Source organism: Zosterops lateralis, assembly GCF_965231275.1.
Source record: "Zosterops lateralis genome assembly, chromosome: 11".
Classification (NCBI taxonomy): domain Eukaryota; kingdom Metazoa; phylum Chordata; class Aves; order Passeriformes; family Zosteropidae; genus Zosterops; species Zosterops lateralis.
This window is the reverse complement of record NC_139771.1, coordinates 15,047,316-15,191,494: the sequence shown is the minus strand read 5'-3', so window position 1 is coordinate 15,191,494 and position 144,179 is coordinate 15,047,316. Positions and strand designations below refer to the sequence as shown.

Genomic DNA, 144,179 nt, shown 5'->3' with positions numbered 1-144,179 from the left:
CTTCCTTATTGGGGGGGAAAAAAAAGTCACACTGAATTTCATTTAGGTATTTTAAGTTCAGTCACACCAGAAATTACTTGTCGAGGGAAGAGGAAGAGGCAGGGGATTAATTTATCCCAATGAATCCTGGTACCATGGCTCTGTGCAAGGCGTGTTTATCATTGCACAGTGCTCCCTGTCATTGCTAGAGGCTCCTGCCTGAGGAACAGGGGACAGAGAGGCTGTTCCCAGGGCTCAGAGGCCCTGCAGAGCTGCCATCTCCACCCACCTGACTGAGGTGCAGCACAGGGCCACTGACACACCCAGCTGGGATCAGTGTGTGGGCTGCTCCCTGCCTGATCCAATTAATCACTATTTGCAGACAAAGGATTAATGCAACAGAAGGAACAGGTTTATTCACTGCGAGTTACACCCCTGCCTGTACTTCTCTCTGGCAGGGCAGGGAGCTGCAGGGGAGGCAGTGTGGCACAGCTCAAAGCACCTTTTCCTCCAAAGCCCCTTCTCCAAGTCCAGCTTGTTCAGAAACAGCTCTTGGGTTTGTGGCACTTTGGGGAAATTTTATTGCAAACCATAGCTCCATAGCCCCAAAGAAATAATTGAGGGCATCCCACGCTCCAGGGTGCTGGCCTGAAAGCCAGTGAAATGCTCCTCCTTGCACCAGCAAATCAAACCTCAGTGTGGCAGAGAAAGCCAGGCGTGCAAACAGCTCAGGTTGAATTCATCACCAGCAAGGAGATATAGAAAACAGCTTGGAGAAACAGCTTTCAGCCAGGTGTGGAGGTTGGGAGCAGCCAATTGTTCCTGAGCTGTGCTCTGGGAGAGCTGGGACCTTGCCTTTGTAAAGGCTGGGATGGCTGGGAAGGGAGGCACAGCCCTGATAAGGAAGTGCCAGGCAAGAAAGTGATAAAATAACTGGGTTTCTTTAGCTGCTTGCATTCTTTTTTTAAAAAGGGCTATAATTTCTCTCTACAATTATGAGAATGAATAACTTTAATGTCTTGGATTCTGTTGTCTAGAAACAGCAAGAAAAATGTAGCTTAAGGAAGAAGTCTTTTCAAAAGTAAGGCTTCCTTTTAACATTTGCAAGTTATCAGCATTGCCAGGATCCTGGTAGCAGGTGAGCCATCCTGCAGGAGATGGATGGGAACTGCTGAACAAAGGCTCCTGCAGTTTGGCTGAATTAGTGGAAAGTTGAAAAAAAAAAATTAAAAATTCAGTCAATACTGGGAGCACCTCTGAAAGTCCCAGGTAAGCACCATCCCTCATCCCAAAGGCAGATAACCTTTATATTCCTCTCTGGTATTCAGTCTCTAGCCTTTAGAATTGCTGCTCTTCCAATCTTCCTTGTGTAAATCATCACACTTCCCCTTTTTATGATATTCTAATTAAGAAAACTGTGATAACAGTAACTAATTATGTCCATAACACATTCTGAAGTGCTCTCTCCGCCTGTCAACACTCAGAATGGGAGTCTAAACTTTGGCAAGGGTCCCAGAGCCAAAAAAGGGGTCTCGAGCAAGATGCCACTAACCTCCTGTCATTAATCTCAGATAAAGAAGTTCCTATGAACAACCAGCAATCAGACTCCGGGATCCTTGTTCAGCTTTTCTGCTACAGCTCAGTTACATTCTTCTAATCACTCACTCTGAAGCATGCAGTCACAGCCATTTTACTATCTGATTTTCCTGAATAAACCGTAGCTGTGTGGAAGGATTGTGAATTAGGATGGGCTACAAAGCAGTATTTTATCTTTTGGGAGATTCTTTACTGTGCCAATCCTTATTAAAAAACCCTACTGACAGAGCAGGGGAATTGAAGAGCTTCCCCAAATACACACAAACATGTCACGTTTTGTCACCTCAGTGTTTTAGTTGCAATATCTGTGTCCCAGCTTGCAGAGCTGCTCAGTGCAGCACAGGAGCACCAGAGGAAGCACAGCCTGGGGAGCCCCTCTTGCTGTGGCCAGAAAGGAGAAGTTAAGGCAAGGATTTTCTAGGTTGAGGGAGTACAATTTCATTTTAGGATCATGCAACAGCAAAGTTCTTGCGCCTATTTAACAGTCTGGGAAAACAAACACACACCTCTAAATTTCAGAAGTTCCAGCAGTGAGCAGGGCCTCTCACACCTGCTGTGCTGGGACTTTACCAGAGTGATGATGGTCAAAACACCTCGAGGTATTGCCATCACCCACCGGCCTCCTCTATCTGCAATTCCTCCAGGTCTTCCTCCACCAGCAACATGCTGGAGCTGTGACTTCAGCCTCCCTAAAGTGGGACATCTGCCCCTGGTTCCCAGTGCCTCCCTCCCCCACCACACAGCACTGCTGGCAGCTGGAGCCCTGCAGGCATCTCTGCCTCCACAGGGGATCTTTGTGTTTAAAATGATGGCAAACACACTCCTACATGTCAAATAGGGGGTTCCAGTTCCCCTATAGAATCGCTGGTTAAAGATGTTTGTACCATTTTCCACCTCGGTTAAATTCCTGAAAAAATCACTTAACACACTGGGTTTCGTATTGCTAAAAGAGATGTAAACTGTTTGAATGCCACAGCCCTGGGCTGTACCTGCAACATCAAAGGAAACCCATTTTGACAGATAAAGGGTGAAATCTGCAGGTATCTGGCTGTCTCGATGGTGGGGAGTGCCTCTCTAGGGATTTTTCATGTTTTGGCCATGTCAGGCTTCTGAATTGCAGATTTTTGTAGGGAGTAAATTGATTATGTAGATTCATGTGGTCTATAGGAACCATGATGTGCACAGAAGGTGACATAAATACACATTACAGTGCCAACAGCTTGTTTTATTTCAGTGCCTGACAGGTTACAACTGACATTGAAGAGAACAGTGATGAGCAGCCACTCTGTGAGCCCTCCCTGTAAAAGGCTATTGCATCCAACAGTGGAACTGGTGGGACAGACCTCCAAAGCTCCCAGTTAATCTGTTGTGTTGGGGTCTGGAGCAGCCCTACACTGTGGATTCAGAAAGCAGTTGGTAATGTGCTTCATACTCTCCTGTGCTCACTGAATTAGGGATGAGTTATTGGTCATTTATTTTGGATAAACTTGTCTGTGCAACACAGCAGAGTCCTACCTCCCATTTAGAGAGCAAAACGTATTAAAAGGACTAGGACTGGATAATGAACCTATCAACCATGCTAATTTCATTCATGTTATCAGGGTTAAAACCCACACAGCTACTGCCAAACCCATGGGTGCAATTCAGTGTCTGAGGAACAGCAAGTGTGAACTCAAAGAGCAGCCCAGGGTTGATCAGGGCAGCCCAGCCAGGGGCTCCAGGTTCTCCCCACATGTTCCATGACACACTTCCAGAACAACCTCCTGCCCTTCTGTGACATACAAGGCACTATAAAGAGCTGAAGACTCAGACCCCAAAACAAGCCCTGGTTGGGGCCAATCCAGACATCTCAACCAGCCCATTACACTGAATGCTGTCCTGTGTCTGCACACTGAAATCTCTGCCCACAGGCTGCAGCATTTGTGTGTAAAGTGGAGACAAACACGGAGATGGATATTGACCAACACAGGCTTGCAAAGCAACAGTGGAAATATATTAGCAATTGCAAAAATCGTAGAATCATTCAGGTTGAGAAAACCTCCGAAGATCATCAAGTCCAACAGTTAACTCAGCGCTGCCAAGCCCACCACCAAACTATGTCCCTGAGTGCCATGTGTACATGTCTTTTAAATTCCTCCAGGGATGGTGACTCCACCACTTCCCTAGGGAACCTGTTCCCACAATTCAACTCTTTTGTTGAAGATACATTTCCTAATATCCAACATAAACCTCCCCCAGTATAACTTGAGGCTGTTTACCCTTTGACCAGTCACTTTTCACCTGAGAGAAGAGGCTGACCCCCATCTGGCTACAACCTCCTTTCACAGAATTTTGGAAAGCAATGTTTCCCCTGAGCCTCCTTTTCTCCAGGCTGAACAAGGAGTAGTTATTCCCTGTTGACACCACTTTGCACACACAATCATCTCTCATGGGAGGTTTTATATTTCTTTTATTCTATTCCATGGCAAAGCAAAACTAAAAATGTGGCCAAGCTAGAACAGCAGCCCTGTGCCCCATGTGAGTACAGCAGGTTACAAATTCTGCTCAAGGTGTTTCTAGCAGCAGTGGTGGTGCTGGGCTTCCCCTGGGAAGATGGAAATTTCAGGGCTTAAACCATGGCTGGGCTCACAGGGGTGGTTTGGCACAACCGGCAAGCTCCAAAAGTTGATTTGTTTCTACACAAAACCCTGGAAGGGTTTCACACTGATCCCAGCAACAAGAACAGGAAAGACTCTGTGGAGTCTCTCTCACTAGAATGCAAGTATTTTATATATATATATATATATATATATATATATATATATATATATATATATGTGTGTATGTATGTATGTATAAAATAGTGTTCTAAAATAGTGTCAGGCTAGTGGCCTGACTGGGAAAAGTGAAGGAAAAATTAAAAGAAGAAAAAAAAAATCTAGGCTTCAAAAGAAATGTACTTAATGACTAAAATAAGCTAAAGTAAAAAAAATAATTGTTTTCTCCTATTAAAAAGCCCAACTAACCAGACAAAAAATTGCATCAAAATTACTTCTTTTCACAGACAGAAATTCTTGTTTTACTTCTAGTGCTCTCTATGTTTTCTGAGGAACTAGAATTTTGCAGAATGAGACAAGTCTGTGAATTCTCACTTAATAGAAAAGCAAAATGTTTGGGGATAATTAATTTCTGGGAGTTTTAACCATACAATGGGATACAACACAGCATCTGCTCTTTTGGCAAACTATTCCCTCACATTTGTTTTGGTATATCAACAGCTTTATTCATTATTAAGGATTATTCACATGCCAAGGAGAGATTGGCATTTCTGAGAGATGCTCACAAAATTTCCGTGAGTTTTAGCACATGCCTCCTTATTAAGTTTACACCAGAAATATGGCACCCACCATCCTCTTGTCCTTAAAAATATTTCTCTCATTCATCAGCGCATGGTTTAGATCAAAACCAGAAGGCAGGAACAATTCCAGTCAATGATCTGTGAGCAGTCCCTTGTTTGAAGCATACACATCCAGAAGTGATGAGTTGTTGATCACTTGGCTTAAAAAACAAAACCCAAAAACAAACAACCCTGGAAATGCATTGTAAATTAGCTGCTTATTGAGAAAGAGATCTAATTTGCAGCTTATCACCTGCTTGTCTCAGCTCCACACTGATTGCTGCTCCCACCTTGCTGGTGGATGGCACTTCTCCCTGAGACTGGGGTTGCTGTGATGATAGTTCTCCCTGCCAGGGGCCAGGGGTCCCCCAGCTCTGTGCACAGAGGGTTACAGAACAGGCAGAAAGATTATCAAACCATCAATAAAACCAGACCTGTCTCAGGTCTGCAATGAAATGTACTTGAAATATGGGTGTTTCCTGACAGAGGTGCCCTTGAACTCTCCTGTCGCACCCAGAGGAAAGTCCAGCTCCTCTGTACATAAGCCTCTGCTGCTGGTTCTTCAGGGTTGGGTTGGGACACAGAGGTTTTGCCCAACCACCATCCCCACGCCGGCCAAAAGACAGGACAGCACCACGCTCCATAGGAAAACTTGGCCAAAAACACAGAACAGATTTAATTCTTCCCAAGGTGATAAGCAGCTGAGTTCCATAAAAGCCAGAACTGATTCAGAAAAGGCAACGAGAGACCCTCTATGAGCAAAGCACAGGGCTGACCCCTTTCACACAAGATCCCAGAAGATGTTAACTGCCATAGTACTCTCCTAAGAATCCTTTTTAAGCCACAGTTTCACTGATCTTTTAAAACCATATCCTTGAATATTTTCATGCATATAAAGGTCTGCTTAACGACCCTCATAGGATAAGCCCAGTAACCAATAATCCCTACATGTAAAGTGTATCTGCTGGCTGCAGCATTCCCATTCCCGTGGATGCTGTGGTATCTCAGGCATCTATTGAGTGGCCACAGCTCCAAGCTCAGCAAATTGAGCCAAGTTGCATCAGCTGTGCAATAATGTGCTCATCTGCCCAGTGCAGCAGCTCGGCAGCTGCTGTACAGCCAATTGAGACATCTCTGCCTTTGGCAGAGGAAAAAAGAAACCCTGCAAAGGCACTGTTTGTGAGTTACAGCCCAAGCACACAGTTATGTCAGGCTCTAAGTTAAATCACTGCAGGCAAGGGTAATCTCCTCCCCCTGCACATCCATTGCCATATCCTCTCACTCTACTTAGAGGATACTCTGTTTGCATCCCTCAGCCCCAGGATGCACCTTTTACTAGGTGTCACCATCTAGCAAGCACAGCACATTCTCCTTTTCACTGGGTCAAGCACAAGAATTAACATTTATAAGCTCTCTCAGCCTTGGACACCTAAAGTATCTTTCCATGGCTACATAGGGAACCAAAGCCTTCTCCCATTTGGATCACAGCCTGCTGTAGCTTGGGGGTTTTTTCATCAGACAGGCTTAAATTCTGCATTCAATCCTGCAGGCAGGGCTGCCAAGAGCTGAGACCCAGAGCAGTGCAGGAAAGGTGCACAGGCTGTTTGGGCTGTAGAGGAAATCTCTGTGTTCATGACCATTTACTGCTTTACCTACCAGTTGTTTACATAAAGGGGCATTTACTCTGAGAAGGCTCCTTTTTGGAGCAGTGCTATAATACCTACACATTTGCTTTCTGTTACAAGCTGCTTTTGGCATTTTCTAGGAGACATCTCAAATTAGTTGCTTGAAGATACAATATTGCAAAGCTAAGGTTATTCATGTTTATATCAGTAGTAATTTACCTTTCAGAGGAAAAGGTTACAGAGTCAAGGAAAAAGTAATATGTAAGGTGGGGGTAGAAGCTGTTGTGTATGAGAGACTTCTGCAATGATTTAATTTAGCAAAATATGTTGTACTCAAGTGTTTAAATTAGAAACCTGCTCTGAGCTGAGGAACTTTGATTAGACAAAGAGAACAGTAATCACTTGGAGCACTGCATGCAAGGGGCAAGCACCAACTCAGAATCCCTAATTTGTAACTTATTTATGCACTGCAGAGCCCACACACCTTAATGGCTGAGATATTCTGCTTCATGCCAAATGACTAAACACTCCTCATGTGAGCAGACTGCGACTTGCAGGCAGGTCATTTATCTTTCAAAAAAACAACAGAGCAATCTTGTCCTCTCTGCTTGGAGGTCTCTGGAGACACAGGCATTTCAAGGTGGCTCCATTTCAATATGCATCATTTGAGAACCTGCTGTGGACAAGTTCAACCAGGCAGAAAGTTGTAAAGGTGTTTCTCCATATGCAAACTGTGATTGTTATTTTATTAAAGAACTAACACACCACAGTGCACAGTGACCATCTGAGAGCTGCTTCTAAAAACACTGTAAGAACCCAACAACAGACCTCTATTTCTATCATAGAATGGTTTGGGTTGGAAAGGATATTAAAGATCATCTAGTTCCAGCCCTCCTGCCATGGGCAGGGACACTTCCCACTAAATTACATTGCTCCAAGCCCCAGCCAACCTGGTCTTCAGGGGTGGGGCATCCACATCTCTGGGCAGCCTGTGCCAGCACCTCATCACCCTCACAGGAAAGAACTTCCTAATATCCAATCTAACCCTACCCTTTCCATTTAAAGCCATTCCCCCTTGTCCTATCACTACAAACCCTTTAAATAGGTTCTGTAAAATGATATATGGTATGTGTGGAAAGCCTGAGCCAATGAGCTGCCTACTCAAATACATCAGGAACAAAGCAGCATCTCTCCTTCAGACACTTGAACCTGGCCTTTTGAACACAGTAACAGGAGCATGGAGCTTCTGACTTGTCTTCAGATCTAGGTCTCTCTCTGGGGTTGAATTGCAGATGTTAGAGCTGTGAGCTTCCTTCCTCAGGCTCCAGCATCAGGCAATCAAAGCTGCTTGCTGCAGGACCAGAGCCCTTTTAGCAGGGAGGAGGCACTTGGGCAGCCAGTGCAGGAGAATCACAGCCTGCAGTGGGCTCCAGGAGGGGGTTCATCCTCCACACCTTTAAAAGAAACCCTCTGGGAGGGAGGTTTGAGTGTCACCATTCACAGCCTGGGCATCTCTGCCCAGTGCACTCAAGAGCAGAGTCCCAGCATCCTGCACTTCTTTCTCAAGGATAATTGCCCACATCTGGGAGGGAGAGGAGAAATGAAAAGCCACAAACACCTTCCTGTGAGGCTGCACAGATACTGCTGTTATTTTTGTGGCATCAGAACATACCATGCTCAGCAGCAGTTGAAATCAGTCGTGTCTGGGATCAGCAGATAGATCTTTGCCTGCTGTCTTTGCTGGTACATTAGCACTTCTCACATTAATTCATCAAATTAAGAGCCCTGCAGTAAAGGAAAGAAAACTTGTCGGGGAGAAAAAAGGTTGTTAAATATTCCCTGCAATTTTGTTTTGGATACTTCAACTAACAGCATCCCTACCCTGTGGTGCTGCAGTCACTCAGCAGTCTCTGGGACAAGTCTGTGTGTGGGGAGTCAGAATAGGTTGGAAGAGACCTCTGCCCTCATTGAATCCAATCTCTAACCCAGCACTGCCATGTTCACCATAAAACCATGTCCCTAAGTGCCACATTCACATATTTTTTGAACACAGCCAGGAGTGGAAACTCCACCACTGCCCTGGGCAGCCTGTTCCAACACCTGACCATCCTTCCAGTGAGGAAACACTTCCTAATATCCAGTCTCCTCTGGAACAACTTCAGGCTGTTTCCTCTTGTCCTGCCACTTGTTTTCTGTGGAGAAGAGACTCACCCCCACCTGACTGCAACCTCCTTTCAGGGATTTGTAGAGAGCAAGAAGATTCCCCCCGAGTCTCTTTTTGTCCAGGCTGAGCTCTCCCAGCTTCTCCTCATCGAATTTGTGCTCCAGACCCTTCCCCAGGTCCATTCCTTTCTCTGGACACTCTCCAGCCCCTCAATGTCCTTCTTGTGGTGAGGAGCCCAAAACTGAACACAGGATTTGAGATGTGCCCTCCCCAGAGCTGAGGACAAGGGGACAGTCACTGCCCTGGTGCCACTGGCCACGTGTCCAGGTCACTGTGAAGGCTCCCCATGACCAATGATCACAAACAGGGCTGTGCCCCTCCTTGACATCAGCTTCACACAGGGCAGTTCCAGGACATGAGTTCTTGTAAAGATGAACCCTGTGTATCTTTGGACTTGTACTTCCAGACAGGCTCCTTACAGTGCCAGCCTTCCTTCCATCCCCAGGGAACCATTAACTCATGAATAATTGAAATCCATGATTTTGGAGCAGCTCTCAGAGCTCATACCACGTGAGCACTTGGCTCCTGCCACATGCAGCTGGGGGAGGTGTGGGGTGTGTGTCTGGAGAAGGAGCTGATGACTTTTCCATGGTAATTACCTTCAGCAAGGCACAGTTAGAACGCAGCAGTGTGTCACAGGCAAAATGGCAAAGCAGCAAGGCTCTGCTATCATCATGGCCCCCCTCCCTCTAAACTAATGGGCTAGATTACAGTGGAGGAGCTTCTGAGGAGAAACAAAAGAAGTAAAGATACCTAAAAAAAAAAAAAAAAAAAAAAAAAAAAAAAAAAAGTGGTGTGTCCCAAGAAAGTCCCGAACCCTCCTGAAATATTTGGCACCATTTGGGTTCTGACAAGCAGGAAAGGAGAGAATAGAAATATTAAGTTATGAGTAATACTGGCTTTGTACTCTTTACACTCTCTGTGGCAGTAAAGTAGTACTCAGCTCACAGATACTAAAAAAAAAAAAAAAATTATTTGCTAAGGATCTTCCACCACAGATCCCAGTCACAGCTGCCTGTGGTGGGTGACAACCCTGCTCTCATTAGCATCAATACCAGAGACAAGAGAAATGACAATTGTGAGACTGGGTTTAAGAGAGAGCCTGCTAAAGGTTAGGGGAGCAGTATCTGCAAGCTGGGGAAAAGCTCTGTCACAAACAGCAGCAGCAGGGAGGGACCAGGATGTCTCCTGGCAGAGGAAGGCACTGTCACACCAGCAGAATGATTGCCTACTCTGTTTAGTAGCGTTTTAATGCCAAAGGGCTTTTAACAAAGCCCCTCTCCAAGGCACTTAAAGCTCCAAGGATGTCACAGGATGAGAAGGAGGATCTCTTAATGCATTACTAAATAGAGGGATAAAAAACCCAAGCCCCACAAGACTAGGAATAAGCCACAGTTTTTCAACAGAAAAGGAATGTATCCAGTGATTTGTACTGCTCACTGCAGTCATACGTGGCCTAGAAAGTCATTTAGAAGCAAAAAAGTTTTTAGGTAAAATAAGTCAAAATAGAGAAAACTGGAAGAGATTTTCTATGTGTATATGCACATAGAGATATTTTATATGTAGCATGTGTATGTTAGCAGTTAGATATTGTACCTATTACACATATAGTTTGTATATAAATCACTATATTTTATATACATACACAGGTCTACATAAAGTAACACCCCACTCTATTTTCTGTCATCTTTCCCTGGTACCAGGCTCCAGGGCAGAAGTGCAGGGAGGCAGCACAGTGGCATGTGGGGCTCCACAGGAGTTGGCCAGAAGAAGCATCTCAGCAATAAATTAAATACATCCTTTCTGAGCAAACCAAGTACCAGACAAACTGCCTGGGCTCCCTATGACCCCAGGAGCCAAACCCTCCCATTCTCCCCTGGGCAGCACCAGCCCACCTCCACCCCAGAGACCCTGGGGGCAGCGTTCACTTTTCAGTACCCACAGAGACCCGAGGGGTTGCAGCAATCAGCACACAACAGTTTCAATGCATTCACTTATTAGCTGAAGTTCAAGCTCTCCCCCATTACATTAACAAACTGACTGCGTGCTCCAATCGATCTTGAGGCACCTCTTGGCCCCTGGTGCTCATCAGGATGCACACATCTAGCCAGGAATCTTGTTATGAAATAATTCTCAACAGCAAAATGCTCCCCAGCTGCAGCACAGCATAGACAGATCAGGTGCCTTCCAGCTCAAGGACTCAAGGGGACAGTCCTGCTTGTCCTAAGCTCTTGCTGCTAACAAAAACAAACAAACAAACAAACACCCAAAAAACCCAAACAAACAAAACCAAAACAACAACAACAAAAAAAAAAAAACCCCAAAAAACCCAAAAATACTCAAACAAAAAAAACCCCACAAAAAACAAAACACAAAAAACTCCCCCAAAAACCCCAACAAGACCTGCCTGGCCCTTTGTAAGGCTACCAGGATAGAAGTTTTGTGCTCAAGACAGCCACACAACTGCACTAGATCATGGATACCAACGACATCCCATTCCAGCTAATACCAGCATTTATTTTCTGGTATATTAACAGATCTCTAGTGCAAGGATGTATTTCACATACCTGTAGGGCAGGACAAAACAGCTCTCCATCTGCTCAGTCTGGGAAGGCCAACACCCTAACCTTTCTCCCTAGAGTTCTGCAAAAAAGTGTGTTTTCCTTTAATCAGAATTTCTGAGCTGATTTGAAATATGTAGCAGCTGAGAGTTCCCAGTTAAACGCCTGAGGAAGAGCTGCTAAACATGTTTCATGGCTAGACACAAGGGAAGAACCAGAGCCAAAATGTTGTCCTGTGAGGGCTCTGGCTATAACAGGTGGGGGGCAGCAGGTGTGTCCAGTGTGGCTGCCACCCATGAAAGTCACAAGCCACTTTCCTTGGGAGCCCTTTGCCAATGTGTCAAATGTGTGCATCCAACAATATAAGGAAAATGGTCACTTGATATTTCAGAAGTCTCCAGTCTCTCTTAGCTTTCTTTCAAGTCCAAAGCCCACTGTCCTGGTACGTCAGTGGTCTCTTTACTTTTGAGGTGAATCAAAAGGGAGGAGGTGAATCCTCCCAGACACTGCAACAGGCAGAACAAACCTGCCTCTCTGAGGTACTGCCTGCTTGTCCCAGGGCATCAGCAGACCCCAAACATCCACCCCAACACCCCCAGCCCCACTTTGCACCCACACACTGCCCAGGCTGTGGGGCACCATTGCTCCTCAACCCGAGTCCAGCATCCTGGACACAACACAAGCCTGGGAACCCCTGGATGAATTCAGTTCCATGTGGGGGAGCTTTCCTTTTGACCTTTGTCATCCTCCAACAGGGATAAGAAGTCTGCAATATAGCCCAGTCTCAAGGGCTGGAATAGGTATTAGAAAAGAATTAAGTGTTTATCTTTAATTTGCTGTGCTTACCCACTCTTCCCTTCACATACACTTGAGCACTCCCAGCATTGCTTGGCCTCAGGCTGCCTTCAGCAGAAGGCTTTAGGTGCACATTAATTAATGCTTAATTTGCGTGGGCCTCTGCTTACAATTCTTATGCAAATCCTTATCAAATTGTGTTCTGTTCTCAGCTGAGCTGGAGCCAAGCCCTAAAAAGCTAAAGAGGAAAGACAAATTGAGGAGGATATGTGCAGGTAATCAAGCCTTTCTTGTCCTCAGAGGCTTTGCAGTAACCTTGGGTCATGTGTACTACAAGTATAAATTTAGAGGAGAAATAAAGAGTGCCTTAATGGTTGAGTCTTGTAGAATGTTGGAAAGCAACTACCAATAAACACTTACTGGTGTGTTGGTTATTAATGTGATTTTTTATGTAAATGCTTCTTCCCCTAGAAAGAAGATAGATTTTTACCAGAGGTGAAAGAATGAGCTTTTTCTGTATAATTTAATCACTGTGTATGTTGCCTGGTACTAACACAGCATTTGATAAAGCCACATCTAGTATGATCTGTTTTTAATTTGTGCTCTTTATTACAGTTTGTTGTAGCTACCTAATTAAAATTTGTCAGGGAAGTAATCAGCCTTATTTCTGCAGCAAGATCAGTTTAATAAGAAAGTAATTTTGCAATTTGGTTTCATTAATTAATTAGGCAAAACTCCATATAATCCACGTAGTGGTGTATAAACCCAGGGATGCCATGACACCAGCTGCAGTGTGCCAAGAAAAAAAAGTGATATTTACCTGTGGATATTCTATCCCCAGTGTGCTTTTTGCCCCTGCCAGATTCAGAGAAAAAAGATGTCATATAATACTTAACCTGTATGTGTCTGCTAGTGCAGGTTTTCTTCAAACAAACCTCAGAAGAGCATTATGTGGGGATGAAGGCAGAACAACTGGATTAAGAAAAATTCACCAACAAATGCAGGAAATGGGTCAGCATCTGTACATGGACTTCCTCCAACAGTCCCGGGTGTCAAAATAAAGATGTCAAAATAAACCAATCTCATATTCCTGGGAAAACAAATCAAAGAAGTAGTGGGAAGGCTGTCTGGGCAACCACTGGAGGAGAAGGAAGGGTCTCAGGGTTGGGTTGTAGATTTTTCTGCTTGTTCCCACTGTAGGAATACTTGGACAGCCCAGTTTAATTTTCCAAACTCAAGCAGAGGCCTGGCATCCATCAGTTTATCCACTCAAAGCTGCCTTTCCAGAGAGCTCCTTTTTCCAGTTTGTAGCATTGACTAACACTTAACAAGGCTCCCAGTGATCATGTCCAGCAAGTCAAGACTCACTAAAACCAGCTCCCATGAGCTTGTTCTCCTTTGCTCCAGTGATGCTTGAGTGCCCAGAGGCCAACCAGCTCCTGTGTGTGAGAGGAGTGGAAGAGCTCCTGGTATCCTGTACATCATTTATTGATCATCCCAGGACAATCAGAGGCTTGATTTTGCCCACTCTGTTTGGGCTGCTGGTTTTACTAGAGGAGTAAGACATCTTGGACATCACTGTCCCTCCCTGCCCAGGGGCCCTCAGTACTCCAGGTCCTGTTTGAGACTCAGGGGATCTTTGACAAACAACCACACACTCATTTTTTAAAAACCCAAATGTGCATTTTGGCCCAGAAGCTGTTGAATATGATTTGCTGTTTACCTTTGCTGGATGAGGACTCAGTTCTAGGGATATAAACCCTTATATAGGGGGAGGGAATAGCAGGTGAGCAAAGTGAGGAGACAGATTCACTGGAAACCTTGTAAACCACTGACTGCAGTAAAGTCAGTGCAGGATTAAAAGCTGTCAATTCAAAAAGCCATAAACCACCACCTCTTATACATTTATATTCCCTGACTGAGCTTGAAACAAAGATTTTATTTTTTCAAGGGACATTTCAGAGCACTCCTCTGAGGCTCACAAATTATCACACTTTTCGGAGAACATAATTCTGGGACAAAGCTCTTCCTCTGCTCTGTGTGAGCTCCTGAAGGGTTGTACCACACAGCATCTTTCCAACACCCCTGGAGAAGTCATTCCAACACTACTGGAGAAGGTTTTCCTACCATGTAGCCACAATTTAACCACTTTCTTTGCAGGCTACAATGTAAAACTCCACCTCTCTCTGCAAAGAGACCTGGTGCAGCCACAATTTGAGTGGATGTAGCTGCTGAGAAGCTTTCATGGGCCAGGACACATGGCAGCAGTGAGGTGGGGTGTGCATCACACAGGTACTTTCAAAGAGTGTGCACCCAGGGCAAGTTTAAACTTACACAAAAAAAGTAACACGACACTTGCTCTGAGGGAGGAAGAGACAAGGAAAACATGTCTCAGACTTCAGGGTTCCCTCAGCATCCAGACTCCAGTGCCCTAGATATGAGGTCTTCCTGAAGGTATAGCAACAGCAAGACAAGTTGAAAAATGTACTTCTCTTCCCTGACAGACTTACGAAAAATTGTACATACAGTGTGTGTGGCCCTGGGCTCCCAGAAGAAAGTGCAACATGCTGAGCCCTGCCCTGACTCACCTCAAAGTCAGTGCACTGGGATGTGAGAGCTCCCCTGCAATCTGCAAGAGCCCCTCAGGGATTAGACTAAAGCCAATTTTAAAAAGTTTCTAAATTCAGCAGGCCAAAGAGTTAAAGCCAAATACAAAGTAAGAAGTCATGGGGAGAAGCTGTAGGTGGACTAATTAAAGAATGAGAATGAGCCTGCCTTCCTGAACTGATATTTGGAAACTGAAGATCTGAGGCTGAAATTCTTCCTGACCCTCATTTCCCCTCTGGCAGTCATCTGAAAGCTCACATAACTGCAGAGATGATTCAGACTTCTCAGAACAGAAGTTAAAGCTTAGATCCAAAGTCTACAGTCTCCCAAGGTTCATACCTGAACACTGTCATGGCACAAATCCCAACACAACCTCAAGCACACAGAGGTCAGGTCTTGACTGGCTACTCCTCATGCCACTTTCACTTCTGAGGGTATCAGATACTGAGATGATGTTCCCACTTGCTGAGGCAGAGGAACCTGCAGATTTCATCAACTCAGCTGCTGCTTAACCCCTCAGCACTTGCTGGGCTCTGCTCTGAGAAATCAATGACAAACTCTCTTTGCTCTCAACAGGAGTAAGCTAGGAACAAAATAAAGCACAACAGTAGCCTTTTTAAGCAAGCTTACAGCCAGCTCCCTGAGGATGCAGCCAGACATGCTGTCTGCACCAGATCAGCTTCAAAGCCAATAGCTGAGAGGGCTCATGGCAGCCACAAATAGTCTGAGTAAATAAAAGACCATCTTCCACAGTCAAGGTGCAAACTTCTGCCTATTTGTAACTAAAAGAAGATGCTGGGGCTCTTCCAAGTACGTCCTTCTGCTTTTGAGCATCAGGTGGGACTTTCAAGGACTGATGCAGATTGAGCCTTGCATCCCATTCACTTTGTTCAGAAGCTCTTCCAGAAACCATCACAGTGCCTTGGCTTCTGTGAGAGGAGCCCAGTGTAGGCTGGAATCCAGCTCAGCTTTGCTACATGTGCTCACAAGGTGCTTGGGTTTTCTGTGCCTCTTATTCCTTCCCTACCATTTGAATATCTTTGCTATTGAGTTGTTCAGGAACTGCTTCTTACTTTGAATTTTCACTGTGCTTAGCACAAGGGGCTTTTGATCCAAGCCAGGGACTCAGGATGTTGCTCACAACACATCAAATTGGGATAAAAAGGGTTTGCACACGATGAGATGACAGAGCAAATTGATCTGATAAAAGGCTCTTAAGTCATTAATTCAAGTCATGCAAGATTTAGAAACATTTCAGCAATAACGAAAACTCTGTTAGAGCCTTAGCAGTTTCAAAGAACTTTTTCTTAATTGGCTTCACAATATTTTTCAATATTTTTTCCTTTCAGTCCTTTTGTCCTTTTTTTTTTTTTTTTTTTTTTTTGGTAACAGAGGGATGTTAGGAAATTTATGCTTCCAGCATCACCAGTGGCTCCCAAACAATCTTTTCAGGGCTATGCTGTGTTTTCTTTATCTGAGTAATAGGAAACCTGCCTAGAGACACACATTCAGTCCATCTTCCTACCCCAGAAAAGGAGCATCAGCTGATATTTTAGGCTTTCACAAATCTACCTGGCCAAAAAACAAGGGGACAGGGAGAGAGACTGAGTAACACCAGGGACACAGTATCAGTGCTAAACTGTGATACCAATGTGGGTGATCCCACTCCTGGGAGGTTGATGGGCTCCCCATGGGAACAGTCATCCTCAGGGCACTGGGACACCAGTCCCTCAGCAGGGGGATGAGCTGGAGGGATGTCTCTATGTCTCTGAGCAAACAGACAGAAATGCTGCCTGCTGGCTTCATCACTTCTTGCCATGGGCTGGATGCTGCCTATTCTTGCAACCCACCATCACAGAAGGGGCTTTGCTGATAAGAGGTTATATTTGTAGTAGGACCAGTTGTGAATGTTTAGCCTCCAGATAAGGCCATGTCCTGGCTGAGGTCCAAACCCAGCACCTTATACCTGCTGAGCTTCATTTCAAAACTCACCACATCCATTTGCATTTCTTCTTTCAGCTCCATTCCACACTGCACAGAGACCTTCCTTCTCCAAACAGTTGGCTGCTGGTCTCTACTGCAGTCTTTCCTCCACATCAAAATCCATTACAAAACATCATCTTAGCTCCTGAAAACACTAAGAGCCTTTTTATGTGAAAGAGTTAAATCTCATTACTCAGCTAGCATTAATTTCCCTCTTTTAACACTAGAAGGTTTGATCCCTTCCTGTTAAAAATTCATGTACCAAAGCTAAATCATTCTTGTCTTCTCCTTTTGAGCCAAGGAAGAAGAAAATACTAAAAAGGCTCCAACGTTTTGCTGGCTTGTTCATCCTGGTAGAGTCTTATTAAATCCTTACAGAGGCTGTTCTCTTCCTGCTGCATGAGCCTGCTTTTCATGTCCCAAAGGGATGTCACAGTGGGAAAAATGTTGGCTCTGAGCCAGGACTTTGTAGGTAGGAATCAAATTAGGATGATGAGCATTCAATACTGAGACTCTGGCCCTAACCAATATCACTCAGTTCCAATGCAAATAATTTATTGGCCACCCTTATTTTCCACCATCCCTGGTCTGGACCATCTCTTATCTGGTTTCTGCTTTTCACAGTTTGATTGAACAGCAGATTCAGCTGGCTGGCACATTTGGGTCATTCTCCAGGTCATACAAGAACAGCACAGCCGAAGATGCCCTGTAAGTGCTGGACTTAAATTCCTTCCATGGTGATCTCCAAATAGAGAGCAGTTGGAGGAGGAAATATAAGTAAACAAATGTTCCCTTCAGCAGGGTTAATGGTGGGGTGGAAACCAGACAAACTAAAATCAATCTTTACCTAAGACAGCAACAGATTTTGTGGTCATTGCCTGTTGTGAAACCCATCACTGGTGGTGCCCTGCTTAGGGCTGAAGCCCCCTGGGATGACTGGGAGAGCCTGTGGAGCTGGGCAGCCCTGCCTCGAGGGATGGGGCTGCACATTCTGGCAACTGTGTCTCTATCAAATCCCACATCATTGTAGGGAGAGGATGGAGAGGTCTGGGAGAGCACGGGCTGCCTTTCCCTGGCATTAAACTGGCCTGGGGGTTGCCCCAGCTGTTAACTGGCCTTGAACCTAGCAGGAGCCAGTCACTCACCCTCCCAAAGCACAAATGTCATAGACACAAATCCCTGAGGACAGACTTCGTGGAGTGTTTCAAGAGAAGGTTAAGTTCAGCCAGGTTTGGACACAACTTTATTCCATTTAAAAGGGATCAGCACAGGGTATCCAGGCACACAGTGGTATCTCTGTGTGCAGCTCACTCACGCTTTCCTCATATGATGTCAAGCCATTTCTTCTTTAAAATCACAGATCATTTTGTGGTTTTCACGTTTTTGATCTCCTGCAGCAGGTCAGACATTAGAGTGAGACTGACTAACAAGATCATGAAATCTTCAAAATTAATTTTGTTCTCTGACTCCTCATCCAAGGAAGAAATGATTTCCTGGTATTTTGGTTTGTTTTCTTGGCCCTATGGAAGATTTTAAATGGGGAAAAGAAAAAAAAGGCATGAAGTTCCTTTTTTATTGCATCATTAGAAAAAAGAAAAAGACATCTACCTATGTAAATATTAATGTATTTTTTTATTTTCCCATCCAGGTTGGTATGTCCACATTCATATTAGTTTTTCAAAAGGTATCCAAAGAAATTCAAACAGAAATATTATTGCAATCAGAAAGGAGAACAGCCAATCCTCAAAGTTTCCATCAGAATCCAGAAAACATCTTTTAAAAGACACCTAATCATGACTGGAAATGATGCTGATATAGCTGGTAACTGCTAGGCAAAAAAGGCAGTCCTGTGTCTTGATAAAACTGGGAGGAGGAAACAACCAACTGACCAATCCTCTTAAATTTAATATTCAAATATATACAAATACATATTGTGAAGATCTCAAAACTTGTTGATTTTACAGGCATAACTTTTGCACTGCTACTCTTGGGCATTCCTGTTGGAATGGATTATTAAAATTCTGTAAGATGTCTATTATTTGTATTTCCTTAAGAGAAAACCTTGTTTGAGTTCCAGGGTAGATTTTTTTAGCTTAATAATATCCAAACAATCTCAGGATCCCAAGCCTAATTTCTTCCAGTCATACTTTCAATTCTTCTTCAATAAGCTGCCTGGTTTCTAATTTGGTGCCAATTTCTCCATCCCAACGAGCCATGTGATTTTGATATTTTTGGAAGTAAAGACATTATCTCTCTCATTTACTTATTTGAGCTCTTTTTTATTAGTCCTATATAGCTTTTCCTACCACTTGATAACTTTTTTTTTCTTTTTAATTCAGGGAGGGAAAAAAAAAAGCCCTACAGGAAGTTTACAGCCACAAGTGCTGCTTATGGCAGTTTTTCCCCATACCCAGCCAGGTGGGTGAGGGGTTTCCTTTATGCCCCTCTCCCCCAGGAACCCCAGCAGTGAGCACAGTGAACACAGATCCGTGGCACAGGGCTGGCTCTCAGTGCTGGCTCAGTGCTCTGGCAAACCACCAAACATCTCATTAAATGCCATGGGTTTCTTCTCTTCATAAATCCAGCCTCTTGTCATCATCCAAGGGTTTTAATTTGGTAGGTTGGGGGTTTTTTTTGCAATTGCCTTGTTTTCTTTAAACAAATTCAAGCAAGCATCAGTGGTGGTTTATTGCTGTCCCCCTCCTTTGGCCCTATGTTAGACACAGGCTCAATATAAAGCAACTGTCACAAAATATGTTTGTAACCAAATCCCTGAAGTCTCACTTGGGATTACCCCATGGACTGATGCTTGCCAAGCTGCAGGACAGAGCCTGAGCTGCCATTCCTGCACACAAAGTGCCCAGCCAGGGCTGTCCCAGTGCCACCCACTCAGCAGAGCCCCTCACCTGTATGAAATGCCAAAACTGGGATTGCAGTAAGCTCTTGGTTTCAGCTTTGCTGAGCTTGCTCTCGGGATCAGCATAGTTGTTATACACCAAAGCTGCTGTAGCAAAAGCCTTTTCAAGGTCTGAGCCTTTTCTTAGAGCTGGAGGGAGGAAAAGTTCATCCAAAAAAATAAAAATTTTAAAAAAAAGGCTTTTGAGATATAATTGAAAGGAATCTGTTAGAACCATCCTGGGGTGGGTGGAAATCTGTGTTGTTTCATTAAAGTTAATGAGACTGAAACTGTTTATACCCACAGAGGATCTGGCCCAGATTTTATTTGGAGTGGGCCAGCAACATGCCTCATATCCCATGCAATCACACCCTGAAGGAAGATTTCCTTCAGAGCTAGGGCTGTGACACAGCATGGGGCTTGAGACCCACCTGCTCTATCCTGACCCTGGGCATCCAGTAAGGACCTGCCACACCATGGGGACAGGCCATAGTGAACATCTCCTGGATGCATTTGGACTCCCAGAGACCTGTATCAGGGAAAACATGGCCCGTTTGGAAGCCTGGCTGCACAGGAACATCCATGTCTGAGCACCAGTGCTGCACTTCAGCATTATGGTATACTGGGATTTGGGCTGGATTCATTCCCCCCACTTGTGTATGACTCTGAAAGTCTGCATGCTCACAAGCCTCTGTTAGCAGAGGTTACACACATGTTGTGATTTTTTTATGAAAAGACAAGACAAATGATGTGACAATACAGGAGCACATGGCACAGGGACCTGTGAGACCCTCTTGACTTGCATCAGCTGAGGATCTGCACGGCCTCTGCAAGCCCTGTGACATTGCCAGAACTTTCTGCATGTGGGTTGTGAAAGACCTGAACCCCAAAGGGGCAATGAAGGGGTCCCCTTACCTTTTATTGATGCCAGCTGCTTGGCTATGGGTACACTGCTGGTGAGAAAGCAGAGAGGCAAAATTATCACTTGGTAAATTGTGTCAGGTATTTAATTTCTCCATGAATGATCTTTCTCATTTCTGCTTTTTTTTAATCCCCCAGGAACTCAGGGATTCTCAAGAGAGAGTGTCTTTGCTTCACAGTGGAAAGGAAAATGGCCTCTACAAGCAGCCAAGAACATCACACAGCCTCTAATCCCTCACCTAAGTGAGTAGCCTGGAGTTGTTACTAAAGCTGAGGATTAATTTTAAGTGAGGGACATTGAAACACACTTCATGTAATTTCTTCATGAACATGAAAGAGGTCCCAGAGATTTCTCAGTTTTATACTCATTCCCAGGAAAGTAGAGAGGGGTCTGCCATTCCCTCCCCACCAATGCTCTGTTTGGAGCAGGCACATAACTTTTATTTCCAGCAGGACCCAGATCTGTGAGAAGCACCTCCCTGCTTTCAATCTAAACCTAAAACCTGCTCACCTTGTGCTGAATAGCTAGAAACTAATTACAGAGTGTGATAGAGACAAACACACCCAGATAATGAGTTTCCAGACAAATGGCAGATCACCCAGATGCCATAACAGAGATGACTTACCCCTTGGGCATGGCTGCAGCAGCTGGAGGGCCTTGTTTGGTGGAAGCAGGAGCTGGTTGACTGACTGAGTACTGCTTCGTGCTGGGAACACTTGCTCTGCAGCCACACATCCCGAGGGCAGTGTGTTTGTGATCTCCAGGCAACTGCAGTAATAGCAGCATTTGAAGCTCTGCCCCGTGGAAGCAGCCTGCTTGTAGCCATGCCTATCAATAATGTAAACACTACCTGGGAATCGTGGAGCCAGGTAAATACACCAGTGTACTGCAGCCCCTGGAAGGCACTGCTGGGCTGGCAAGAAGTAGGGCTTGTATTTTACAGGGGAGTTTGACAGAAACAAACCAAACTCATAATGGAACCCAGATCCTCTTAGACCTGTGGGGGTGTAACTTTGCATCAGGAATATCTTTGTCGCTGCATCCATTCAGCTATACAAATTATAATTTTAATGAGACACTTTCCCTGTGCGGGATAATGTAACTTGCCCCAAGCTATAATGTGAGTTATTCCTACAGCCAGAGTCAGAATCCAAGCATTTCCTAGTTCCTGATCCAGCGTTTATCCTAGGTGAGCACACTCCTACTCTAATATTTATTCTATTTCCCTGTCACAGTGCAGAGAGACCTGCTCTGCCTCCAAACCCCTTCCAAAGCAGCATCCAGCAGGGAGCCTCTGCTGTGGTTCCCACCCGAACAGAGAGTGCCTGCTTCCAAAAGCAGCACGGAGCCATATGGCAGAGCAGTCGCACATTAGCAGCACTGGAAGGGCTCCAATGAACTTTGTTAGTTATTGGCATGGATATCCCTATCAGAAAACACAGCTTGTCACACTGCCTATCTCCGTGCACGGGCTCCTCTCTGAGGATCCTCTGCCTAGAGGTGTCTAGACAGGATAACTTCAGCTTAAAAGACCAAGCAGCCACTTTAATTCCAGGGTGGTCCGTTAATAGGTAGTGACTTCAACTACCTCATCCAGCTCATCATTCCTGGTGAAAGGATACAATGCTGACGTTAAAACTATCCATGATGAGACTTTATGTAACGGGACACACAAAGGAGACTGCAACAGATGGCCTAGAGAATTAAAATGTTTTCCTCATTTAGTAGAAGCTAAATTACTGAAGGCTAATGAATAAGGATGTTCACCACCTTACCGTTCCTGGATTTTAATTATCTTAAAAAGCATGGGAAAAGAGAACCTTTAATTTTCCATCAAAGAGTGTCATTACTCAAACAATCCAGAGCCTTTTTCTGAGAGGTTTAAGCTGTCTTAGATCTCTAGTGCATTCTTTAGGACTGGCTCATGAATAAAACAGAGCCTGTAATTGCAATGACGAAGCCAAAACACATATAATCAATGCTCATTATTCCATCAATTAACACACTAAAATTAAACAAGAATTCGGGCTTAGTAATCTGCCATCGGCTAAAAAAAAAAAAAAAAAAAAAAAAAAAAAAAAAAAAAAAGTCTTGATATCATGTTGAAGTGATAATTCCCTTTCACATCTGTTGAACCATACAACAAGGCATGAAAAGCATTACCTCCCGGTTAATATGTGGAATGGGGATGTTTGGTCTTAGCGTCCAAGGTAAAAAATGAGAGTGAGAAACAGGCTCAGTTGCCTGTTTATCAGTGGCAGGCAGCACTGTGAGCGGGCTGGCAAAGCCAGCCCTCTGTGTTTTGGGATCTTTCCACCGTAGATCAGATTTCAGCTCTCAGTTGTTTTAATCTCACCGACTTTTGAGAGCCTGAGCTCTAGAACAGGTGATTTGCTTTGCCGGGGCAGTAGCAAGTTCAAACAAACCTGAGGTTCATTATCCCTCTAGGATACACTAATTAGCGTATACAGGAGCGTTTGTGCCTGACAGATAAAGGGTGGCATGAGGATAACCCTTGCCTTTGCAGCTGATCAGCTTTGAAGTCAGAGAGATTTTGGCTGTTGTGTTGCTCGAGTATTCTGGTCAGCAAGGTGTGTGTGGAGCCAGGCCATCTGCTCTGTAGCTATTTCGGTATACACTATTTATGTTTGAAATACTCAGGTGCCTTTATCGGTCAATTTTTAGCATGTTTCACACGTTAACAATCCTGTCTGCACAGAATACACAACCTGCCACTTCAAACTGCAAAATCTTTACAGGCAGTTCACTTAAAATAATTGCCACTGCAAGAAGTCACAGCCTGTGCTTCACTTTTGGTATTTTCTCAGAGTTTTCCCCTCCCTTTTTAAAGGAAATGCTTTCTGCATTTCAAGAAGGCTGATGTTTGTGTGTGTGACTCCCTTAGAGATGACCCTGGCCGGGGCAGGGGAGAACCTGCCCACAGCAAGAACAGGCACAAGGGAATACCTGAAACAGGAGATATACTCACACCTCCCGGCCTCGCAGGCTTCATTTCACCAGCAAACCTTTCAGAAGCTGCAGGAGAAGAGCTGTTAACTTGCACCCAGGCAGGTAACAAACAGCTTGAACTCTTCACCCAGAGAAGCTGTGGCTGTCCCATTCCTGGAAGTTTTCAAAGCCAGGTTGGACAGGGCTTTGAGCAACCTGGGCTAGTGGAAGGCGTCCCTGCCCATGGCAGGGGAGATGGAAACAGATGATCTTTAATTCTGAAAATACTATTGCCAAGTCATTTTCCCTCTGAGAAATGCTTTATTATAGGACATTTAGACTTCAGAAAAGGCATCTATATTCTTAAAAACCTAGAATCTCATTATGGGGAATGCAACAATAAAAATGTAAGAACAGAAACTAAATGCAACAAACAGGATGTCATCTGCTGAACTATTAAAGTTTCCTATTGAAACGCTAAGGTTTTTATAATAGTGATAGATGGCATTGACAAATGATGGGATAATCAGCACCAGATATTAATAGCAAAATACAAATTATTGCTGATGTTAAAGAATTCCAATGGGAAAAGCTCTTGGGCTTAGCAGAAGTAGGGAATAAAAAGAAATTCTAAAAAAGAATATTTAAGTTCTGGAGAGCTTGAGCTAAGTAGACCATCTATTCACGTACACAGGGAATTTTGACTCAAATCTATCTTAAAACTAGTGGACAAAGGACTAAATGCTTGTTACATGATATGGCATAATGTGAGAAGAATTTTTTCAGAAAAGGATTAAATAATACGTGGCAGTTTTTACTCAGTAGTTTTTAATCTGTCTGTCATATTAACTGTGAAACTCTGGAGATATTGTCAGGAGCAGACTACAGGGAAGTGCAATGCAAGTTGATGCCACTGCCTCTTTCATCAGCATAGAAGAGTTTCAGCCAAGCTTGATGTAAGGCTACAGCCTGGATTTTTCTTTCAGTTTGAGACCATATAAAGATTGGAAATAATTAACTTAATCAGGTCAGGCAATTGCAACATGAATTCATGCAACAAGAGCACAAACTTTCTCCAAGTCTTAGCCATCACTGAGCCTCTGTTATGTGTAGCTCAATGGCCACACTGAACAAGATTTGGTCATCAGGAAAGGGATCACACACACAAAAACCCCAACCCCCAGCTAGCCAGGGCAGAGCCCTGTGGGCTGTGTTTGCATCTGAACTCATCCTTGTCTCCTTGATGTGCTGGGCAGGAAGTGAAGCAGGCTGCAGAGCCAGTGGTACCCAGAATTACCCTCGCTGCCCTCTTCATGGATGCATTGATGCTCCAGCTCTGCAAAGTGCATCCCCTCCCCAGCCAAGAGCAATGGGGGAAACTCCAAACCAGCAGGTGAACGTGCCCCTTCCTTGGCCTCTGAGGCACCTGGGGAGAAAGTCCTGTGCTCCCCCCTCCCCACCACACTCACCAGACATACCTGCCTCTCCCGCATAGCTTCACACTTGACAATGCAAACATGCTCCTAACTTGGGTAGCTGAGAAATGGGCTATAAAGAGAAACACATGGGAAAACAGGAGGGACAGCACAGAAGATCAAGGAACATGTTTTTTCTCTCCCAGGCTGACCTAGTTATTTAACTAACTGACAGAGATACTCACTAATGATGAAGTAGGAACGAGGCTGCCAGCAGCAGTTTCACAAAGGATGCTTGAGTTTAGTTTGCTATTTGTCTTAAATCCAGGTAACATGTCTTTTCCATCAATTGCTCAACCCTTGGCTATGCTGGTCACCATCCTCAGCTGAAATAAACTTTTAATTTCTCAACAACTGCAAAAGGATGTGGTAAGACTCAATTCCAAAGGAAGACAGAGGAAACATTCAAATACATTTTCATACATAACACAGACAAGTGCATGCCTCATTTTTGTTTGCACTTTTGCTGCTGCCATACATTGTTAATCTGAGAAGCTATGGATGAAGAGATTTTTCTTCCCTCCTAATTCAGAGTGAAGATTACAGTCCCCAAAGGGTAACAACTGGCTCAGCTGTTCTGTAGAGTAGCAAGGAGCTGGGGTACCTGTGAAGATCTGGCCAGCTGGGTAAAGCAAGGGCAAGACTTCCATGAAAACATGTGTCTCTTTACACCACTTTTTGTTAACTCTTCCACCAGCAGTTCTGCCCTTCATGAGAAAACCTCAGACCTGGAGTTACACAGATAGTACCCAAAATACAACATAAGCTTAATTCTGTTCCCAGTCCTGTATTAGAAACTGCCCTTTCTCCAGGGATGTGAACTCCTGAAAAATGCAGTCCTGTGCTCACATGGTCAGACAAGAATTTCATCTGGTTTGAAATGCAGGAATAAACCAAAACAAAACTCATTTCCACCCCTCAGCATTGGATAGAAAAGTTTAGGAATGGAGCCCTGCTGATTTGGGTGGTAAAGTTCACGAAGAGAAAGTTAGTTGATACAAAAGCTATTTCTAGTGGAGAAGCTTAGATATGGGAGCTTAGTTTGGGATATTCCTCATCAACTAATAGAAAGGGAATTCAAAAGAACAACAAAAAGCAAAAGAGTAGAAGCAGGACTATGTGGGAGAGGGTATGTAGAACATACATCCCATCACGACCCTTGCCACACAAACAGATTTCATTTTCTCCTGATTTCCTGATGTCTAACTTTTTTCCAAACTTAAAAGAAGAAAAACCAACCAACCAACCAACCAACCAAAAAAAACACCTCCCCAAACAAACAAACAAAATCCCAAAACAAACAACCCCAAAACCCAAAAAGCCCCAAAGAAACTAACCAAGAGCCAAAATAACATTTTTCATTAACCCAGAAAACTGTATTTTGCCCTCATTTGGAATAGGAGAACATTTAGATATTCCAGTTTGTTTTCTCTACAACTCACACACAGCTTTCCAGCAACCCTCAGAACTGGGATGGTTAGCACAGTACTGGGCTAGTCCTACTGCCAGTGGAAAGAGAGGTAAAGAGGCAGATAGGTATTAAACTGCACACTTTTAATTTTTTTAAAAAACTTGTGATACTGACCTTTAATGACAGGTGTCTGCAGAAGTGTCGTACTCCACTGTACATTACAACAATCCTCACAAAAGTGTTGGAAAACAGTAAGAATATGACCAATAAGGTCAGGCACAGGAATAGTTATTTTTCTTTAATAGTTATCTTCGTTATTTGGCAGTGACATTTCAATATCAACATACTCTGAAAACATGCATTGTATGCAATAACTTTATTAGGGTCAAATAGATATCACAATATAGAATCATCCACTGAGTAGCCATAAATTGGTTACAACAATCATAGAAGAGACTAAGCTGTTTTAAGCTAAGATGCTTTCAACATTACAGCTCATACAATAAGATTATATACTGATACACTTTGATCTAGAAATGCAGATGATCAGTTTTGATTAGTACATTGTGCTTCAGGCTTTCGTTTGTGTCAATGCATCCCATATGCTGTAGTGAGGGAGGGTTGAATTCCCCAGGGAGGAATCCAAACAGGCTACAAGTCTGGCTCTGACTCTTTTAGGATGAGTTCCTCTGAGCCTGGGTTTTTTGGTCAATCCAGTTACATTCTCCATTAGCACCAAGCTAGCGCTCAGAGCAGCAGCCTAACAGAGGGATATCTAACAATCTCGAAACAGCACGGACAGAAAGGTTTTCTTCTCATAAGAGGGCATAAAGGAATATTTATGCTTTGTAAGGTCACAACAATACGTGCAGTTTTCATGTTGCTTTATCAAGCAACAGGGCGTTTTCACATGATTTTGTATACTGATATCTGCACCTCTGTTATCTTAGTTAAATAAATACCTTTGTAAACATATAACACAGTTACTTGGTCCTTATTCTCCACAGCTCACGTTAAAAGATTCACAAAACATCCATAGAAATAGTGATTTATAGAAGGAATACTTAGCTGAGTTAAATGGAATCAACATTGGTCAGGTACCATATATACTACTGAATGCCATTTCAAGGAAAAACAGTTTAGTTACAAAGCATTCAGAACTTGGGTAAGCCATATATTCAACTCTGCAAAATATATAAAAGATGCATACTTCTTTTAAACAGACATTTAACAAAATGTAGTGGCAGAAGTCGAGAAGTTCCATTTACACAGTCCAGACATTTGGTAGTATGAAACTGCTTATCCATGCACTAAATTACAGATGGATGACTGAGTTAACTGAAATAATAGTAAAATCTTCTGAAACAAAAAGGTATAACCAAAACAAACGCTTTGAAGAGTCACAGACAGGCAGTTTTGAAAATTTAGGTGCAATGTTACATGCATGGATATACAGAATAATCTGTAGAAATCATAGTAAAACACTTCCGTTTTTCACCAAAATGCAGAAGGAAATTCAATTATATTATGCATATTAAATACTACAGACTTGAGGCTACAAAAAGCTTCTACCATCTTAACACATACAAAACTACCATAAAGTTATCTCTACAGTACGTACTACAACAGCAACTCCAGGTCACCGGCGAGGAGCACATCCCCTGTGTCTGGCTAGTCAGGGAAAGAAAGGCCAACTCCAGCCCCCTGGCCACCTCCCATCTGCCAAAGGAGGTGGGCTTAGACCTTCAATGGACATCAAACACCGTGTTGTAGTATTAATTTATGTAGAACCCTTAAAAATCTGGTGCCACTGAAACTTGAGACTTGTTAAACTCTCTACTTGCGAGGGATGCAAGAGCTTTGCGCTGCATGAACCCTAAATCTGATTAGCGAAGGAGGTTGGCCCACTCTGCCCATAGCTCTGGGACTGGCCATATTCACCCACCTGGCCATAGGAGCCTGGCTGGTTGTAGCCACCAGCTGGCCCATAGCTGTCTTGGTTGTAGCCACCTTGGTTGTAGCCACCAGGCTGCTTCTCCATGGTGTCTGCAGCGTGCCGCTGGCCTGAGGAATGCCAGCCCGTCTCCTTAAACACAAACCAAATGTTGCCTGCCCACAGGATAAAGTTCAAGTAGCCAAAGACCTGGTGGGAAGAAGAGGAGCTCTTGTCACCAGCAGCCACAGTCTCACAGCTCTACCTCATGTTATGGACTCTGCATGGTCCCCAACCCCTCCTTCCCAAGGACAAGAGGAAATGGCCTCCAGTTGTGCAAGAGAAGGCTCAGACTGGTTATTAGAAAAAAATATCTCCACTGAAACTATTGTCAAGCACTGGAACAGGCTGCCCAGGGAAGTGGTGGGGTCACCATCTGTGGGGTAAGTGCAGATATGGCACTTGGGGACATGGTTTAGTGCTGGACTTGGCTTTGTGGTTGGACTCTATAATCTTAGAGATCTTTTCCAACCAACCCAAATGATTCTATGATTCTCCCAAAACCCGCTGAAAAATTTTCTCAGCTTTGAAGAAAACTCCCAATTTTACCTCCCTTACCTGTATCTCACAAGGTCCTTGCTTTGCTTTTTGTTGCCAAAAAAAAAAGTTGAGTTTTTAGACCAAATTCTTTTTTTTGTTTGAAAACATAATCTAGTTTAAAGAAATTATGGAAAGATAAAGTTGAAAGAAACTAATTAAAAAGAGAGATCTTAATTGGTCAGGTGGCCTAGAGGGATTTTTTGTGTTTGCTTTTTTTAATAACATGCTGAAGTCAAATTCTATGCTGTTTTTGAGGATTTTTAGAGGCATCTGTAAGGCAAAAACCTTTCCTTCCTAAAGAAGCACACAGACGCCTTTGCAAAAGAGTTGCTCTGAGTGAGTTAAAAGCAGAGGGGCAACCAATGCTCTTGGACACTTTGCCTTTTCCCCATCCCAACCCTGTACACTCATCCTGCTGCTGCTTCATGGCAGAGCTGCTGTGAGTCACAGCCTGCCTTTCCCTGCAGCAAGGCTGAACTTCCAATTAAATCATGCCAGCTACCTGGTTTACAGCAGTCAATTTAGGTCAATACACGGGTAAAAGATGAAAATACATTGCAAGGTAAGGGTGAACAGCAGCAATCAAAGTCACTTACAACCGAAGTGTTGAGGCTTGACATAACAGGGCTGCGCACAGGCAAGCATTTGTTGGACTGCTGTTTGCAGGCAGACATCAGCAGCAGCACTTCATCAGGGTCAGTTGCAACCTTTACATCTGACAGTCCTTTAGCCCAAGCAGATGAGCTCACTAGCCACAAGAATGAGAAGACCACTGTCACAATGAAATCCTAAAAGACAAATTAGTTAGAAGCATTATACTGATGTGTCCATTGGAAAGGAAAAAGTATTAAAAATCACCAGAAAACTGAAAGCTTGTGTCATGGGGGAGAAATACCAGGAGCTTGTTACTTAGTGGAAGGTTGTGTTACTGTCATGATCCACAGAGCTAATTTTCACAAGTGCTTGACATGCCTAATGGGCCAGAGCCCCTTGGCTGACATTTGCACCTCTGGCCTTGAGGCAAGATTCCCACAAACACGTGGCTGGTACCCAGGATGCTGAGCTGCCTTGAAAATGTGGCTGTTCACAGCACCAGGCTGATGCACTGGGATGAATTACAAAGTACACATGCCTGTAAAGAAGCTGGGCCTTTCTGAAGGCTGGGTCTTGCCCTGGGTACTCCTACAGACAGTCAGGGTCGGTTTCCAACAGGAAGTGTTTCTGTCTTAGGGAAAACCTGAAATTGGCTAATTCTCAGGTACCAGATGAGGAGTTTTCTCACCAGCCACAGGTAAGGCCAAATGTCCCTGCTGCATAAGCCATGCAGCCACTAATTACCATGAGTGAGCAAGTAAACAGCAAGACTTGCCAAGCAGAGACTCCCCCCTGGCCCAGTAAAGCACTGGTTCCTAATTCCCATCCATGTGAACAGAGGGGAGAAGGTGGGGTGGTCCCTCCAAGTTCCAGCAGCTCTGCTCTGATCCACTCTGCTCACTTTCCCCTCGAAAGACTCTCGGGAGCACGCACAGGCATAAACTTCTCCTTGTCTTAGCCAGAACAAGTGGCCAAGTGACACTGTTGTTGTGTGGGTTTGGGGGGAAAGGAGGGAGGAGGTGTGATTTTTCAAGCTTTCTTGTGTCTTGCTAAAACAGAAGAGCCTTTCTGCTGTCATATTTCATCCCATCTGTCAGCCCACAACAGATGGCAGAGGTGCTAAAGTCTAACATACCACTAACTGCATCACTGCGTCTTGATATCCCACCTCCCATGGGGCTGTTTCCCCTTCCCCCTTGCAAAAGAAAGGTGTGCATGGAAGGAAGGGAAAACACCCATTAAGAACCCAGTGTTTCAGGTTCCTTCTCAAAGAAATAAGCAATCCCTAGGAAACACCATTCTCATCTACAAGCACACCTGACATTTGGGGAAGGAGCTCTCTGCGGCCCCACAGGGCGGAGGGCTGAGCCTCCGTCACCACGGAAGAGGCACCAGTCGATAAAGCCGCCGCACAAGCGAGCCATGAACAAAGGATGCCTCCACTGACGCAGATGGGATTAAATTAACTGTGCTTGGATGCTTTCCCAAAGGACACATCCTTCTCTTTTAACAATTTGTTTTCTGCAGGCCTATGTCTGCCACCGAGCTCTGAGTTCCTCTGACCTCCTTCATGCTGCCCAAATGGGCTCTCTTGAGGAGCGTGAAGCCCAGGAGCTGACAACTCCCTTAACACCACTCCGTGTGGGCAGAGGCATATAGCCCAGAGTAATTCTTCTTCTCAGGGAGATTTCCAGCAAAAGAAATTACTGTATCTCATATGTCTTAGCAGTGAATGAGAAACAGATTCCTAGAGGCAACAGCTCAATTGCAAACATTTCCTAAAAATTCCAGCTGGTACAAACACGAGATGTCTGCTGAGCTGTGGATGATGATGGGAGATGCTCTTTATTTGCTGTGAGGTTTGACATGCTATCAACCCAGATGCCAAGCTCCCATGCAGTTTTGGACTGACACAAGAGATGGGGACACAGAAGAGTTTTGGGGAACGTATTTTCCAAATGACAAGCAACCCTCTCCCAATGCCACCACACTTGGTGTAAACTAAATCCAGCTCCGTAATATGTGCACTGGCGGTGCCAATTAAAGAAATCCGTAACAGCAGGTAGAAATTTGATGCAAATCGAGACAAACTGACTGAAACTAATGCAACACAGGAGATCAAACTTGCTAAAAAGAGAGAAATTTTAAAAAGTGAGCGAAGTTCTTGAAGCAGGTGACAGCAGCAGGGGTACAGACCTGCTGTTGAGCTCACAGGCCCTGACCCCATGTTGGTGAGGCTCATTGCACAAATTACTGCATCTGCATAAACCCCTCAGACTGATTGCTGGTATAGCCCATGTTCTGGGCTGTAAGCCCTTCTAGAACATCCCATGGCACTGTGCAGTTAAGAGGATGGCCCTAAAGGCACTAAGTATTTAATGTTATTTCTCAGGTCTTGTCTCCCCCATCATACCCCATGCTCCAGCATTCTCCTGACTTCCTCTGCTCCCATGTGCCAGGGTGTTCACAAAGTCTAAAACCCTGTCCTCTCTGCTACAAACTCCCCTATTTCAGAGCAGGTCAGAGCCCTGGGGAAAGGGTTCTTGCTCCTGGGGTGCCAGGATCAGCTCTTGTATAGAGGAACTCCCAAAAACTGTAAAGTCTGCCTGGGTGCAGGAAACACACTGAACCAGAAGTGAAAGAGGCACAGTGGGATTTGAAAAGGAAACCATGCAGCCTGTCCACCAGCTGGCCAACAGCTGGCCAAGGAGACAGGACAGAAAGACTAAAGGGACACTCAGATTTTTTCAGTAGGTGTTCTCATCAAGGCCACATGGCCAAACTCAGGTTCTCAGAGGACTTTTTCTGCCTCCTCTGTACAATGCAAGGAGCAAAATGTATGATTCTATGACTACAGTGAACTTGTATCTTCCTATTTATTTTGAATCTTTGTGAACCTTCAGCCTTGGCTGGAACTTGAACCTCTCTTGTTTTCAAGTGAGTTTGTATTTCTGGCTTTGGCTCTGTGAACATTTTCACAGCTCTGGGTGGAACAGAGTTACAAGATAATGACATGCTGAAAATAAAAGTGAATTTCAAGCTAAGCTGTTCTGTGGCTTAATGTCTATCTGGGGAATTTCTCCTTGGTAATTAAGGCCAGAGTGCCTGCATACTAAAACAAATCTTGCATTTCAATGTTTAATATCCCTATAGCATGGGTGAGTCTTTTTTTCCTTTGGAACAAAGTAATTTTTTGTAGTTGCTCTCTTAAAGTGGTGTCTACAGATCTCTTCAGTGTGTATTGTTGTACAATTACGCTACACTCCTAATTGCCAAAGTTCTCTCTCAGATCTCAGCTGAGATACTTTGCTCTGCCTACAGATGCCTTTGGGAAAGAAGGAAAACAGGAACATGTAAAGAAAGAAAAAAACGAAATTTAAAATACTCTGAATATACAAGGAGGGATTTTTTAAGATCCTGAAGTATGTGCAAAAAAAAATTTCTTGCTGCCTTTTTCAAGTTGAAAACTTGTTATTACTGAGTTTGCCAAAAATGCCTACTTGGAACAATTTTAGATATTATACATTTTAGAATAGAACTGTGAAGGTCTTTTCTTTTCATAACAATTGAAATATTTCTCCTTGCTATCCAGCCATTTTCTGGCTTTTGCAAAATGCCCCTCTTTGAAAAGGGACAGTCACTTGCAGTCACTTAAGCCTCCTGGGCACAGTTTTGGATTGCCCAGTGTCTGGCCCAACCTCACCCAACCAAGAGCCTCTGTAGAAGCTGCTCATTCACTCAGAAAGGGGATGCGTTTCATCTGCTCCAAGCTGGTCAGTGGCTTCATCAGGCCCTGAAGGCTGACGCATGTCCCTGTGTGCCCTTTGTGCCCTGTTCTCCCTCCCAGCCAAGTCTGGCAGGATGGTCTTGGGCTGCCATGGCTGGAAATGGGCAAAACCTCAGCTCTGGCCTGGCCAGAGTGCTCCTGGCATCCCTCCTCCCTCACAGAGCTGCAGCTGCTGCCTTGTCACTGGCTTCCATGCAGGGCTCATGCTACAAAACCTTTCCACTTGGAAAAACCCTCTCACACACTTACAGCCTCCAAGAGAGCAACTCCTCAAATGCTGAGGTCCATAAACCCTCCTAGTCAGAGCCTGTCTAGCACTGCCAACAGGTTTCATGGCCAGCCACGCAGTAGCAGAGGGAGATTTCTTTACCCACCAGAGGCAAACCACTCAGAGGATTTGTTTCACAGTCACAACCATCCTAAAAATTCAAGAACTACCCCAGCAAGAGCCACAGCCCTGGTCCCAGCCGGGAAAGCGGCCAACAGCAGATTGCTGCAGGCAGCAAACGCCTTCCTACAGTGGCATTTCAGCTCTTTTCTGGTTTGAACCAGGTCCCACCCCAGATTTTCTGCCGAATGAAGCTTTGAAAGAATTACATGCTTCTTGCAATACTCTAAGGCCTTGCAAGCTTGCTTCTGGCAGGGAAGTGCAGAGCCTTTAGGGAGGCACCAGCATGTACAGCAAGGTCACCCTGGCTTGTGGTTTAAAAGGAGATGACAAGAGCAGGCTGAAACAGCTCTTTGAAATGGAAAGAAATATTCAGGTTCTTCCTAATTTCATTTTTCAATTGTAAAGGATTCAGTCTTTGTTTTTACAGATGTCTCTTTATTCTTTTTCTGTCTGTTTTCTAGACAACTGGACACTGGTGAGGAAGTACAACATGTTTAATCAAAGAGGAGTCCAAAGAGCAGACCAGGGTGTACTTAACTCACTTGATCTGCAACATATGTAAGAAACCAAATGCCTTTCTTCATAAAGTGATTATTCATGGAACTCCAGATGCAAAGGAAAGATCTCATCTTCTTAAGATATAAGCACCTTTATGCACCATAAGAATGAGATTATCAAGTAATCACTATAAAAATGAAATATCTCTTTTCAGGGCTATGTCAGTCACCTTTCTTGGCTGAATAATTTTATGGTTTTATATTAATTGACTGGAATATTAACAAAGTGATTTACATTTATACATCAGTGCACGTGGTTTCTCATGGCCAAGCTGTAACTTCCCAGAGACAAACCTGAAGGCACATAGGGCTGCCAGCATGTGGATTTTAAATGGAGCACACATGAGTTAAAGAAACAATAGGAAAAGTAAGAAGTCTGAGTGATGGGGACTGATACACACTGACTGTGACTATTCTTTCTTTTCTGAGAGACACATGGAAGCATCCTATCTCTGATCCCCTAAAATATCAGCACAGCTGGGTTGGTTACTCTTTGCTCACAAGAAGCTCAAATGTATAGACCTTAAGCAGAGCATCAGCACTGGGCTGGCAGTCCCAGGGTGCAGCTCATCTCTGCTCTCATCACAAACCAGCAATGCTTCCCCAGGTATGTGGCGTTAAACAAGTGGAAACCACCTTAGCTTGGTTTGGTCTGAGAGATGAGGTTGTACTGAAAACTGGTGGCATTTTGTACAGCTCGTTCTTTAAAATTTAAGTCATCACCTCCAATTAACTTCTTTTAAAAGTTTCTGGCTCTTGAGCACTCATCAGTCACTTGAGAAGCTGCCTTGCCCTCATCGTACCCACTAAGGTGAGACCTCAGCTCCCCGCTGCACATGAGCACCATGCGGAAGTTTGCAATGGAATGAAAACCACAACTATGGTTTGCAGAGCTCAGAAACCCCACAGAATGTTTCTATGAGGCTCTGAATCCCTGGTAACCTGCTCCTTGTTCCTTCAGAAACCGGGAATCCAAGGCCCTCTCTTAGGTTCATCTATCTGTAAGAACCCCCTGAGATGATCCCTCAGGGAACCAGCAAGGGAAGCAGAGGGCACATAGTGCAAGGACTGCCAGCCCTGTGGGAATGGATGAGTAACACAGCCAGGGCACTGTGTGACCAAAACGAAGACTTTTATCCCCAAGACCTGACAGGCAACATTAGCAACAGAAATGGTTTTCTGCAAAGTGAATAAACACACCACTGCCATCCATCCAGACAGGGAAGGAGTTAACTGCTTCTCCCCCTGGAAATATTTCCTTGCTATCATGCCTCACTCCACACTGAACGCTAAAATATTTTTTCACAGTTAAAGTGATGCTTCGCTGAGATCTCAGCACATGCAGTTCATTTCCCTGTATCTGTATAAACAGAGTAAACTTGAAACATTTGTGACTGAAAATTTCCCTGCAAGTTTCTTGTGATTTAATGGTCATTAAATTCCCTATAATCATATCTTCTGCACCCAGTCAGGCTTCTGCAATTTGCTAATGCATTGATGATATTCTGACTGCCTGTGCAGGGGCTCTTTGAAAAATATTATAAAATTTCCAGTGAAAGGGGTTTTTCCTCTCTCGACTTCTCCTGTCATACTCATTTTTCAAATCCCTAAAATTTGTCAGGAGAAAAGGCAGCTCTGAGAGGGTGTTGCTTAAAGGCAGATGTCATCCCAGACTGAGAAAATATGAAGCCAAGATGAAGTACAAGGCTTAAAACAGGAATGGTTTAAACTATGAAATTGTGATCAGTTGCTGCAGCAGAAGCAAGGATGGATGAAACTATCATCTTCAAACTCTTCACTAAAAGAGAAGAAACTGGTAGTCTGGATAAGGTGCCTGATGCACTGATCCTCTCTGGTGATGAAACAGAACCAGGGCTGCCCTGGCTCCTGCACCAACACGTGCTGCACCACGGATTTCTGCTGCACTTTTCTTTGGAAGGAACAATCTCAGAGATGAGACATACTCACACATCTGATCTGATACATGTCAGTTCAGAGCAGCATCTGCCTGGAGCTGGAGGATACATTGCCTGCTTCCCTCACAGAGCGCGTGACATCCCTTAGGTGAGCACTGCAGCCCTGAGAAGCTGCTTTTCACTCCAAGTTTTCTTTTCCCTTGACCACTGAATTCCTCCTGGCTACAGCTGCCAGCTTTTTCTCTGGCTGGGGCTCTGCATTTTCTCTACAACTCTACTGCACAGAGGGACTCACACCTGTCCTCAGCCAGGCTGTAATCATTGCACTGGACAGTGTCCAGGGAGACCAGCAAGGATGTGCTCCAGGCAAAAAAGATTATTTTTTTTTCTAAAAATACCAAATACAACAGAGCTTGTAGTGCACAGGAATTGCAGGAGCATTTGGCTGGGGAAGATGGGACTCTCCTCCTGTCAGGCACAACCTGACCATAACCCTCAGCCATTCCCAGAGCCACTCAGCAGCAGGAGCTGCTTTTGCTGCAGGACAAACTCAAAAACATCTTTATATTCTGAAAAAATAAGGTCATATAGCCTTAGTTTAAATAGTGGGAAATTGCAAACAGAGGCTTTGGTAACAGACACTGGTTAAATTTAACTTGTAGATTCAATTACAATCCATTACACAGAACAAATGAAGTCAATGTGATGTTAATGCTGTAGTGGATTGTGCCATGCATCCTGTGACTGACACGACTGCAGCAGCTGTTTCAGGGAAGTCCTGGACAAAGGCAAGTGGCCACATCATGATGTGACACATTAATACTACTGCTTCTCTTTCCTTTTTCTATTGCTATAGAGGATAATGCAGTTGGTCAAAAGAGTTATTTTCTGGAGAAAATTAAGATGGGAGAATTCTGTAACAAATCCTTTGATGAGTTTGAAATGCGATCTTACTTGATACCAAGAAGCAAGGCATTTTATCTATTTATTTATCTTTTCTGCAGGGACTCCGATATTTTGCCTGTTCTTTGTCTCCTCTGTGAGGATTCCCTTACAGTTCCTGACCATTTTCTAGGGCAGGAAAGGTCCCAATGTGTTGGTTTGGCCCAGGCCGGTGTTGGGTACCAGGGAGGCCTCAGGGGCGGCTCCTGTGAGAAGCTGCTGGAGCTCCCCCCGTGTCCCACAGGGCCCATCTCTGGTGGCTCTGAGGACGGACCCGCTGCCGGCCCGCTCAGAGAGGTCGGTAACGCCTCTGCGGTGACATTGATGGAGAAAATCCCAACCCGGCAGGTGCAGGTTCCCCAGGAGCGGCGGGGCCGTGTCGGGCGGGCACTGCGGGTCCTGCGGGAGCCTTGGAATGAGCGGGGCTCGTTGGCGATGGCACCGACAGGCAGCGGGTTCTTCTGTCAGAGCAGAGGAGGAGCGAGGGCGTGAGGGGAAACAACACGGCGGCACCGAGGGCAGCGGGGAGAGAGGAAGGGGAGGAGGAGCTCCGAGTGTCGGAGCCAGAGAAAGCTGCGATCCAGTAGAGACCCGAATAGAGAGAGATGGGCCTGGATTCCAGAGACAGAGAGAGGGCCCTGCTTCCAAACCAGAGCAGCCTGTCCTTCAAGGGCTGCACCCTGTGGATGAGTGACCCAGGCCAGAGCAGTTTTGGGAAGATCTTTTGCCCAAGGGAGGGACCCCACGGCATAACAGAGAGAAGGCTCCTCTCCCTGAGCAAACAGAAAAAGATCTCAAGTGACAAACTAACCAAAACCCCCACTCCCTGTCTCCCTGCACTGTCGGTGGGAAGGAGAGAGGGGCTGGGGGGGGTGGGGATGGGGGGGTGGGAAGGTGTTTTAAAGACTGACTTTACTTCTCATTATCCTCCTCTGACTGTTAATAAGTTCACTTTATACCTTTAAATTTGAACCTGTTTTGCTCTCAGAGTGTTTTTCTCCCAGTCTTTTTCTCAACTCATGAATCCTTCATTAATTTTTTTTCCCCTCTCCTCTGTCCAATTGTAGCAGAAGAGTGCAAGCAAACAACTCTTGTGGGTGCCTGGCGTTTGGCCAGTGTCAAACCATGACACCCAAAAAACCCCCAAATGAAGAGGAATCATTTACTTTGATATGGAAAGAGAACTTTTTTTGGTAAAAATTCATCAGTTTTGAATTATGCAAACTCAAAAAACCAGTTCACATCTCCCTGCAGCAGGAAAATCTTTCCCTCAGACCTCAAAGATGCTAAGTTTACTTTCCTACAGTTCAATCTTTTGTTGGCTGTTATTGTAGCTACTTTATGAGATTCAGTATTTCTGCACCAGCAATTTTTTTCCCGTTATATATTCCTGACATTCTTTACTGGTCACTTTTACCAGTTAAGTCATGGGGTGCACCATGGCCCACAATGCACAGGCAACAGACACCTGGACCAAAACAGCCCTCGCTGGCTTTACAGTCTCAATTTATGAGAAAATATATGCACAGCAACACTTGCTCTTTTATCACAAGCCTTCAGAAATCAGTGAAAAGAAAAATAAAGTCATGAACCAGCTACAGCTTGACGGGTGCAGACAGTGATAACTGGAAGGCTCATAAACCAGTGTGGAGACACAAACACGCTGGGAGCTCAGTGTCATGCTAGGAAAACAGTCACACAGTTCTCCAAAGCAAAATAATTTGGCTTAACTCTGCAGTAATTAGCAATAAGCTATCTCCCTGACTAGGCTTTGATCAGGGGCATGGTTTCATCTGTCTGCTAGGACAATGCCTAAGATCATCTCTTCCCTTTTTTCCCCACCAATGAAGCTCTGCTAATCACAGACACAGGGCTGAGATCCCAATCCTGCTACCACTCAGCTACATGTTTGTTATTTGTGTGATCATCATCACTGTGGGCAGTGGGAGAGAAACACAGAATTTCACAAGTACATACAGGACTAAACTCCTTCTGCTTTCCAGCCTCCATTACCTTTGGTGCTAAAATATTAAATCACCATTAAGATAAAAGATCAGGTGAATGCAGAGATGCTTTGGGCAGCGGGACATGTGGATCTCCCAAAACAAAAACCTCAACAACTGAAAAAGCAAGAGGTGAAGACCTCTGCCTGAAAACACTGCAGATGCTGTAAACACTTACAATTAAAGGCCCTCTGTTGTTCTCACGGTACTTGTTCTGGAAGAAGATATAAACCACGGTGGCAGCCAGCGAGTAGAGGAAGGCGAAGACCGCGATGGTGACGAAGAACTCTGCCGAAGAGGAGAAGTCCCCTATCAAGGCCAGTGTTTCCCGGCGCTTGCCTTCGCAAGTGGGAGCCTCAAAATTCACTTGATGCAACCTGGAAAACATCCCATAGAGCAGCAGGTGAAGTACAGAAAATGAAAACTGTCACTTTAATAAAGATAAATATATTTGCTCTCATTCCTGATGCACATTGACCCCTGTGAATAACTGGCAGCTGTGGGCTGTGCTCCTCAGAGCTGCTTGTACATGTGAGGTTACTTCCCTGTGAGTGCCAAGGTGAGCCTGAGCACATGAACACATCTTTTAATCAATCCCAGAGAAAAGTTTATGTTCCAGTGGTTTGGTACAAGCCTCCCTGTCGTCTCTGGGGTTTTGCCATGGCAACAACTGAAAAAGGATAACATGAGAAACAATTTGATTCTCAAATTCTTACCATCCAGGCACCAGAAAACAGGTCTTATCCTCAGTACTAAGCCCATGGGATACCCATGTTTGGATGTTCACAAATTCCTTGCAGAAAATTTTCTAGTGCAGAGCTACCTGTGGCTGTCAGCCCATAGTGCTGCAAGCCACACAGTGCTTCTACATTAAAGGCTTTTAAAATCAAGCTGCAGCAGAAATACACAACTTGGATCAAAGAAGAAGTCTGCATGCCCTGGTTTAAGCAACCTAAGCCCTAACTTTATATTCACGCACTGTTCATCAGCAACTGAGCTAATAGATTTATAGTTCTGTCTGCAAGCTCCTGCAAGAGCCTTTTTTTCTGTAATAATTTTAATTTCTTATTCAGAAAAAGGAAGAGGATACATGTAGGGGTCATTTTGGCAGATCCTGTTGCATGGCCCAGATTCACATCAGTGGGGACGTGGAGCCCAATGAGGGATCACATTGTTCTGCTCTCCACAGGGTGAGTGGAGGGGATGAAGCCAGCAGCAATTAAAGAACTGATGATCTGGTGCTGGGAAAGGATTTGGCCTTCTGGGAGACATTCCTCTGCTCAAGGGCAATTAATGTGTGCAACAGCAAGCCAATGGCAGCAGCAGCCATAACTATATTTGGCTAAATAAAAAGTTAATTCCCCACAGGAAAACAAAGTACCCACAGCAGAAATCACAGAAGACAGATAATGGACATTGGAGGATTGGATGACTTTTTGCATTTGCTGGTCCTGATTAAATGTACCCAAACATGTAGGCAGAACCTTTTCATCAGTGGTTGATGAACAACGCCAGTTATTTGCCTCAGAGATTTTATTCCCAGTCATTGTAGTAGTGATGGGATGAAAACAAAAACTAAGTCTGCCCACATTGCAGAGATGAGCAGTGGCTAAAACCCCTTTCAAGTGTAAAACCAGCAAAGCCTGATGAAATCCGAAAACGAGAGAGATCCTAATGCTCATGATCAGTTTCCCAACTTCACTGTTTCCCGGCATCACCCCACACACACTTTTAATCAGGCTTTATTGTTCTTTTCTAAAATTGGGGGATAAAAGGAGAAGTAAGGTTTCCTAGTGCCTGTCATGCAAATTTTGCAGTCTAGAGAGAAAATGGTATTATTTTAACCATCACCACAATAATGGAAAGATTTGAAACGCATGATTTGCATGGTCTAAAAAGGAAACTTTTTCTGCTCTCCTTTGACAGCTGTGTGTTGGTTTTGCCCAGCCTGGTTTTTGGTAGTGGAGAGGCCACAGAGGTGGCTTCTGTGAGAAGCTGCTGGAAGCTTCCACCATGTCCAGCAGAGCCAGTCCCTGATGGCTCTGAAGATGGAAATGCTGCTGGCTAAAACTGGGCCAATGAGAGAAGCTGGTAACACCTCTGTGATAGCAGAGTTAAAGAGAAGATCAAAACAAAGGGCCACAATTTTTCTTCTAGTCAGAGAAGAGAAGGAGGTGAGAACACTGGAGGGAAATAACATGGAGACACCAAGGTGAGTGGAGAAGGAAGGGAAGGAGGTGACCCAAGAACCAGAGCTGAGGTTCCTCTGCAGGCCATGGTGAGACCATGGTGAAGCAGCTTTGCCTCTGCAGCTCCTAGGGATTCATAGGGGATGGAGAGATGCACCCACAGCCCCTGGGGATCTACAGGGATGCAGAGATCGACCCATAGCCCATGGGGGAGGTGCCCAGGCTGGAGCTGGTGGATGCCTGGAGGAGGCTGTGATCCAGTGGGAGACCCAGTGGAGAGAGGGGGCCTTTGCTTCCAGGCTGGAGCAGCCTGTCCTTGGAAGATACATCCCATGGAAGAGGGACCCAAGCCACAGTAGTTTAGGAGGACTGTGCCCATGAGTGGAATTCACACTGCAGCAGGTGTGGTAGGACTGCTGCTCATGAGAGTGGACCCAGGCTGGAGAAGTTCACAGAGAACTGTCTCCCATGGGAGGGACCCCATGGCCTCACAGGGGAAGGGCTCCTCTCCCTGAGCAGGGAAAGAAAACCTCATGATGAACTGACCAGAACCCCCTTGCCCTGTCTCCCTGTCCATGTCAGTGAGAAGGAGAGAGGGGCTGGGGGATAAAAGGTGTTTTAAGGGCATTTCTGATTCTGTTAGTAATAAATTCACTTTGCAACTTAAGTTGAGCTTGTTTTGCCCTTGCAGTGTTTTCTCACAGTCCTTAACTCATGAACCCTTTGTTAATTTTTTTTCTTTCTTCTGCCCAGCTGTGGCAGGGGAGGGTGAGCAAAGAGCTTTTGTGGGTGCCTGGCATTGGGCCAGTGTCAAACCATGACAAGCTGCTTGGGTGCTGTATGGACATAGAACAAAACTATGTTTCAAAGCACCTTGAGAACTGTGGAAGGCTCTGTGGGGCTCTGAATCAGTAAGAATGTGGCCCACCCCTCCCTCCCCAGGGGAATGCAGTGCTGTGCAGCCAGAGGCTGTCCTCACAGTCCTCGTCGAGGCTCAAGGCCAGGTTCAAGCCAGGTTTCACATCCCACCCAGCCCACGAAGCTGCAGTCTGGGGCAGGAAGGACACCAGTGTGCAGAGCCAGAGGTGGGCACCACTGTCTGCTTTTGCCCACCAGCAGACCAAGGGTCTCCTTGTCAGCCCAGACTTTGCAACTCAGTGCTCAAGGCTAGGAGGGTTTGCTTTGGCTGCTTATTGTTGTTGGTCCAAACCTCCAAATTTCTGGTTCTTCAATAACTCATGACATTTGCTGTGTTTGAAGGGCCACACTCAGGTACCACAGCTGCTGTTTTATGGCCCTGCTGCAGGATATGGGATCTGTTTCTCCTGCTGAGCCCGGCAAAAGCCAGGCTTTGCTGCAGTGGAGAGAGCTCTATGGTTTTGCTACCACTTCTCCTCACATCACTTGCACAAGCACTGTGAAACTGGGCTGAGCTACACTAAATACAATCCAAGTGCTCTGGGGAAAAGAAGAAGAAGAACAAGGCAATTCTGCATGCATTTTATTGTGTACAACATGTCTTTAGAGCGGAGTTTTCTTCCCCTCCCCAGGAGCCCTGAAACTCAGACTGGACAACACGTGGTGTTGCAAGTAGCAGCTAAAACTCCTGTGCATACCAAAGAGGAAATAACTTAGGGAATATTTCTATCAAGATTCAGACTTGGAGTTGCTGCCCACCCCTGCCCCCTCTGACTGTCCACTGTCAACACAGCCCAGTCTCATCGTCAACAAAACATGATAAAGCAACTGAGACCATCTTCCTTTTCTATTCTCTGTTTTCCTGAGTGCACCTTAGTTCTGAATCATAAGCCAGAAAAAAAATGTTCATATATTAACACCACACTTGTACCTTCCCAGCAGTGCTTTTGTGGCCAGGCACCTGTCAGGGATACGAGATCAGAGAAATCTTCTTCCATCAAGTTATTTTTATTCACTTGCTTTTCTTTTTAGATTTCCTTGGCCTCCAAGAGGATGTGCAGTAATTGGTGCCTCTTGTGGCCACCTCACCTCTGTCAAAACAACCGAGATCTCTGTTGTGCAAAGGGCCCCAAAATAGACCATGATTCAGACCTGGGAAGAGGAGCTGTGACAGGGAAGAGAAGTGAGCGAGCCAAGCCCTGCGGTGGTTAGGGTGGATGCTGCCTTTATATGATACATCTGAAAATTTTCTTTAAGGCAGGGGAGGATCAGTGACAGAAAATCCAGTTTCACTAATCGAAACCTTTTTGATCTGGAATGGCATCTCCAAGAGAAAACTGATTTTTTTTTCCACTGATGTTGCTGAGTCAGCCTTTCTGGGGGCAGGATGGTTTGGTGATGACTCACAAAACATTAATTGCCTCTGCCTCCCACTTTTGATATGTCTACCTGTTCTGTCTCTTACTTCCTCTGACTTACTCTTCTTTCATCTTCTCTTATCTCTCTTTGTTTACACCCCACCTTTTCCTTCAAGTCACCCTTAGCCAGTGTCTCCCTTCTGCTGCTTTTCCAATTTCCAGCACCACTCTTCCATTCTACCTTTAATTCTCCATTTGCTAAACAAAATCAGGAGCCCCAAGAGTGACCCTTTGCAATAACACCCTTTGCACTTTGTTAACTTTTTTAGGCTGCATTAACAGGAATTATTTTCACTGATTGATAGGCAATGCAAATAAGGAACACAACGGTACTGAATTTACTTAATGAGGGAAACCTTTCCCCTGTAAGTTCTTTTGCCTTGTACTGGGTTCTTTTGCCTTGTACTGCTCTGGGTATTACTATTAATTCAGAAATAAAGCTCCTGACTTTGGAATGTGACCTTGCACCCCACACTCAGCAGAGCTGCACTAAGGTCATCCTTGCTGCCTATTGTTACCAGCACCATCCCCTTTGTTAACAGCAGCTGCTGTGCCCAAACCATCCAGGCCCAAATTCCCTCAAATTCACTTCAATCTGAAGCAAGTCCACCAAAAGCAGTCAAGTTTCACTGATGAAGTCACAGTAATTAAGGGCTTCTGAGGTTTCTTCCACCACTTGGCAAACTTTCCATTGCTGAGGGAAATATGATGACAAGACAGCTGTATTGTCTAGCTTGACAAGATCAAAAGAGGGCAGGAATGTTTTACAGTGAAAAAAGGGATTTTTACATTGTTCCACTATAGTGAAGAGCAGTTACATTTTCAGATGCTAATTACCCTCGCTCTGAAAACAATACATGAAGCCAGAGACAGTGAACAAAGCTACAGCTGTTACGTGTGCATGGGGGAGGCAAAAGTTGTGCTCTCTCCATGTGAGTGTGAAGTTGCCTTTTCTTCCTGAACTTCTACAGTACAATATTCAAACCACAGCTCTCTTTTAATCATAGCCCACCATTTTCTTGAGCAGCTTAGTTCCCCTTCTGATCCCTGAGCATGAGAACAGCTAGACTCAACTGCCCCAAAGACCTGTCTCACTCCACTAGCACAGAGAAGAGCCCAAGCAAAAGGGTGAGTGATCTAATCTTGTCTGATTCATCCCCTTCAACACAGAGCTTAGACTTGAAGCCAACAGAACAGGCAATTAACACAAGAATGTGCTCAAATTTTATTGGTGAACCAGCATAGATTTCCCCTTCTGGGCTTTGATCAGTGTGTGGATTAATAAATAACAGATAAAGTTCTGCCTCCAAAAATTCTCAATGGGGGTTAGTGTTTCTCCATTTCTTTACTAGGATCTAGTGAAAAACAGGCAAAAAAAGCACTCTGTTTTCGTAGGTTGTCCTATTTTCTGAAAATAGCATCTTGTAATCCACCCTCCAACCTGTCTACAACATGCTGGAACAAAATCTGCAACACCCACACACGTGCTTGCAAAAACCCTGAGATCTATTATCTTTTCATTGGGCTTTATTTCCCCCAACTTGTTTCTGGTAGTCAAACTGTCAATTGTCTTTACTGTCTGCAAATCCCTGAGAGAAATACATTGCTAGAAATGAGTTACGGCAGTAGTGCTTGTGGAAGGGTTTCTTGGGAAATGTTTATCTTGGTTGATAATCCCCAAAATGAGGGGAAAATGAAATTTCAAAATACAGCAGTGAAATGCTGACATGCACAGAGCCCCTCAGCAAGTCAAACTGCTCTGCTGAGGCACAAAAACGTGACAAGGGTTTACATCTTTCTTTCTCTGTGATACAGAGTAAAGGCATTTCTTTTAGTTAGCCCTGAAAACACTGGAGTTCCCTCATTTCAGAGGACTATGCTGGTGTACTTTGACACTGGTGCCTCCAGCCAGCCAGTCCCTGGGAAAATGTACCTTTTTAAGGTGCCAAATATGGATTTTTTTTGTAGGTTTAGTGGAAGAATACAAATAAATGGGAGCCCTTCCTCATACAACATTCCTGTAAAACTCCTCTAGAGATATTACCTACATTAAGAAAAACATTTTGAAAGTCATCTCTAACAGTCAGGTCAAAGCAGAAGTCTGCCTGCAAATAAAAAGTCTTTTCTTTAAGGAAATAGGAGTCCACTGACTCTTTCAACACTCTTCCCAGCCTGTTCTTCTCACTGCAGAGAACACTTCTCCCAGTGCTGGGCATTCCTGAATGTCTGGTGTTAAATCCTGGCTATCTGCAAGGCTGCTCACACAGCAAGAACAGGCTTCCTTCCAGTCTTCAGGAGGAGGGATCGAAAGACCTCTGCAGTTTTCCCATCCTCTTCCTCCCCCCAGATCTGCTCTGCAAGAACAGACTTTTGAGTGGGGGGATCCTTCAGCATCAAAACCATTACCCAGCAATTCCCACAGGATCTGAATCTTTGCACCCAGGCATCCAGGAGCTGCTGAACTTAGTCTCAGGCAGATGACCTGTTAACACCACATTTGAACACCTTGAAGCCATTTAATGCTGAAGTTCTCTCCAGCCCTTCAAAGTCAAATAGCTGAGATGTTATTGAAGCCCTGGACAACTGTGGGATGAGATGGGGTTTGCTCCTCGGCAGGACAGCAGCTGCCATGGAGGTGACTGCCCCCTGGCCCTTTTGCACCTGTGCTATTCTGGTAAAATCACACATTTCTACCTTTTTGCTAACAATGACAAGACTGTTTCTCACCCCAAGCTGCTCTCACAGCTCTTTTCCCAAGATGAAGAAATTGCTGCTTACTCAAGTATTTCCATCCCTTACCTTTTCATTGCCCATCTGCCCTGATGCACGTCTCAGTGCTGCCTGCACATACCACAGCCTTTCAAAACTGAGATGCTTATCCATCCTTCCTAACTATCCCAGCAGTTCTCCATACCTCACTCTACCAGCTGCCCCAAAAACAGACTATTCCAGACTCCCCAGCACCCAAAGGTGCCTTCAGTACCCTCCTCCCCTACAGAGCAGCAGCACATTCATTTCCACCATATCCCTGTTCCTACAAAATGGGTTCATTTTTCTCTGGAGACAGAAAGCAAAATTAAAATTCACCATCTGACTCAGCAATCCAAGCCTGATCTTTTGTTTCTTTCCTTTCTAGAGGAAGAAAGGATAGAGTTGGCTGATCAAAGAGTATTTGAAAATACTTCACTTTGAACTTCAGTCCGCTCAATAAAACCTCTCCATTTATTACAAAAAAACGAATTCCAAAGCCCACATCACTCTAGAATTATTCAACACTACCAATCATTTCACACAAATACATATATCATCTTGCAAACTTTTATTCCTAGCTCCTAATCTGGATATTTGAACATCCTAAAGATCTCTCTTTTGTCACAGCTGACTTTAGTGGCTTATACCCATCCAAATCTATGTCCAGAGCAGCATGACTAAAAAAACCCCAGAAGGTGCTGCTGGGAAGCTAACCAGGAAAGCTGTAGCAACCTACACTCTTTTCTGGTTTATTTCCAGTGAAAATAATATAAAATATTTCCCTTCTAATACTTTGAATTTCTTAGTTCACCAGGTTCCCAGCCCTCACTAGCACATAGCTATGCTGCAGATGTTTGGCCAGCACTATTTTCTTACAGTACTGGTTTATCAGGACAAGCTGCCAGACACAGCTGCTGTCCCAGCACACCACACTGTGTGCTGCACTGAAACAGGGACAATTCCCCCAGTGCAGGTAGCTCAGAGCAGGTTCACCATGATACCTTCCCAGAGCTGGGCACCAGATGGGTCCCTCTGCTCCATCCCTCTACCCCTCATTTCATTTCTCCTGTTAAGACAAGTGTGTCTGAGACCTCCTGAGATGCTTAGGCCTCCAGGAAGGGAAGCTACACAACCCTTTTGAGGATGGGGTCTGAGTGGTGGTGGTGGAGAGAAGGCACTGGTGCCATACCCCCAGCTTGAGACCTCCCTGCAGGACCCTCCCTGCAGTCCCAGTGACTGTGTCCACAAAGCTCTTGGGAAACAGCCCTGCACAACACTCCTGGGGGAAAAAAACATCTGGACTGGTGCCAGGAATGAGCCTCCCCAGACTGTGCACGTAGCAGGAATGCAAACCCTACTACTCCAGCGTAGCACCAAAAAGCCAACAAGGAAGGCTTGTTATAGAACACATTCTGCAGGGAGTGCTCGGAAAGCTGAGTGGGTGATCCCAACCCCACTTCCAAGCCTTTATCCAAGACCCAGATTTATCTCCCAAGATAATTTCACAGCTCCTCTCAGGAACACATGCTGTGTAAGCAGATCACAGTGCTCAAAGGCATGCTCCACCAGTCTTTACAGCCCAAATAGCTTCCCACATTGGGAACTTACATTCTTTGTGGTACAGACTAGTGGCATAATACTCTGATTTCTCTCCACTGAGTTATTTTCTTGGGACAAACTGTTTTCTAGTCTCTGGGAAACTTTGCTACTATCTCTGAAGGAAGGTAACCCTTAATTATCTTTTTAAAAAGTAATCATGTTCATGGAACAAGGCAAATTATAGGACCTGGAAATGCCACTGGCATTTGCATCACCACATAAATAACTACTCAGTGTTACCTGGTTCCATAATGAGATCCTGGCTGCTGCCCTCTCCTCTGGACAGACACAGGAAACAGCTTCCAAACTAAGAAGCTCCTGTCAGAGCCAAACAAAAGCTTCCATTTGGAGGAAGAGTGACAGAAATTAAACCTCTACAGATAAAACACAAGCAGTAGAAACCATAAAGAAAAGGCCTAAAAAAGTAATTGAGCATTTCTGAGAAGTGGATGTATCAAATCCCTGGGCAGTGTTTCTGCATGGAGCTGCTGATCCTGCAATCAACACATTCTGCAGCTGCTCACATCACCTCCAGTTCACCTTCCCTTCCACCCTTAAATGGGCTATGAACTCCATATAAAAGTATTCCAAATTCTTGGGCATCACCAGGTGTTCAGCCAAAACCACCTGAAAGCATAAATGCTTCACCCTGTGACAAGCAGTGTTCCCATACATTTTCATCCAGATCTACAGACCCTGAAAGCAGCAATTTCACCCCCCAGGCCAACTGATATAAATACAAGAGCAATTACAGAAGATGCAGCAACATTTACTCCTCTGTGTTGTAGTTCAATATTACTTTGTATTTAAGTCTAATTTTCTCAAGTATATTGTTATAATGTACTTAAAGCAATCCAATTAAGTTCTCTGTAGAGTTTTATGTGATGACTCCAATGAAACTCCCAGCCATAGTGTGTACATTTGGAAGGATATGACAAATCCTTTCCTCAGGGAGCTGTTGGGCTCCAGCACAGGCTGAGCAGTGCAGCAGGCAGGAGCCAAGCAGACTTGTGGGTCTGCTGATGGACCTGCAGACAAACTGCCAGCACCTTCACACCTGGAATAGTCCAGGAAGTGTGAATCCAGACAGGACAGGCACTGAGTGGGGCTGTGCTGCATGGGGTTGGATGCACATCCTCTCCAGAGTCTACTGAATGAAAAATATTGCATTTATCTCCTGGCAAATAAATTAACATAGAATCCAGGTGTGAGAGGAGACCAAAGACATCCCATTCCCTACAGTCCTGGGGAAACCCTCAGGGCGCCTGCACAGCAAATGCCCATTTTGGATCAGGGAGAGGGGGAAGGACATGTGTTTGATTGTCCCCCAGCTGGGCCACCATGTGCCATCCAGAGTATGGGATCAAATGCCAAACAAGGCAAAGCCAAAGGGTGGCTGCTTTGATTGCTTCTGTCCTGACAGCATGAAAATGTGCAAAAATAAATTTGCAAGGGAATTTGCCTAAAGTCTGACTTTTAGGAAAAGCCTTTGTGGCAGGCACAGATAAAACACCATCACTGCACAATACTGCAGAGACTATTCATGAATATATATTAAAAATTCAAATTGTGAAAAAGCTGCATATATTAACGAATCCAAAATCAACTTCCACTTTAAGAACATATTTGGCCTAAAGAATTAATGAAGAATTTTTATGGCACTAAAACAGTGTTAAGCACAAAATACAGCCTCTGTGAAGTAAAATCAGTCAGTATGGATCAATTGGACCATCCAAATTCAGAAAAACTCCAATTTTTGAGTGCCAAAAGAAAGGCTCTGTAATTTAACGAAGTCTTAAGAAAGCCTTCTCCCTAATCTGCAGCAGACACCATCTCTAGAAAGTTTCTACCACTTTCCTTCCCCCTCCAGCTGTGTGCCCATAAGCTCTGTGTTCTTGCAGTGTTTGTGCACGGACAAGAAGAAAAGAACTGACCAGTCTGAAGAGCTTTGAAACAAGACAAGCTTCCTCCCAGTTTATCATTCAAGGATGTGTTTGTTTCAAGTTTTAAGGGATTAAAAACTACAGAGTAGAAGCAGGAGAACACTGATGATAGCAGCACCTGAGATGACCTTAACATCTGGAGAAGTCATCTTGTCTGCAAAGCTGCTGCCTCCTCACAAAAAATACTGCCTGAACCCATCAGCTTGTCCTTGGTTGTGCAATTAATTGGAGACTTCATGGTTTTACAAATCTTCCTTCTGTGACTTCCTCAAGCACCGAATAGCTGTTGACAAAGTAGTTTGACTCAGAAGCCAAGCCATCCAGACCAGCCATGAAATTGTGGGGGTGGTGGGTGGCCTCTTGCTTCAACAACAGAGTCCTGATGAGGACCACAGGCACAGGGCCAGCCTTAAAGAGAAGCTGAAGATGTGATTTTATCAGACTTCTGGTGGTTTTCTATAGATCTCGTGCAGGAACAAAAGGTGACTCAAAGCATCTCTGGCCCCTCACTTGTGAGAAAAGGGCACTTGACTTTATCCACAGTTCCAAAGGTGCAAACTGGCAATAACAACCAATCTTTGCCAATCTTGAAGATTTCTACAAAATGGAAGACATTTTGAAAACTCTAACTGGGGTCAGGGGGAGGCTCTCAAAACTAGGAAAGTCACTAAGTCATCCTTATTTTTATCCATTTTAATCAAACCAGCAATAATTCCATCAACCTCTGACAACAGGAATCACATTGTACATTGTACTCATGTACTCAAGTAAAAAAGCCCATTTTCTCCCATTCTACTGTTCTCTTTGTCTAAAGACAGTATTTCAGAGTCAGCGTGGTCCTTGAAGACTTGTGGACATTGGAGAACACTGATTTGCAGTTTTCAATTATTTCACTAGTCTGTAGCCATGCACAAGCAAGCAAAAAAACACATCAGGGCACTGAAATATGGGATGCACTCTCTAATCACTAGAGCCAGTTATAAAAATGTGAAAAATTCTTTCCAATTACAAACTATGTTCACTCAAAGGTGAAAAGAAAGTACTTATTCTGCAGACTTGGATCACCATTTCCCCAGCCCAGGAGACAATCTAAGAGCAAACAGCTCCAACTAAACCAACAGCTCATTGATCAGTGCTCAGTTTGGCTTTGCATGCTCCATGTTCAGATTGCTTCCAGACTTGCTTCAGTACAGAGATTTGACCAAGGTCTCCGATGCCTTCACTGCCAGGGAAGTGCTGAGGCCACACTTTAAAGAGCTCACAAAGTTCTTGCATTCACATCACAATGGCATAAAATCTTTTAACTGGATTTCCATTGGGAGGGAAAAAAAGAGAAAAGATTTTCAAAAATTGAGTGCATTTTTCTGGTTAGCCCTATAAATTACCAGAATGTAAAAATCACTACTGAGAAAAAAAGGTCTATTTCCTTGTTAAAAATATATCTTAATACTTCAGTTTGCCTCCTTAAGTCACATTAAATGTGAAGATACTGTGTGAAGGTATCACAATCAGAGATATTTGTAACGTGAAGGATTTCCTGAATTTTACTCAGCAAAATGCAACTTTATCTTTCTCATTCACTCAATTTCCACTTTCCACTAACAGTAGTTAAAATGCAGAAGTTCTGGTTAGGCAAATTATTCATTAGGAGGTCAAAATTAGGTATAAAAAGCTCTGCTGAGATCAGAGTTTGAAACAGTTGTGGAAGAAAATTAAAGCCCTGACTGAGCCCTCAGTGCCCATCCTACATAGCCAGTTTATATAACAGGGATATTGGTGAAAATCTGCAGCTTAGCTGATGTATTATTGAACACTTTTCCTCATCAGTTCAGCTTTTAACCCCAGATCTGTAGTGCTGGATGAGGCTGTCACAGTTTGCCAAGAAAAGGGACTAAACTAATGTAGTTTTCATGGACCAGCCTATTGCAGATCCAGCAGAGACCACTGTGACACAGCTTGTGGTCTTCTAAACTCCAACCAATCATCCCTGCAACTCCTGCTTGTGCAAAATCTGCTTCCCAAAAGCACCAAGTTTTGTTCTGAGAAGTTCCAAGGTGGAGATTTATCCCTTCATTAAGCTGGAATGGGTCATGCAAAGTTTAACCAGCACCTCTCAGCTTCCTAGGAACTTCGCCAAATCCACCTGGGAACTGGGGCATTTACATTTTGGCACAGGTTACACCTGAAGCCAGTGCACAACTCCTGCTGGCTTGCTTTTGCTCCTGTCTATGCACAGGTTCATGAGGCCAGAGTTTGGTTTTGCAGAAGGGGCATCTTCTGTAAGATGAAGACATCCAAAATAAACACAAACCTTAAGGAGTTTCACTGACTCTGTGACTTTATTCCTTCCTATCTCCAAACTTCCAAAAAGTCTGGGAGCAGAGCCCACCATGGTTGCCTCAAGTCAGCACTGCAGGCGACTACTTAGTTGAAAGAATTTCTATTTATCAGCAGCTCTCAGTCTTCAGCCATCACACACATTTATAATCTTTCAGCCAGAATGTTTTTCACTGAATTCTGAAGCAAGATTTACTACAAATGGATGACAAAAAATAGAAGGATAGTACACACTGGCACAGAAATGTGCTAACATTAGCAGAAGCCTTTCCAAAGAAAGATAGATGCAAAGCTCAAAAAGTTAGATGCTTTCTCCTTAATTATCATTTGTAGCTTCTAAGTAGGCAATTTAGATCTGGCTGTCATATTTCAAATGGAAGACTAGACTACCCATCGCATGCAGATGAGCTGAACACTTTCAAGGGTGCTCAATGGGAATGTCTTTATTCAAATGAGGTGCTTAAAGTGAATGAAAAGCTCCCATAAAACACAATTTCCTTTTCCTTCAGAAGGAAAAATCACTTGAAGAGACAGCTTTACTAGCACACTGAAAAGATACTAATAGGTGATTTAGAATAAAATGAAAAACATTTGTTTTGGTCACTGCTGTGATACAAAGATGTGCAAAGACATATTTTTCACCAGGGTCTCACGTTAGCACCACCAGGAAATCCTTCTCTGTCCTTCCAGTAACTGTGGCTCAGTGCTCCTAACACCTCTGCATACACTTCACCTAACCACTGCCTTAGGTGAGACTGTTTAAAATTTAACAATGTCATCCTCCAGGCCAATATTTTCCAAGTAGTTTTCAGGATGAATGCCCCGAGAAAAGACAAGACATACTCCACATTAATTCTGATTCATGGCATTTAACTTGGGGATATACTGTGTATGTAGGCTTGCATTAAAGCACCTCCAAAAGCTACAGGCAAAGAGATTTTGGTCCTGGTTCTGCCTCAGGACTTAACAGGCAGCACACTTAGAGGCTTTTATTAAGATGGTTTTCCCTTCCCATTGCCCTGCAGACCTGTCCAGAACAAGATCTCTGCTCGTGGGACTCCCACAAGCCACAGACCACATCAGCATCACCCACAGCTAGGGTCTGGCACAGCATTCCTCCCTTGGCCAGGACAGGGCAGAATCACAAAGAGCAGCTGATGGCATTAGCACAGAGAACCTCTCCCAGCACATCATCATCACAAGAGCACTTCTGAGATGCAAAGGTTCATTTAAATCAGAAGTTGAAGAAGCCCAGATGTTTCAGTGCAACTCTGCTAGTTGCAAGTAAAACATCAAGTTTGTTATAGGAATAATTATGTAGCAAAAAAATCTTCCATACAGTAAGTTAAGCAAACAAAAAATACTTGCTTCTAGGAGGACTGATGAAAAAAGCATCTTAAAATAGTGAATACCAGTAACAAATATGTACACAGTAGGTGTACATATTCAATCACTTATCATCAAAGTAAACTCAAGGAAAAAACAAAGCACATGATAAAAATGTTGCTGGGATCACAGAAAATAATAAACAAATAGGACCTTCACTAGGACTCTTATTACAAACAAAACATATTGCTTCAGGGCACTTGGATAAGTGACAAATCTAATCTGAAAGGCTGATGGACTGTGAGAGTAACAAATAATCCCAAGATGCTAAATTTTTTTCCACCCCTCAAAGAATCATTGCCTGGGTGAGTTAATGGGTCAAGTTAATGAACATATTAATGTGTGCCAAATTTGCAATAGACTCTGTAGCAAGCACAGATCCTAATGCTAGAGAAAAACTGCTACTCTAGGGTCAGAGAAATTTATTCTATATTTGAACTTGTAAAACTTTCAAAATGCTTTTACAGGTATCCAGAAAAAGGGTTGATTTGTGCCTTAAAACACAAGGAAGGAAGGAAGAAATGTTTTGTGATAAAACTAGAATCAGGCCGAAATGAGAAAAAACCTCAGGTGAGTATTTGAAACATCTTTATAAATATCAGATTAGGCATGGAAGAGTCTGGCAGGATCTGTAGAAAAGTATGGCAGAGCTCCAGGAAACACTTGTTAGAGTATATTAGGGTTTAGACTTCAGGTTAATTTCCACATTACAGGGTGATACAGGGTCATGGACGTGGGCTGCCAAAAGCTTAAATGAATCAGTGTAATTGTGGATGGAAAAGGATCCATCTCATCTCCTGTTCCAGGAGAGATGGTGGAGCCAAATTTGGGCTCAATAATGTCAATATTGACACTGGGGGGGGGGGACTCTTTACTGGTTATTGCACCTCAGTGGGATGAATTCAGAGCAGAAGCTCAGATGGGAATGGCTCAGCCTCCTCACACTCCTGACACAACCTCCCTGCACAGGGACAGGGGCTTTTCTCCCAGGGATCCTGTCTCCCAGCCCTGCAAAAGTACCACTGCACCAGATCACTCTGGTAGTGTCTAGTGATTATGTGTCTACACTTTTATGCTTTTCCCCACTTCCTCTTTTCAAAGGGCAAATTAATCCAGGTCCAGAACTAAGAAAGTGATTCCAGCAGAAATGAGAAACAGCCACCTTGTGAAAAAGGTTTCTTTGGGTTTTCCTTTTGGTGCTCCACAATTTCCTGCTACCAGAGTTACAACAGCATTAAGACAACACAGTACCCAAGCATAACTTCCATATAGCCATAACTTAAAAAAAACCCCAAGAAATAATTAATATTAGTTTAAAGGTACGTTTCAAAACTCTCTAATTGTACTAATTATTTCTCTTGAGCTAATTTTTATTTCTTGCTAGAGACTTTTGCAATTTGTAGGCTGGGGCTGAGAAAAATCTCAATAAGCAGGTGTGAAGATGCTCCTTTGTTTTGGGAGCATCTGGAACTACCTGCTGTGGAGAGCAGTGCTACTCCAGTGCATTCAACACTGGCCTGGGGCCACATGAATCACCCCCACAGGACACTAGTACTGGTTTTGCCCTCCTGCATCCTCCTTTTCTCTAGCTCAGGTGATTGGCCCCAGAAGCATGTTGTCACTAGTGCAAAGCCCATCCTTTCAGTCTGGAAAACTCCCTCCCCATTCTGATCTTGCTTTAATAGGAATGTTTTCAGAATCCTTCGATCTCATTTCCAAAACATCCAAGCCTTCTTGTTTTGCCAAGCTGTCCTGTTCAGCCTTACCGCTTTGTTTACCAGCTTAAAGCTGTCCACAGTCTTCATCTCCTGGCCAAGGTCTGGCACTTCATCTTTTGGGAGAAGAAAATAAAGCCTCGAATTCACAGCAACAAAAATGAAAGCAGCTGGTGGCACGACTTTCTTTGTTTCAAGTCATGCTGGAAGGTGCAGCTCATAAAGAACAGCGCACAGGTATTTTGACTGCTTCAGTGTCACAGCTGACAGCCCCAACAGCAGCGGGGTGTCAGATGCTCAGCAGTTTCTCTCCTTCCACCTACACCTCCCCCAGCTGACAGCCAATAATCAGGACTGTGAAGGCATTTGAAAGGAAAATGCCATGAGAAGATGGACCTGAATGCGAGACAACTGGTGGGAAATTCATCCTACCTAACAGTGCCTACAAGCCCATGCAGGGAGCTGAGCCTCAGCCTCAGGAGCACAGTCTTGATTAGAGAGCCTCAACTTTTCTGAGCTGCTTTTCCCAAGTGTATTCACTGCTCTGAGATGTTACCTTTCCCAACTAATATCACTTCTGTTTTTAGAGCATCCCATCTCCATTCTGTGGAAGGAGCACTGGAGAACAGCAAAAATAGCAAACACATGAGAAAGTCACAGGAATATTTAAATAAAACACTGAGATGACACCAAGTTCCAAAGGTAGTGCTTGGCCAGATTTTCCAGGCACACATCTGCTGCCTCATGTAATCTGCATATCTCTGGACACTTTTTGCACATACCTCAGGTTTGCAAACAAATTGCACAAAATCTGAGTACATTCATGCTTCTCCTATAACAGCAGCTAAGTGTCATCTCCCTTCTCACCTGCAGGTTTCAGGTATATTTGTATCACCACCCCATTGTGTGTGTCATACATCCCATCTGTGCATGCTGAGTTCTAGGGCCAGCCACGGCCTCAGCTGGATCCCTCCTGCAAATAAACTTTATTTTGCATCATCTCTGCAACATGCTGGAATGTTACATTACCCATCAATTACTTCCAGTTTTCTAATAAGTAAAACTGTGGGAAACTGCAGATCCAGGCACCTCCTTCTAGAAACAATGGTCGATGTGCCTGGTGAAACACCAGGAGACACTTGGTGGCTTCTTCTCTCTGTTTTATTAACTTTAAAAATAAAATACTATTTTATATTCATGCAAAACTGAAAGCACTTCACTACAGGGTGTATTTGTAATGAATGTTGGAGAAATGACCTATTTGGAAGGGAATCAAATTACAAACTCACATAACTCAATTTTCAGCATCTCTCCTATGCATACTTAGCAGAAATCAAAGAAAATGTGGACATGTTCGAGACAAAAAATAAACATTTGTAATACCAGGAAATGTGACTTTTTTGAGGAATAAATGCATGTCAAGCAAGAACAACATTTCAAGTAATCAAATTCAGTTCCCACTGTTTGGAATTTGCTGTATCTTAGAACATGTTAAAGAAATAGATGCTTTCAAGTCTGGTCTGTGCATAGCAATCATAAGCAAAACAGCATGTGATTTCCCAAGGAAGAAAAATAATTTTAGAGTCATAGTGTACTAGACTTGAGATTGAATTATGCATTCTTTTCTTAATCATCTCAATTCCTTGAAGAAATCACTTATACAAAAGTGAGTGGTTTCTGCAGTGGACTTGACATATCTAAAACCAGAAGACTGTAGATGCTCTTTTGAAGTAGGATCTGAAATGGCATGAACATTTTATATCTATCTATATATATATAGATACAGATATAGATATATAGATATAGATATCTATGTATAACTATGCTACAGTTTTCAGATGTACTTAAAAACCATAAAAAACTATAAAAACTGTTTTCCTAAATCACTAGGTTTAAAGCATTCAGACACCAAGAGATGCAAGCAGGCAATTAGTAAAATTTTCAAAAAGCATTTCAAAATTATGGTTCAAACTCATTTTGGTTTTTTGCTTCCCCCTCCCTCGGAGTAGCTATTTCAGATCCTTGTACTGCAACAGATGGGAAACCTCTGCCATTTCCAGCTTAAGTTAATGGCTACACTACAGTTTTTCATCTTGGGATGATGTGCTGTTTCATTTTCCCTTGCCTGCCATTTTCCACTCCCCAAGATTTCCTGGCCTCAACAGGGCTCTGCAATCTCTCTTCTCCTCAGCTGAGCTGCCATTCCCAGCAGCTGCCATGGCCCCATCCACACCAGGTTGAGCCAAATCCATTCCTCCTGCACACCAGAGGAAAATTCTGGAGCCCCAGACTGGTGCTGAACTGAACCCTGCCATAAATGCAGGACAGCTCGGAGAAGCCGGGGCAGCCCCAGCCCCGAGTGCCGAACCGCGCGAGCCGGCCGGGGTTACCTGAAGGGGTAGGCAAAGGCTATGTCAATGCTGAGGTCACTCTCTGACTTGTTTGCACAGTCCACACTGAGGCGCAGCTCTCCAGAGTACCCGCCGCATGTTGCAAATGCAAAGATTGCAAAAAGCTGTCAAAAACAAACAACATTTTTTATTTTATTTCATTTCAGCGACCACCACAAGCAGATCCATGCAGTAGCTTCTAGCTGCAGCACCAGCCCCCTCGGGTCAGGTTATCCATCACTCCTTGCATTTAAAGCGTTGCCATACATTATTCCTGCACCCGTCCCAGAAGCAAAGAACCGTGACACATGAAGCTCTGTTGCCACACAGACAGACACATCACCATTTGTCCATGCCAGACATCTCAGCTCTTCCCTCCTGTCTTGAGCCCCATTTGGGATTCACAACCCAAGCAGTTATTTAAATCACCCCACTGACAGGTGAGATTGGACAAGAAGAGAAGGATGAATATTGACTGAACATAATGAGTAATTCTTCACCCAAACAAAACACTAGCAGAAGTATTTAAAAGGTGCAACCAGACAGTTGCAGACCCAGACAGTTCACACAGCTGCCATCCCATTATGTGGCAAAACACAAAACTCAGCTGCCCCTCTCCCAGTTCATGTATGACTTAGAAAAAAAACCACAGTGTTTTTTTAAATTACTTTTCCTAAATTACTACCATAATCCAAAGTGGATGTAGAGGTGAAGTAAACTGACTGCAAAGCAGAAATGAATTCCAGACTTGGGTTGAAGTCAGGCAAACTGGAAAGGAAAAAAGGGCTCGGGTGGTTTGATGCAAACTTATACCACATCTTAATCTTCCAGGAGAAAAATAATGAAGGAGGGAGTATGCAGGGCAGAGACACATCAGCTTTTATATCAAGGGTTCAAAGAAAGGAACTGGAAGCAGGCAAAAGTATCTTCAAACATCATTGACACAGGTTTCCTTGGAAGACCCTAAGTAGAAGCAGGAACAGTTTATTTATACAGCTGTAATTTAATTTAAAGACAGGTTAAATTTTGTTGATTGCAGCACTATAGCTCTGAAGTAACTCCATTAGCTTTAACAGAGTTACTGTGAGATCTGCAGAGGGGCAGATAAGGAAATGGCAAGCAAATGCCCAATCCCAGCCACAACCAAATAAGCTAAAATCAGCAACCCAGAGGAAACAAAGAGTGTACACATCTGGGAAAGGAACCATGGTTCTGGACACTGAAAAATGATGCACCAAACAGATGTAATGGCAAAATAACAGGCTGGAAATATAATAAATAGAAAAATAGATCTTTTCTTGCTGCACAAGGTTTTACGAAACATACCATTAATCTTAGTTCTCCCAATTTGCAGCATAAACAAAGTCCCAAGTTTCACCAGCCTCCTTGGAATTCAGCTTTGCATGTGCACCTTTTCCCCAGAGAGTGACAGATTATTGGGGTGACACCTGAGCACTGGGGCACGTAGGCCTTCCCTGGGTGCAGTGATGTGCTGAGTATGATAGAGCACAGGGAATAACAGGAGAATGATGTAAGTTTCCACCCTGCCTCTCACTTCCAATATGATCAAGGCATATCATACATGGGGGATAGATTTGCAAAGGTATTTAGGTACCTAATGACAAGAAAAGTTAATAAAAACTTTGATTGAATCAATTCTTCTTGCTGAGCTTACTGCAAAAGAGGAAAGCTGAACTTCACTATGAATTGACTTGTTAAATATGCGCCACAAAATAAATATTTTCACTACAATTTAAATAGTGTTCCTTCAGCCTAAATGAGACACTTCCCCTGTACACACAAGAAGTTTCTGCCCTTGCACATAGTACAGCATGGAAAATCAGCATTAATCACCTCAGGTTAATTTGTGAGGCAATGTCAGAAAACAATATATTAAGGAGAACAGGAGAGAATGCTGACCTGCTTTCTGGACTAATTAACAGAGTTGCAAATGCAAATGTTTTGCAGGTACATGGGCACAAAGATTAACAGTGATATATAAAGAGGGAACTTGAAAGCCTGTGGTGTGAGACCTGCCATAAAGAAAGAGTCATCACCCCTCAGCTACCACTCTCAGCAAGAGGACAAGCAGAGAAAGAGGTGCAATTGAAATGCATCTCCTTTAATCACGCGTTAGAAATCAGCATAATGGGAGTCATGTTTTTTCATCAAGGGCACAGAGCCATGCCCAAAAACACAGCCCAGGCCATTCCTTCCCAGGAGGTATCTCCTCCAGAATCCCCAGTTTGTCCTCTCCCCTATTGGGAACATCTCTGCCAGCAGACTTGCACCTGGAGCCTTGGTCCTTCAGATCAGATCCAGCCTTTACTCACCCTTTAGCCCCACAACCAGCTGTTAACCAGCAGCTTTTCAGCAAACCCCTCCAGGCACAACCACAGCTCCCACCCTTACCCAGCTCACATTCTGCTCCAAGCACCAGGCAGCACCCACAAGGCAGATGGGAAAAGGAAAAGGACCATGCTACAGGGCTTTCTACCAGACTTCAGCAATGCCTCAGCCAACACAAGCTTGGCTCCCTGCTGTGGCTGGATCAGCTGCTGCTGATGGCTGGGATCACCCAGCTGCCAGTAATGCCCAGCCAGTCCCCACAGCTGCATGCTGAGGACATGGAGCACCTTTAGGAAGCATATTTACAGTTTCCATCAAGAGAGTGCAGAGTGAGGGCTGTAAATCAATTTCCCTGGGGGTATCTTGGCCAAGCAGCAGCATAATGTTCTCCTCCTACCTCTGCATTTCCCTTTCCCCTCCACCTCAAGTTGTGCTGCTTTATGTTGTCAGAGGAGTGCCCGGAGCAATAAGCCAAGAATTACTAGCTGGTTTTTTGTGCACACAGTAATTCTGTGGCCATTTCAGCAAAACTGTAAACACCACTGTATTTTATTATAGCAGGATTTGTGTAAATGGCAGTTGTAAACCCCATAATGGGTGCTTTATGGGCCAGATTCAATAAAACCTCCATCTGTGAGATAATTTCATTGAATCTAGCTGCTCTGAAATTGAAAAGTTTATGGACAAAGGGAAAGTGTTTCCCCATTTTCCTATTTACTCTTTGCCTATAAATCCACACTCAGCACTAGGCTTATCTGCAAGGTGTGCACGCATCCTGCTTCCCCCCTTCACATGAGATAAATCTCCCCATGCACAGTTACCTCTGGTTATCCCATGGCTGCTGCCTGCCAAGGCCCAGGCCTGACAGCCAGTCCTGTGCCTGGCTTCCCTGCAGCAGGAATGGGAGAAACGTGGTGCCCTTGAGGCAACAAATCTGGCTGTGCCAGGCTAGTCCTGCCCACAGGAGTGGGAGCAGGGCAAACCCTGCTTTGCCCTGTGCTCCCCGTCCCTCCTGCAGCTGCAGCTACTGCCTTGCCATTGTTATACTGTAGGGAGGTTGGTGCCTTCACCCTTGTAGGGAAATGGAAAATGCCTGGTCCACATTCCATGTGGAACACTCCAACCATCCCATGAGTTCAGTGTGTGCTATGGAAGCAGTTACCAACCCACCCAAGGCCACAGACTGAAGGGAGAGAGAGGAAGGAACATTATTTGTGCTTCTCAGCACAGGCTGAAGCAATGCACATCTCATATGTCCAGTCTAGCCTGGCTGGAAGGTCATCCTTCTTTCTCATGTTGTCAGACACAATGCTGATGTGCTGGTCTTGCATTGATTGACATTTAGTGAGGAGGCAATGAGCTTCTGTAAACTCACTCCCAGATCCTGTTTTGGTGATGTTCCCTCTCTGACCTCCAGCCTTGGCCCACACTATAGGTATATTTTTGTAAAAAAATATAATCCCACAGTATAACTTAACCAACAGAAATTATACTTATCATTGTACTGTGAAACAATAAACCAGCCATCCCTTTCAAATCAGACAAGCATGTTTTAAAGAACAGTTGGATCCTTAGCACTTTGAGAAAAAATAGCAATGTAATACCCAGCAGAGCACAACACTGCTTCTCACACCAGCACAGGGCAGGGAAAGGTTCATCATATGATTTATGGGATCACCTCCCTTCTTTCAATGCCAGGTTTCAATGCAATGGCAGTGAATCCTGTAATTCAGCATTCAGGTGCTGTCATTTACCCAGGCTCAAGGCTGTTTCCTTCGTCTTCCAATCCAGTGGCCAGGGGCTTGGGGTGTGTGATGCCCTGAGGGAGCCCAAGTCCCAGCTGTGAATTAAACAGTTGGTAATGCCTCAGCAGGTGACCCTGGACATCACTCATCCCACCGTGGAAGGGAAAAATAGGATGATTTCCTATCACTTCTCCCTGTTTGGCTTTGAGACAATTCCCCTCAGTGCCTGCTGAGCAACAGGCTCGCTCTGCACACCAGGAGAAGGCAGAACAGTTCCTGACAAGGCAAATTAAAAGCTTATGTGATGCATGTTACAGCTGAAACATCCTGGTAGGAAGACAACACTGTCATTTAAAATTGATGAAACTTCTATATAAACCACTTGCTTTTTCTGGGAGCACGCCTGCCCTGTGCAGCAGCCTGCTGGCTGACAGGATGAAGCCATGCTGGGGACGCACCTTAAAACTATCCTGCTGCAAAGGAGAGGACCTGCTCTGGCTGAGGGCTCCTTGGTGGGTCCTCCAGGAGGGCAAGATCTTAAAAAGAAAGTGTTAGTCTTGCCTGGAGCTGTGGTGGCCAAAAACAGGCTGTGAGGGATGCAGTTCACTATGTGGTTTAGTCCTCAATGCTTTCTCTTGGCACTGAGGAAGGAAAATGGGAATGAACCTGGCTGGATGCCTTCCCAGAGAGGTCCCCCCAGTCCCCTACTCCTGCCCTAACACTGGAAAGCCGACGGGAACTCCTGACACTTTTAAAGAGCAACCTGAAATATTCAAAACGCCTGCACTATTATTAGTCATTTTTCATCTTCGGAGTGTTTTAAAAGCAGACCTATTTTTCTGGCATAATTTCTGCATCTGAGACCTCCCTTTCTCCATACCACCGTAACAGAGAGACTGCAAAACCGTTGCCAAATGTTTCCATTGCCTTACATTTCCCACTGTGGCCAAGAGGGTGTGTGGAGCGAGGAGGGAGCACATTGCCCTGAGGGCTCTGGAGATGTCCCCCCACAGCCGGCATCGCTCACCCAGCACAGTGTCTCGTTAAACTGAGATTATTTATTTATAGGGCAGAACCAGTAATTGAACATTATTATTAAGGCTGTAAAGGGAAGGTTCGACGGCACTAAATGACTGTACGGGAAGCATTTACTGCAGAACTGATGGCCCGAAATATGTCACCAGTGAAGGATTAGGAAGCACTCTCTCCTCTGGGTCTCTGCCTGTTTCTTTTTTAAAATCTGGCATTTTTCCTGCACGAATCTGAGCTGCAGACTTTCTGGAATCACTTCTCCTACATACAAGCCTTTGTGCACTGGAGATTATCAGATTATTGACTTTGGGATTCCTAATTATATCAACTTGACTGGTTGATGAATTGGAGGTGGATAGCATCGCAGCCGACGCAGTTCAGGGCGGGGTGACAACTAGCTGGAGTCATTTTCCTTCAACAGCTATACAGGGAAAAAGCTGAAATATATTCTCCTCCTGCTGAGAAACAAACCCTAAAGCCACGGTTCACTGATTGCTGGGATTTAGTGTCCTCACCTTATAAATAAACAGCAGCATTGCTAAGAAGGCTCCTGTGCCAGCCCAGCCCTGGTCTGTGAGGAGTGAAAACCCCAGAGATGAGGGAGCAGCTCTAAGTTTGGGCATGAAGAACCACATGTGCCACTGTCATCCACCTGGAGGAGACAATCTGCTCCACGACTTCCCCACAGGACTTCATGAGGCCATCTACAGCAGTAAACCTCTGTCTGGCATTTTAGAGCACCCACAAAAGAGCAGCCCTTGATGCCACCAGGTGGATGGAAAGAACTGACCCCGGAGCAGGCAGGAACCCCACAGCATCCTCTGTTTAAAGCACAACATTTCATCTAATGCTTAGCATTTTTTTTTTTTTTTCATGAAAAAAACCCAACAACTTGATTTGATTCTTAACGGAAAGATTTATGGAAATGAAATTGGGGTATTTTTAGTGAGTAAAGATCATTTTATAATAACTTGGTTATACAATACTTTAATCCCAAGGAGACAATTTTCTCTCTTTTGCTTGGAAGAAAACCTTCATCTTTTTCATTCATCTTCCATTGATTATTCTAAAAATCCCATTTAGCTCCACCAAATAATGGTATGGTAGTCTTTTCTCATTATATTCTAACAGAATAAAGCCCAACTGTATATGACAGGATAAGATAGCCATTCTTTGGGGTAAAGAACACTGTTCCTCCAGATGGATAGACAGAATCTGTGTAATGCCTTTCCTATTTATTAAGTTCAAAATGTAATGCAAGCTGTTTCATCCAGTATTTAATGGGTCAGCCACAAAGTTGAAAGCTAATGCTAAGGTTGGCAGCATGCATGGAAGAGTTAACAGGCAGAAAATAGAGACACATACAGAGCATCTCTTCTTGGACTCAGTGAAAAGCTGTTGGAGTACAAAGATACTTACACAAGCTGGGCAGAGTTGCCAAGCTCTCCCAGCACCTTTAACCATTAGTCAAAGTAAGCATTTGAGGAAAGCATTTGCATAAATGCTTTGAGGTAAGCATTTACAAGGACCTGAGAGTTTTGAAAATTTCTTGCATAAATTGCTTTCAGCACATGGACATTGACACACTGGTGATGTGTCTTCCATGAAACAAAAGACACCGATGGGTGCTGCAAAGAGGCTCAGGAGTCCCTGGGGTAATTATTGGGTGTACATGCTTCATTTGTATCACAGACATACTGGCAGCCTGCAGCCCTTTTCCCCTCTGGCTATAAAACAGCCTGGAAGTTATGGCTCTTCCCCTGTAGCCTCCACAGCTTCCCCTTTGTGCCCTCTTCATTTAAGGACACAGCAGCAGAAGTTGGACAGACATGTTTTGATTTGTACATATAATCCCCGAATGACTCATGCTGTGACATATGTCACTGCAGCAGAGATGTGCTCCTTTTTGGGCCTGAGAGCTTTTCTAGTCCTAGACTTCCAGAAAAAAACCCAAACCAAACAACTGTGGCAGTCTCTACCAGGATCCACATTGTGACAGTTGCCCAGAGCATCACAAGTGCCCAGAGTCCTGGAGAGCAGCCACTCCCAGTCTGTGTCCCCTTCCTCTTGTCTCATGAGCTGCTTTGGTGCCAACCATGTGTGACCACTGTGGGCAAAACCATGGAAAGCCACGGTGAGGTACGAAAGAGCTTTTCTAATAGGTCAAGTCAATTCTCATTTTAGTAACAGGTAATGTGCAACAACCCAGCAAACACTCAGGTTAATGCATAAATATAACTGTTTCTGCTCCCTCCAGGAAACAACAGGTTTTGTGCAGGCTTTACGGCCTGATTATATGGGATTTATTGTGTAACAAGTGTAAACATTTAATTATAAAATAAAAAAGGTTGGATGGCTGCTTCTTTCCTCTTTTGCTTGGTGGGTTCAAAAGCATCTGGGCTTAAAATGGCCCATAATGTAATATAAATGCATACAGAGCACAATCCAAGTTATTACTGAGTAGGATTTACTCCCTCTAATAATCACAGGGATTTACATTATGGCTGAGTGACATGCGCACATGGGAAGCACTTTGTGAAGGGAAAGTGCCCCTGAACTTAATGTCTTTAAACCCCAGCTGGCTGATTCAGGAGCAGGGACTCAACCACAACCAAGGCTACACCACACTGCAGCACTGGACGGCAGGGACCCCAAACCCAGCTTGCAAAAGCAGCCTTGTACACAGTGTGCACAACATCTGCCCTGGGCTGGGGCTGGGACAAGACACTTCTCCCAGCCAGGGAGCCCCACTTCCAGCTCTCCCAGCATCACCACCAGGCACCACTGTCCCTCGCCAACATTCCCTGATGGCTCCTGGAACTGCTTCCTTGCCTCATTTGTGCCTTTGTTCCTCCCATTAGCTTCAGCTCCTTTCCCAGCACTACATCGTGGAGCTGGGCTCCTGAGGAGAATTTTCCTGCTCTGGTGACAGATGCATGCAGTGGAACTGAGAGGCTGGAGCACTCCTCCGACCAGAAAATGCTCTGACAGCAGGATCCCTGCAGTGTGACACAGCGAGGGGGCTGCAACCCAACCCTCCCTGGGTCAGCACTGACGGAAAATGATTATTACAGGAAAGGCTCTTGTCCTTCAATCACGCTGTATTATTTATGACCTAATGATTGCCCATTGACTAGCAGGGATTATACATTCCTGAAGATGTTTCTGGGTGAATGAAAGGGCATTAACCTCATTATTATCACGTCCATGCTCATCAGAGGCCATTAGTCGCTTCCTCTCAGCTCCCTAAGCTCCAGTGTAACTATCTGGTGTCATCTGCTGCCTGTCACCTGCTGTCCCACACGCCTGCCCTGGCTCTGTCTCCAAACATGGGGCCCATTGCCTCATCTCAAACCAGTTTTGGATGGAAAAATCCACTGGAGCTGGCTTTGACCTCAACACCCACCTCTGTGCAAAAGGCTGGAATAAGAATTTGCTCCTGGCTAAATATCAGCCCACATGGTAAAAATAATTTATTTTTTAATAATTAAGATGATGGGCTATAAATGAGCATTTGCTTTGCTGAGCTCTGGGAATTCATAGGGAACATTTTGAGCAAGAAACATTTTTTAAATTAAAACCTCCCTCTCCTCTTCTTTTCTGCCACTCCTCTCATACTCTGTCCCCAGAGATGGTATTGCTCTCCTTCCCACACTTAAATCATAAAAAGCAATACCTAAACACAACATATTTAGGAAACGCTAACAACATTGTCCTTATCTCCCTAGCTCTGAAACACTTCATCTGGACAGGTTAAGTTGTCCTGTTCCCCTATATCCTCCCCCTTTCTGTGCTGCTCCACACCTCTTGCCTGTCTCCTTTTTGTTCACACCCCTTAATTACAATTCCCTGAAATCGGTACCCATATCTGCTTCCAAACACAAACAGAAAAAACTTTTCAAAAATCTTGCCTGAATGTTTTCCATTTCCTTCATGGTTCAAAATATTTGATTCTGAGACAACCAGTCATCCTTCCCTTTCTCTCAGCTGCCAGCAGCTGCTGCTAATCTTCTGTGCCGCTTCCCAATGTACTTCAAATCCTCCCAGACCCCGGAAAAGAAACAGACACTTGTACAAAACCAATAATGCATCAATATGTTTTTGGCCATTGCAATCTTTACATCTGCACTGCTGGAGATGAATATCCAGCTTTTTTTTTTTTTTTTTTTTTTTAATCTGTAGACTCTGGCCTGTGGAATAAAGCCAGGATCACTAAAATAAGGAAGCAGAGAAAACACAAGCAGAATGGAAAAAGCAATTGAACATGCTATAAACTGAGAATCAGGTGAAAGCTAATTATGGCCATGCTCACTGAAAAGATAAGGACACAGTGAGGGAGATAGACTTATTAATTATTTGTGTTATGGTAGCACTTAGAAGCCCCAATCCTTTATCTGGGACTAGCTGTACTATACACGGCAAACACTTAGATTTATCTTTGGGTACTGGTACAGAGTTTTAAGGAAAATGTGCAAATGTTTTCTTCCTTCGCTTCAGCAGTTTCTGGTTTGTTAATGCTTTTAAAGGAACCTGAATCCACCATCAGACTCATTCTAAGCAGCTCACAGGATGGTCTCATTGGTCAAAGAACAAATAATTCAGCATGAAGGCAGCCTGCACTCAGGGCTGAATTGGGCAAACCCCAGGAAACCTCCCGAAGTGGGCATGAGCTGCATCCATCGCCATCCACATCCCGTGGTATGGGGGACAGAACACTCACTGTTGCCAACAGAGACGTTTCATCCTCATTGACTCTGTGCAACTTTGATTGCTTTTCTAATTAAGATACATTTTATGGTAATCTACCAAGCCCCTTAGACTAAATCACTCACTTAATCTGTTGTTAGTGCCCATATGTTTACAGCTTTACAGCCTGCTGCAGCATATTTGCTTTGCCACGGCGCCGGGGAGTTTCGGTGACAGATGAGCCACTGCAGAGCTGCTCAGGTGGCACAGGGCTCTCCTACCCACCCAGCCTGTGCATGGACAGATGGACAGACAGCCCTGACACACACACAGCTGTTTGGAAAAGAGAGGAGAGGGAAGGCACAGCACTGCAGATACCCCATGCTGATCACCTGTCTCTTCCACTGTCTCTACAGACAGGCTTAGCACATCTTTCTCATTTTTTCTTTCCTTGTTCTTTTTTTTTTTTTTTTTTCCCTCCAAAGTAAGAGATGGCACATGACAGGAGAGGACTGCTGAAGAGTTTCACAGTATTGTCACGTCTCTGGCCCCTGAGCTCATTTACCAAAGAGTTTCACTGCAGGTGCAAGGGCTTTTTGAAACCTTTTCGTCACATCTGCAAACTAAGGACAGGCAGAGCCAGACCCTCCATCTACACTGGACACTGAAGGAGATAAAGGTTGAGCAAGCTCCATGGTTCTACAGGGGGGTGTCCCCTAGCCCCAGCACACCCATGGGCCCTTCCAGCTTCTTCAGGGCTGGCACTGTGCCACCACATGTCCCCTGGGCTCTCCAGCAAGCCTGCTTCCTGTGCACGGACACACGGCTGCAGCGCTGGCAGGCAGCAGCTTCATCTCTTCATCTCACATCAGGCTGCCCACACTGCCTCTGGATGAAGGGATGCTCTGAACAGAAACATGGCCCTTCCCTGTTCCCAATCCATGGCACAGCTCCCAGATGCCTGCATCCCACAATGGTACCTCAAGCTCAGGAGGGATCTGGAGACCCCAGTTCTGCTCAGAGCAGCTGGGCTGAGTCTCCAGCCCACCATACATAAACGAGTCAAATTCACAATGTTTGAAACTACTTGTGCTCAGTTTGCTGAGGGAAAGAGAGCTCACAAGCAAAATCAGGAAAAACCAAACTCCTGGTTAGGTTGTCATCTACCATCCTACTTCCACGGAAAAATTCCTTGGAAAAAAATGGTCATATAATTCTACAGGAATTCTGAATAAAGAGTAACATGAAGAATAAAGTACCACCTGCCATCACCAGCACTGATAGGCAGCTGTTAGCAATATCAATACAAATACCTTTCCCCCTGTAGAGTTTCTATTGATCTGAACAGGATCAACTGAGGTGAGGAAAGAACTCATTACGTCTTCCAAGGACTTGGCTAAAAAAAGAGTATCAGACATCCAGAAGGAGACAGATATTTAAGAAATCAATCTTTTAAAGGGTTTATGGAATTTCTCTAGGAATTGTTTGAGCTGCTAGAGGAGCAGGCAGGAAGAGAGATCTCAAAGGAAATTAAGCTCCTGGGATCCAAACACCCCTAAAATAATGTTTCAAACTCCTTTCAAACCCTGATGCACCTCCTAGCAGGGGACAGTAATGCCTCCATCCCACTGGCACAAATCTCAAATTTTCAGTCCCAAGGCTTGCAAAGCACCATGCTATGAACCTGTCCCTGCAGTTTCACCAAGCCTAGTTTGCACAACAGCCTGAAGTCATGTTGCAGAGTGGATATCACACTCCTGGGGAGGTGATGGAGGCTGCTCCAAGGTCTGAGAGCTGAGTGGTGGTTGGTGGAACTGGGCTGGGGAGCAGCTGCCCCCAGACCTGCTACCACCAAGTAGCTGGAGATGAAGGATCACCCCATGTTACAGCACAAGGATAGGCAAAAGGACAGAGACAAAACCCCATGGCACTGAAGACTTCTGTATATATGACATGATGAGCAGGACGAGCTCGCCTGTCCCCCCAAGTTTGTGTCAGCCATACCCTGTAGAGATGTAAGGCTAATGGGATCATTTCTGCTCAGCCAAAAGCTCCTCTGCCACGAGAAAGTCTTGCAGCAATACACTTAACCACATTTTCACTTTGTGCCTTACGTCCCTTGGCTGCTGGCAACCTGCCCTCAGGGACAGGGATGAGACTTGCCCCTGCCTGCAGTCAAACCAGCCATTTCAAGCCACTTTTCCTGCTTCAGAGCTATTAGGATGAGACCAACTGCCTTCCTTAATAAACCACAACCTGGCTTCAGGGTAGTCTGGCACCCCTGCTATGAGGAGTCATGAGGCACAGAAAAATTAGGCCTTTAGTTTTTGCAGGGTAGGAGCAGGAACTGTGCTTTTCAGCTCCCTCCCTGCCTGGGTCATGCAAACATGTTCTCCAACCATCTCCCTGCTCACCTCAAGGACTGCACGGAGCCAGATACCAGGGTTGAGCAAAGTTAGAAATGCCCAATGCTGTCCTCAGGCAAGCAGCATTATGCTTAGAAAGTGTGTGAGATGTGCATTGCTCAGACACCCATACCCTCCACACCTGAGGAGCTAAAGGACTGTGAAAAAGGCAATTATTGTTATGTACCTTGTTCTCTGACATGGTGGCACAAGGCACATTTTGTGTACCATGTCTGCTGTGCCAAGCACACACAATCAAGCTATGCAGCTGCTCTAAATATATATGGTCCTTATGAAACAGCAATCACACAAACACCAGAAAGCCTCTGAACTGAGTGCCTATTAACTACATTTTCGGGAACAAAGCACATGGGCTTGCCTGTGGAATGCCCTGGCAGCCTATGGGATGCTGTGTACCAGCATCAGCTCAGCCCAGCCAGGGCACAGACCCAGCAGAGCCCATGAGCCACTGTTGAGGGGCACACCACCAAATATTCCCATCAGCTGCTCTTCAACCAGGTTAGAAGCCACATGAACTATTACATAAAAATAAAAATTTTTAAAAAAGGGGCGGGGGGAGGGTAATTAAAGCTGTCCAAAAGCAGCTTAAAATGACTAAGCAGTTATTATCAATCTGAAATTTCTCTCAGATTTTAGAAGAGTTTAGCTTGGGCTTACACTACATCCTTACCTTCTCCTGTGGGTTTAATAAACTCAGTTACAGTTTAACATCTAACATCTCCTTTTAACATCTTATTAAAGTAAACTTCATATATCTATTAGCATACCCTGGTATCATGAGAGTAGCAGACTATTCTAGGTTTAATTGATTTTCTGAGCAGATACATACTCAAATCTGTTCTCATAGCAGCTCCAACTTGTGCTACAGCTGGAGTTCTTAAAGACTTCTGGAGCACCAAAGCTATTGACTCCCACGGATACGGTTCAAGCATAAGAGAATTAAAGTGTCAATAAATTAACCAATATAATACTGCAAACTCAAGTATTAGGTATCTGAAAGTATTAAAGCTATACATCTTATTTTCCTCAGCCTACTATTACAGTCCCTGATTTGTGCTGCCTGCAAAGCTCACCAGGAGCTCTGATGGGAAGAGAGAAATAACTGCACCTCGCCATTATTCACAGGTAACAAGGAGGTCTCCAAGTTAACCAAGAGGGCTGAGGAATGAGGCTGCTGAGCTGTAAAAGCCAAGGCAGGGAGCAGAAAGTAAGAGCAACAGTCTATTGACCTGTACTAATGATGTTACACTCTGAAAAGTAAGCTATTTTCTTAATTAAAGATTTTCTTTATTTCACTAACATATTTTGATCAGGAGCATGTTGCTGCCAGCTGTCATACTTTAGATTGATCTAAGGTAACAGGCAGTCAGATTTCATACTTCAGTTTGATCAATATTAAATAGCTCTTACTGATTTTTTTCTATCAAATATTGCAGCATTATTTTGGAGGCACTTTTGATTTAAGATGCCAGAAGGAATACAATAAATAAGAATTCCTTTTCCCTTTAATCATCACTGTCCATATTCCTGCAGTAAAATGAAGTGCAAAACAAGTTTTCAAAGCAGGTATCCCTCTCTGCAAAGCCAAATACAAACTGAAAATATTTCAATGTATCTAAAAATCACAGAACAATTTGGCTCAGCATGAGACTACAAAGAAACCAAGCCTAAACACAATTTTGTGAGCTTCACGATTCCTGAAAAACCCCACTTCTCCCCCAACCAGTACAGTTACACAAATAAATAAGAGATGCATATAACTTACCGGAGCAAATATCACCATACACATTTACAAAAGGATTTATAATCCAACTTGCGTCTCCTGAAATAAAGCAAGGTTTGTCTCATACTAAAAATAAAGGCTCCCAAAAGCTTCTCACAGGAGAGAGAGAGAGAGGGAGGGAGAGAGAGAGAGGGAGCAAGCGAGCATCAGCTCCTTGCCTCGCTTTTTATGAAGCAAATAAGGAGAGCAAGAAAATCAATGCTGAGAGAAAGTGAGATGATATACCAATCAGGCAGCAGCCTCAGACTTGTTTGCAGAGGGATGGCAAAACGCTCATATTATTACACTGACTACACACAGCCTGAGTGGAGAAACTGTTTCCCCTCGACGAGGGGCTGATTGCTTTGTTGTGGTGCAGGTACCACCACAGTGGGCTGAGAGATGCAGCCCCTTCCCACCCACTGCTAATGCAGCATTGCTTTGGCCCTTGTGTGTGCTCCATAGAAAAGAATCAGCTCACGATTTTGGGCTGAAGTTGAAAAAAGCTTGAAGATCCTCCAAACTGTCGTTGGAGCAGTGCTTCTTCATTGTGGGGTTTGGGGGCTGCTTGGACTCTATTACATTTGGAGATGCTTTTCACTGCACCTCAGACAGCTGCCCTGCAGCTGCAGCAAGGAGCCCATCCAGAAAGGGGAAAAAGATTTCTCAAGTTTCCAATACCTTCATGTGTGCTCACCCTGTGCTTGCACAGCACCAGACCTTCAAAGCATCCTCCTGGAATTTGAGCTTTTGGACAAAAGCTTTTTGTGTATCAGAGAAAATCAGTGGGAAACCCATGGGTTGCCTTGCACCAAGAGGGAAATTTTTTGTGCTATTAATCCACCCAAACAAAACCTCTGCTGTGCAGCATGTGTGTTGGAAGGAGGGGGATGTACCAGGGGGTGAGCTCAGGCACCTGTTTTGTGAGCTGGACACATCGGTGGCAGCCAAACACCACTTCTTTGGGAAGGTGCCACATTTGCTGCTCCCAGAAGCTACACACAGACACAAACCTCACACCTTGTCACAGCAAACTTCCTCACAAGAGGGGTTTCAGGCCAGTCCTACATCTCTGCTCTGTGTTCAGGACACGAGCACATTAAGAGCAGGAACAGATCCATGGATCCCTCTTGGAAAGACATCTGCTCTGCACTTACCCGTGCCCCAACACCACTCAGTGCAAACACCACTCAGTGCAACCATACTGTGCTCTTTATTGATCAGTGCTGAGCTGATCGCTGTTTTACCCTCTTTTCTACCCACAGCATCAAACATTTACAAATACATGTGACACAAGGCAAATTTCCCTTTTATTTGGAGACAGAAGTTACATGCTGGTATACAGATACACCTGTGGGGTGACAACAGTTCTCTACAATGCAAAATTGGAGCACAACTGCTTTTCCCCAGCAGCTTGGGATTTACAATAAATGCTGGAATTCACTGGGAAGATCCTGAAGACAAAAGCAAGGAGGCTGAATTCATCTGATAATACAGTTTATCTGTTGGAGGCTGGCACTTCTAGCACAATCCAGGCACAGAGGAGGCTCTGACAACCCTTTATGAGCATAGTACTCCAGGCCCCTTTCCCACAAGAAGGAGCTGCACAGCCAGGCTGACAGATGTCACTGCTGTCAATGTGGCCCTGCATTTCCAGCAGATACAGCCAGATGCTGGTGGATGCTGTAATGAGGAAATGCTGTGATGCCCAGAGAGTTCCTCAGGCTGAAGCACTGCTCTGCTGCATGGTGCATTTTAACATAGACAAAAACATCCACCAGCTACCTGCACACTGCCTGAGCCCCAGCCACGAAGATTAAACACCACAGTGACTCTGCTCTGCAGAATTGGGCAGTATTTTTCCTCCCCCTGCACTGTGAGCAGCCCTTTCATAAATGCAGGCAGGAGCTGCACTCTGCAGTCACGTTCACACTCCACGTGGTCAAAGGTGACCAAGGACCACATAAAACTTACGACCCACTGCATCAGCACAAAGAGTGATGCTGGCTCTCCCGCAGCCCTGGGAGCTCTTCTCCAGCCTGTGGGTGCACATTGGTGGAGGATGGCAGGAGGATACTCAGCTTGCCTCAGCTCCCCAGCTGATGCATCTCACTGCTCCTGGCCTTCTTCACTGCATTCAGTTCTCCAGCTGGCACTCAAATGCGCTGTATCTCATGGTGACCAGCCTCTTGCTGCAAGGTGTAAAAGTAAGTGAAATGCAAACACCTCTCATTTCATTTTCCAGTGAGAAAATTTATTTTCCCTTCCCACAGCTAACAACTGCTTACTTAAACTCACTAGAGTCTTCTGAAAACTTTGAAAAGCACACATTCAAAGAGTTTTGCTGAGCCGAGAGTTTCCATGTCTCAGCCCTTGAAAATATGTGTGTGCTTAGGCACCTGTGTGGGATGTAGGGATGCAGCTTTAGCCAGAGCACAGTGGGTTGCAGCAGAGGAGGACCTGTCCTGTCACACACCTCCTCCAAACAACACTGTAACGCACTCCACAGGATACAGAAACCAAGGGCTGCTTTTTTTCCCTAACAGGTAACACACTGTGAATGCTGTGGATCAGATCTAACACTGCTTAAAGTGAATGTGCTGGTGTTTACTGACAAGGCAAAACACTGTCAGGCTGCAGCAGACCCTGCAGCACTGCAGCCTGGTCCTTTCTCCAGCTTTATGAGATTCCTTTTCAAAAACTCATCTGAAATACTGGATGGGGCACTCAGTCCCATCACCAAGCACAAGAAGAGGTGCTGCCAACATCAGCACTGCTATGCCACGTCTCTGTGTTGTATCAGAGCTTTTCACTTCTGATTTTTGAGTTGGGAGTTTCAAAGCAAACTAAAAAAATTCCTGGGATTTAAGCCCCAAACAGGTCTAGGTATTACTGAAAAACAGTATACATCTAACAGATTTGCATCAACCTTGTGCAAGATTCCTGGCCTGTGTTGCTGAAAGGGATGCAGTGACACCAGCAACAGGACAGGCAGCAGCCTGGGGAGAGACTTATCCCTGGATACAGCAGGACTCAGGGGAGGCATCTGCATGAGGACAGCTCAGAATCACAAAAGTTGGAAAAGATCACTGAGATCCAAATTAATGCAGCACTGCCAAGTCCACCACTAAATCACATCCCTAAGCAGCACACACACATTGTTTGAACACTTCCAAGGACAGAGGTTCCACCACCTCTCTGGGCAGCCTATTCCAATATTTGGCTACCCTTTTAGTGAAGAAACTTTTCCTAATATCTGGCTCCCCACCACTCTTTGCTTGTCTCTTCCCACCATCCTCCAACCCACCGTGGAATATCCAACACCTACACAGCAGAAGCCCAAAGGCACCAACTACCCTTAGACCCTCTTATTGCTCCATTGCTTTATTCTTAACATGCTTGTTCACATTACCCCAGAACCCCTGTTCATGCCTGCTCCTGTGTGTGTGTGCAGATTTACAGACACCTCTAAAATCACACACTGCACTGTGGAGATGGAGTTTCATCAGTCTAGTCATGGAGCACCTGAGCTTTTCCACATCAGGGTCCTCAGCTCTGCCCAAGGCTGGATTGCTCCCTTGTCATGCTCAGGTAAAGCCAGGAACAAGCAGCACCACCAAAGGCCCTTTGGACCATTCTACTGCATCAGTGGCCATTCCACATCTGGAAAAGTTAATTAATAATATTAAAGTGCCCACCCCACCTGTGCTGCAGAGAAAGCATCAATATAGGCTGCAGTGGTGTCCAAGAAGGCTGGAGTCTGGCAGAAGGGCTGGAGCCCCAGCTGGGAGAGGTTAATCAGCTACCTGAAGTTGCTGCTGCAAGCAGCCCACCAGTACAGGTGGTATATTAAGATAGGCTGCCTGCTTGCCAACAGAGATTTTCACATTTCCCTCTAAATCTTTATTTAAATTTGGGAAGACAGAAAATTAACAAAATCTGAGATCTATAACTGGAAACCATTTGTTTTTCTCGTGGAAATGGAACGTTTCCTAATGAACTTCCCCTCCCCCTGTGCCACTCAGATCCGGATGCAAATATTGCTGCGAGTTTATCAATCTGCGGCTTGTTTCACGCAGTTTGCAATGCTAATGAGTAAACCAATTTTGACATATTATGTAAGCCAGTTTCTGAAACAGAGATTCTTGGCAGGCCAAATGTAAACACAGACACCCTCTTGCATCCAATTTAAATGAGCATGTTGCTGAAAGCACTAAGGGCTTGATTCTGTTGACTTATTCCTGATTTACTCCAGTGAAAAAAAAAGGTGGGGGGGAGAAGAGAAAGAAAACTAACAAAAATACCCCTTCAATTCAATTACTAGTGCAGCAGCAATTTGCAAAATGGATCTAATTTTGTAACAAGGAAATGTGCTGGAATAAGCTAATATGGGGTGGTGACTCGGGCACTGCATGAGCATCAGCACAGCACACGCCCGGGAGCACACATGCCATTCCAGATGGAACTGAAGGGAGAGATGACAGCTCTCCTCTCTCTCATCCCCCCAAGCCAAAATTAGGTCCAGGTAGTGGCCCACGGGTTGGACCAGCCCCAGAAGGTGACTCCTTCCAGCCGCCTGCTTTTCTTCCAGAGCTTTGCAGAAGAATGATGCTGCCTATAGGGCAGCAGACACAGCTCAAGAGCAGCACCAGTAGGAACCCAGAACATGAGGGAATATTTGTTTCAGCACACACTAAAAGTTTCCACTGTAGCAGTGCATGTCAAGACCCCATGCACTACTCACTCACTACCTTGTCCACCTGGCTCAAACCTGGCAACAGGCCCCAACACAGAAAGCCAGACACTGTGATTAATGGATTATATCCACTTTTTAAAGATTAGCACCAGTAAAATATGCTGGAAGGTACCCACTTTGGATGGCAGACTGGAACAACCAGCAGAACAACTCCCAGTGACACAGAGATGAGCTGAAAGTCACAGGCTAAGAGGTAGGGGTAGGAAAAAAAAAGAAAAAAGAGAGAGGGGATATGTTTCCAAAAGCCCTAATAAAAAAAGGCTCTACCAGAGAGATGAACAGGATTTTATTAAAGTGAGGAAGGCCGAAATCAAATCTTCCATTTGCACTTTTCCTGGTACCATCTGGAGCATTTGCATCTGCCAAAAGCACAGCACATTTCTTTGACTAGTGGAACCAAATGGGGTAGAGGCAAACCTGGAGGTGGCCTTTGACCTGTTATCAGCTCTGGGCACCTCCACAGTACTTTAAAACTGAAACACGTGTGTGAAGTTGAACTGTGATGCTCCTGCCATGACAGAGTAAAAGCAATGAAATCAGAGACATGCTGTGCTCTGAGGTCGCTGCCACAGAATGTATTTATTGCGTGTCAGAGATCCCAACAGGCACCAGAGCTGCAAAACACCACCTCACATTAAATTACCTGCACAACATCACAACCAGGATACCATTTATCATACCTGGATCCTTTACATTACAAGGTAAAGGAGAGCAAAACAAAGAATACTTTTAATCTCCAAGCAAACATCCCATCCTGAGCTTTCAATGGTGAAAGCAAACCTGAGAGCTCTTCCCTCTGTGCTGTGCTGCACTTTCAAGCTATGATCATAAGCAGACAAATGCCACACATTTGTTGGCTCATTAAGTTTCACCCTGCAAGTTTAACAACTGTGTATTTCTAAAGTAATTCACGTTTTTATGCCATAACAGAAAACTTACTGCTGTCTAGACACAGAGGGAAAAAAAAAAAAAAAAGGACAGTGCTTGAAAGGAGGGCAGCAGACAAGACAGCATCACTTGGGATGTGAACAACAGGGACACGAGATCCCTGTACAGCCCCAGCATTGCAGGGCATAAATTTCAGCACTGCAGGGCTGTGGAAGAGCAGCAAAGACTGGGAAGAGAAGATGCCCTGCAGATCTGAGGGACCTCACAGATTTTTGTCGCAGTCCAGCTCTTTGCCAGCCAACAAACACCCCCACTGCTCACACTGCCATCCCAGCATGGAGCCCAAGGTGGGAGTGAAGCCCAGAATCACATCACAGCATGGACTCCCATCGCAGCAGGGAGATCAGGGCAGCAAGTGCAGACTGATGTGCCATAGCACCTCCCTCCATCCCTCCTGCTTATCTACACCTGGCACATTATAGTAACAGACAGGTAAATGGGGATTTAATTCCTAACATCTCATTTTTTACTGTAATTTTAAATTATTTGGAATAACTCTTGTGGTTAGAAGTCCACCTGTTTTTCAGAGTTAGTCAATTTGGAAAGCTCTCACTGTCCATTCAAGCATCCCCTGGATTCTTCATGCTTAGAAGTATTACTGCCATTCCCTCATTCCTTGTGCTTTCTGCATTTTTTTTAACAGTGTCCCATCTCTGCATGTCTTAAATACCAGATACTAAAACCATATAAAGAACAATCAGAAGGCCAAATGGATACCGACTGGATGATGAAAACAGCACGAAATAAAAGAGAATTGGATTATTTTCTGTTGTAATTTTTATAGCTATTTAACAGGAAGAATGGAAAAATCTAATTACTGTCAACTGTAAGTTTTCAGCTACCCAGCCAGCAGCGTGCTGTTATTAAACTACTGCATAATTGCCTCTTTTACTCTTGCTTCCCACAGAAGTTGTGTTATTTCACTCATAGTTAAACTCATAATATTGGCTTCATAACTAATCCTGTCAATCGAAATTCCCAGAGGCTGGTGCAAGGATAAAAATAGCAAGGAGTTGTTTCTTCCCTCAGCTTTCTTTCAAAGCCCATTTCTGCAGGCACTGGGGCTGCAGCTCAGCACTGCCACAGACCTTTGCACTGGAATGCTGCTCCTACGGCTCAAAGGAAGCACAGAGGGGAGGGACAGCTCATTCCAGCAGGAGATTCAGTCCCTTCCTGTGTCCAGGAAAGGCCAGTCCTGCCCATCTCTGCCTCCTGACCTAGGCAGCTCAAAGTATTTGATGTTGCATAGTTGAACCCCACCTCCAAGCCCAGCTGTGACTGCCTACCCTGGGACTTCTTGCCAGCCCCGAGGTTGAGATGACACTCACAAAGCCTGAGGATACACGAAAAACACAGGTTTGCTCCTTCCCCAAGCACTGGGACAGAGTCTCACATACAAAGCCCCACCAAGACACCAGCTACCTGTTCAAGCATCAGAGATAGCCACTGAGATCTGTTGGGCTCCAGGATCTTAAAGGTCTTTTCCAGATTAAATGACTCTGTGCGTCTCCAAGATAAGTACAATTTGTCTACTCACATACAGGAAACTGCAAAAAGCATTGGATTTTCAGCCATCCAAATAATTAAGCTCTGTCTGAAACCCTTACTTGTTTCCTGTACCTCCTGGATTGATGTCCCTTGCTAATTCATGGCATGGTCCTTTCCTGTAGATGGCACTGGATTTGCTGTAGAAGACACAGCCAGGGTCTCCTGCCTCTCCTTCAGCACTGTCCTCCCTTCTGAGTGGGATACTCCTCTTGCCCAGGACAGACAAGGCCTAAACTCACTGCTTAGCTCAGGTTTGGGATGAGGTGATAGGGCTGGAAGAGGTGAGGGAAGATGGAATTAACCTCACGCTCAGCCCTACAATCTGTCTCTCTGGAGACAACAACCCTGTGCTGGGGTTGCTCTCTGGTGGGCACGCACAGAAACTGCTGAGAGCTGGCAAGGAAAAGACAGGAAACAACACATTCCCCAAAGTGGTGTCCCAGAGGAAGGTGCCCACGCCAGGAGGGACCCAGTGCCAGGGCTCTGCATGCACTTGAACCAGCTCCAGAGTCATCTCTCTTGCCTGGAAGAGTTCCTCCCTGTGCTGGGACTGACACACACAGACAGGAGCACAGAGCACATCAGCACACCTACTGCACCACCAGGTCCATGTGGCAATCATGGGATCTGAGGTGTTTTTCCTCCTAGAAGAGCCACCACCCTGCCTACTACAGCCAGAGACAGGAGGTGCAGCACCCCAACCTTCAGTCAGCCTCCTCCTGGAGCCATCCTTGGGATGGACAACAGCAGCGTCCATCAACACAGGAGTGAGAGAAACAGAGCGAGGAGACAGAAACCAGTTTAAAAATCTGTAAAAAAAAATACTCACCCTTTCTCCCACTCCACAGCAAGGATGGACCAGCCCCAGCACAATGCTCTGCAGGCACAGAGGAAATTACTGCTTTCTGTGCCAGCCTGAGACACCCTGACCAGAAGTCTAGTGGGACCCCAGGGTTAAAAATCCCTTGTGTGTGCTGTGAGAGCCCTCTAGGAAGAGAGCTCTTCCCTGAGCTGTGTTACTCTGTCCTCCTCCCATCACTAAACTTGCTTCACTGTTTAAGACAAGAAGATAGAAAAATCATTTTTGTCCTTTCTTGGGCTGCCAAGAAGCACCATGGTGCTCCCAGGCAAATCAGGAGAGCTCCCACCATACCCAGCCTGAAGAGCCCTGGTGTTCCCAAGGGTTGGGGGACTGCCTTGGCTGACAGAGCACTCAGCAGCCCTGAGATTTAAAATAAACATGGCCCAACACAGTGTTAGATTTCTCACCCATGGTGTTAGTGCAAATGAACCCTCAGGCTGACAGACCTCCTTACTCAGACAGCTGCAAAGACAGAGAAACTGTGTTATGGCCAGTCACCCTAGTGGTGGCACTGTCAATGAGCTGCCACCTCCCTGCCAGCAAGCAGAGCCCACAGCCTCAGCTGTGCCAGGCACAGTGAGGACAGAGGAGGGAAGCACCAACACATCAGGGCTGAAGCAAGCCCACCACCATGACTGAGAACTATTCCTGTGTCCAAGTACAGGAGCAGAGCAAAGGACAAACAAGGAAAACAGGCTGCCAGACACAGAAGCAGCAAAATCTCCCACTGTTCCTACAAGTGTCCGTGATGGCACAGCACACAGAGGAGCTCATAGTGACAAAACAGATCTGGTGGCATGAGCCAGCCTGCCTCAGTGGAGGTGACAACGTTTGTCCCCTCTTTGGATGCTCAGCCAGGTCCTCAAGGAGAAAATGGCAACGCAATCACTCTTATAAACACAATCAACATCCTTGGGGTCTGATTATTCATAGATTCAAAACCTGCCAGAGCTCCCAATCTTCCTCCATCTCCTCTTGACTATACTAGTTGTGGGGTGTCCATTTAAAACTGTCAACTCTTCATCCTCAAAGAAGAAGAATGAGAATCCCAGGCTGTCCTACACTCCTCGTGAAGTGACACAGTGTGTTTTGATGAATTCCCATCAAACAGCAGTAGATCCTTCAGGATGAATCTGGAAGAGGAGAGCGCAGGCTGTGTAAGCAGCAGGAAAATCAAGGCTAGCCCAACTTTCCCATTTTCTCAGTGGCCCAAGCATGCAAGAAAACATGTACAGGGTCTCTGTATTCCCCAAACTAAAGTACTATGGATAAAAGGATGAAAATGTATTTCAATCGACTCATTGGTCAGGGAAAAATGAAAAGGAAGTACATTACTGCTTCCATAAGTTCTAATTATCAGTGGATTTTAGATGCAAGAGCAAAATATCCATCTAGCTACCTATTTTTCATTAAACATAGTTCAACCAAAGAAGCCATCAACTTTCCTAGATGGAAGCAATTAAGGAAAGCACAGGCTGTTATGTGTGCAGTGGAGATAGAGCCTTCCCCTTGGCAAATCATATGCTCCCAGATGCATCCAACCCACCAAAAGCTTTCAGCCAGCTGTCAAGCCCAAGGCTTCTTCCCAGATGTGGGGCACCCTGCTGGTCCAGCAATCATCCCACCCACTGCTTCTGCTCCATGGGACATGCAAATCTTCCCCCCTGCACAGCTGCTTCTGAGAAGGGCACACCACACCACAGACCTGCCCCTGTGTCAGGGCACAGGAGAGAGGAGATGTCTGTATGTGCCCATGTTATGCTGCAGGACACCTGCACTCAGCTCTGTAATGGACGGATTTCTAGGCACACCCAAAGAAGTAGGTGGTCCCTTGTAACACAACCAGGGACCACCAAAGAAACTCCACATGGAGAACAAAGCTGGAGGAGAGCAAGGGTTAGGCCATGTGGTGAAAGGTTACACCTCTCCAACTAATGTCCCCAAAAGTGCAAATGTAGGATGCTGTGCTGGGGACATCTTCAGTTCTGTCTGAGATATGCTGACTACTGCATGTCATCAGGGTATCTTGTATTGCTCAGAAAAATCAGTCAAGCTCCTAACAGAAAGTAATATGGCCAATGCAAACACCAGGCAATGTCTTACCTGAATCACCACCAGCAAGGCTCTTCCAAACTTCAGCTTCAGGAAGGACAGGGGCTGAGGTACTGTATTTCCCCTGTGAACGAAGGCGAATGGTGCATTTTTTAAGTTTCACGTTAGGCAGCCACACAAGTGCTTTAGGGTGACCTTCTCTGTGGATTGCAGAAGACTGTCCTTGTCCAACCAGCAGAGGCTTTCTGTGCAAAGCAGCTCACTGTCCTTGGGCTTTTGCACATTTTGTGTGTGTAAGATTCAAGTATTTGTGAGTTGAGTATTTGTTATTATTTCTTGAAATGACAACCCTCCCAGAAGCAGCACTTGGTTTAGATGGAAGACAATATTCTCCCACACCAGTCATTTCCAGTAAAGTATTCCACAAGAGTCTGGGTGTTCAGTACACGCTTGTTGGCAATTTATGCAAATCTAGTCTACAAATAATCTCGACAAATAATGCTAAGAGTGAATTCGAGCTGAGGCTGTCTGAGATCGCAGGTGTTAGTTAGGTTATCAGACACAGTGGGTGGCATGTTAATGTGTTCACATCTTAACTAGTGGGTATAAGTGAGAGGCCTGATCTACAACTGAAAGAAAAAACTGAAAGAAAAATTGAATATAGAGCACAACAGATATTGCTGAACAGATTCGCATGTGGGCACTTGATTTATCACAATGCCTACATAAATATGTATGGAGCAACTGTTTCAGAGGCCCTATGCATGGACAAGCCTGTAAAATTAGTCTTCTGATCTAAATATTAAAATTGGCCCTTGGCAAGTAATATAAGTAATAGTCTCTTACAAAATCACTGTTTCAATTAATTTTACTGGCATCACCTTTATCTGTGCAAGAAGGTGAGAGAAGCATCAAACAGGTCTGAAAGCCAGCAAAATAAATTCAGAGTTATTTTCAAGAGGTCTGCTTGTCTCACAGTTAAGAAAATGCACCATGAGATGGAAAAACATGTTTAAGTCCCATCTCTGGCAGGGTCTAATTTTTCTGTGTAGAATATTAGGATGTATTTCTTGCAGCAAACACAAAGTATTTTCTCTTACTTTAATGAACAGTCAGGGTTTTTTTGAGCAGTTATATCAAACAACTTAATTTTTTTCATCGTCCAGTAGCTTTGTTTTACTGCAACTGTCATTGCTAAAAAAAAAATCAAAAAAAGTACCTTCCCCTTTCTTTAAACCGATTAGAAACGTCATTCACATTACCCTGTGGAACTGAACTATTCCCAACAGCCACTCAAAAAATACATAATCACCATAATTACTGGTGGCATCTAATTAACATTCAGCTTCCTCTCTACAGCAGCTACAGCTGGACAATCCATTTATTTCAACCTAAAACTAATGCTCTCCTAATTATTTTCCATCTCACTGAGCAGCCCACCTGTGCCCATTTTCCCTGACGGCTCCGTCTGGCACAGCGCGAGGGCAGAGCCTGGTGAGCTCAGCCTGGAACAGCCTTGCTAACAACTGCCCGATGCAAACACGGGGACCTGCTCTCACTAATTACACAGCTCCTGGCTCTCGTAGCCTGCTTAACCAGGATTCACCCAAAAAAAAAAAAAAAAAAAAAAAAAAAAAAAAAAAAAGGCAAAGCAGCTGCAAAAGGCTGCAGCCACCCCAAGGGACATCGTGCTTTGGGTTTGACAGGACAGGGCAAAGGATAAACAAGCCCATAAAATGCACATGCCTCTGGTTTGATGCTGTGGATTTTTTTCCAGAAGGGCACGGGGTCAGGGTGGGCACAACAGTGATCCAAAAATCCTGGCACACCCTGGTGCTGGTCTCCAGGCTGAGGCAAACCCTTTTGCTGCCACCTTTGTTTTCCTTCCCTGGCCACTCTGTTGCATCAACAAGGACAAAACTGCTCAACCCAAATACTATTTTAAAAACAAAGACAGCTAGGGATTACACAGATGTAGCAGCCTGCTTTTATGAACTGCCCAGTATCAGTCACTGAATAAAATTAAGTACATGCAAATCCATGATACTTTAGTTGTTTCAGTCTACTCCTAGCCCTTTCTACCCCCATATCACTAATCAGGAAACTTTTAAATTCACTTTTATTTTCCAGACATACATCACCTCTTGTTAGGAAAAGTAATGCCTGCTGTTGGCATCTAGATGAGCTCCAACTCATTAGCTCTGTTTCCTTCCAAAACTCAGCTGTAAAAACTTATTTTCTTTTTTGCTCATTCCTCTCTCTTTGCTATTATGTTTCTACTTATATTATTTGAGCCTGTAATGACTGTAGCACTCCTAGGAATGATGATCTGCAAAATTATCTTGTAATTGCATTCATATTTGAACTTTCATCACTATAACTAAATATATCTAGGGGGATGAGAAGGAAACTGACAGTTACTGGGGGAAGCTCTGGCTGAACTTCTCTTGAACTCAGGAATTACTAACGCCTCTTTCCCTTCGCCCCCACTTTAATTTGTCAGCTCCAGGCTGAACCTCCGAAGGCACCAAGAGGCCTCTGCTCAGCCCAGCCAGCTGGGTTCAGAAAACTTACAGTGATACAGTGTTTACCACCAGCCAAAGTGGGTAAGACAAGTTCATGATGTTCAAAATCTGTGGGGAGAAGCAAGGAGCTCAGAGAGCACAATCTTGTAGATGTCACTTGCTTCAGAGATCAAGGAGAAAAATACAGCAGGTCAAGAGAGATCATAAGAGTTGTCAGAGATGGCCCGAGTGTCAAGGGGGAAAAAATAAATCAGTGCATCCATATTGGAAGGTTATTTATGCAACAGTCAAGTGGTTATGGTTTTGATACCAAGGTATCAAGAACTCCAAGCACCAGTTAAGATCAGAAGTTCAGTGTCTTCAGGCTGTGTGCACAAATTTTTCTCCTCCTCATCACCTGCTGAGCAGTAAAGTGCCTCCAAATGGAATTGTCCAGATCCAAACAAATTTTCAATTCCACAAAAGATAACCTAATCTTTGCAGCTGACCTGTAAAACCTTTTAGATATGGCATTAGGCAGAGGACCAAATTTTATGAAAATGCCCTAGTTCTTACCAGTGCAAATCAAGCTAAGATGGATCGGAGAATTGAAGTCCCAGCATTTGTTAAACTCAAGAGCTGCCCATGTGCTCTCCTGACTGTCCAGGAGCACTCATGTTTGAAGGACTAACTGCTAACCAGTGTATTTTTCTTTGCAATTTTTCCAGAAAAGAATTTAACAGAGTTAACACAAAGATCTCCAGCCAGAAGAACATTGCTAAGGTTCCCCAGGTGAACCTCTTGCATCTCATTTACCTTCTTGGTGAAGCCCAGGTTTGCAGACACCTGGCTTTTGGGCTGCTGGACTCCCCACACCAGCAAGGCTCACACTTCCCATTGCACATTATCTCTCCTGGAATGAGCACTCAAAGCATCAGTGAGGAAAGAGCTCTTGCAAACCCCAGAAGTTCACAACTGGTCCAGCAGAGGAGGGATGGGTGGATTCTCTGATGTCTAGTTGCACATACACCATCTCCGCAAGTACTTTCAGCAGGGGTAGTGTGGGACTTGGGAGGTTCCATTCATTTATTTACTTTTACAAAACTTCCAGAAACGCAGATCCTCTCCCATCAAGCTGAGGCTCTCCAGCAGATTCACAATGTATTAATGGTCCAGGGTGCCAGCCACATCCAAATTACTTCATCTGATACTTGAAGACAGGACTTACAGATGATAAAACATCTCTTTCAAACTAATGGCCTGCTCCAAAAGCCAAGCAGGTAGCAACTCACCACTTCCAACCTCAGCTAGAATCCACTTGCACTCCTAATTGCTTTTAGCCTCTTTTTGAGGCAATTAACTCCATACCCACTCCCTGACACTCTCTAACTCCAAAAACCAGTTCCCAGTTTACTGCCACAGGGGTCTGCACTTGGATCTCAAGCTTCTGTCTTTATTCCCTTTCCTCTGCAGAGCTCTGCATGTGTTTGTGTCTGGGCATGTGTTTTCTCACCCTGATGAATTCATTATTTATGGGGCTGAAAGAGCAAAGCTGCTGAAATCATTTAGCTCTTCTGCATGTCTCCCAAAGGCATAACAAACATAATGGGAAAGCAAATATCAGGCTAAGCGGGGTTGTTTGAGGGAGAACACAGAAATGAACGTGGGGATGCTGTGCAGGTATGCCAATACATGCCATGCTTGCCTGCCTGGTGTGGGGCTAAGACCCTCTTGTCTGGTTCCAGCTGCTCGTGGGGATGCCCAGAGCAGCCCAGAGCACAGGTCAGTTGCTCCAAGGGACGCTCTGTGTTCCCTGGATCACTGACATGTTCAGCTTTACCAGATCTGGCAAATGGCACTAGAGGGCAGAGCTGTTTACCCTCAGCACATCTGAGACAAGGGAAAAAACCCACAACTTTCGGGCAGCTTCTGAATTCTCCACAGTCCTATCCAACACCAAGAGCCTGTTAATACACAAAAGCCACCAAATATATTTCCACTCAGAGTGACAAGCACAGGCATTAACGAGCCAACCAAGAGCCTGCAGCTCCCTGCTCTGTCCTTACTGAGACTGAAGACCTGGAGGTGCATGACAGCCTCTTGCCAAGGCAGCAGCAGCTCTGCCTGGCCTGCCCTTGATCTGTACATTCCAGAGTGCAGAGGTCCCTCGACAGTGGGGAGGGGGGGAACAAAGCCTCTTCTCTGCCCATCACTGATGTGGATGAAAAGGCTTTACTCATCAGGAAGCTTTGATCACAGAGACCAGAAATGATGGACTCCACTGACACTTGGCTGCCCAGGCTTGCTGCTAAGCATCTCAACAGATGGAAAGTGCTTCCAAGCAGGTGAAACTTTCAAGGCTTTAGCTTTTTTTCTATGACCACAGCCCAGGAGAACCCCTGTAGCTGGGCAAACGGAACTGTTTAAATACACATCTACCCCATGAACCACAGGATTTACATTCCAGAGAGCGCCTCCAACAGCACCTCCAACCTCACCACTACATCTCCTGGACCTCAGCTCATTGCACTTAGTTCAGGAGGGGTGAGAGGGACTGTAATTCTCAAAATTGAAACTCTTGTGCTGTTACATGCAAAGATTTTTTTTTATGGTATACACTTGCTAACTTCAACAGACTTTTCCACAGCGTCCTTGTTACTGAGAGTTCCCTTGAATGAGGATTATGGCCCCAAGAATCCCACTCCAAACCACTCATAAATCCTTTTATTATTATTTCCCCAGTGCACACAGTGTGCTTCTCTTTATTATTATCAAGATCAGTCATCCTGCAGGTCTATTTACTGTTGAGTAAGGAAGCAAAGGTCTTTTGTCCCAGAAAGGCACTGTTCCTTCCAGAGTCTAAGGAACTTGCTCATCAAGTACCAAAGTGCATCATACCCCAGCTCAGCTGCCAATGAGGGTACTTCATAACAAAATCTTTTGAGAGGGGAAGGAAAACACCTGCAAAATACAACAGGGCACAGTGCATTAATGGCTCAGGCAACAGCTTAGAATAATGTTTGCTATCTTAATAGCTTGAAAAAACTTGTCTATTAATATTTAAAGAGAAGGAAGGAAATAATACTGGTTTCAGGTCCCAGTCACATTTTGTCCCTTGCCACAACCACTCTATTCCACATCTCTTCCTCCTGGGCACACCCTGCATCTTCTTCTTTGCAGAGGAAAGGCAATGCCTTGTCTTATTTTTGTGCAGAATCTGATTTCACAGTCATCATGGCAAAGAGGGCTGAAAGGACCCTCAGAGCAAAGGCCAGGCAGCTCTATCTTTTCTGGCAGATGTTTATCTAACTTCTGACTCCCAGTGACTGCAACTGCACAACTTCCTGGGGCAAATCTACCCTAGTGCTTCTCCATCTGCTTCTTAAAACTGCACATCCCTTAATAGCATGTATTCTCCTCCCAACCAGCACAGACAAGACAGAACTGTTCCATTCCCTTCCTCTCCTCTCTGCAGCAGCCCAGGAGAACTCAAACATGATCCTACCTCCTTTCAGCTACCTCTTTTCCCCCTCACAGTAAACAGCCTGAACTCCACAACTTTTCTCTCCACTTTTCTCTCTGAGAGTCTCTACTCTCAGATCATTTTTAGTGTCCCCTTCTTGACTCTATTTTCTCAACTATCTCTTTCTTTTAGGATGAAGCCCAAAATGTGATAGTTTCCCAGAGTCTAAACCAGCACAGAGCAAGGCAGGAAGGACTGCCTCACCTGCCCATCACTCAGCTCTCCCAGTTTGCTGCAGCCCCACACACAATCTGGCCACTTTGCAGAAGACTTCTTACTTCCAGTCTGTAAAGTATCCTGTCCACACTAACACCTTTCCTCAAAACTCTCCTTCCTGCAGAGTCCCATTCCAAAGAACCTGTGAAGCTGTTCCTGAACCTTCCCAAAGGATGCTTGCATGAAATCAGATGGCTCCAGATATATTCTCAGCATCACCCTCAGCCCTCAACTTACCTTAAGGAGCAGCCTAGCTCTTTCCAATGGCTACACAGAGAAATCAGACTACACAGTACATTTTAGTAAGCTTAAAATCTCTTGATCCCCCTTCTCACTGACTTACCTTGTGCATGTTTTCAGTCCTGCCCCACACATCTCTGCACAGGAGTTGGAGAGAAAGCAACAGCAAGGCCCAGGCAGGTCTGGCTTTATCTGAGCACATCACCTGCTCAGCTCACATCTGCACCAGCCCTTGGTCAAAACTGCTGCTCCTTCCCTCTCCCTCCCTTAAAAGCAACGGCTGTATGTGATTCTGCAGTGGTAATTAAGGATGGCCTCTTGAATTTTCACTTGGGTTTACCTGAGCCCACCTGCACTGACCCCAGGAAGGCTGGGCCTGGTGACTATGTCCATGCTCACAAATCCCAAATGCACTCCAGATATCAATCACTGCTCCTTGCTCCTTCCCTAGACACTGGCTAGCCTCACCAAGAGGCTGTGCAGAGCAAACAGGGGGTTGTGTAAAACCTCAGCAACATTTAGATTTGCAGATAAAATATCTTCACTCTATCTACTTAACAATTTAGCATGCAGTTATCATCTTTAAATACAGTTGGGCAGAGAATAAAGATGAATACAATTCCTATTCTTCAGATAGTTACTAACAAATTAAAGTAGTACTCTTATATTAGAGATATTTTTTTCTCTAGCTACAAGATCATCCTCTAACTGTGACTGTGGCTATCATGTACACTGGTGTTGGAGCACTGTGTTGGGCTCACTGAATTTACACTTCATCTCTGAGGTCTGCTGCAAAGTCTCATGACCAGCCTGAAAAATATATACTTAATTCTTTCACAGAACCTGACTCTGAAGTACAATAGATCACTCAGAAAAAAAAAACAAACCAAAAAACTTATGAAAATTGAAAGTGATAAACAGTACATATATATGAGTAGTAATTCAGAAACAATATAAAGCACATAAAAGGACTACTTCCCTGCCAAGGAAAACACACAATACTAACACTCCTGCATCAAATGAAATTAAGCCAAAGAAGGTTTAAGCAGCATTACAAGATCAACATCCTTTTAACATTAATGACCAAATCTGAACCTGGTTTCAGCCACCCCCCAGGTTTTTAGCATATTTTAGTAATTCTTTAGCCCAAGCATACCTGCCAAACCTGCCTGGATGCATTTACAACTCAGATGTGGTTGTACAACAAAATATCTGATTTGCACATGCAAATTCTCATGAAGACCATAAACAGACAATTGACATAGGCAATTTTTCAGTGTGTGCTCAGAAGCTGACAATTTAATCATTTTAAGTGTAGAACAGCCTTTTTGTTACTGCGAAACACAAGGCTTGTCCTGAGGTTATAAATCAAACACATGAATTGCTGAGGAGTATGAACCATCAAAGCCAAAAAACACCAAGGTCTGGATGGATTTAAAATAAGAGCAAAGCTGGCACGAATCAATAGTGGTAAATGACAATTTAAAGGACAAATCTCTCCATGTGCATTTAACTATACATATGACCATATTAAACAAGACATTTATAGAATCACAGAATGAATCACAGACTGGTTTGGGTTGGCAGGGATCTTAAGGATCATCCAATTCCAAGCCCTCTGCCATGGGCAGGGCTGACACCCACTAATACACAGGGATGTGGTATTTTGGCATAGCTGGCCATGCAGGAGGATCCTGTGGTGATATTTTGGCATAGCTGGCCATGCAGGAGGATCCTGTGGTGATATTTTGGCATAGCTGGCCACGCAGGAGGATCTTGTGAGGAGATGTGCAGGTGCCATTTCACCTGATGTTTCCCATGTCCATAAAAGCTGCCTCTGCCAGAACCTGTGGATGTGGCCAGTGTTGCCTCCTATGGGAAGGAGGAAAGGGATCCATCTCAGGGTCTCTGATGCAGAGGATCTGGGCCTTTAGGAAGATGATGGATTGTTCTTCCTGTGCCCCTGGGTCACTCCCTTGATCATTCATTCCTCTGCCTTGTATCTGCAACTCACTTCTTCTCATATGGCTTCCAAATATTTTTAAAGAATTGCCTGATCAGCTGACATTTTAGCTGATAATTACCTTGCATCTGCAAATCCAGATAGTTAACAAACCTATTTTCTTCTATCGTGAAAGTATTTTTAAGTTCAGGAATACAAGCTTTAATAAACAGCACACTCCGTATGAAAGAAAAAGAAGTGGTTCTACTTGTAATCAAACAAAATGATTCTTTTAAAAAATATTTGCATCGCTTTAATTTTGTAGAAATGTAAAATTGAGACTGATTTCACCAGAGACAATAGGTGTCACAGAGCTCTGTAAAGTTGTACCATTCCCTGAAGAGGTTTTAATTCAGGAAAGACCTTTACATTTCCAGCCTGCCAGTTTCAGTCAAGACTAATTTACACTTGTAAATGGACTGCTGTTTAAAATCACATTTTAATATCTAGTTTGGAGGTGACATCTTGCTGTTCATACTGGACAGTTCTGGGCTAGGGTTAGAGATGTTTCTATGAGCCAGTTCACTTCCAGTATGTCATGGTTTGACACTGCCCAAATGCCAGTGAAAGCTGTTTGTTCACCATCTCTTGCTCTCAGCTGGGCGGAGGAGAGGGAAAAAAATTAACAAAGTGCTCATGAGTTGAGATGAGGGCAAAACAGGTTCATATTTAAAGGTATAAAGTAAATTTATTATTAACAGAGTCAGAGGAGGATAATGAGAAGTAAAGTCAGTCTTTAAAACACCTTTCCCCCCCGCCCAGTTCCTCCCTCCTTCCCACCAAGGGAGGTGCAGGGAAACAGAGCGTGGGAGTTTTGGTCAGTTTGTCACTCAAGATCTTTTTCTGTTTGCTCAGGGAGAGGAGCCTTTTCTCTGTTACGCCCTGGGGTCCCTCCCACCGGCAAAAGATCTTCCCAAAACTGCTCTGGCCTGGGTCACTCATCCACAGGGTGCAGCCCTTGAAGGACAGGCTGCTCTGGTTTGGGAGCAGGGCCCATCTCTCTCTATCCCTGGAATCAAGGCCCATCTCTCTCTGTCTCTGGGCCCATCTCTCTCTATTCGGGTCTCCCACTGGATCGCAGCTTTCTCTGGCTCCGGCACTCGGAGCTCCTCCTCCCCTTCCTCTCTCCCCGCTGCCCTCGGTGCCGCCGTGTTGTTTCCCCTCACGCCCTCGCTCCTCCTCTGCTCTGACAGAAGAACCCGCTGCCTGTCGGTGCCATCGCCAACGAGCCCCGCTCATTCCAAGGCTCCCGCAGGACCCGCAGTGCCCGCCCGACACGGCCCCGCCGCTCCTGGGGAACCTGCACCTGCCGGGTTGGGATTTTCTCCATCAATGTCACCGCAGAGGCGTTACCGACCTCTCTGAGCGGGCCAGCAGCGGGTCCGTCCTCAGAGCCACCAGAGATGGGCCCTGTGGGACACGGGGGGAGCTCCAGCAGCTTCTCACAGGAGCCGCCCCTGAGGCCTCCCTGGTACCGAGCACCGGCCTGGGCCAAACCAACACACAACAAATGACACCAAGGCACATGTTCTGGGTAACTCAAACTGCAAGTAACTAACAGTGCCCAGAGAAGGAAATAGTGAGAAATAAGGGGAAAAAACCTCCCTGTACATTTATATGTTGAATTCAGCCAATCACATAGTATTAGTAGACTATTTTATTAAATTTTTCCCGTTGTTTCTAGCTAAAGTTTTATGGCTTCTCCATACAGGGACTGTCAGTGACCAAAATCAGTAATCTTCTGCAGTACATTATTTTAAACATACACAGGCTTGAACAATGCTCCGTAGACATTGATACTGAGGGGTGTCAAAATGATTGCTTTCACTCAGCTTTCAGGAGATCAACACTGATTTATGACTAAAACCAATTGCATTGAAATAAAACGGATGTCAGACTCTGCCCACAATTTTACGTGCATTAAAGTGCTGGGAAGTGATGGGGAAAATGGACCATTATCCATAAGGCACATGATTTCTGAAATAACCACAGCACTGCAAAATAGGATGATGATGACCCTGTGGTGAGCAACAGTCTCTTCCAGAGCCTTTTTTGCTCATCAGTTGCCTCTTCTGCAGACCCACCTTGTCCTACCCAGCTTTCTCATTAAACCTGGTCCCAGTTTGGGGCTTTTTGCAGATAGAGCCAGCTTGAGCTTCCCACAGGAAGGTCAGGATGGATGTGTCAGCTGGGGCACATGTTTTGGAGCAAGTGGAATTAAAAGAAAAAAAAAAAAAAAAAAGAGCAAAGGCTGTCACTTCCACAGAGCTTACAGCACAAATAACACAACAGTTATTTAGCAATCTTGTCATTGCAGGCGAAGTTAACAGCTGAGTCCTGATGGTGCTTTGATTTTAAAGCTCAATCCTTGTAAACACATTGGCTGAATTAGGGATATGGATAAAGGCAGTGGGAGGCTTTTCCCCTGCAAAGAGCAGAAAACAATTTGTCTTGAAAAAATTAATCACAAAATACATGCCTCTATTTATTTAAACAACTATTTCCAGAATTTTGGAAGGGATTTCATCTCCCCTGGAACTCAACATTACATTTGGGTTAACAAGCACCAGAAGTAAAACCAATTAAAATTTTACAGTCATTGAGGACAGAACCAACAGGGTATAACAGCCTTCCAGATTTTCATTGATATGGTGATGAAACACAAATATTTATGAGCTGAACACTGCCTCCAATAGAAAGAAAGAGTCCTTTTAGTGTTCCAACTAACCTTTCAGGATTACAAGAGAGGAGACTTGCAACAGATAAACTCTTTACTCCAGCTCACCCTGAAAGTACTTTATCACCATGTGTATTTCTTCTTCATCACTGTTAGGCAAAGAAGAATGAAAATGTGAGACAGGATAATGCTGCTCATTAAAAAAAAAAAAAAAAAAAAAAAAAAAAAAAAGAAAAATCTGGAGATAATTGGAAGTGATGGATCAAACTCATGCCATGCTGATTTTTGCCTTTTTCTTTTATAAATTCTCTGTATTCATTACACATATATTTGTGGCCTATTATTGTATTACTGGCTAATTCTCCCAGTAGTTTTTCATGGTCTTTCCCTAGACAGAAAGACAAAACACATTCCAAGGGCCTCTATCCTGTCTTGGCTCTCCCTGGCTACCAAGGTTGAGAACAGCTCTTCAAGACACTTTTTCATGAACAAAGTACAGCCATTACCAAGGGGATGGGAGGGGGTTCCAGAAAAGGATTGAACCAGAAGGAGGAATTACCTTGGCACCTGTGCTTCTAATTGGGAATTCCTGTAAATTATGCTAATTTGCTAAATTTAAAGAAACTGTATTCACCCTGTGTGGGTGGACTTTTGTAGACACTTCCCTATCTGCCCCTGGAGGCCTCTAATAAAGATCAACCTTTTTATTACCTCCTCTACTAATATTATCTTGAAAGTGTGTGTTGTTTCATTTATAGGTTCCTTAAGGCATCAAACTACGCACAGAAATATGCAAAGAAGGCCTTATTTACATCACAGCATTGAGGCTGGTACATTATTAAAAGGAACAGCCTTGAGCTCCTGATAGAAGAACAAAAGATCTTCTCATTCACAGCCAAGGCACAAGAAGGAACTGCTTGCCAGCATCTCATAAAGTCTGTGACCCAGCCAAGAACTGAGCCCAGACTTCTCAGTGGCAGTCCAGCATCATGAACACATCCTCCCTATCAAAAGAAGGCTGGAAAAAAATGCCCTGACAGTGCATATCCATACAAGAAAATTAAATCTCCCTAATCAAGAAAACACTCCTCTGTGTCTGTAAAATGTATCATTCGAGGTAAAGAGGAATTTGTCTTATCTCACAAATGTTACACGCAATGCCTCATGCTGCTCTGCACAACCTCAGCAATGTGCTGGAACCTGGAGAGAAATACAACAATCATGGCACAGCACTGAGCACTCACCCAGGGCATCTTCCACAGGGCAAATGGGGTCTGCCCAAGGTCCCACCTCAATGCCCTCTCTTCCCTCTGAGAAATGACCTGTGCCAGTGAGACTTAAGAGAAGGGGAGGGAGAGAGTGAGAAGCCAGGATTGTTCAATATACAAATGCAGGAAAAACTCTGAAATGAGTACAAGTGCTGCATTCTTGTCTGAAATGGTGCAGGACTTGGCTTATTTTTCCTGCCCAGGTAATTTCCTTCTCCATCCAGAAGAAGAAGGTAGGCACTGCAACCTCTAGAAAATACAAGCTAGAAACTTCATCTTAAACTAAGGGAAGAAGATTCCAGCTTGACCCAAAGGGAAGAACTGAAGCTTACTTGGGATGACAAGCAAAAAAATCCTTTACAAATGCTGTACTGCTTTGCCCATTTATCAATCTGCAGTTTTGTTCTAATTTCATAAATCAGAATTTGTTATCAAGCACATTATTTTGTGTCTATCTGGGTGGCATTTGAATTGCAGACTGAAGTGTCTCACAAGCCAAACCTCACCTCTAGGGTGGCTGTTCAGCTTAACATCTCCTCAGCCCACAGGTGCCAGACAGCAACAGCAGGATTCACAGGCAAAGTAAGGAGTACAGCATTTGGGAGAGAAATAGGAGTTTTCTGATCATCAGCAATGAGAAGGAAACTCATTTGATGCACTCCAAGAAAGAAGGGAGTGCACCTGTACAGCCAGGGAGTTTGTCACAGTTGCTTAAACAAACATGGAACAGAAAACATATGAGTTGTTTTAAATTCTACACAGGACTTCTGCAGCACCAGTCTGACTTCAGGGAGCATCTCCCCAGGTGCTGCTTTGCCAGTTGAGCCATGAAAAGCTGGCAATGCAGAGAGGCACTTACCATGTGAAAAAACAGTGGCAGAGAGTTTTGCAGAGCAAACCTGTGGCAGTTGGGATGCAGATGGTGTCCTGCTACCTGCCAGACCATGGGCATGCTGTACCATCCCTCCCTGCACCCTCCTTTTACCTGCTGGGAAAAGGAACACCAAACAAGGAACTCCAGAATGATGCTTTCTTTGTGATGGACTCTAGATGGGGCTTCTGAAGTAGCTTCTTAAACTCACTTCTGACTTTTCTGACTCTCAGAAAACTGACCCTCAAATGTGCACAGCATGAGGTGCTTTTGGTACACTCAGATAGCTTGGTGTGGGATAATCTGCTACACCCAGGAATGTCACTGTTCACCTGTTGACGGCAGCTGATTTTGTGTCATTCCCCTGGCACTGAAGACAACTGGGTAGTAGAATAGCTTGGAACACCAAGGAACACAGAAAGAAAGTCTATTAAAAACAAGGGAAGTCTCCTAAGTGAGTTACAAAGCTGCAGTCACTGCAGAGCCCATGAAGGAGACAGTGAAGTTCATTAAAGAGCTCTCAGCAAACATTCCTTGTGTCAATTCCACTCTAGAGTTATCCTCCAGCTTCCATCTATGCTGCCTGTACTCTTCTGTTGTTCTTCTCAAGTGTTTCCAAGATGAGCAGCTCTCAGGAAAAGGCATTGCCTGCGTGGTCTGCCCAGGACATCAGCACCACGGTTCACAGCAGAGCCAATTTAGAAGCCAATTTTGACTTTCACTAACCTGTCCCTACCTCACAAGCAGCAGCAGCCATTCCAGCAGCTGAGCTCAGTCTGTTACAGCATTTCTCTGAGAAAACAGCATTGGATATGGGCTGCATCAGAGAAAGACACGTATGTTCTTTTTGTACTCTCCATCCATGAAGACAGTCCCCTCTGGGCCAGGCTTTGAGCATGATCACTCCAAATATACACACATGTTGAGGAATGGCTGGACACAATACTGGTTTTACCCACAGTTGCTCATTTTCCATCACTCCTTGCTGCTAAAGAAGATCAGAAGATTTGGCTGCCTCCTCACTCACCTGTGAACATCTGCATTGATCCCCTTGTACCTGCCTTTAATTATCAGGGTGGTTGAAGTTCTCCAGATAAACATAAATTCTCTTCATATGGAATTATCCCCCATGCACAGCTCTCCTTGTGACAGAAGCAAGAGGACTGAAATGAGTCTGAGAGCTGTGCACATTTAATATAAGGCTGAGCCTTTAAGCCTTCCATATTTCTTTTCTGGTTTTGTTTTGTTTGATCTGTTTAGTTTGGGTTTGGTGGGGGGCGGGGTGGTTGCTGGAGTTTTTTTTCCTTTTCCATATTTTTACACCATGGACAGCATGTGCATTGGGGATGGGCAAATAAACTGTGGCAGTAGGTGAACAGGCAAAGAAATGGAGACTGAGCCATTTGCCACATTTTGGATACTACAGGACAAAACCGTGCAAAATCTTGGCTTTCTAAAATCCTAATGACACCACAGCTGCTGCCAGACACAGGAGTTTGATCCCAGCAGGGAGGAGTATTCCAGAGGAGAGGTTATTGGCAGTCAGACCTTCCTCCTCAGCATCTCAGTGTCTCACTGCAGCCACACAGGCCCCTTCCCCACTATTTAAAATATCATTAAATACCACTCTTGCCATACAGTATACATAAACATGCACTAATCCATGTACAGGAACACCTTTGGTTGTCTCTGATACTGGAGCTATAACCGATGGCACAGCAAATGGGGGCCAGTGCTCCACATAGCAAATAGCTTTTCCTTGTATTCAACTTCATCACAAGTAGGTTTTTATATGCTAAATTTATGCAAGCAAATGCAATTTTGGCAAATTCTTTTGTCAGCATTTTTATGACAATGGATACATACAGAATATAATGAGTCCAACTCACTGAAGAAAAAGGCCAGTACTTCTGAGAAAATTAGACTGAGGAAAAAATATTCTGGTCTGGAATAACTGTCAGTATTTTCATAAAATTATTCATTGTTTTCTTCACTGGTGAAATTTATTGCAAATAAACATAAACAAAACAGAATTAAGGAGAAGCAGATAAGTTTCTTACCAACCTGCAGACATCCCCTTGAACTTCCCCTGCCATTCTCATTCCACCAAGGTATGCAGGGAAAACAGGGTTCTGTCACAAGCTTGTGTAGGGCATGACCACCAGCACCAAAGCTGTTTGGAAGCTTTCCAAGGCCCTGATTCATCATCACACACATCTGTAGCACATTAAGCTGTGCATTTGTTATCTTGGAGCTTTGAGATAAATAATGTTTCCTATCTGACTAAATAAAATCACATTACTACTTCAAAAGGCATCACGGCAAGGGCTCGAGACCCAGGCAGATCATGTTAGGGGAGCTTCTCAGTCCAGTGCCTTGCAAGGGCAGAATCCCTTTGATCAAGGCTTGGTAGACAAGTGCAACCTGCTGCATCTGGAGACTGCTCAGGGCAGAGATATTTGGATGTCCTGAGAGCAAGACATGCTCCCCCTGCAGTGGCATTTTGCAGCACCTGCCACAACCAGTGGCTTCTGAAGTGGTTTCTAAACTACACCTGCAAGGGAGACTTGCAGCCCTCCAGGGTTCTGTCCCTATTTCTCATGAGGGTGGCAAGGTGGTTTGTTGCCTAGATAAGGCCAGATATCTGGTGTTTTGTTTGCTTCTTTTTCCACTGATCTCTGTAATGCAGATTACGGACTCTGCTGACACATAAAAATAGCTACTTGCTTGGTTAAAAGATCAGAATCAAGGTTGTCCCAGGTCACAGACAAAAATGTAATGTTGTTCCTCGAAAATATTTTAGAAGTAATTAAAATACTGACTTTCATCAACCTGGTGATGCTGCGTGAGCTGTTCAAGCTGAGAGATGTTTTATGCAAAATCCTGTATTTGGAGTCCTCCATCCACATGGCACAATCACATGACCTTGAAAATTCTCTGCAATTATGATTCCATCACTTTTCCTCCTAATATGAAAGAAAAAAGAACTAACAATTTTTTAGTTTGCTTTCGTCAAGATTTTATGAGATCCAACATGAATACAGCTACCTGGGCAAAATCAGGAAAAGCCCCAATTGCCAAGGTGGCCCAGCTGCAGCAATGAACAGTGAAACACAAACCAGAGAAGGAAATAGCAGTTCTCTCTCTGCTGCATCTTCCTGACATGCGTGCCTGAAAGGCCATCTCCCAAACTGAAATTGGGACAAACTACCAATTAAATATGGGCTTTTAGATCTTCATATTTCATCTGAATAATACAGTATAGAAACAAGCTGCAGTGCTAACAAGTTTCAGTGCTTAGGATTTTCATTTATTGAAGAGGAAGGATTAAAAAGAAATCTCTAATACAGATTCAGAACAGTTCCAAAAAAATTACAGCAATTCCAACAATGACCCATGGATTACAGCAGATACACTTGGCCAATGTGTTATTAAAACAGTCACCCAGAGTGGAAAATGTTATTGTCCAGAAGCCAGATGAGCTCAAAAAGACATCTCTAAATGTTTAGACCAGGAATTCTCTTTATTGACTCTTTCTGGCAGGTATACTCAGACTTGACCTTGACTGGAACCAGTGGTCATCTTCATCCATTCACAGGCTGAGCAGCTCACACACTATGATAAATGTGTATATATGTTAAAAGGAAAAAAATAAAAAATAGCATATACCTTATGGCTTTTATATATTGATAGATATATAAATAATATCCTGGACTTCACAAAATAAGCTTATATTAGGACATGCCTCCCCACTGGCCTCAGCACCACTAAAACTACACAAGATGTTGTACACTTGATAAACATGGTTTCACTGCTGTACAGAAAACAGCAATACGCACGAAAAATGGACACACATCTATTTTCAGCCCACCAGAATAAACAAAAAGATATGTAAAGAGCTGGGAAACAGAGAGATAATGAGCTGTCATAGCGAGTAACAGTTTGGCACCAGTGGTGCCGCTCTGAACAGTCACGGTTACCAAATAATAATGTTTACTTCAGCATTTCTGTCAAGATCAATTTGATGCCTCAGGCAGTTTGGGGAAGAATCACTTAGTCAACAAGCAAAACCCAAATTCAATTGGAGGAAACTAATTAAACTGAGCATGAAAGTCTTCCAAAGTATTAAACTATGTCTGAAAAGACACCTTACTACAGCTGAACTGACAGGATTTTGGAAAAGTCTCTATTTCTCTGAATTTAAAACACTGGCATCTTAGGCTGTCCAAGAAATATGTTTTATAGTTCATCTCTTGCAATAAAGCCATCACTGGGGAAGAATAGCAGCACCATTACCTTCCCAAGAACTCTTTCATGTCATTTCTCTGATAAAATGCTGCTACACATCTGGAGATGTGACTGTAAGAGATGAAAAATCACTTTAAAGAAATCTTCAAGGACCTTTTAATTGGTTTTCATTTTACAGCATTTTGGCACTGTACATTTTACTCTTTGAGATGCACAAGGATCTTGACTGCAGCCTGGCTGAGCCACTCTTTGGCTCTGTAGGGGTGAACACCACCCTGAACAGTGGTGGCTGCACATCCCAAACCACTGCTCCATATGTGCACCATCCTGGCAGGCTCCACTAGGGTGCAGGAAGGGCCCTTACAACAAAAAGGGTCACTGACTCCAAAAACCCTCTAACCAGGTGAAGGTTTTTTTCCAAGTTAGACTCTGGCAATTACAGCAGGTATGGATTAATGCAAACATGCCATTATATTATTTTTAACTGGTTTCCTGTGTCAGATGATGCACATACTCACCAGTGATACAAAACTTAAAAATTCTGATACATAGAAATGACATTTATTTACTCCAAAGTATGCCAGATAAGAAGCCAGTTGTGCTTGACCTCTGTTACAGTCTCTTATTCCCAAAATTTCTCATCCTTTACAGATAACACACTCCAGGTGATGTGAGATGAGGGGATCTGCTCAATTCAAGCAGCAAGGCAAAGGCATAGATGGTGTCAGGACAGGATCCTGCCTGTGCAGACACAGCCCCAGCAGAGTCAGGATGCTCCTGCCACTTCACACAACTACCTCAAACGGGTTTTATCCCTGCACAACGTCGGAAAACAGTAACTCTGACGCGGAGCATTTTGCCCTTGTCAGAAAACAGCATCAATTCCGCAGCAGCCCATTCAAAGGGCAGTGACTGAATCTGGGTCAGGCAGCAGAGCCCGGGTTTGCCCAGCGCTCGCCACCAGGTGTCACCAACTTCTTGATCAACGCAGATCTGATCCCAAAATGCGGCTCCATCAGCCTGTTTATCACTCACGGGGATGAGTGATGTCACACGTACCAGCCACATAACCAGAAAAGACCGGCACCTGCCCCTCCAAAACTGCATGTTGTTTGTCTCTGTTCCCGTTCAGGTGTCTCTGGTTAACTCCTGTGTTTACAGTCACTCCCACAGCCGGTCTCCTTACAGAAAAAAGAACCCAACCCAACTGTGAAGTTTAAGTCCTGTTCCCATGGGGGATGTGGGGGATTGAGGGTGCCATGTGCTGTCTCTGAACAAGGAGACCCAAGCGTGCCCCAGCCCATAGGGAAACCTACTATCCCAACGTTTGCTTTACTATCAAAAAACCCACTGAGCAGTTATGGTCTAGATTTCCAGAGGGAAATGGTTTAGGTCAGCCCCACAATTCCGGCTGAGGAGCAGTTAGCTCCTGCATGTGGAAAACAAGGTATAAGACATGAAAGTTAAAGATTATCTTGGAAAAAGGTAAGTGACAACTGCAAAAAGCACTGTTACTTATCCTGCTGTCCAAGCAAATGGTGCTGCCCAAAAAGTGGGACCAATAGAAAGAAAACCTACTCAGGTGGGGAATATCATCTTTCCAGTCTCATATCTTTATACAGATGCATGATATTTAACAATCAATGTAAGAACTAGAGAGAAAGCATGAGTTACTAAAATGCTTCTGTATCAGATATAGAACTTTTGAAAAAATAAAATACTATCTATCCCAGGCTCCCAGTGAAATGTCATGCATGGAGCAGGGATACACAACACCAGCACCCAGCACCAGCACTGGGAATGCTGCCACTATACTCGGTGCCTACAGACATTGCCACACTTTGAAGATGATCAACGAGGAAATATTCTTTGCAGCATCTGGACACTGCCTCAGCATATGAAACACTCTCCCGGAGGGACTCAAAACTCTCTATTTATTCTGATTTGAGCTGCCATGCTTGCAAATGTCTTTAACTGGGAACAGACCTCCCTTACTGGTCGATAAGCCTCAGGTCCTTCGGTTGAAGCAAGCAAAGCCCTGCTGAGTGAAAAAATTTAGTGGCCTTGAAACCTTCAGAATTATAGAAAATCAGGACTTTCTGTTCCTCTTCTCTATAACTCTGATTATCCATCCCAATGTCAGAGCCTTGTCAAACACCTCAGAACTCATAGCATCCATCTGGCAGGTCCTCATGTCATCATATTCTTTCAGATTGTCACTATAATGTCAACTGAAGGCACCATGACAGCACACACTACACATTAGGGTCAAAGAGGATGTTGTCCTTATCTTCCTATAAATTAATCCCTGGAATCTGATGGTTTTTTTAGATTAGGCCTTTCAGATGCTGAACTCAAGAGAGACACAAAACCAGAGATGTTTTACTTTGCTTTCAAGGCATCACTTTACATGGCATCCATATCAGGAATATTTTCACTTTGGATAGCCACCAAAGCCCCATATCAAGTTTAAGTTACTTCATACCAAAGCTGCAAGAAATGCTTCAAGATTTTCAATTGCATTTAAAAACCTGAAAAATCTCCAATTCAAAGGAAAGCTCTAAGCAAAAATGCCTCCAATCTGTATTGATTTCTTTGATATTATGTAAAATTTGCAGACCAACCTTGCCTAATAGCAATGAAAAATCTCAAGAGTATTGTACAAGATGTCAAAAAAAAACTTGTAATGTGGGACAGCGGAGATTTTCACAGTCTGAAAAGTAGAGGTGCTACCTGTGGTTTTAGGACAGGCATATGAGCTGAACTGATCTAGTGAGATCTTTGATAGTAAGTGACCTTGGTGTGTTCAGTTCATTTATCACCAGGAGTCAAATCTCTCCTGTCTCTCTGGTTGTCTGCAGAGTCACACAGATGATGTACTCTGCACAAGGATTCTGCTGTGAAAAACATAAAATACCACAGAAATGCACAGTGAGTGAGGCAGAAACATCCCAGGTTTGCTCCTGCTCCCACAATGGACCAGGGCAGCAGCTTTTGCACCAGGCCAGGATCAGGCCTGGGAGCCTCAGAAAACGCTGAGTTGTTTCTCCTGGGAAGGCATCTCCTCCTCTGACAGTGCCTGCCTCAAACAAGGAAAGAGGGCTTGTGCTCCGCCTTGATTTTGCATCTCATTATCCCACTCTTCACAGTGAGCAGATGTGAGGAAGCTTTTCACTTTTTGGAACATTGCTGCATCCAGACCAGATAGAAAATACTGCACAACACCAGAAAACTGCCCAAATACATCAAAGTGCTATATTCTTATCTCTTAACCTAGTGGTTTAACCTAGAAGTAATTCCAGACCTCCTCCTCAGGAGCCCTGGATTAAATTCCCAGCTCAAACACCCATTCCTTGCATAAGCAAACACCAGCTTTTCCTGCCCCTTGCTTTCATGCATGAAACAGAGGTGGTGACTGTTTCTATAAAGCAGAAAGGATGCTTGGCAGTCCTTACAACAAGCCACATTTCAATACAGCAAAGGGTGAAGTTAGTGCCTAACTCAAACTAAAGGGTTTTAATTGTGTTTTTATCAATGGTGAGGCACTGCAAGTCAAGAGCTGTGACGATATACCCCAAATCATACAGGATTACCACATTGTGTCAAACAAACATATAATTAAGGAGCTTTAATATGTTAACAGTTTGGAATCAGATTAGTGTTGTATTAGGCTAATAGAGTTGGTCCCCATTAATCCAGATCAATTGCTCAATTCTGTTTACTTGGATTTTTTTCCCCAGAAATTTAAAAACATAAATCTAATTCTCAGCAGAACGTGCACATGCTGTAGGGCAGGAAGAATTCATCAAGATATCTGGGCATGTGGATAAACCAAGTACAGCTTAACTGGTTCAGGCCCACAATGAAGAACTAAACACTCTAATTCCCAGTCATGAGATTTTTGTACCACAAGAAGAGATATGTATCTGAGGTGAGGTTCTGAGGCACCTCTCCACATTTACAAAAGGGTGCAAAACACACACCCGGTGTTAGAGTCCAGCAACACTTCATGTTGCAGAAACAGTCCACAGGGTAATGCTGCTTTTGTACACAGAATGCAGGGATGCAAGGCACAGATGCATGTAGAATCTGCTGCCCAGCTTCCCTGGGCTACCCAAGCTTTAAGTACAGAACTTTACAGACAACATATAACATCAATGCTGGGATGTCTGCACACGTCCATGATCCCAAATATAGCGCTCACTCTATAGCCAGGTCAGAAAAGGTCTTGACGATTCCCATTCATAGCTTACTCTTAAGAATGCAAAGAAGCATCCAGACAAAAAGAAACATGAATACTGGGGCATGGAGGACAACCAAGGCCAACCCGTACTGCTCATGACCTGTACAGCACTGATGAGATTTAATCCAGCCTCATCTAATGCAGCCTACTATTGGCACATCCACACACCAGCAGCAGAGTGAAATCTTGTGACATTAAGGTTTGGTTCAGATGTCTGACTCAGAGGTGACACTTCAAATCCAGACACTTCAAAGTCATTCCTACACATGTGCTCCCTACTTAATTTCTGTATGTGTGCATGCTCATGTGTGAGTAGATACATACATTTTCTCCCTACATATACATAAAAAAAAAAAATATATATACTATCACAGAATAACTTGGACTGAAAGGCACTTTAAAGATCTAGTTCCAACCTGGATCTATATATGGATGTATCCTATTCTTCAGCAGGGCAACGGCAAGATTTTACTTCTTAACTTAATATGGCTAAGGCAAACACACACCTTAAAGATGCAATTTCTATTCAGCCAACTCTGTATTGCTTTATAATCACAAAATATAGACTAAATTTACACAAAATCAATATCTACTTGTCTTAAACTGATCAATTGTCACGTTTTTCTATATCCATGCAAACAATTCATTTTAACAGTCAATTTATGCTAATAAACAAGGCAGTTGCTAAGAAGACAAATTCTGTTACTGTCTACATTCGAGGTACCACTCAGCCAGCAAGAGAGATTTGATTTACATTGCATGAGTATTAAGGAGTGACTCAAGCACCCATAAAACAACTACACACATAGAGGCTGAGTTCCAAACAGTTAATTCATCACGCTTATTCCAAGACAAATCCTGTGGTGCAGAGGGCAGGATGCTGAGGTCACCTGACATATGGACACCAAGCTTTTATTCAAGGCAAAATGTTATTCTCAGTATAGAGCACCAGGCCTTGATCTACAACACATAAATCCTAGTTCACAGTGTTTATGCTACTGGGGACAAAACATTTCCTTAGAAATATTGCTGGGAAAATGTCAAGCAATGAGTTATCTGTGATAGAATGACATGGAGACGACAGGTTTTTGCTGAGAGTAAAATGGCAAAATACAGAATGCAAAAAGGTTTGGACGGCACTGTTTCTTCTGAAGTCTGAAGCTCAGCACCCAACACTAAAATGAAAACCCACTTACATCTGTTCCATTTACCATGGACTCATAAGCAGCAGTCAGATACTTTCTGTTTGCCATCAAGCAGTTATTGATGTGTAGCTCAATAAAATGAAAATATTTTATCGCAGAGACTTCATCAAGCATCCTTGTACCACCAGAACACAACACTCTGCCAGAGTAATATGGTTGAACACTTCACATTTATTGATATTTACAACATATAGCAGAAAATTACACAAAACCCACGGCCACCAACACTTATCTTCAAGGGCAGCTTCAGAAACATTTGCAGCTCTGCCCCTCCTCCCCACACCTTTTGACCACCTTCTGATGCCCAGGTATGTTCTCTCATTAATAGTATTTATAATACCAGTACTGAACATGGCACTGCACATGGGCATGTGCCCTCCAAGGGACAAGAGGCTCCTCTCCATTTGGGAACACACCTTTGGTAGGGTGCACTCTCTCCTGTCCCCTCTGCCCTGATACACAAGTTCCTTCTGGAGGAAAACAGCAGCACCCATGAGGCAGCTCTGTGCAAACCTGTGCTCTCCAAGAACTGGCATTTCTCCCAAGATGACCTTGTGAATCCTGTTTCTTTCCAAGAGCTGCTAGGCCTGACCTGTGCCCCCTCCCTACCTTTCCAGCTGCAACGAGGAACCTGCACAGGGCCAAGGCTGCAGAGCTGGTGGCTCCTCAGTTTTGTCTTTGTATTCAAATACCTCTTTATCTCTTCACTCTTCAGTAGATAAAGCCACATATCCAACAGGAACTGTGACACTGGTGCCATCAGTCACATCATTCTGAAGGCTCCTGTCAGTGGGATTAGTGGTGGGAGATGTTTCTGAGAATTCCCCCCAATCCTGTTGGGACAGCAGAAGGTCCATCTCCCCTCCCTCCAACAAGAGACCAGCTGACTCAAGAGGAATTGTCACTGATTCTCAAAATACACAGGTCTATACTAGCCCTTTCCTTTTCTATTAAAATTGAAATAATGTATTAAATTATGCAGCTGGAAAGGAAAGTCCCAAAGAACTATTATTGCATATGTGTGTTTTTCCCTTAAAGCTTTGATTTGTCCCACATAATTGTAGACAGGAAGGATGACATGTTCTCTACAGAAATTTATTACATTGTCAAAATCCTTGCTCTGAGTTTTCAAAATGAACAGTTTTGCTTGAAAAAATACTGTGTTACAAAATTTATACACACATGAAAAAGACAGTGTAACGCATCAAAATCAAAGTACTTCAGTTGACCAGATCTGAGTTTTGGGGTGTTGGTATCTTTTTTAAGGCAAACAGACTTTCAAGATTTAAACATTCCTTCCTGACTCAAAACAGACAAAATTTTGGCAGTCTTGCCTTTTTTCAGTGAGACGTGAAGGCTGTTTCACACGTGGCTTTGCCAAGCATCACTGAGGCAGAAATTACCCTCATGTGTGAGGAGAGGGCAGATTTTCCTCCTCCCATGCCCCACACTCTGAGACAGCCACCTGAGAACACGGTGGTGGCCATACAAGGAAACGTCCAGCTGTGGCAACCAGGGCCACCTCCCATCCCATCCCATCCCATCCCATCCCATCCCATCCCATCCCTCCTTCTGGATCTCAGAAGTCTGGAAGCAACACGAGGGTCACTGAAGACTCGTGCTGCTGAGGAAGCACAGCATGATCACCTCTCATCAATTCCTTTCCTTTTCTCACAGAACTGCCTTTGCCTCTCTTTTTCCCTCCATGTTGGCAGAGGAGCTTTGTGCTCCCAAGGCTGCAGTTCTCTGCAGGGTGCCTGCAGCCACACCAAGTTGGCTCATTAGCTCAAACAGCTGTTCTCCCCTTCATGCATTTAAACAGCAGAGTTATTTTGAAGTCTGCCCATTACACCTGAAAAACCTCTTTTGTTTCCCTCTTGTACAGCAGTTTCTCATCACAGCAGTACTTTCCCATACTTTTCCCTGCTGTTAGAAAATTTAAAATCCAACACCAGGCAGGAGTATTCTCCTTGGCCACCTCTTCTGCTGTTTTTGCAAGGTGTGGTCCAACCATAAATCTGTGTTTTCACAAATAGTGCTTAACCTCCACAACTGCAGAATATTTCAGCCTTTTCAGTGTGGCTGCTAACAGATTTATCACCTTCATCTACTACCTGGCCCATGACACTTAAGATTAATCCAGTTTGTTGTACATTGAGAAGCAGACCATGCTGAAGATGAGTCTTCCCCAGAAATCAAACTTCTTGCAGCATGCAGGAGAAAGGAAATACAAGGACACCTAACAAGCATCCTGGTATCTTGACAGAGCCAAGTGTGGGTGTCCCATCACATTCCAGCATCCAAATGGCTCAATTCCCAAGGGAGACCAAAAGCCTTTACAAAACGCACCACAAACTTCACAGTCCTAATGCTCAGCCTGGAAAAAATGGGTTTGTTTTCCTCATAAGCTTTTCCTTCTGTACTTGAAGCATGTAGGAGATACTGTGGTGCCTCTGGAGACAGGATGCTCCTTACACAAGGATCATGAAACCCACAGCCAAACATTTTAACCCCCAAAGAGGCAGAGGTTGTGGCCACCATCCCCAGCCCAACCTCCCCTCTTTGGCACTATTGTTTGAGTATAATGAAACTTTAAATCATTGCTTTTAAGACTCTGCCATTTTCAAAAAATCAGACAGCATCTTGGTTTGATTTTGTATTCTGGGAAGAAGGAGGGAGGATCTGATATTGCCAAAAAAAAAAAAAAAAAAAATCAACTACATAGAAAAACCTCACATTTGCTTATCAATATCAGTAGCTTGAACTAGCATTTTATTTGTGTTTGTATACAGCGACAACAATCAGGTGAGACCAATAATACAGTACTAAGTGTCACAGGTTCAGAAGTAATGTTTTCTAGGTAAAAAACATTTATGAAGAAAAATCAGCATCACAATTCCATTCATAGTCAAATGTGAGGAAATGAGTTGGCACAACCAACAGCTCCATCTTTTTGACATATTTGTACTTTGCTTTTAAAAAGTAATGCAAACACAAAGTAAAAATGTTCAACACAGAGGATAAAGAAACACACGATCAATGTCTCCCACTCCCCGCAGCTGGAGGCGACATTTCCTCAAACATGGCATTTATCTTGGCATTTCTGAATTATTCACTGTTATTACTATTTTTTTCCTAAATACTTGCCAAAGTATTACTTTCCAAATTACTGGCCTCTGTTGTTAGTTATCTGCAGTTTTTCATCTCCCATGCAAGTCAGGGCAGTCACATGAAACTAAAGGCTGAAGCACAGGGACTGTTTGCCTGTGAAATCCATGGCCTTGAGGGTGCCACAGCCCCAGGAATTCTCCAAAGACACACTGGGAGAGCTGCTGCTCAAACAAACGGAGTTGAGATCAAAGGAAGGGGAAGGGAAACCAAGTCATGGGGCTGCTACTTCCTAGGGACTGTGCAGAAGAGGTGGGTGAGTCATTCTGGGCCTTAACTGACCAATTCCCACTGTCTCCCACCACCCCAAGAGCAGGTTTGATGAGGAATTCACCACCTTGCACATGGCTACAGCCTCTGCAGAACACGTTGTTTAAACAAGGGACAATTGTTTAGCATTTGTGAGAAATATAGCCAAGCCTCTTAAGAAAATGCTGTTTGGAATCATGTTGATGCATCATCCTCTTGCCACAAGGATTTTTATTTTTAGAGATATCTGTGATTTCTAGCCCTTTCCAGGGCAGGAAAAAAAAAATCCCACTTTGGCCACCATGGGCACATGTCAAGGAAAAGCAGCCACACAGGCACCATAATATGATGAATATGTAGCAAGTGCTGGTACCCTTTTGCTGTAAAACAGAGGGAACAGACACACAGAGCATTTGGATCCAGATCTTCTTCCTCCAGGTACTGACTTTAAACACTTTGCAACAGCTAAAGCAGCACAAGGATTCCACATTCAGTTCTGAACTTCTCCCTAACCTTTGTGGTGGCATTAGCATAAGGCAAGGAGACATATTTTGACTCCCATCTGTGCAAATCCTCCCCGTGCTGCAGAATCAACATTCTGTCAACCAATTATTTTATGCTGTATCACAGCACCGAGGTGTGGGGGGGAGAGATGAGGGGGAATCATCACACCTACAATCAAAAGAGCAAGGTTTTGCAACATAGCATGTACTAAAGATGTCTGTCTTAAGTCAAACTAGCAGCCATATTTTATTCAAGAAGCATGTAAACAAATCTGGCACATTCATTATAAAAAAACTGTGTACCTAGCATGTTCATCACATTTCAGATATTCCATTCCTCCCTCCCCACTGAGCTCCATGGAGACAAGTCAATCAGAGTTAACCATCTGGTAATCCTTAGCCCAGGCTGTGCAGCTGCTACCTACCATTTTTAATCAGGGCTATGTCTTCCATTCATGCTAAATAGGAGGCATGAACAGCTGCTTGGCCAACACTTTCAAGCAAGCGCTCTCTCTCTCTCTCTCTCTTTAGTATTCCTGGCTTCTCTTCCTTTCAGCTTTACATTTTGCCCATGTTTTATGAGTATTCACTTTAAAAAAATAATAAAAAAAAAGGAATTGTGAAACAAGAGGAAAACGCTTCTGGTCATTAAATCTTTAGAGAGTATATCTGCTCTAAACTAGTTTCTAGGGGACACAGTCCAATCACAGTCTCTGATTTTAGAAAATAAAAATTATTGTGTCCATGGAAATACCTTGTTTGGGGTTTTTTTAACATACAGATTTCTGCAGAATGGTTCTCCATTGCACATTTCTGCATGTGAGAGGTAAGATAAATTTAAATGAAGAATATATGGAATAATTTTTTAAATGGGCACAGTAATTGCCTAGCTTACAGGGAAGGTTTCCTGCAGGATTTCCTGTATTCCATGCAGAAGCCTCTCTGCCTCAAGGAGATGCAGGGGAAGGACACATGCCAAAATCACTACCAAATCAGGCTGTCCCACCTCCTTTGCTCAGTTCTAGAGGAGATGCTTCCCTGTGAACAATGCCTTGAGTTTCTCTCATCATCCAAAATGCTTTGGGATTATTTTTGTAGGAAATCCAACTGAATGGCAAATCTTTTCCAGAGATCAAAATACTCCAGGCACAGCACAGCAGTATCTCAGCTGCAACTGCTCCAAAAAGCAGCATGTATCCTGCCCAGGTGATGGGTACCAGCACAGCTCCATGCTGGGCACACACACTCATCCCTCATTTCTCTTCTTTGGATTCATCCAGAGCCATGACTGTAAATCTTTTACCACAGTAACATGAAAAAAAACCAACTTCAATCCACTGCCAGTGGCAGATTTGCTGCAAAGTCAGGGAGATGGGTCATGACAACCCATGGTGATGCCACCTAGCAGGAATGACTGAGAGAGAATTGATACCTGGCCCAGCAAGATTTCCACCTGGATTTTGTGGGTGCAGACACTGAGGTGTTGGCTAAGCCTGTTTATTTAGGTCAGTTCCTCCAGCATAAGTGCTTCTGTAGAACATGTTTCTTCATCTGTTTTTTTTTTTTTTTTTTTTTTTTTGTTTTTTTTTTTTTTTTTTTTTTCTGAAATCTTCCTTCAGCCACAAGACATTTTACATATATGGTCTTTCAAAAGAGCAGAACCTTGGGAGCATGGAAATCACCCATTGCCTCTATACTCCATGCAACAATAGTCACAATTTATACCCCAACAGTGTTAGAGAATGTTTTAACCCTGTAGGACATTGTTACTTGCACCAACAGACAAAACCCACATCAAGGTCATACTGAAAATAATAATAATAATTTTAAAAACCCACAATGATATAGATGTTAGAAAACGTTGTCTTTATTAATGACATGTCACTGGGGATGTAAAATCTTGCATGGCTTAATCAATTAGTTTGCCTGAACAGAAAATAAACAGAGTACATTTTCAGTATACAGCAGTGCATAAAGGTTAATGTAATCATGCATTCCTCTGAGCCCACCATGAATTCAGCATTTAACTTCCATGAATTTGCCACAAGTGAAAAAAATAAAGAAATAAGTTAGATGACAGGATGGTGTTTCATCTTGTGGAGGGAAAATTCCTCCAAAACACAAATATGTCAGAGCAAATTTTAAGAGATAAATAGTCTAGAACTGTGGTAGAAGGACCCTGTTAAAAAATAGCTCTAGGATAACGAGTGCCATCAAATCGATAAGGTCCACTTCTCCTTATGGCCTTTATGCACACATACACAGAAAATTACTGCAAACATTCTGCTTTAATGGCATTTTAGTTTTTCATCAGAGATAAAAACAGTCTTTGCTGTATCTAAATGTGCAGATTCACTTCAACTCTTACATCAATCAGAGTGAATTGGAAGAATAAAATACAAATGCTATGTTAGCCCTTCTGGGAAGACTTATTTCAACCAAAAAAATCCTCTTCCTGAGTGATGGACCAATGCATGTACATCTCTAGGCAATGATCAGGCTTAGGGCAGTGAAAATGGGACAGGAGAGGTGTGGAAAAAGACTGACAGTGAAAAGCATGAATGCAGATGATTTCTTGACTGGAAAAATAATGCATAAAAGAGTGGAACAGTATTCTGCCACAAACCAACCCAATAAAAGTGGAACCATGGGCTGTACATATCAAACTAGCCTGTCTTCTGTTTGTAGGTCAATACTCCCAGTCTGCAAATCCTGTGTATGTTCTCTGATAACCTTTGCTGCACCCTCCCCCTTGTGCATCCCTTCATGCTACAGAAGTGAATACAATTTAAATTTAGGATGCAAAACACAGTAAAAGCCAATCACAAATTTACAGTAACCAAAGGTGGCATCAAACTAGAGGAGTATTAAAAGCCATGAGAGACAACTCATTTTATGGCACTTGTTCTGATTGTGCCAGCTGCTCTACAGGCAACACTGAGAACAGCAGTACATCTCCAGAGGTCATGATTGGTAGAAACTCAGACTCAGCAACTCTTACACAAACTATCATATGCCAAAACAGTGCAGAAAACACCTTCTGTGACTGAAGTGAAGCTCAGGAGATGTTCCTCAGTCACTGTAATGCTACAAAGTTGTAAAAAGGCAAGCCTTGAAGCCAAAATACTCTCATTAATTATCTTGAGCAGCCATGCCCATGTTGTAGCCAGCGGCTGCCACTTCTGGCAGAAAAGCTGATTCTCTGATGACTGCTACACAAAAAAGGGACATCTCTCTTCTGATACAGAACCATTTCCTCCCCCAAGCCCTTGATTTCGCTGCTACAAAATGAGGGAAGGGATGTCTCCTGCAACTGGGAAAAGCTCATGGCACTTAAACCCCTTGATAGGCAGGTGAAATCAGTGAAGTACCATTAATCCTCACAGCAATTAATTCAGTATGGAGCAAGCCCTGGACAGACACACGTCCACCACTGCAAAGATTAAGAATGGCTCTGTGCTTTTACACTTGCACACAATGTTCACAGCTACCTCAGATTTTAAAAAGTCCAGTGTGCTAATACAGGATGTGTTTGGATGCTGAGCCCCAAACCCATGCAATGAAGGGTTTAGTTTTAATAACTGGAAGGGTTTGGATTTAATAATCCAACAGATGGGGGGTATTTGCCATAAAGTAACACCTTCTCTTTGAGAAAAATCCAATTTTTACAGAACGTGGTCACAATAAAGATTGCCTTCTTCCTTAGATTTACTCCCAAAAAACCCCAGTCAATTCACAACCTGCTGGATGTGAGCTATAATAATGGTGGTGGTGATGATTTTGTTTTCTCCCCTTCCCACCAAGTATACTAGTTATGAAACAGAGACTGAAAGGACTGAAAGGGAATTTCAGCATCTTCAATTCAGAAAAAAGAATGAACTAGAAATCTGGAAAAATAACTTGTGACTAATATGCAGATTTTATCAGCTTGTAGATCGGAAGCCACAGTTTGCTGGAAGTTGTCTCCTTTTCTGCTAATTTGCCTCAGATGAAAAAGGCACTTGTGTTCTCTCTCTAAGTGAATACTTCACCTCAATGCCTTTTGCAGCATATGCTCAAGCTTGCGGTTACTATTGATAGAATGGGAAAGAATGACAATTCTCAAGATTTCATAAAAATCCTTCTTAAGCCAAAATGCTGCAGAATTTAGTTTATAATTCAGATATTTACATTCAAACATCAGTCCTGAAACCTTCCCTTGCAACACTCCTACCATCAGTGGAATTTAATTTTAATAAAGGCTGCAATGGTGTATGTTCAGTCTGTGGCCTCACAGAGCCTGTCATGAAAGCTGATGATGACCATAAAACACTAGAAGTTCAGACTATTTTAGGTCAAATCCAGTGGGATATCTGAGAACTGCTAATTTGGAAGAGGATAGACACACGATTTTAGATTTTAGAGTGGGAAGTGCGCTCTGTGGTCATTGGCTGAAATCCTGAGAATATCCATGTGAGGAGCAGAGGGAGCTGGTTTAGCAAGAGGGAAGAGACTTGGGGAGCAAAGCCTCACAAGGGAAGAACGACCATGCTCCTTGTATCCAGCATTTTTTAAACCCACCAGCCCCAGTGCTAAGGTATCATAAAGGGGAAGTCATCAATTATAATCTGCAAAAGGGGCAAAACCTGCATTATACAGATTATTCCCTCAGGATCAGACTCTCAACTGCAGATTTCTGCAGCAGTCAAATCCTTGGTTTTCTCCATTCTAAAGGCCACACATCTCAGAGGCTCTGTGACAGGAGGGACATGCCCTGACAGACCTTATCCCTGCCTCAGGTGCCAGTGCAGCACTGGGAGTTTGGATGGGAAGCCACAGGAGATGGTGCATCTGGAACCTCCCTGTCCCTTCCACTCCTCCCCTCTGACGCCACAGCCACACCACAGGAGGTGAGATGTACAGCAAGGCAAGTGCAGATGGGGCATTGCACTGCCCATTTCTCCATGTCTCTACTGCTATGATTGGAGAATTTGTGAAGGCATTTCTGTCAGAAAATGGTAACTATGCCAAACTTTGATCCCATCAGAGTACAACAGAATACAACTCTGACTTCCATGCTCTTAGGCATGCAATGAACTAAAGGCACCACAACTAGGAGGTACATGCAGACAGCTATAGAAATACCTTTGGTACAGCTGAGGACTACAATTTTCAGGAATTACACCTGGAAACAAAATGTCCATTTCCTAGTTTTTTTTCCTAAAGCACCATGGTATGGATAGAGGCAGATACAGGAGCTCACGCAATCTCTTAGATCAAGTGACTAAAGCTATCAAAATATGTATGCCTGGGTAAGCAACATGATACTGTCATTCAGTTAACAGCACCACAAATGAGAATCTAACACAGAAAATGTATCCCTGAGGAGTGTGAAAATACATTAACTCCTTGATGCTCTTCACAATCCATTAACAGCTACAGGACGCAGGCCATAATATCCAAATCCCCAGCATCAAAGATTAAAGTCACGATACACAGCCATAATCAATTTTAATTATAACAATCACCCTGTAAACAGGTCAGGAGCTAATTGGATCAATAACTGAATTCCCATCAAGTGCAATGAGCTGCACATTCAGCAGCCTAAGTTATCCCTGCCTATGGATACAGAAAGAGTTTGTTCTCAGCATTATTGGGACAAGATCACTTTTAAATTGGCTGGGGCTGCAGATCCCAGCATTGCCAGCCCTCTGCATCCCAAAGGCTCACTGCAAAGGGCAAGTCTTTCAGAGCGGCTGCAGAGCTACCTACCCACCACAGAGGTCTCCATTATAATCGATATTTGAAGCATAAAACATTGAACAGCAGGATATTTTAACTCCTAAAACCAGTCAATTATGTTGGCTGAATTAGCCTGTGTGGCTGAGTTGGTGAGTGCAATGAAGGAATAAGAGTGAAACAAAAGCCCTATTTAAAATAGGTCGCTCCTTTAGAAAATTTTGTAATTACACACTGCAAACACATTTGCATGTTCAATGAGTAGTACATGTTTCTTGTGATGAGAAAGCCTGGAAGAGCTTAATCAAAGTCTAGCTTATCAGCAAAGGCTAATTGGCTTCCATAGCACATCATCCATCAGAATCTAGCATTAGTGCAAGCTTTGCCAACCATTAGTTGGCAGAAAATCCCAATTTATTTTGATAACAGAGGTCTTACCTCCAGGGGTTTCCATGACCACATAATCAGGTGGTGCATCAGTGGCCCATCCCATGCCCTCCAGTCAGCATCACCCAGTTAATCAACTCAACAGCCAGGGAAGATGGGAACTGACCATGATGCAGAGTAATTTGGGAAGAAAGAAAGGTACAAGGGTGACACATAATGAGTTGAAATCTTTTTCTTTTAAGAAAGAGTGCAAAATAGAAACTAATTAATAAACTGCCATGAGTAAAGCAATCCACAAATGCAAAATAATGATGGACTGAAGTTTTCCCTACAGCAAGCTGTCATCTCAGTTTGTGAACTGTAAGGCTGATTTCCCCAGCGTTATGCAAAGAAACGGCCCCTTTTTCTTTTATTTCAACTTCATATTTCAGCTGCTGAGTCTTCTTTACACTAAGTTGGGTTTGCAGGCAAGGAATAAACCCAAGCCTTCTATTCCTGGGCATGATCTGCCTATGCAAAAATCTCGAATTATTTTAGGGAAGCACATCTTAGAACTTCCAGACTTGTATTTCCACCACCACAACACATGACTACAAATGACAACATCTAAAGAAAGTCAGAACTTACAGAGGGCAGAGGCTGAAGATTCATTTATTAATGTAACACTTCATCTGAAATCATCTTACATCTGGTGTCACAGATTGAAATTCTTATAATAATTCTATATAATTTATATAATAAATTCTTATATAATTCGACCTAGTAGAAAGCATTCACAAGATGCTATTGGCTTGGTGCAAGACAACAGCAAGGAGACAGGACCAGCATTTATTGCCATACCAAACCCAGCATGCAGGAAACATTATTGTCATTTCAATCCAGTGACTAATTCAAGGGTGAAGAATCAGATCCTGCCAGGATCACCTGAAATCATCTTGTGGCTGTGTGCCACCAGGCCACTGCCAAATGCTGCTCGTTTTGGAGTCTCACACAGTGATCAAAAAGACAATGAGACAGCTCTGTAAGTATTATAGATTCATCAGTACAGCACTTATCACTGAGAACCTGAGCTAATTAGCACTGCCCCACTGACAGCATCACATTGGGATTCAACCCATCCCCTCCACATGGCACTGCCTGGTGTTGAGCCAGTCCCTATGGCAAACCCAGAGCTGGCCAAGACCTGCTGGGGTGACACGAGGCACATGCCCCAGTTGCACTTGTCATTCAAATCACCCAGCTACAAAACTCAACTACAACGGTTAAATACGAGCAAAACAATCTAATTTTGTGCTTCAGAAGATCAACTAAGAGTCCTCTCACCGTCTATAAATCCAAGAGCCAGACCTGGGCGATTAGGACCGCGTGTTTCCTAGGTGATAAGCCTTTCATTTTTTCAGAAAGACATTTGAAATAGAGCATAGGAAGATTAATCCTCCCCAGAGAAGGGAGAGTTCACTGACTAATTTCTCTTGCATTTAGATGTAATAATTAGGCGTATTGATTCTTCTGCTTTGTTCCTTACCATTATAATGAAATAATTAAGACAACTTCAAGGAAATATTTGAAAGCTCATTTCACTTTGTCTTCTCAAACCTGGGCCACCTAACACTTATGAGCACACTCAAAGGGAAGAGCAAAGGTAGACTCTTGCCTTATTTATCTCTATAATTCATCAGGCATCAACTTCAGGCAGCAAAGTGCTGCCTCAGGCTCCACTCCATTTGCTGCCTATCATGACTATGAAAGGCAACACAAATGAGTTTCATCTGGTGTGACCAGGACACACATTGCTCTGCTAAGCTCTCACAGCAGCTTGTTATCAAGGGGGACTGGAGAGAGGCTGACCCCCTCCATGAGTTATGAATTAAAAAAAAAAAAAAAAAGGAATACTTGTAATTCCCCTTGAAGAGCCTCGTGGTAGCATTCTTACAAGATATTACGCAAATGTTATTTCCAGTTCAAATTTTTTGAAGATTCTTGGAAGATAATGGTAAAGTGTCTACACTCAAGAGCACTCATGATCTCTCCAATCTCTCAGACAGCAGTACAAGCAGGTTTTTCAAATATAAGTATGACATTATCCATGAAGGACTCAATCCACAGGAGGAAAGTGTTAGACAAATGGTTTGGGGGGGTTCCTGATGGCCCTCAGGGATGTAAAGCTTGGCTGAATGGATAAGGGCCTGAACAGTGTGCATTGTACACATCTGCATGGATACTCAGGGAGAGCTGAAACTGGAACAATTATGAGAAGGATGAATGAAGATATTAAACATGCAAAAAGTTCTGAGAAAAGCCACTTAAATTGAAAAGGATTTTCTCATTTCTAATTCAACATTACTAATTCAACAGCTGATAAGAGTTCTCTGATCTCTCCAGAATGTCTCAGATTTAAACAATTTTAGGCATTTTTGTATTAAATAGTCTTTAAAATATTAATCTTGTAAAAACAGAGGGAAATACATATGCATTTTAAAACATACTTGCTTCACAAATATCACTAAAGCAAGCTGATACAAAACCATGATCTCACAGCCCCCGAGGGGCAGACCAAAATGAAAGAGGTCACTCCCCAAAAAGCACTGGGATATGACACCACATGTGCTAGATGTGGATGAGTGTTTAGGTCCAAAAGTGAGCACAGAAGTGCAGGAAGTGGGGCATTTACTGCAGGCTGGCATTGAGCACTGGAGTGTCTTGACACAAGAAATGGTATCACAGCCTCTTCACATTTTTGCTCTTCATGTAAAGCTCACCCAGACCCTCGTGACTGATGCAGCTCTGGCACAGTAGGAGCTGTTAATGTTTAATAGGCGTCTCCTGTACCCAATGGTCACTGTGACAGCAGGGAACCAATGTTTATGATTCAACACTTCAAATGGAAATCTTAGATGTGGCTACATCTCAACAGGAGGAAACATCTGAAGAATGTGTTTTTCTGATATTTTTACTTCCTGAGAAATGAAGGGTGCTTTCTGTATGACTCACATCCATGTTTTTCACTTGCGATATTTTTAAACTCTGAGATCCAGCACTGATTGGAATGCAAAACGTGTGACTTTTCTCCCGTCCTACCCCAAAGGGCCTTTCAGACAGGGACAGGTGACAGTAGGAACTGAGAGTGGGTCATCTCCAGGTTTACAAATGGGGATAGAAAGCTTAAAAGAAACAGCTTTAGAATTTATGAATGTCAGCCATATGTGAAAGCTAAAAGGTTTGATGAAAAAGAAGCACACAGAATTCTTTCCTATGAGAACATCACGTATATTTGAAAACAAACAGGAAAACACAACCAGAATAACAGCTCCTTTCTCTCCTCTCCATCCAAAATTATCTTTACAGTGTAGATGAGAGCTAAATTTTAAAAAAGGCAGTTAATTAAATACATAATTCAAAGACATATCCTCATGACAAGTGATCCAATGCACTTTTTTTACATTAATTTCCTCTCACTGCATATTCCTTCCCAAATTCTGCATGCTTATATTAGGGCGTCATGGAGAAACCCATGCTTGTCCTAGTTGCACCTAGACTCTGCAGATCTAAATTGTCCAGTCCTCAGAGAATCAAAAGATGCAAAAAATAAACAGAACAATGATAAAAGTTTCAATGCTTTGAAACTGCTCCCCAGAGTCCAACTTCTCTTTCAGCTTGGAGAAGGCTGAAGGGCTTCTTGCTGGACCAAGGCTCACCATAAAATCTCATTGGTGGGCTAAAAAGTATTTAGCATCAGGCCAATGTAAATGCTGTCTTTCTTTAAGTAGAGTTTAGTTCCTTTAAAGCATCATTCAAGAGACCTAAATGCCAGCCCCAAGCTCAGACACAAGTAAGCCTTCAAAGGAAATTCACGGGCAAAGTTTTGCTCCAGGCAGAAAGATTTTGCTAATGGTTTTGCAAAACTTTTTTTTTTTTTTTCTCCACAGGAGCAAAGAAGCAGAGGAAAGTTGAGGCAGAAGAACCACACAAGCAGTCAGAATAACAACAGAACCTGTAAACTCAAAGGTAAGAGAAGGGTTTCTGCCCAGCCAGGAGGATGGTGGCTGTAGATGCTCACAGGATGCAGGAGCACACCAGGCTCCTCTGTACTGCCAGTGTGAATAAACAAGAGTGAATCACCATAACATCTGAAGCGACTTCTTTTAAAAGAAATAACCTGCAAAGGACTGAAAACCTGACTAACGATTAAGATCAAAAGGGCTAACATCACCACAGAAACCTATTCAGTCTACACAAAAATGTCCTCAGCTCTCCAAGTGACAGGGAACACACTTTGCTTTGCAGCAACCTAGAACTGTACAAGATACAGAGTTTAAATACATTTCCATTCAGATAAGTTATCTCTTCCCCTCCCCACCAGCAGCTTTTAAAAGATTCATCTTGAACTTACAGCACTGGAGGGTTTTTTCTTCTCAGATTTTTAATTCACTGGCATCAGAAAGACCTTTAGCAATTTACAGTGTGAAGAGCACTTTCTCCTCAGATTGCCCTGCTTTGAGTCAGTTTGTACATTATGGTTACTTCATTACTTACATTGCATTACACAGGGGCAAAGGCAGCAGGCACTGCTCTCTGCAGCAGATGTGCCCCAGGGCCAGCATGAGCCAGATGTTTCCCAGGGCCCCATATCAGGAGCACGGGCTGGGCTCTGTTACCCCAACTGCCCCTCTGCAGGGCTGAGCCTGGCACAGACCTCCTACCTTCCTTCTAGTTTCAAAGTGGGGTAAATCAGAGAAACTGCAGAGGACACAGCTACATCAGATCAAAGAGTCGCAATCAGCAAAATTAAAAAAAAAAACAAAAACCAAACAAAAAACCCTACCACCACCACACCAAACACACAACCCCCCCCGCCCACCCCCGCCAAAACCCAAACAAAACCCAACAACAAACAAACAAAAAAAAAAAAAAAAAAAAAAAAAAAACAAAACAAAACAAAAAAACCAAAACAAACCAAAAAAAAAACCCCAAAACAAAACAACCCCAAAAACCCACCAAGCCGACAAAGCAAAAACCAAACCTACAGGCGACACCCAAATTCTGTTAAATTGCAGAAGGAACACTAGAGGAACCAGAATATATTTCTTTCTGCCTCTTGTGATGATGGTCTCAGATGTTTGTCCCCCAGTAAGTCAGAGGGATGCGAGCCAGACTCCTCAAACCCTCATGCCATGCTCTCCCCATGCAGTTTTGGTGATAGTTGCATTAGAGGTAGAGTCAAAAATTACAGGTTTAGCAACTGTGACCAACCAATGCAAAAAGTTTCCACTCTGCCACTCTGTTACTGTCTAACAAAATGGCACCTGGGCCAGAAAATCCCATGGGTTTTTCTTAGATATGTTCAAAGAACATTCCCACATCTTGTTACCTGACTGCTTCTTCTGTGAGATAAACACTTTTTCATAAGCACTTCCCATCTCTACATGCTACATGTTGGCTGTAAACATCACAAACAAATACAGGTGGTAAAAATCAGAATAGACCACAAGAATCTCACCTTCCTCTTTGAAGGCACCTGCACTTTCTTGGTGGGGTAGTGAGCTGCTGCAATACCAGGAGGCCAGTCCATAGGAAGTACGTGACCACTATATGTGGCTCGTTGAATCTGATTTTTCTGCATACCACCATATGGAACAGAATCTCAGCGGCATCAAACGTTTACCTAAACTCCATTAATGTCTTCTGCAAGCCAATATTTATAGCATACACACCAGTAGCTGCTGTCAGAGTGTGTATAAATGTTAAACTGAACTGTTAAAGAAACATAATGACAGATGTAGAGATGCTGAAGAGTGCAATCTATTCTAATTTATGATAATTTATTTCCATCATCTGGAGCCCTATTCAGAAGAGAAAGCTGAATGCATCCCAAAGCGCATCATGGGGTGGAGTGTAAAAATCCCCAGGAAAAAAAAAAATTCTCTTTTAAACGGAGCAAGAGTACTCTTGTCCTAACACCCAGGACATGCTTAGCAATCTCTCTGTGCAGAAGCAATACAGATGTGGGGTACTCAAGCCCTGCCTCTTGGCAGCCCAGTGACACACAGGTTTCAGTGCAATTTGGGAATAGCTGGGAACTGTTTGTCCCATGAGAAATGTCTGATCACTGCTGAGTCACTACTTTTGGGGGACTAAGCTGCACAATGAACATTTATGAGCTCTGCCAGAGCCCCTCCAGCTGCATGAACAAACAACGCTGCACCCATGGGTGGCCAGCACTAATGAGCACATAAATTTGAAAAGGGAAAGCCATTTTTAGAAATGAGTGAATTATGCCATGGTGAGCTATGTGGCAGAAAGAGCTTCTCTATTTGATTTCTTAGCAACACAAGCTGTGCTGGACCAGTTCTGCCCTGAGACCCAAACCCCTTCTCCTATTGCCATCATTCTGCTGTGAAAGCCATGATGGAAAGGATGAAAAAAAAAAAAAAAAAGAGAGGGGGGAAAAAAAGCAGTGACAGCACTTGGTCCCTGCAGTGGGGAAGGACCACCACTGGGCCACAGAGGACCACGGGCAAGGAGCTCATTTTCATGGCATCATCCCTGCCTGGGAAGCAGCCGTGGCAGGAGGCTCATACCCCGTGGCACAGCCAGCGTCCCCTGCATATGTCAGCCCACCGTGGAGCCAGCTCCCGCTGCCTGCCAGGGCCTCACAATCTGGACAGGCACAGATTTTGTGCTGGAACAGGCACAGAGCTGCCTGCCACGAGTGACAGGCTGCCACAGCAGCCCCAGGACCCTGCGCGGGCAACGCAGCAAAACACGGAGGATTAGGAATGCTGATTCTCTGCTGAGTGGACTGTGCTGCCCCTGCACTGCTCTGAAAAACTCCACAGTCGGCCAGAAAAAGGGCTAGGCACACAATATATGCACAGACTACTACACCAGCATGCACTCATGGACTTATGTGTCAGATGATAATTTTCAACTGTGGAGCACTCCCTTTCTGAGGAGGTGGGAACTTGATGTTACCTCCCTTTGTGTTAACTCCTCCCTTGACCCAAAACCCTAAACTCCACCCCTGTGATGCCCTATAAAAACACCACAACCTTGCCTTTGCTTGGTCTTTTGTCTACATCTCCCTCCTAGTCTTCTTCAGGGGTAATAAAATGAATTGTCAAACTTAACAAAACAGAGACCTGTCTCGTCTGTTCCCCTGCCAGCACCAGCAGCTGCAACCTCCCCGGACATGATGAACTCTGTAGCAACACAATTCTACATTCAACCAAAACTATTTTCTGCATTTTAGACTCACTTGTCTTTTTCCAAAAGAGTTGTTACCTCTGCAAAAAATCTTGACTTTTCTAAGTGCCAGTGCTAGGGGCTTGCAACACCTACCCTGGGAACACCACTGCTGTGCCTTCAGTGAGTTTGGGTCCCATCAGAATGGTCCCATCACTGACTCCTCCAGAAGTGAGCCTGAGGCATCTCAGTGGTGACTGCAGAGGAGGAGAATACAACCATTTCTGTAAAGAATATCTCTTTACAGAAATATATTTTGTTGAAATATTGTAGTTTTCTGTCACAAATATTCTTCCATTCATGATCTCACCAAAGTGCCAGCTTTCAAAGGAAATTGAGATTAAGAATTATTTTTCCCTCAAGTAAATGAAATTTCTTTTCCCAAAGCAGCTCTATCAATGATTCCTTTTGATGTAGCAGTGACAGTTTCTTCCCTGACATGTCAGGAACAACCCAAATCGAAAAGGACAAATACTCCACATGATCCTCCATCACCTGCCCCAGCCTATAATCCACGAGGAAACTCTTTCCAAGACCTTTCCTGCTGCTCTGTGCCTGGCTGCAAGGAAAGCCAGCTGCCTGCCAAATGCTCCCAAACTGGGCACTTGGCTGGGATTATCGATGGATGTGCCCAACCAACGACATAGAGCATTGCTTCTGTTCTCTGACTGAAGAATCAAAGTTTATTAATTATTCCACTTGAAATGAAATCCCTTTTGCAATAAAAACTCCTGGCCTCAACTCTCTCAATGAGTAATTCCATCAAGGAAACTCTTCTTGCAGCACCATTCACCAAGATTAAAAAAAGGGAGTCAATATGTTTAGAGAGAAACTCAACTGAGCCATACTTGTGAGTAATCCCTCTGTCCACATGCCCGTGGGTCACCAGTTGGAAAAGGCAGCTTGCAATGCACTCAGCACTTGGCACCGAGCAGCTTTTGCACTTTTATCCATCCTCAAATGCATCCTTGCATCTGCATGGAAGATCAGAACAAAATGCTGCAGCGACACAACAGCACACACCATGTGTATCAGCTCACCAAGATCAAAGGCACAGAGCAGCGAAGAATTTAATTAAAATGTTAAAATTAAACAGGAAGGCATCCATTGTTTAATTTTTTGGCAGGCATCTTCTTTCAAACCGGGTCCTAATTCCATTCCAGCACGCTGACTGCCCTTGGAGATGGCAATCAGGAGAGCTCTGCCGGATTTATCAGCTGCTGGATTTGGCGGTAAGGGAATCCCACGCTTGCTTTGGCTTTCAAGCATAGTCCCTAAAAAAACACTAAGAGAAACTGCTCAGCTTCAAAGGATAATTATTGCTATATACATATTATGCAGTAATAAGCCAATTTCCAGTATCAAACCTAAGTCCCTTGGGCTAGGCATGAGATACACCCAAGAGCATCACTCCCCCTTACAGTCCCAACAGGGAGGTGTGACCTTGCCATGCTCAACCACTTTAAGACACCCTTCCCTCCATACAAAGGCTGTTTGAAATGGAGTAAAAAACTGATGCAAAGAAGTGGTGTTTAGTGTGCAACATGGCCTCTGTGTGGGGAGAAGCAACAACAACAACAACGTGATTTTAGACTTGCATGCAGATGGGGGCCTTGTCTTGTTTGGTTTTGCCTTTAGCATACCTCCAGCACACAGCCAGGGAGAAGATTATTCTGAAAACAGTTCAAGCAATTCTCAAGCTTTCTTGTTCAATAACTGTAAGATATCTCCTGGCTTCTTGGGGTATTTTGGGTTGAATGCTTATGGCAGCCATAGACCATACAACACACCACAGGGAAGCTGAACCAAGAAGCCAAATGTCTCCCTGGTTTTTGGGAACCTAGAGAGGAAGATTTTGCCACTTCTTTAATACTATTTGGGATGCCACAGAGGCTTTTCATCTAATATGAAGATTGTCAAATGCAGTGTCAAACACAGGGCCCCAGTACAAGCACCCAACATGCACGTGACAAAGGATTTGAGCTGGGGCTTATCACTTCAAGCCAAAGATACTTTGGATTTGCATCACCTGAGAAATTACACAGGAGGGCAGAGCATTAACATCAGGAAAAGAGAAGACTGAGGACAAACACAATAAACTTCTCTTTGAAAGTCAAAGAGCTACTGTAGAGCTGTTACTATAAATTACTTCCTGATGTATCAATGATCTTGTGGATGTTGGGTAGAATTTCATTTTAAAATCTTCTGGGCAAAATATCACCCCCAATACTTCAGACTTTTGAGTACTTCTAGTGAATATTCAGTCAGACTGTTCGAAGCAGGCTTTGGTATTTCTCATAGAATAAAGATCAAGTTGACAGGTTGGGACTTTTGCAAGAGAGTTAAATCAGATTTATTTCTGACAGCAGGTCTGGGACTGTACACCTCTTCTCTGAAAATGTATAACACTTCATTGAAATCTTCCTGTTTCAGTTTTTCTCCTGCTTCCTTAGCACTACCTCTCTCCTGCATATTTTATTGACTAGGATGGGGTCTTATCAGAGGCTTCTCCAATCCAGCAAAAGCCTCCTGTGTCATGATCTGATCACTGAAAACATTCTCAATAACTTCTGCCTTGCAATGGCCCTGCCAAACTGGGCTGGAACACCTGCACCAGCACTTATCCAGGACCTGCAGCCTCCAGAGCTCCTCACAGTGTTTTTGTCCCAAGCCTCAGGCTGCAGCACTTTCTGCTCCTCACAGTATTAGCTCAACAGCTCCCACAGGCTCTGCCTCTAACAGCCTTCCCCAGATGCTAAGGCATTCTGGAAAAGGCACAGACAGAACAGCTTGCTCAGAGAAACACATTTATCCATTAGAACATCAGAAAAAAGGAAAGGTAAAACAATAAAGGACAATGAGCTTGGGCAAACATTACTTCAGCCTTTCCTGAGCCTTTTTCCTGGGTCATGCACCCACCCCGCTGCTCTAAGGGCCAAAGCTGACATTCATCTTGTGAGACCTTTCTGTGTGCTCTCAACACGGAAGTCCATAACATTTGTTTCATGCCACAGATGGCTGCTCATCTGGAAAACCCTCTCTCCTTAGGGGCCACGCCAGTCTAATCCTCTGCTGATCCTTCTCCCCTGGCAGCATTATGAAAATACTTCACCACAGCAGAACCAAAGCTGTCCAACACAAGACTCTGCTCCCTCCCACCTCAACCAACCTCTGAGCCTGACCCACAGGTGTTCTCCCCACACCATCCATTCCAGCTTAGGTGTGAGCACTTGCAAATGTGTGCAAATACTCATTCCAAAAATCTGGAGTATGCACTCATGGATGTGCCTACATCCATAGGCTGCTAATGATGCAACACATAGTATTTTTGTTTATATAAAATATTCTTAGAGAATACTTCCTTACTTAAAAAAAATGTTATATATCAAAGCCTTTCAATGACATAAATAATATCTACAATTATAATAATTGGAATCTCCACAATTTTAAGTGATTTAGGATTTTCCTCAAGAATGGGAGGCTATTAGCTTTCTTAAACTGAGTAAAGTATTCAGAATGGGAAAACACTGCTTCCAAACACAAACCTGAGAAGTCTCTACAATGGCAAGAAGATAAAACTGTGCAAATGAAAGCAAAAGCTTAGAGTTTGCCTATATTCAGTATTCTTTTGCCTTTGCCAAAAAAGCAAGCAAACTGTCACCTTAGCAACAATGTCACACTTTGCAGCACATATGCCACTTTGAACAAACACCTTAAACACAGCATCTCCACACTGTATGTTCCTTTCTATGATGTTCTTAACAGCACTCTGTAGATCCCCCTGGGAGTAAAATCCACAAAGACCCCTCTGGCAGCTGCTGGGCTGGACAGACAGACAGACAGCCAAGTGCTGTTTTCCACACTGCATCCCAGGCCCATACTTTGAAGCATTTTTATTCAGTGCCCAAGGGCAAAGCTGGGCTTGCAGAGGCTTTGTCTTCCACTGTGCAGAGCCCAGTTTTACCTGCTTTCTGCCTCTCCTTTTCCCCTGCTCAGGACAAGGTCCTCTCCCCTGGAGCAGAATGGAGAACTTCACCAAGCAACACCTCCTGCCCCTTGGGATCACACACAGTGCCATGAATGCAGGTTAAGCCAGGGATCTGAGCATTCAAATGATAAAAAGGGTTTTATCAGAAGCATCTCCAAGTCTGTCCTCTCCCAACTGCAATCCAAATCCAGAGATGTCAACATGCAGGGCTTTTACCCGGAGCTCCAATTATGCAGATGCTGATTTACAGGAGTGATGACTGAAACATCGCCCTCATAAAAATTGTCAAGGAGACTTTAACTGTGTTTGTCTAATAGCAGAAGCCTCTATCTCCACACATCTTATTGCTAGTTTGAAAGTCAGATCATTTTTGTTCTTCTTTTCATAGAAACCTGGTTTGCATATATAATCAAATTTAGCATTAATGAGACTCTTTCCTCATCTTCTATTCCTAATGCTTCAAACAGCCACACTCAGATAAGAGCAGCCATTGAAATGGCTTACCATGAGATTTTACCAGTTTCTCCCAGTACTTTCACAGGAGCGGAAGGCAACTCCAGAAAGTCCTTCTCCTGGAGCCCTGTCTCTCAACCATATGTGCTAATCCTACATAATTATTTTATACCAGGTCGCATTCTGGGCTGCTTGAGAAACATCAGGATTTAAATAAATTATTAGGTGACCTTTTAAAATCAGCTCTTCCATGATCACAACATGGTCCTAAAATGGAAAATGGTAGGCATTTTCCAGATGAAAGATGTCATTTATTTGCAATGTGTGGTCAGGCACTGCTGACCTTTTCTCTTCCCCTGTATCAGCATTTGTACCATTTTAACAGCAACCTGCTGATAAGTGCAGTTCTCAGTTTCTAACCAGATATGCATGCAGATAATCATGGATGTGAACAGCAAAGCAGCCAGCTCTCTGCAGACTGCATAAAACAAGGAACCACCAGACAGATTTCCTGTTCTTTCACTTGTGTTCCAGGTTTTCAGTCTTTAAAGCTCCCATCTTTTTTCCACTACCTTGATCTAAAACTGTATCTTTTATCAAAGCCAGAGGTTTCAGAATCATGAGACTCACAGGAGTTGAGATTTGAAGACTACAAGGTAAAACACCATGTAGGCACTGCTACTGCTTCTGCTGCCTTTATGCCAGTCCCACTGGCAGAGTGACATATGGCTCCCACATCTGCCTTCAGTCAGACTACAAAAACTTTTCAGATCCTTCCTAGTGCACACCACAGGGCCTGATGTCTAATGGCAAAATCCACTTCCTGGGTTCTTCCTAATAAAAATAACTTGCGTGACAGAGTTCCCCTGCCTACAGATAACCCAAATAAGTGCTCAGAAGTTGCAGGCTCAAAGCCAAGACAAATGAAACCTGTTTCCCAGGGCTCAGGTCTCTTGGATGCTCACATCTCGTTGGTTCATCATGGCAATTTTTGCCTGCCCAGAGCTGCAGCGTATTTTGCATGCATTATTATTATTATGCTAAGCTGCCTATAAGAAATCATCCAATTAATGACAGCTTACAGAGAAGGGTTAGTTACACGGTAATTACCTTTCTAATATTAAAATACCATAGAAATGGATTTACATTTTTTGATTTAGTGGCACATGTTTTACTGACCTGACACTACACATACAAGACCACTGAGGTAGCAACTGGGACCCAGTCTACAAGAACAGCTAAGTTCCTACATTCCCAGGCAGACATCAAAAGACTTGACAGTACATTTTTAACATGTGTATGTGCTTCTTCCACATCAGGATGGATGGGCCCAGCACTAAGTGCAGCATCTGATCCTTTTGTATAAGCAAAATCATCAGGCAATAATAAATAATCCTTTTTTAAGGGTTTTCTTTCAATATGTGGGCAGAGAAGATCAAACACTCAACTCTCCCATCCTGCATCCACGATGAGGAACATTAAGCTTCAGCAAGCTAAACCTGCTCCATCAACTGGATGTTGTCTGCCCATACCAGAGTAGCCAGCAGCCTTCTGGTTAAGCAAAAACCAAACAAATATATGCAAATGTGATGAAGAGTCTCAAGCAACTATAAAACATCTCAGGCCCATAATATACTAGACAGAGCAAACTACTCATCACACATGCTTCATGCAAGCATTACCTCCTTATTTCTTTCCCATTTATTTTCAGCATCCCAAGATATCTAGGCTTTTCTAGGGCACACTTGAAAGCACACAGCTACTTATGTCCATTCATATGCATGCAAATATAATCCAACAAAAAGCTCCACGGCCAGATGAGCAATCAGCACTAGGACAAAATACAAGACTTATTATCAGTCTTTCAAGATTCAGATTCCTTTTGCCTTCTCAACAGACATCTGTGTGCAAGGCAAGAGGTGCTAACCCTTTCAGAATCTCTACCATCAAAGCGAGCTTGACTCTTGCCAGGCAGGCAACAGCCAGGCCTTTTTCCTGGCTCACCAGTTCAAACATGAAGACACAGAGGCAAAACAAGTTTAGCTTGGTCCATGTACACCACACACAGATTTTTCAAACCATCTTCATCCAATTTCCCCCAGAGTTTTGTTGTCCAAATGCCCTACAATGCTTTGGAACTCTTTGGTACATCCCATGAAGATGCTCATGAGCAGTGATGAAAGCCAGTTGTGCAAGGCCTTGCCTACAAAGGCAAGAAACAAAATAACTCTGACACATTTGAGTTCACTGAACATCCTGATGTTCACTTCCAAGTTGTCCTATGAAAAACAGCCAAAGTGTCCACAAGATTCCCCCTGCAACACAAATGATTCACGTGTGCCCTGTAAAAGCTGCACTGGCTTATATAAAGTTACAGTGTGCCCTTTGTGCCAAAAATGTCCCCTGCCCGTAACAGCCCAGACACAGCTGGAGGTTGGTGGAGATGGGAGCTCACTGCAAGGTATTTTAAAACACCAACCTATAGATAACCATCAAGGCAGTCACAGCATCTCCTGACTGGCACAACAGTGGAGTTTCTGCATCTCTGTTATTTATGGAGGGATACAAGGAAAAACATTATGGACTGCACTGCAGCTCCTGCTACTTTATAAAAAATTGGACAAGTATCAGGTTGCTTTGGATTTGCAGAAGGAAAGTTGTTTGTGGTAATTCACAATATAATTAAACACATACACCCACAGACCTCACCACCACCACCCATGGCCTCCCCTCCCATGCAGCCTAAAGATACAAAGTTCCCATTTTTACAAAAATATTTTTGCCAGTCCCAGCCTGAGTACAGCAGGTAGTTCCTATACCCACCACACTGCATAGGAAGAGCCTTGCTTTTCACTTAATTTCCTCTTTTAGGGCTCCAGAGAGGCAGCAAGTGCAAAACAAATAGACCAAAAGTGACAAACTTGCTTGTCTTGCTCACTTTTTGTGGACCCCAACAAAAGCAGTCTGAACACATCCAGAGAGTCATAGGACTGAAAATGATCCAGGGAGACAAATGAACATATTTCTTCTCTTTCATCTTTCCTTATTCATTATTGTCAGGTGCACATATAAGAGAGTTATTTTTCAAATGAAGTTCAAAGTGTTTGTGACATTGCTACTGGTTGTAGTGCCACAGTGGATTATCTGAGAAATAATCTTCAGAAGAACATTCTTCTCATGCAAGGAGTAACAGCCAAGGGACTAAAGAGGAGCAAGAACAAATACAGCTTTTAAACAGCTCTTCCCTGCCTCCAGCACATGCCATGAGTTGACTCAAAGCTGGAAACACCCAGGCCTCACCCAGTACAGCTGTGTGCATTTTTCCAAGCTCAGATGCGTGATCCACATACTTTATTGCCAAGGTGGAGTTCAAAAAATGCAACTCTTGCATAATTGCTACAAGTCAATTTCTTGGTTTCTTTTATTTCTCTTAACCTTTCCCAGGCTTGAGCCAATGTTGTCTCTTAATGGCTTCTAAATGCAATTTCTTGTCTGAAAATAAGATTACAATGTATGTGGGAAATACAAATGAAAACATATTACAGCACTATGAATATTCAGAGGAATCAGCCTTATCTCAGCAGCTTCTCTCTGGGTGTTATGTGACCATCAAAGCAGGAAATTGAGAAGGTCAGGTAAGGTCCCTGCTCCTCAAGACAGAGGTCCATGTCTGAGCCAGACTACAGGTAAACTGGAATCTGCACACCTAAAGATCAATTCTGCAACAGTTAGTGTCACATCTGAGAAACCCAGAGCCACTTCAGTTTCCTGCAGACCCACAAATGTGTGCACCCACAAACACACAAATTTCAGCAGCAGAGGTTCATGAATCACCCCAGAGTCACTATGAGCCACTCCAAACCACCCAAACAAGAGTGAAAATTCAAGGCTGGACTGCATGGACAAGCTGAGGACATTTTCAGCCTGCACCACCTCCACCCTACCAGCCTTTCTGAGGAACTCCCACAGCTCTGCCATCTGTGCTGCAACACCACAGAGCCTTCCCCCAGGCACGAGAGCCACCCAACGCCCAGAATCGCTGTGTCACCAGCTGGGCTATGAACTTTATTTCCTTGCAGATGCAATCTAGGACTGGAGTGGGAGGTGTTAAGGGGTGTAATTTGACTGTTCTGATCATGTGCGACAAGGTCTGGGAGGCTGCCGGGGGACATGGAAGCGGACACAGAATTGACTGGAGCATTTGGTCTTCTTTTAAAGTTTAAAATTATGATTAGGCTGATAAAAGGAGTCTGAGGGAGAAGTGGACAGTTAGTTGAGACTGGAAATAGTAGAGAGAGGTGGACAGCAGTTTGGAGGCATGGTGAGAAGAGAAGAAAGACGGGAGTAATAAGATTAATTGAATAGAGATGGAATTCCAGTAATCCAAAAAGCCTTTCAAGTATATTAAAAAAAAAAAAAAAAAAAAAGAAGTAAGGTCTTCCACACTCTGAAATATAAACTAAGCTGTGCTTAATTCTACTTACACATACACGCCAAATGGAGAGAAAGTAATTTCTCAGATCATAAATGTTAACACACTCTGCATCCTTCTCCTGTACTCCCAGTGCCAAGGACTGGCCCACTTTGGCCGTGTCAGGAGCTCTGTTTACACACAGCCGCGTGTGCATGTATGTGTACACACACAGGCAACGTGCACTTGCAGCAGCCAGAAGAGTTCTACTTGTGCCTTCCAACCATGACAAAGGCAGCTTTTATATTTGGCTGCTGGAAGAAGTTACAGACCCAGGAAAGTGCCAAGAGAAGAGTTCCCACTCGCTGTCCCGAGGACGCCAACACTCCGACTGGGGCGGGAACAATTTTCTCGATGGCACAGCCCATGCCCATCAGCCCAGAGCCCTTCCCAGAAGCTTCCCAAGCTCCATCAGACATAGCTTCATCAGGCAGACAGCCAAAAGGCCATGCTCCCAGCAGCTATCTGCCATAGGAACAGCTTTGCTCCCCGTTTCTGCCCCGCAGTGAGCGCTGCAGAGTGGCTGAAGCACCCCTGGACCATCAGGATGTCCTGACTTCTCCTTGAGGCAGGAGAAGCAGTGCTGGATGGGTTTGCAGAGCTCTGGGTGAAGAACACAAGGGACCTTGTCCATCCACTGCCACATGCAGGTGACCCCACTGTGGGGTCACCCTGTCCCAGGCCATGGCACCACCATATCACCATCACCCAACTTCACAGGACCTGATGCTTCAGGATGCCCAGTGGGGAAGAGGAGCAGCTTCTGGTGAGCAGGTACAGAGTCTGGGGTGAGCAGCTGCCCCCAGCACAGCAAAACACCCCCTCAGGGGCACTCTGGTCCAGGCTGCACGTTGCAGGTGCCAACATGTGGATAAATGCACCCGCACAGGGATGTGCCCCCCGAAATACACGCCTTACATAATTCCCCAGCCAGTCGGCGTTAGGGGAATGTGATTAATCCTCCATGACATGTTCTGAACTTTCCGTTCAGAGAGGCTCTCTTCTCCCGCAGACCTACTGGCGATGGATGTCATTTGACCTGCAGACTTCACTACGAATGAGCATCAGAGCAACACACAGTGACATTGCTCCGCACACCAATTATCTGCCTCCTTCCCCGCTCGGCCCAGAGACAAGTTTGCTAAATGCATAACGAGGATTTTGTTTTCCTCGGTGCTGATTCCTTTTTTTTTTTTTCCTTTAAAGTCGTTTCCAGCCAGCACAAGGATGGGAAGGGGGGTCACCCACAAACCCAGCCCGACCACAGCGCTGCAGGACGCGAGTCCCCGACCCCTCCTCGCCCCGTGTCCCCATCCCTGAGCCCGGCCCCGCTCCCACCTGTTCCGCCGGGCGCGCACTTTGCTGACAACCCCCCCCGCCACCCCTGACAGCGCGGGACTCACCCACTCCAGCACCCTGAGGAAGGCCAGCGGCTCCTTCACCACGCGGAAAGTGCCCGCGGAGGCGAGCTGCGGGCGGAGAGAGAGAGAGAGAGGGGTCAGCACCGCGCCCGCTCCGCGCAGCCCAGCACAACCCAGCACATCACATCACAACACAGCCCCCTCCCCGCCCGTACCTGGTCCACCGCCTCCATGGCGCCGCAGCCCCGCGGAGCGGAGCCGAGCGGCGCGGAGCCTCCCGAGCCTCCCTCCCTCCTCCAGCCGGGATGCGCGGCCCTGGCCCTGCCCCCGCGCAGGCACCGCCCCGCGGAGCCGCCCGCTGCCCCCGCCCGCTGCCCCCGCCCCGCCGCCCCGGCCACCGCTCCCGCACTTTTTCGAGCGGGGTTAATATTTTATTTTTTTTTAATTTTGTGTGGTTTTTTGGTTGGGATTTTTTTCTTTTTTTTTTCTTTTTTTTTTTAATTTTTATTTTATTTTTTTTTTAGCCGTGTTAATTTTTTTTTTTTTTTTTCATTTTGTGTGGTTTTTTGGTTGTGGTTTTTTTGGGGTTTTTTGGTTTTTGGTGGTTTTTTTGTTTTTTTGTTTTTTTTTTTTTTTTTTTTTTTTAGCCGTGCTAATATATATATTAATTTAGTGTGGTTTTTTTTGATTGGGATCTTTTTTTCCTTTTTTTAAAAAAAATTATTTATTTTATTTTTTATTTTTTAATTATTTTAAATTTTATTTCTGGCCCGAAGGAGAAGGAAGACATCGAGAAAAATAAAATAAATAATAATTTTTAAAAAAAGAGAGAGAGAGAAAAAAAAAAAAGAGAGAGAGAGAAAAAGAAAACAAACTGCCTCCTCCCCGCGCGCACAGAAACTATTAATATTCCCGGGGATGGCACCGCTGCCCTGCGCTCCTCCTTCCCCTCTCCCCCTCCCGGGACCAACTCGCTCCTCTCCCCCGCGGCCGCAGGGCTGCAGCTCTGTGCTCTCAGCCCTCGCTCCCTCCTGCTTTTCGAGCATTTCCTTGACAGCAGAGCAGCGTTCTCTGCCTCGCTGTTGTCCTGGCCTCGTTTCCCAGCAGAGCCTTAACAATCCTAACGCATCCCGGGCGGCAGAGCCCGGCAGGAGCGGAGGTTCCCTGTGCCCATCCAGCTCACCAGCATTTCCCAGCTCCTTGTGGCATTAAATCGGAGGATTTTGCGATGGAGCACATTCCTGCCCCAGTAAAGGCTCAGGACACAGATCCATCACCCCGTTTAAGAGCACAGCATCCTCTGGATTGAGCCCCCGAGTCTGTAAATATTTGTATATTCAACTTCACTTCCACCCCGGTAAGCGGTTGTGCCACCAGAAGGACACCGGGGCTCAAATAGGATTTCGGCCATAAGTAGGTCAGAGATGTGCCTAAAAAATACCTGAAGCTTTTACTCCCTGTAAGGAATCAGCCATCTGCAAAAGTTAAATAAGTCAATTAGTTTTGCTCAAAGTAAATCTCTTGTATAAAAGCCCCAAACAGTGATCTAAATGTGCTCTTGGAGTAAACAAGGGGGGGGGGGGGGAGAGGGGGTGGGGGAGGAGCCGGAAGAAGATGAATTTATGAAGTTTTCACTGGAACTTGAGGCAGACTATTTTGTGTCAAAATCACACATCTGGAAAAAACTCAGCTGAAGTCTGGTAGCAGTGGGACTAGGTCTAGATGTTTAAAAAATTAAATATATATATTTTAAAACCATATAGAAAACAGCTTTCAGGTCAGAATTACATTTAGGTTTTTTTTTTTTATTTTTCAGTTAAAAATTCTTGCATTTTCTGTGCTCATTTCTTTCTACCCTAGGAGAAAAAACAGGAAAGGAAAATGGACAATTTTCCTTTAAAAATATTATCAAGTATGCTTTTATTTATTTATTTTAACATCCTCTAGGAAATACAAAACACTTCTCAGCAATTCTAGGAATTGCCTGCTGGTGGCCCGGTGCTGTGGGAGGCAGAGTCTCCTCACAGAGGCAGAAGGACAGAGCATCCATAAACTTCCCAAGATGCACAAGCAGGCAGGGATGCACAATCATCCATCTGACTTTCAGCCAGAACTTCTCCCACTGGTACAGAGATGCAGAGCCAGGTCCCTGCAAGCCACCTGCCTTCAGTTCTCATGCCTTAAGAAGAAATTACCATGGAATATCCCGTGCTGGAGGCGACCCACAAGGATCACTGAATGTGGATTAGTCTAGTCCCCAAGTGCAGCAGGGTAACCATTCTCCCCCCTGCAAAGATTTCCAGCTCTGATGTCTGGTATTCCCACCAAAAAAGCCCTTGGCTGTGGGAAGTTTCATCACTTGCTGTTTACTGTGACTCTCATGTGCTGTTTCCTTTAATAGGTTTCTTTCATGGAGAGACTTACAGCTGTGGATGTATTGAAGCAGTTCAAAAACCTCCTAAGAGATTCAAAAAATGCTGAAACATTTAGTGAAGGCATAACTTAGCAGTACACTGGGGAAGTGTGGAGAATATTTTTTTTTCCTTGATTTTATCAGTCGTTTATTCTGGAAAAAAAAAAAAAATCTGCCCCATCTCCTTTGACTGCCACAGAGAGCTGGAAGCCTAATTCACTAACCCTTTATTAATTACCTCCAATTATAAGCCTGAGATTTTAGTAGCACTTGAACTTCAGTCTTCAAAAATTGACAAAGAAAGGAAAACAAAAGCAGATGCTCCTAAAACCTTTACCATTGGCAGGTCGCAAACTGGGATGATTTCCCCCAGTGTTGTCTAGATCAGCACACTTGGGTTTTCAGCAGATACAGGAGCTCCCTCCTGCTGTTTTTGGTTTGTTTGGGTTTTTTTCTCATTCCCTTCCCACCATCCCAGCTGAGTTTCATATTGGTGCTCCTCAGTTCTTGGCCATCTCCACCCCAGCTCTCCTACTGGCTGGAAATCTTTGCAGAGCCATGGCAGGAACCTGGGTTTACAGCCAGTGTTCAGTGCCTCTCCTTGCCATTATTAACTATTCCAGATTGCTATTAGCATTTGTTCTTGGATATGGCAGAGTGTCTCTGGCTTTCACAGCTGCTCTCTCTAAATACTGTCCCAGTCGGCTCAGAAGTAAGAGCACCTCCATCCCAGTTCTTGAGCATCCTTGTACAAACCTTGCTCTGAAAATTACACCAAAAGCTGACACTTTTTTGATCCTATGTAGTAATGCACGCTCTGAAATGCATGTTCAGGTTAGCAGAGATGGTAAGTCTGCAATTACTGGTGATACAGCAAGAAGCTGTACCCCAGGACACTACATTATGTTCACTCTTTTCACACCTGGATGACTGGGCTTGACATGCATGAGTCAATAAAAACCAGAGAGGTGCACTTACAAATCTCCATGCTGAATGAAAAATAGGCTGGAAAGACTCAGAGTATTTCATAGGCACAGAATCTCACACACAGGAGGCTCCTGCCCTTTCCTTTCCTTGGAAAGGGTCCAGCAGTGCTGTAAGGGGAAGCAGCCATGCCAGTCCTGCATCACTGCTGGGGGCCAAGGTTTTCCACAGGACACTAGTGGAGCTTTAATGCTCATCAAAAAAATAGATTCAGTTGGCCTGAGTCCTAATAGAGCAAGCTTAAAAGCTAAAGTCCTAATTTGGGGATTAGCATTTTGTCCAGCTACAGGTGGTGATTTCTTTCCTGTTTCTAGGAAGCACATACCTTGATTTTTCATTTGGGTAGAGGGTGGGAAGCTTCCCTGATTAATGGCAAGTGTGAGAACTGCATCTGTTAGATGTTATGTGTCAGTAGGAAAAGCATCAATATGTGCTTACCCCTCATTTCTACCTTGGAAAGGTTTTCTCAAAGGGCTTTGCCAAGAGATGTGTGTTAGACTTCTCCCAGGCTGCCTGAACCTGTGTTCTCATAAATAATTTCCTACAGTGTGGTTTAAGCACCAGACCAGGTGAGTTCAGGCTTTTGCTGCACACCCATGGACTGCACACCACATGGGGCTGGAAAGCAGCAGATCCATGGAAGGATGACTGTGCCAGCACCACACCTCAGCACGTGGCTCTGGATCAAATTTCCCCTGTAGGAATGGAGAAATAGCCACTGCAAGGTGGGGACACTAACTTAAAGGATGGTAGTGCTCCTGCCCCTGTTAAGGACTGCAGCAGTGAGAGCCATGCCAGCCTTGAGGGACTGAAAAATGTCACTGAGGCTTTGTTTTTCTTTGGGATGTCTTTGATTTAAATCTTACTTCCACCTGCTGATATGGGAAGGGTAAGGGCAATCTCTTGTTCTCCTAGGCTGGACATTAAATGTAAGCCAGGTGTATCTGCACACAGGTGCATGCACAAAGGGTAAACAGTAGAAAAAGTATCTCTCCTTGTGGCAGAGCACAAAGCCTACGGCCCATGGGTCATCCAAGCTGCAGCAGCAAGGGCCAGATGGTGGGGTCACCCAGTTTGAAGTGAATTTAAGGCAACTGGTGATAGCACCAGTGCAATTTTTTTGTGAGCAGTTGGGTGTGGAAATGAGGTCTCGCACACGCGCTAGGAGGACCATATGGTGCTTAGCACACCAGATTTCCCAGCTCCAGCCAGGCCTCAGTCTCACACTCTACCTGTCACTCTTCCCAAGATCCACACTGCTGAGGGTCACTTCATCCTCTCGAGGTCTCCATCAAATTTGTTTGCAATACATTATCTCCTAGAGAGGAGAGCTTGGTGCCATCTCTTGGATCTTTCTGTTGTTTTTAAATCTCCCAGTCATTTTGATTAGGTTTCAGTATTTTCCCCTGGGGCTGTATTCTGCACCAGGGAGCTTTTCACCTTTTCCTGGCACAGGAAAGTTCGCTCACCCATCCCAAAGCCAATTGCCAGTCATTTTATGGCGTGGCTTCAGTTTTTTGGTGTGTTCACTCTAAAATTTAACAACAGAACAGCAACAAAATATGAGGCCTTGGGATAGCCAAGAATTGCTTTTGATGTGGGCAGGAATCACATATGGTGATCCATGGGAAGGACCAGACTTTCCCATGGATATAAAATAAAAGGTTAGGTTTAAAATAAAATAAAATAAAATTTTAGGTTCTAGCCAGGTCCTGTACCACATTTTCCAACATTCATAAGCTCTCTTGCATTTTCAAATCCTAGGTGTACACCCTTGGCTAGAAATAATCCTTATTAAACCTAATTTCCCAGGGAATCTCATTTCTCAGTTTTCCCTGTGTGCAGATGATAGGGCTGAGCATGGACAGCAATCTCCCCTCACTGTATGCTAAGGTAAATAACTTGAAGTGCCACAGGACTGCAGAATATTCCATCCCCAGAAGCTGAATAAAGTCTGCATACAGAAACCCGTGTGCTTGTTTTAGAGCAAAATAGCTTGGAAAAAAAAAATGCACATCTCAATGTGTTGCCAGACAATAAAAAGTTTTCAGGATTCAAATCAGCAGAGAAATGAGCTATTGCTCATTATTAAGCTAAAGGTACAAAAAGTATTTTTGAAAGGAGCTTTGTTGAATCAGCATTTGTTTTTCTAGCAACATGCACAATTTCTTTAAATAGGGTTATTTTCAGAGTATGGCATGAAAATAATTACGGAGTACTTTCTAAAGGTTCAGTGATTAAGGCAAGAGCAGCCAGCTGTTTGGCTGCACAGCTGATGCTGACCAAAAGTATCATGTCTACAAGTCAAACTATCTTAGTAAGATTTCTAGATCTCACACAAGGCTCACAACTATTTGTCTCCTGATCTCTAAGAATAGGTGCAGAAATAATCTTTAGTTTTTCTTTTTGGATTGCAGTTTTATGCCTGTAAAATAAAATTAAAAATTATATTATTGAAAGGAAACTTTTCCTTAGTCCAAAAGGTTTGCCTGACTTGGCTGCAACCTTTGTTCCATGTACAAAAAGCGATCCTGATTTGATTTTAAAAACTAATCAGTCATTTTTTTCCTTCCTAATCTTTCACTGCCATCCTGTCTTGTCATTTTTGATCCTAGCTTCCAAGCACATTGTCTGGCTTTAATCAAAAGCATTCTGTAATTAGGTTCCAGCTAATTTAGCTTTGACTATTTAAAAGAAAAAAAAAAAAAAAAAAAAAAAAAAAAAAAAAAAAAAAACCAAACAAAAAAAAACACTTGCTTCATGGTAAAACCCAGCTAAGTTTCAAAGGAGCTGAACAGGGGTAACTTCATTTCGTAAATGTATCACTGGCAACCAAATTCATCCCTTAAAATCATGGGGATATAATTTGTCCTGGGCATTTTGGGGGTGATTTTATACACAGGAACATGAAGAGCACAAATCAGTGTGAGAAGCATTGCTGCAGTCATATTCTGTCTTCCCCCAAAAACCTGGGTCTGGAGCTCTAGAAGGGACACTGTCAGGGCTGGGATCCTTCAAATCTGACCTACTTTTCCATTTCATCCTTTACCAAAGCAAATGTTAAAATTCCAGCTTTTTTTTTTTTCCTTAAAGGAAGAGAGGAAAATGTCAGTGCACTGGCTCCAAGGAAGAGCTGCAGAAACCAGAGCTTGGGTTAACCACAGAGGAAGGGGCTTGTACCCCATCCTGCATGGAGATGATGCCCTCAGCTGTCCCAGCCCCATGAGAGAGATGTCCCCATGCTGTGCCCTGGCCCAGTGCTTGTTTAGGGCACAAGAGCAACAACAAAACCCTAACTCGCCTTGCTGCTGGTTTGCATGAGAAAAATCTTTTCAGGGTAAGGAGTTAGAGGGTCAGGGCCAGCCAAGTGGTGGGGAAGACTCATCTTGACAGCTCAGGGATTGAAAGAGGAACACCACAAACCCAAACTTTGCTCCTCAATACTGGTATAAAGCACATTCACAGCACTTACATCCTTAGGAGGGATGAGGTGGGCATACTGCACACACACTTCTGTATCCCAAGAGGTATCTCACCTGTCCTTTCCTTGTTAGGGGAGCATTTAATTACCTCCTTCAGTCTGGATTAAGGCTTTGACAGCATGGTAGCTGCAAATCTCCTATAACACAAAGTGGAAAATGCAAACTCACCAAAATCCCCAAATTCACACCAGCACAGCCCTGCAACTTGGAAGGTGTTTTTCACAGCTGGCTGTGTAAGATAAACAATAAAAATGCAAAGGACAGGAAACATCCCAAACACCATCACTCTCTAGGGGATACCCATCCAACTCCCCATGCATCCATAGCCTGGAGTCAGGAGCTGGTGCCCCATCACTTCAGAGAACAACAGCTCCTTCTCCTTAAAACTGCTCCTTGCTGCTCTGAGCTCTCACACAAATCATGAGAGGAAAAATCAGCCTCTTCTCCAGCCAGGGAAAATTCAAGTTCACATCATCCTTTCCAGAGGGTGCCCCAAGCACAGGGCTGCAGATGAGGCCAGGCTGGGAGGCAAAGCCTCATCTGGTGTGCAGCCCAGGCAGGGTCACAGCAGCAACGGGGGATGCTCCAAATCAGATCAAAACGCTCACCAGGTTCCACTGGTGAAAGCCTGGGCATGCAAGGCATTAAAGACAGTGATCTGCTTGGATGTTCTTGTAAAAGGCACCTAATTAGTACTTGATGGGTGGATAGAGGAGTTTCAAGCACAGCACCAGTTCCTGTCATCTGCAATAGGATTTCAAGAAACTTTTAGGAAATGAGCAGTTTTCTACATCCTGCTTTTGGGGATCAGAAACATAAAATGAACTACACAAGTGTAAATTATAGGAAAGCAAGAATCTACAGATCTCAAAAAACTGCCTATAACATCTCTGAACATCAGCCCCCACTCTTGCCCTCCTTGCAGGCAATTCACACATTATCTTTGCTTTCCTCACACTGACTACAGTTTTCTCAAGAGCTTTCTCAGGCTCTGGGGTTGAACAAGCAGCAGTGTTGTAAGCTTTCAGGTTTTAATAAGGTGATCTCTGCATCTAATTGGAAATTTTGCTAACCATTTGGCAGTGTGTGCTGAAATTATTATTGATAGCAGCTCAAGACAGGAGATTACTGATATCATAAAATAAACTTTTTGTAATGATAGATAATTAAAAAAAATATCTGGGGTCCTTTCTTTCCATAGCAATGAACATAACAACTCTTTCCCATGCTAAATATTATCTGAATTTCCTTCAGATTTGCAATCTGGCTAAAGCTGTTGTACAAGTCATGCTGGTTGCTGACGTACTATTTATAGCAATGTTGAGAACACTGAAATCCATTCTCTGCTCCTAGGATGGTGTGTATTTAAAATTGGGTGTCACCAAATTGAAACTAATAAAAAAAAAATAAAAAATCAAGGTAGTTTTTAGGCCTGATGGAAAGATTTAAAAAAAAAAAAAAAGTGCACACTTTTGCCTGGTAATTTCATCAGCCTTTTGAGTTCACTTTTCCTTGCAAGGCACTCACAGGAAGGGGTGCAGCTCACTCAGCACAGAACCAGCTCTCCCCAGCCCAAGGTGTGCTGCACTGAAGTCTAATTCCTCACCAAGGACTTCACAACATCTTCACAGGTGCCCACAAAAGTGGAGCAGAGACTGGATCCTCAAACCCTGGTCAGGCTCTCCTCTGCCCCAGGGACAGTGTGAAAGGGGAAAGATCCTGTTCTCCATTTGTTTCTGAGGGAGTTTAGTTAAAACTCCTAAAATTATTTTTAAGGGCTGTAAAACACAGCCAGCCAGTGTATTATTCCTACTTACCAAGCAACACCCAGTTTTCATGAGGATAAATTAGCCTTCCCACCTGGTTAGAAATACCCTTTTAGAGTTATCCGATCACCCATCAGTCCCTGATGCTACAGAGAAGGTGACTTAGTTTTGTTTTGAAGAATTCAGACTCCACTACTTTGCTGGAAAGAGAAACATCAGGAGACCCTGCAGGACAGAGAGCAGGCAGGGACTTCTAACACAAAACCCACAGTGAGAGGGTGTTACCAAACAGAAGAAGCAGCATGAAATATGAAGTGAAAAATATGGGTGGAAAAATAACAAAAAAGGAATTTAAAACTCAGAGATATAAGCAAAATAGTAATTAAAAAGAAAGCAGACACAACCCATCACAAAAATCCCAAATAGCTGCAGTTGAGCAGAGGTAGAGAAGGCTGTGCTGGAGAAAGGGATTTGAGTTTGTGCCTCCCAAAGTCTTAAGTCAATCAGCAGGGGGTGGGGAAGGCTCTGGATAGTCCCCAGCAGGACTACTGCCTGTTTTTTGGAGGGGAGATAGGAGTGGTAAATAGAGCCTTGTGTAAGGCAGCAGTGGGTTATGCACAGAGCTGTTCCTAAGTCTGGGTGGCACTGCTGAGTGTTCCCTAGTTTGATCACCTTTATAGCTGTGTGTCTCCCAAGAGACATAAACCTTTCTTTCCTTGCTGACGGTCGTTTTTCTTAGAAATAGCCAGAATCTTTTGAGACCTTAAAGCAGTAGTAGCAGAAGGGAATTATGCAGCATCTTCTGTCTTTCTGTTCTCTTGCTTGTATGTTATCACCTCTTGTCTCTCTTCCTCAGACTCTGGCTTTTGACTACATTTCCTGCTTCAGTTTTCATAAACATTTGAAGTCCTTCAGGGACATCTCTTCAGGTGCAGAAGGAGCTGGGGGCTATGGCAGCTCTCACAGAGTCTTTCTGGGGGATGGAAAACAAAGGCTTGAGTCTGTGAAAAAACTTATTTGGGAGAAATGATAAGCTCAGGCTGTCTGAGGGCATTTGCTAGGCCTATAGAAGAATGGGAGGCTGGAGAAGGAAATAAAAAAAAATATTTTACCCCCAGGCTGTTGTCAACAAAAGGCGGTGTAGTGATACTGCGCTTCTTTTCTCCAAATCTGCCCTGGCAGGAGCAACTTCTAGAGCAGTCTGATCTTTATGAAGGCCACAGAGTTTATTTCAATGACCTCTGTATAACAGAACTTCCTGGAGAGGCTGGAGATCTGTAGAGAATCTCCGTGTGTCCACAGAGAATCACAGAATGGTTTGGGTTGGAAGTGACCTTAAAGACCATCCAATTCCAGCACCCCTGTCATGGGCAGGGACACCTTCCACTGGACCAGGCTGCTCAAAGTGTCCTTGGACACTTCCAAGGATGGGAAAGTATATATAAACACATGTATATATACACAGAGATGTATATTTATACCCCATACTTTAGTGGGTGACAGTCCTAGCCCTTAAAAGGAACAGTGACTTCACTGACAGTATTTCCCCATAGCACTGGAAGCCATAATGTGTGACCAAATGACCAAATGCAGCTGTTCTGGTATTAATCAGGGAGCTCAGCAAGTGTGACTAGAAGGACAGGGTCTGGCTGTTCATGTGTTGGATCACAGCTTTGAGTCAGTGGTGCAATATGGCCATGAAAAGACAGAGGTCTCAGGCTCTCTCTGGCAGGAACGGTAATTCCCTGGTGTCTGCTGTTGGTCCCTGGTCTAAGGGGCCATGTGAACATCCCTACACTTCCCTGGATAGATACTATGATGTGGGAGCTGTCAGTAAAATAAAAAAGGGGAAATCCAGGCTTCAATGGGCAAATGTTGGTACTTTCAGACAGGGAACTTGCTGTGTGGTTCTTCTCTGCTCTTTTTCTCCTGACTTTCCAGCAGCTGTCACTGATGTGAGAGGGAGCCTTGTGAAATGGTGGTTGTACAGAGAGAGTTTAGTGCTGGGGTTTTGGTTCAAACCTGAAGCCAAGTCTGGCTGAATGGGCTCCTGATGGAGAAGGTGTTAAGATCCCCTGCTGAAGTGTAGGCTGTCTCATGGTTTCTCTCTGAGGCTGGATCTGATGGTGCTGGTAGTGTTTAGACTGAGAGCTCAATTGTGTTTTGACAACATCTTTTCCTGGTGTGACGGAGAGGAACATATCCCAAAATCTGTCTTGTTGTGCCCAGACTTGTTCCTCAGCAGTATTTAATATTCTAGGTTTGGATGCTCTATAAATAAAGCAAAAGCCTCGCGAGTCTCTGTGGGACAGTCTCTTTCCTCTCCTCCTGATTTTAACACAGGAACCCTGGAAATTGAAAATCCAAACATTTGCATGAGAAAACTGGAGTGTGGCATCCAGCATGTTCTACTCCCCAATCCTGCTGAGGGGGTCCAGATTAGACAGAGGCACTGACTGATATCTCCAGGCTTTTTTCTGTCTCATATGATGGAGGGATGAGACACCACATGAAATGAAGGAAAATAAGAATAAATTCTGAGGAATTTGTTTAAACAAGGAATTTTTAATCTTAAAATATTAATGAGGTATTAACCAGAGTGGATGAATATATATATGTATGTGTAAAAGCACCTGATCCAGTCCTCTTGTGCTGGAGGAAAAGATTTTTAAAAATCCCTCATGGGCAGGTAACAGATTGAAGGAGCAAAGGGCAGGACTTCCCCAGCTGAAGGGCTGATCTGCATCACAATTTTTACTCACTGTTGGAGGGTTTGAGCCCTCAGGACCAGGACCAGCCACAACTCAGAAGAAAAAAACCATGGTATTTATTGTGAAAAGGTTGATATTAAATGTCTGATTGTGACTTATTGATTTAAAACCAGGACCATATCTACAGTGTTATACTAAACACTCTATCAACTCAAATAATTGGATTAATTTGAAAATATAAGGTCAGGTGATTTAAATGCTTTTCAAAAAGTATTTCACAACACATTTTTTTTCCTTTGATGGGAGGGCAGGGAGAAAGCTCCTTTTATCCCACTCTAAAATCTCTATTGCC

At 44.1% G+C, this 144,179-nt stretch overlaps 2 protein-coding genes across 3 annotated transcripts; both read right to left on the bottom strand.

The window, feature by feature from the left end:
* Positions 1 to 18,107: 18,107 nt before the first annotated feature.
* Positions 18,108 to 21,299, bottom strand: SNTN (sentan, cilia apical structure protein; the record flags this gene model as incomplete). Its single annotated transcript, XM_083869701.1, has 4 exons — positions 18,108 to 18,266; positions 19,653 to 19,792; positions 20,558 to 20,592; positions 21,190 to 21,299. The coding sequence occupies 4 exons, from the start codon at positions 21,297 to 21,299 to the stop codon at positions 18,108 to 18,110; spliced, it is 444 nt and encodes a 147-aa protein (XP_083725827.1).
* Positions 21,300 to 26,632: 5,333 nt separating this feature from the next.
* SYNPR (synaptoporin) lies at positions 26,633 to 133,497 on the bottom strand. 2 transcript variants are annotated; one of them, XM_083869639.1, is made up of 6 exons: positions 132,687 to 133,497; positions 132,514 to 132,579; positions 57,769 to 57,893; positions 39,301 to 39,499; positions 29,529 to 29,720; positions 26,633 to 28,542 (listed from the first exon to the last, which is right to left on the bottom strand). In XM_083869639.1, exons 1-6 carry the CDS (start codon positions 132,702 to 132,704, stop codon positions 28,276 to 28,278), a joined length of 867 nt encoding a protein of 288 aa, XP_083725765.1. In that variant the 5' UTR covers positions 132,705 to 133,497; the 3' UTR covers positions 26,633 to 28,275. The 2 variants fall into 2 exon arrangements, with proteins under 2 accessions (XP_083725765.1, XP_083725766.1); XM_083869640.1 differs by lacking the exons at positions 132,514 to 132,579; positions 132,687 to 133,497 and adding an exon at positions 71,772 to 71,940 and having other exon boundaries at positions 26,634 to 28,542.
* Between the last annotated feature and the right edge of the window lie 10,682 nt (positions 133,498 to 144,179).

Excerpts from the sequence above, each read along its gene's own strand:
- SYNPR (XM_083869639.1), bottom strand. Across the intron at positions 29,721-39,300 it reads ACAACAGAGGGCCTTTAATT|GATTTCATTGTGACAGTGGT; the intron begins GTAAGTGTTTAC and ends TTTGTCTTTTAG. Across the intron at positions 28,543-29,528 it reads CAAGCCTCAACACTTCGGTT|GTCTTTGGCTACTTGAACTT; the intron begins GTAAGTGACTTT and ends TCTTCCCACCAG.